Source organism: Coregonus clupeaformis, unplaced genomic scaffold (genome assembly GCF_020615455.1).
Source record: "Coregonus clupeaformis isolate EN_2021a unplaced genomic scaffold, ASM2061545v1 scaf0836, whole genome shotgun sequence".
NCBI classification, from domain to species: Eukaryota; Metazoa; Chordata; class Actinopteri; order Salmoniformes; family Salmonidae; genus Coregonus; species Coregonus clupeaformis.
In genome coordinates this window covers 77,635-221,813 of record NW_025534291.1, presented here as the reverse complement: position 1 = coordinate 221,813, position 144,179 = coordinate 77,635, and the positions used below count along the sequence as shown (strand labels likewise).

At 43.1% G+C, this 144,179-nt stretch overlaps 4 protein-coding genes and 2 pseudogenes across 10 annotated transcripts; 4 read left to right on the top strand and 2 right to left on the bottom strand.

Annotated features, from left to right (window-relative positions):
* Nucleotides 1-7,847: 7,847 nt before the first annotated feature.
* LOC121555967 lies at nt 7,848-15,399 on the bottom strand (annotated as a pseudogene).
* Nucleotides 15,400-23,197: 7,798 nt separating this feature from the next.
* LOC123485747 lies at nt 23,198-27,266 on the bottom strand (annotated as a pseudogene).
* Nucleotides 27,267-29,193: 1,927 nt separating this feature from the next.
* Nucleotides 29,194-70,054, top strand: LOC121555942 (ubiquitin carboxyl-terminal hydrolase 45-like). 2 transcript variants are annotated; one of them, XM_045216876.1, is made up of 19 exons: nt 29,194-29,202; nt 30,655-30,763; nt 31,021-31,190; nt 31,397-31,497; nt 31,793-31,893; nt 50,420-50,571; nt 52,518-52,613; nt 52,949-53,079; nt 60,652-60,739; nt 64,357-64,428; nt 64,747-64,828; nt 65,063-65,154; nt 65,586-65,642; nt 65,974-66,099; nt 66,189-66,834; nt 67,522-67,619; nt 67,803-67,889; nt 68,111-68,258; nt 69,474-70,054. In XM_045216876.1, exons 2-19 carry the CDS (start codon nt 30,661-30,663, stop codon nt 69,602-69,604), a joined length of 2,481 nt encoding a protein of 826 aa, XP_045072811.1. In that variant the 5' UTR covers nt 29,194-29,202; nt 30,655-30,660; the 3' UTR covers nt 69,605-70,054. The 2 variants fall into 2 exon arrangements, with proteins under 2 accessions (XP_045072811.1, XP_045072812.1); XM_045216877.1 differs by lacking the exon at nt 64,357-64,428.
* A 7,193-nt stretch (nt 70,055-77,247) lies between these two features.
* Nucleotides 77,248-87,115, top strand: LOC121555966 (arginine/serine-rich protein PNISR). 5 transcript variants are annotated; one of them, XM_041869823.1, is made up of 12 exons: nt 77,248-77,336; nt 78,139-78,260; nt 78,432-78,614; nt 80,464-80,708; nt 80,821-80,986; nt 81,216-81,409; nt 81,590-81,742; nt 83,366-83,465; nt 84,098-84,151; nt 84,731-84,916; nt 85,009-86,122; nt 86,770-87,115. In XM_041869823.1, exons 2-12 carry the CDS (start codon nt 78,173-78,175, stop codon nt 86,798-86,800), a joined length of 2,514 nt encoding a protein of 837 aa, XP_041725757.1. In that variant the 5' UTR covers nt 77,248-77,336; nt 78,139-78,172; the 3' UTR covers nt 86,801-87,115. The 5 variants fall into 5 exon arrangements, with proteins under 5 accessions (XP_041725757.1, XP_041725755.1, XP_041725754.1 ...); XM_041869821.1 differs by having other exon boundaries at nt 81,150-81,409; XM_041869820.1 differs by having other exon boundaries at nt 80,821-81,010; nt 81,150-81,409; nt 85,012-86,122.
* A 5,375-nt stretch (nt 87,116-92,490) lies between these two features.
* Nucleotides 92,491-106,749, top strand: LOC121555950 (ubiquinone biosynthesis O-methyltransferase, mitochondrial-like). Its single transcript, XM_041869792.2, has 6 exons — nt 92,491-92,866; nt 95,569-95,706; nt 100,977-101,076; nt 103,698-103,949; nt 104,725-104,884; nt 105,195-106,749. The coding sequence occupies exons 1-6, from the start codon at nt 92,694-92,696 to the stop codon at nt 105,380-105,382; spliced, it is 1,011 nt and encodes a 336-aa protein (XP_041725726.2). The 5' UTR covers nt 92,491-92,693; the 3' UTR covers nt 105,383-106,749.
* Nucleotides 106,750-107,297: 548 nt separating this feature from the next.
* LOC121555962 (failed axon connections homolog) lies at nt 107,298-139,756 on the top strand. Of its 2 annotated transcripts, XM_045216875.1 has the most exons (7): nt 107,298-107,503; nt 108,336-108,457; nt 112,097-112,232; nt 112,885-113,081; nt 136,575-136,792; nt 137,827-137,943; nt 138,433-139,756. In XM_045216875.1, exons 1-7 carry the CDS (start codon nt 107,468-107,470, stop codon nt 138,789-138,791), a joined length of 1,185 nt encoding a protein of 394 aa, XP_045072810.1. In that variant the 5' UTR covers nt 107,298-107,467; the 3' UTR covers nt 138,792-139,756. The 2 variants fall into 2 exon arrangements, with proteins under 2 accessions (XP_045072810.1, XP_045072809.1); XM_045216874.1 differs by lacking the exon at nt 107,298-107,503 and having other exon boundaries at nt 107,993-108,457.
* The last annotated feature ends 4,423 nt before the right edge of the window (nt 139,757-144,179 follow it).

Genomic DNA, 144,179 nt, shown 5'->3' with positions numbered 1-144,179 from the left:
TTTATATTTTACATTATTATATCATAATTTCTATGCTTGTTATAAACTTCCATTTCGTTTTCTTTTTATTGATACACTCAAATACGAATCAATATATTAGTCAATAAACCATTTATTTATGATGTGTTTTTCTTAGGCTACTATTTGTATTAGATTACTGGCTATTGGATGCTCAAATCCTCTGAATGAACTTTCAGTGTTTTACGTGGGAAAACTTCACTAGTTCTACTTATAAGCTACAATAGGCCTGCCTATATTATGAAATACTAGTATACTAGGCTGAGTATAGGCCTACTCAGTATTCTGTACAGCCTAAATTCCATAGACGATGGAAATTTAGCATAGGCCTATCATTATTAGGCCTACTTTTTTCTGTTGACAAGAAACCTCCAGTCGCTTTTTCACCACAGTTTTAAAACTGCGATTGATCCATTGATCATCTGGCGTGGAAGTCTCAACAGAGGGCGAGATAGTGGGAACAAGAACCTGTGGGCGATAAATTCAGGCCAAGAACATGTCCTGCTAACCTCTGCCCTGGCGACTCTGGGATGACACTGCCCATAATTGAGGGGGGAGAGATGGGGCTCTCTCGCACGTAAAGGTATCCCACTGCTCCATTCTGGCTTCTCTTCTCCCAGCTTCACGAGTCAAAGCGCGTGAACGACACGCGAACAATTTCATCAATAGGCGTATGCAAAGGCCGGCTGTGCAGAGGGTTATTTATTAATGTTGCCATTTGTGACTGGTTCCCATCCACCCGGGAATAACGGGTCCGGCCTCCAAATCTCTCACACCAGTCGGCCCGATTCTCATTCCGATCCTGTGGCTCAAAGTCGAAGTTCTCAAAGTGAAATTAATTATTCTCAGAGGGGGAACGGGAGACATTTCCTTTCTGTTTGCTAACCCCTCGAAAAGTAAGGGTGAAACCCATTCCAATGCGCGCACTGAAGCACGCGTGAACAGTCAAAGGCTCGGTGTCAGAAGTGAAAGCAGTGTTCGAAACAAATGGGATGGAAAATTAAATGAAATTAAATAGCTTGACCGGCGGTATTGTCCTCCTCTTTTTTAAAAGACACATTAATTACATGGTCGCAGCTTTATTCGAGAACAATATTGCGGAGTCAATCACAATATTCCACAAAGCCTGACTTACTCTCTTAACGAACTTCGCATCTCTTTAATGATTTTAAATAACGACCATTGAAGAGTTGGACCTTGAGCGGAGGGAGACGTTTTTATAGGAGTTGGCCTATTTCGCTTTGCCCGGGTCCTCCAGATTAGAGTGCCAGCACTTCAATTTTACAATCCCATCGTAATGTGGGGTTTTGATTTAACAGGTTGGCCCTTAATGAGCCATGAATGTAGAGGAACAACCAGTGTGTAAAGCAGCGCGGTTATGGGGACCAAGGCCCCACCAGGGAACTCAATTCATGCTCCTTAACTACCCGAGAGTGCGAAGGGTTCAACACTCTTCTTCTGGACCGGTTACAATACCATTTCAGTCCCACCGGGCTCCTCAGGAAAAATAAGTACACCATAAACTTTGCTCAGGCCTTTTCAAATGACCAAATCATTGTTCCATTTAAACTTAGCCTGGTAGGTAATTTTTCCCATGTATAATCATGTGTTGGGTAGAGGGGTAGCATTGCATTTACACACAATTATTATTATATTTTGTTATTTAACCTTTATTCAGATTGTCTATTTTATGCTTATTGCTTTTACTGTATCATTTTCAATGTGATAAAGTGGGAAAGTGGGCAAAAAGTGCAAAGACGAGACAAAGTTTTATATTCAACCATCATCAGTGTTTGCTCCATGTTTGCCAAACTGACATAGTGACATTTCGTGAAATATGGTGGCATTCTGATACTTTTCCCCCTTCATTTTTTGTGTAGCATGGACCGGGGGTGTCATGCACCACACAAATCTGAGGGGGCACAATTCAAGTATGTGAGGATGGCTGGGGGTCGAAGGGGGCTAGGCACCGTCCATAAAGTGGAGAATTTTGCATTTTTCAAACACCTGAAACACATTTTTCCTACAGTCTAGAGCCATAATCATTATGCTTAATTTTTCTTCATATCTAAGCATACATCTTGAGCTGTCTTTATCCTTATGCACATTTTATTTAACCCAGAAACTAAATTGTGGTATATATCATTGTTGCTCTGTTTCTCTCTTCATTCTCTCTCTCTCTCTCTCTCTCTCTCTCTCTCTCTCTCTCTCTCTCTCTCTCTCTCTCTCTCTCTCTCTCTCTCAATTCAATTCAATTCAATTTAAGGGCTTTATTGGCATGGGGAAACGTATGTTATCATTGCCAAAGCAAGTGAAGTAGATAAGGTAAACAAAAGTGAAATAAACAATACAAATTAAAAGTAAACATTACACTCAGAAATTCCAAAAGAATAAAGACATTTTCAAATGTCATATTATGTCTATATACAGTGTTGTAACAATGTGCAAATAGTTAAAGTACAAATGGGAAAATAAATAAACATAAATATAGGTTGTATTTAAAATGGATTTTGTTCTTCACTGGTTGCCCTTTTCTTGTGGCAACAGGTCACAAATCTTGCTGCTGTGATGGCATACTTTGGTATAGTCTTCACCCAGTAGATAAGGGAGTTATATTCTAGTTTGCTCTGTTTTTTTGAATCTCTCCTCTCTCTCTCTCTGCTCTCTCTCTCGCTTCTCTGCCTCTTCTTCTCGTTTCTCTGTTCTCTCAGCCTCTCTTATCTGGGGCAGACACTCTAGCATGGACAATAGCCAGGTCAAGGGGAACAAGCGCATTTTCATAAAGAGCATGCTTTAAAGAATGAGACCCAAAGAGCAACGTATTTTACTTTTGTAATTTCACACCTCAGACATGGTGTCTATCCCTTTTCATGATAATATTACCATGATTATGTGTTTCACTTTTAGGAAATTCCACAGGCTTTATTTAATGCGCTTTTCCATCTAAAACTGGGAAAATGCATGCTGCACAAGGGGTGGACCAGCTGCTTTGCAGACAGGGGATGCGGGTGGGACATACTGACTCTTTTGAATAGTAGGCCTAATTATGCTTGTATGGGAGTCCCACCAGATGACATGATTGGGATTTTAACCCAGACTAATATTCAAAATCGCATTAAAGAGTGGCGATATAAGTGCCAACTGATTCGACGCTGTTCATGCGTGCTCTCATTTTTAAACGCTCCTTTTTAGAGGAGGGCCGCTCCATTTCAGTATTCAAAGTCCTCAACAAAGTTTGCGCCGGCTTTTGAACCAAATTTCCCTGACTTTAACTCACTTGTCTCGGTTGAGGAGACCGGGATAATGGGGTGTAAAGTTGTTTGAATTGAAAATTTGTTTCGGTGTACCTTATAAATTCATACCTTTTCTCACTCGACCGCCTCAGAATGAAACTGTCACTCTATTCGATTTTCTCTGCTGTCGAGTACATTTAGCGCGAACTCTATTTGTGAAGTTCATTCCTAGGCAAATGTATTCAGGGAGGGCTCGAGATGAATAGCGCGGCGTGTCAGCCGCCCCTAATTGGGATTAAGGCACTTAAAACATATGCATAAAGTGACAGAAATTCACAGGTTTCAAAGAAGTCAAACTTTTGTCCTTCGAGCACACTCAGAGCTTTATGTTTAGGCTATAATTATGAAATATTATGGAATTTTGGAATGTTGTGTGTGGAATAGCCTATAGCCTATGTTGCGCATGCACGTTTTTTCGCTGTATGCATGATGTGTCACGTGTGTCTTAGCCCTCTTGCTTCTGGTATGCACTATATGTAAATAATTAGAATTAGACATTGGCTGCTTATCAAAGGTAGGACTAAAGCACATTAATAAAAAAAGTTACACTCACTTGCTGCTGTCTGCTAATTGAAAAAATAACATCACAAATTATATTAGGAAAAAGTATGTTTCCATGTAAAGGCTCTCAATGAAGGTACAGAGGAGGTCAAAATAATATCATATGTTCTTGGAATTGTAAATCAACAAGGAACGTGCGTTTCAGTAGCCTACAGATATTAGATTTTATCATTGTATTCTCATAGGCCTAATTGTTAGTTTAGTTTACATAGGCCTACATTTGACTGATTTGACTGATATTCATTTCTTAATTTATCATACAGGACTATTAACAACTGTTTTTATGTTGTGTTTTGTCAAGCTTATAGCCTAAATTAATTAATCAGTAGAAAATCCATCAAGTCTATTGTTAAGGCATAATTTGGGGAGGAATATTAGTATTTACAAAAATATAAGGGAGATCTTTATTTCTCCATTCACAATGAGGACTATCTTCCTTGCTCAAGCAACAACTAGGCTACATTTTGATAAACGACAATATAGCCTACCTTTCTCTATTAAATGCATTTCACAAAATCACAGTAATCATTTACTTAGCCTAGGCCTACACAGAATATAATTTTTAGTTGAACATGCATGGTATGTAGCAATATCAAGGTGATCCGGAACCATCGTAACAAGGCACCCCCTGTAATTTGATAAAGCGTCTACTTTTTAGCGACAAAGTGCTTGTGCTTTTATTTTTCTATTTTTCAGACATTTCTCAAAGTCGGTCAAATTCAGTGGTCTTTATTCGAAGAGCGTGATTTATAGGCCTATGACAAAGTTAGTGCAGGAACTTTGTATATGCATGGGCTACTTCAATTGACTAGCTACTTTTCATTGCCATTCTACACAATAACTGGTTGTTAGTGGACTAATATTTATTTTAAGCTATTTATACCGAACAAAACTATAAAGGCAACATGCAACAATTTCAAAGATTTTACTGAGTTACAGTTCATATAAGGAAATCAGTCAATTGAAATAAATTCATTAGGCCCTAATCTATCGATTTCACATGAATGGGAATACAGATATGCATCTGTTGGTCACAGAAATCATAAAAAAAGGTAGGGGCGTGGATCAGAAAACCAGTCAGTATTTGGTGTGACCACCATTTACCTCATGCAGTGCAACACATCTCCTTCGCATAGAGTTGATTAGGTTGTTGATTGTGGCCTGTGGAATGTGGTCCCATTCCTCTTCAAAAGCTGTGCGAAATTGCTGGATATTGGCGGGAACTGGAACACGTCAATCCAGACCATCCAAAACATGCTCAATGGGTGTCATGCCTGGTGAGTATGCAGGCCATGGAAGAACTGGGACATTTTCAGCTTCGAGGAATTGTGTTCAGATCCTTGCAACATGGGGCCGTGCGTTATCATGGTGAAACATGAGGTGATGGAGATGGATGAATGGCACGACAATGGGCCTCGGTATCTCTGTGCATTCAAATTGCGATCGATAAAATGCAATTGTGTTTGTCCATAGCATGCCTGCCCATACCATATCCCCACCGCCATTGACATCATCAAACCGCTCTCCCACATGACACGGTACACGTGGTCTGCAGTTGTGAGGCGGGTTGGATGTACTGCCAAATTATCTAAAACGAAGTTGGCTTATGGGTAGAGAAATGAACATGAAATTATCTGTAGTCTCCAGCACCCACACCCCCAGCACCCACGCCTGCAGTCAGCATGCCAAGCACACTCCTTCAAAATTAGAGGCATCTGTGGCATTGTGTTTGTGTGACAAAACTGCACATTTTAGTGGCCTTTTATTGTCCCCAGCACAAGGTGCACCTGTGATCATGCTGTTTAATCTGCTTCTTGATATGCCACACCTATCAAGTGGATGGATTATCTTGGCAAAGGAGAAATGCTCACTAAGAGGGATGTAAACGTATTTGTGCACAACACTTTTGAGAAATAATATTTTTGTGCATATGGAAAATGTCTGGGATCTTTCATTTCAGCTCATGAAACATGGGACCAACACGTTACACGTTGCCTTTATATTTTTGTTCAGTATATGTTCGATTTTCAGCAGACGATGGAATGTGCTTGACAGAATAATGGATAGCTCCGGATTGTGCCTGCGCCACATCAACGCATCTCGACGCAGAGGTCACTCGCAGGACTATGGCTCTTTCTTATGTTTTAATTATATTGATAATACACTGCATCCCATCATATTGATGAAGGCTATTTTTCGCTGGTTTTCTATTTCGCAAGTAGTCCTACGACCCGAGTCTCATTTAGGTTGGATGCACATTAAGTAGCGAACAAATGTAATCTAATGATATGAATCAAGGCCAATCAGAGTCGAGAGAACGTCTGTCTGGCTCTTCCTCATTAGAGCGCGGGATTGACAGTTCTAGGTTCAACTATAATCTCCTGTGCGCTTCTACCGAGAAACAACAAGAGAGTTAGAGTCCTGTATACTGGCTATTAATTGCGCCTGTGTTTCGGGTGGGATGAGCTTGTGGAAATGATGACCCAGGGACATAGACGGCTATTGATTAATTCGATAAATGCCTACATCTATCTCGTGCATGCTCCTGAATCATCCGGATAATTGCTGCATTAAAATGATTTGAGCTGGATTGGGATCTATAGCCTACAAATAGGCTACATTAGTATTTTACAAATGCATGTGCATCTTACTGTAGACCCAGCATGTTTTTATTTGTGCTTGACTACATATTAAGTAACATAACCACCTGACTCTGAAATGGTATTTACAAAAATATAAATAAAATGTCCCCCTCCCCGGATTGATCAAAAAATGCAACATCTTTTCGTTCATGATTACAAGTCACTACATTCACACATGATGTCATAAAATACATGTGTGTTTTGTAAAATACATCACAAAGCTGAGTAGCAATTGACCTCAGCTACCACAGGCCTTGTTCTTCAGATAATTGGTATATTTTTTATATAATGTATATTTTTCCTTTAGAGAAACAGAAACAGAGAGGTGCAGTGTGAGGTAAATACCATATATTTAAATAGATATCTCCTCATACCCATTCAGCCTTCTCAAAATCTGCCTCAATTTTACTATCTTTTCTGTTTCCTATCTCAAAAATCTTCCTGTTTCTTAACACTCAAATATCAATGTCAAAACACTCCCTGTCAATGTAGGCCTATATCAAAACCAGCAATGGGTCTATCAGTTTACCTTGAACACAACTAATAGTAGGTGAGTGAGGTCTTCCAGATCCACTGATGCTACAGTTCAATAACACATAGGACCGCAGGTGCATTCACATATATGACTAGAATCATGACACTATTCTGATGTAGTACTACTGGTATTCTAATCTCAGTTGTGTTGTATTTGAGTGGATTCGTGTTGCATGACCTTTAGCTGCTCCGATCTGCCTCATGTCCTCTGTGCTGTTGGTCCTCTCCATCACGGGACGCTAACTGTGTTTGGCATGTGCTGACGAGACCCAATCGCTCCCGATCAGTGGTAGATGGAAAAGGTGTGGATATGGATGGAATGGGGACATGGAACGCCTGTGTGCCATCGCTTCGCTGCAAGACCGAAGCTGTATGATGGCCCCTCGGGAGAGGATGTCAGGGTGAAGGACCCCTCAGGTGACTCTCTTTCTTCACTCATCCCTCGCATTACCTCTCCTTCACCCACTTTTTCCTCTATCGCACCCTGCCTCTCCACACGCTCATACAACCTGTAGGCCTAGTGTCCAGAACAAGGACCACCTCATATATTCAATGTGAGTGGGTGAGCGAGTGAGAATTTGTGTAGCATGGAATGTGTGTAATTTAACCTCTCCTCTCCATGGTACCATATTGATTGTGGTTTTTCATTGTGCCTTAGGGAGATGTCTGAAAGCTTATATGGAAATGCGTTTCAGGATAACATTTTCTATGTTTCATCATGCACAAAAACATTATGTAGCCTAATAACTAAACCAAACTAGACATAACGTAATGAATGAAACAGCAGACACACCAGGAATTGATTGCTGAGAGCTTTATTTGCTGCTTGTTGAGTAGCTGTTTAAGGCACACAGAGGTTCTGAATATGTGGTTCAAAGGCACATTACAAGAGCCGAAGGATACTGCTTGACTAGGCTGCAGGGTCATTCATGGTCTCATGTCTTGGTCAAAGGTCAGAGACCAGACATGGGCCGTCAGTGCAAAGCTCCAGGGGCGTGAGGGGTTAAGCGGTGAGAGGAGGTCACATGGTCATTCACGCCTATTCCTCGTCCGAGTCATCGGCAGCGCCAGAGATGATGTAGGTTTGCTCCGTTGTGTCGCTTTCCAGTGTCTCGTCATCTGATTTAACTGTTCTAAGGGAAAGCAAAAAATGACCTGGTTGAATAAGTGTCTTTACAAAAGACATGATGTGAAGATTTTATTTTCTCCTCCAGTCATTGTGTTAAACATTCTGACCTAACAATGTTCTGTCCCTGAGCAAGACAGTTAACCCCTATGTTTCCCGGGCGCTGATGACGTGGATGTCGATTAAGGCAGCCCCTTGCACCTCTCTGATTCAGAGGGGTTGGATTAAATGTGGAAGACACATTTCAGTTGAATGCATTCAGTTGTACAACCGACTAGATATACCCGTTTCCCTTTCCTAACGACGGTCAATGATAAGCCTACATTACTCTCATTATTTTTTAAGTGCAGGTTACTTTTACCTGATGAGCACCGTCCTCCTCTCTGTCATCTCCACCGCCTGCTCCTCGTGGGAGTACTCCATGGAGGCGCCGTCTCCATATTCACCTGCACCTTTTCCAATGCCTCCGCCCATGCCTCCGCCCATGCCTCCGCCCATGCCTCCGCCCATTCCTCCACCATTGCCTCCAGCACCCATTGCTCCACCGTCCGTGCCTCCACCCATTCCGCCAGCACCTGTGCTTCCAGCTCCTAGGCCTCCAGCACCCACGCCTCCAGGACCCATGCCTTTGGCTCCAGTTCCTCCAGCTCCCATTCCTCCACCCATGCCTCCAGCTCCACCCCTGCCTCCAGCACCATTTACCCCTGTACCCATGCCTCCAGCTCCCATCCCTCCAGCACCCATTCCTCCACCTAAGCTTCCAGCACCCATTCCTCCACCTATTCCTCCACCACTGCCTCCAGGTCCAATGCCTCCAGCCATGCCCACACTCATCCCAGCGCTCATTGAGCTTGAGCTGCTACTCATTATGGACATGGTCCCAACCATGGTTGTGAGTCGCAAGTCCTCGCCCTCAATCAGCTTCCTATGGAAACAGAGAAAAACTGCATCAATGGATCAGAATCGAGAAAATATTACATGACCACAAATTCGCTTTTATATGACACTCATCTCTATTTGCTCATCTAATTGATATTTACACGCTCTGTGTGATCCTATCTAAATCCATTGCACTAAACCTGGCATCACCTGAGTGCTACCTCACCTGTAAGTTGTGATCTCAATCTCCAGAGCCATCTTCATGTTCAGAAGGTCCTGGTATTCACGCAGGTGCAGAGCGATTTTCGACTTGGTGGATTTCAGCTCCTCCTTCAGGGCCTCAATCCATGCCTGTGACGTCAAAAGATCCACCTTGAGTTCGCACCTTAGTAGGCTACAGATGAAAGGTTGAACACCAACCTTTCATCTGTAGCCTACTTGGATTTGAACTGTGTACAATCAATTCAGATATATTTAACGGTTGAGTTCTGTAGTAAACCGGACTGAGGTAAGGTTCATGAATAACTGGACCACTCCACCTCCTGATCTAACGTGCTCACCTGAAGGTCCTCCAGCTCTTTCTTGTATTTTTCCTGTGCTTCACGAATTTGTGCCTCCAGAGCCTCATTCTTGGTCTTCAGAGCTTCCAGGCCACGCTCTTTATTTAGGATCTTCAAAGGTTAGGAAAAATACAATAAAAATGTATTTTTCCTTCATATTTTGATTGAGGAAAAATATCCATTGACATAGGCTTATAGGCTACAACTCTTATTTACATATAGCCTTGATAATAATAGTTGATGTGTCACATTTTACAACCATGTAGGAATATCTTTTTCAAATAGCCTAACTTACATCCTTCTTGGCGCCCAGCAACTTCTTCCCCTGACACTTCGAACCATATCCACATGTTTTGTCGTCTTGTTGTTCAGGTCTTCAAACTTACTTTTATACCAGGAATCCATTTCCTACAACATATAGGGGCCATGAAACACATATCCTGGGGTCATGAAACACATTCACACCTTGAAATTAATGACTGCTGTATGTATACACTCCAGTTAATTATAAAATAGGCCTACCTGTAAATTTTTTGCCGCTATTTCGTCATACTGAGCTTGGATTTGTTTGAGAGCGCCTGAGAGGTCGGGGAGGTCATAAGCGCTCTGGGCTGAGGAATGGGCAGCATATATCATTTTCAGCAGCTCTTCAATTTCCTGAGAAAGAAAAAAGGTTCAGTTAAATGTTTAGATGGTGTAGGCATACACAGTAACTCCTATGCATTCAAATGTAACACTATTTTGGAGTTTATATGGTCCCACCACCATTTTGTGTTAAAACTACTCTGGTCATGGTGTTGATATTTTTGTAGTTAAAACGACACTAAATGGAGTAAATATCCAACTCTCAGAGTTGCTTAAATTTAACTTCAATTGCCATTTTACTATTTTCAGTGTTGTTTTTAATCAACTCCCTTGCCATTTTACACCTTTGTGTTGTTTTGAATTAACAATCAACTACAGCAAATTACATTTATCTTTCAGTTTACTTCCTTTGTGTAAAGGGTGTAAAGCCTTATTTGAATATTTCTGAATGTGTCACATTATGGTGGTTTGCAATGTGATAAAAAACAATGCAAAAACAGATTTAAAAAAAAAAAATCTACCTGCAACAGAGCATGCTGGGAAATATGACAATGAGGCCACCTGTGGAGAACTCCATAGATTTAACTAATATGGAGTTAAAAGTACTCCATGCCAATGAACTCCAGTTATCAACACAGGAAGCATATCACTCTCTTGAGGGTTAAGATAACTCCCAATAGAGTAAATTTAACCCTTATTTTTTTAACACTGATTCCAACTATCCTTGATTTACTGTTTATCATTTCGTCCATTCGCTAGAGTTGGTACAGGTCGCTGCAAATCAATAAGTGCACGCTATAACGCGACCTACCGCTTTGTGCACCCTCTGAAGGAATTCAATCTCCACCTCCAACTGGTCGAGCTGTTTCTCCAGGGCGATGCGCTGAGAGGTGGCTCTGTCCACATCCTGAAAACCAAATAGCCGCACACAATGGCGTCAATGGCACCTGAATGTTTATCAGGCAATTTTGGCTAAGACTATACAGTGATTAAACAGCCTCTCACCGGACGGAATGCTTCTATCTCCATCTCGGCCCGCCTCCTCAGCTCAACTGCCTCCTCATATTTGACTTTGATTATCACCAGTTGACCTGCCATGGCCTCTTTATTGGCTATGGCTTGGTCCTGTAAACCAAAACACAGATGAACCTTTATTGGGGTATAAAGGTAACAAGCCGATAATAAATTATAGGCTGTGTCAGCCATATTGAAAGAAAGAAATCACCATATTGGCCACATTCTAATTCTCGCTCTCTTTTTAATTATTTCTCCATCTCCTCCTCTGTGTGTGTGTGTGTGTTATTTCTGTTTTTTCGCTCTAATGATCATCTGCGAGGTAAACGAGAAAAAAGGGGAGAGTGATGACGTGTGGATTAAGCCATTCCGTATCACCCGCTGGATTCTCATCTGATCTGCAATCCTCTTCAGATCTCTCAGCTGCTCCTCGTACAGCTTGCGCAGGCCCGACGGCTTCACGAACCGGTTCTGGATGCCGTCAATCTCCATCTCCAACAACTTGTTCTGCTGCTCCAGGGACCGAACCTTTTAAGAGAATGACATTGGCGGGGTATGAATTATCATCAAGTTTGCCAGCAACCCTCACTTGAATATGCTCACTGCCCAAATAAGTGGGAATAATGCGCGCCTCCGTCTCCACAGCCAGAAGGTGCATTTCTCCACTGCAGCCCTGTATGGCACACTCAAGCAAGCGTAGTCTAATCAGACAAATTCCATCAAAGAAACATCAGTTCTTCTACTTTAAGGGCGGCAGAATATCGCACAGATGTTAAAGAATATTGGCAGCGGCACTGATGCAATGTCAGAATCCACACACAATCGCGCCTGCATGTGTGAAGAGCAGCTATGTCTAGGCTATAGCTTACTAGAAAGTTGGCTATCTGTAATATGAAAGCCACAAAACAACAAGTTCATCCCCATATGTTGCGTCAATTAGTCTGTGCGCGCACACCTATCCAATAATCTGTTTGTGTGTGCTAGCCTTGGCGCATTGTGTGTGAGCAAGCGGATAGTGGTGGGTGCTTACCTTCTCAATGTAAACAGCAAGTCTGTCGTTCAATACGACCATTTCCTGCCGCTCACCACTGCGCGTGCTGAGGAATTCTTTGTTTTCGGCAGCAGATGCGTCCAGGTCCACGGGGGCCCCATTGCCATAGCCCACACACGCCAAGGTTCCCGCATTTCCGCTAAAATGACAGTCAGTTCAACACTCACCGCTTGACCTGGATATAACTGACATCACTTTGTTATTCAAGACATAACGTTAATATTAAAGGTTTGAAAGGTTATTGTCACTTGCATGTCACATCACAGCGACATGGTTAACCGATGGCCTGTCACGTAACCTTCTATTAATTTCCAGGTGCCACATTTGTGCCTACTCTGATGTCAGATGCAAAAAAATGTTTTTGCCTGCGCTGAAGACGTCTATATCGGTCATATACTATTTTTGAGAAAAAATCTAAACAAAATGTATTTGTATTTGAGTGTTTAACAGCATTTGTAACTTGAGTCTGATAATTACCCGTACAAAACAATTAATCTGATGATACTCGTGGAATATAAAAATACTTGCTTGATATATGGTTCCAGTTCCTTTAAATACTTATTTGTATGTGAAAACTGAAATGGTCTATTCATACATTTTACTAGAAGCTCTTATCCAGTGCAACTTACGGTAGTGAGTGGATACATTTTCATACCTTTTTGTACAGGTCCCCCGTGGGAATCAAACCCCACAACCCTAGCGTTGCAAGCACCATGCTCTACCAACTGAGCCACATAATCACAAACCACTTGATGTCTCAATGTACTAAATTACTGTATTGTGCATTGTTTTTCTTCATGGAGATGGAAAGTTTACAGGTACCAAACCTAGATGACCACCCTATGTACAATACAGTAATGTACATTTACATTAAGTGGTTTGTAAGGATGGTAAATTAATACTGCACAAAATGTGGTTGTTTTCCATGTTATTTGATCAAGAAAAATATTTTATTTGATGTGGATGCTTTGTGTCTTTGCCCATAACATTGCACCTTTTGATGTAAATGTTTGAGGACAGGGTTTTGTTCTTTAATGGATTCCATTAGAATGACCATCACAGAGAAAGGGACAGGGCAACAACTCTTACAATTCCAACTATTGAATCCTGCAAAATACTGTTCTTAATTATACAACAACCTTTTTTTTTTTTTACAAAGCAGAGATGCTGAAAAAATATTTTTGTCTGCTCTACAGATGTCTATATCAGTCCACTAGTAAAGGCCCAGTGTACTACTTGCGGGTACTACTTGTGTCAGAATTTTCAGGGGGTGCTGCAGCATCCTCAGCACCCCTACAGCTGTTACAAACTAAAACAATTAATTTTAATATAATGGTGTACAGCCTATTTGTTCTCATGGATATGAGCTATTTTGCCGTTTTCGAAATGTCTTGAATTTAGTCCCTTACAATGTTTAGGCCTACCTACTTATTTATTTATTGATACCTAAAACCTAAAATTCACAATAATATAAAAAGTTGTACATTATTTAGATGCCATTTAGTTCAGGCCTATAGGTTAATCCTTATGTGGAAAATTGACATAGGCCTTACTTTTTGACAAGTAAAAGTTTCTCTATTGTTTTTAGTCAATTGATGCCATCGAATTGCATCAAAAATACATTTAGAAATAGGCTAGTGCTGCACAATAAGAAACAATGAAAACGGTGGTTTGTGTAAGAGAGTGGGAGGTGGCGGATTATAAATTGTCTGAAGTTCCACTATCTAAAAGTTAATTTGCTTGACGTTGTTATTATTGCTTGACTACAACAAAGGTAGCCTATCAACTCTGAAAGCCATGCTTGTCTCTGTCCTCACTCACACATAGTGCTATTAGATGGGAAAATCTATTTCACAGAGTGAAAGAGAATTCGATTTGTTATGTCTGTCAGGAAGAATTGTGGCAAGTCTTTTGAGTCATCTGCCAGTAAGGAGACAAATTGGCCTATAGCCTCAGAAGAGCAGTAAGGGGAGGGAGGTACATACTGTACACTGTTGACAGCAACATACATCTATCTTGTACTGTACTAATTGCCTGTATTTTGGTGGTAATGTAGCACAAATAGTTTTCCTGTAAATTCACAAATATAATACTTGTGGTGTATCAGCAGTGTGTAGTCTCACATTATCGCTTTCAGATGTCACTTATATTGTATCAACTGTATCTACATAACCTCTACTACCCTTTTCACACTTACTGGGCTTACTGGGCTTGAACATTTGAGTATAGCCACATATAGAACAATGAGCCAGATATTTCACTGGATGTATAAATGTGAAGCATCCAGTTGGCCTTTCCACTCACTACCAAATATGGTTATGAGAGGAAGCCCAGTGGCCGGCGGTGGGAGAAGATGAAGTGGGATGGATTTTGGCCGACATTCTGCACATTTTCTCCTTGATGAAACATTTGATCTCAATACAGTTTTCTGTTTCCAAAACTAGAATCTGTACCAAACAGTGGACTACGTTTTGTAGACTTTATCCTTTGACAAAGTTTCTAAAAATTGCTTTGTTTAGAAGGAGTGCAAGGGGGAATTGCACACAGGCACTTCATAGGGTAGGCGTTCCCTAACGGAAAAATGCAATTAAATGCTAGAATGCACAATCGGATCTCGCTAGCTCGTGCTTGGCTCTGCTCACCTCCTTGCTTGTTCTGCCCACTATGATTCATTTGCTCCCATTGGAAATGACAGGCTCTGGTCTATCTTGGGTTAGTTATAAATATCTTTGGTATAGCCCTAGCAACTATGGTGGATGCGGAACCAGGCCAGCGCAGTACAGCTCAGCTTGGCTTAGTTGTGTGAAAACTGTACTAGGTGTAGAGTGTGGAGTGAGCATCTTACCCAGCCATGCGAGCGTTGCGTGAGGTGGAGACGGTCCTTCTGCCCATGGTCTGGGCCTGCATACTGCTGGCTCCGGCACTGCGCAAGTAGCTGGCTGACTGGTGGCGGTTAACTCTCCGGGTCGGGGATGGGCTGGACACCCCTAACCTGGTAGGAGGATGAGCTGCTGCTGTCCTCAAAGTGGCGTCGGTAGGGACGAAATCCTCTCTGGGCTGCGACTCATGTTGGCGGCTGCTTGGGTTTGTCTATCTCTGGGTTCTCTGGAGGTGGTCAATCTTCACCTATGGGACCTCTGCTGCTTTTGCTGTGCACTAGCTCCATCGCCTGAGGCTCTTTATACTCCACACGGCCCGGCTTAGCCCAGCCCAAAGGCATGGCCTGGCCCAACCCAACTCATGAGCCAAGACCTCTGGAATCTCCTAACCTCAGCACCACACTGGGCCAGACCTGCCATGGCATTCAGACATCTGGCAGCACCCTGCGAGGAGCTGAATAGGGGCTATGGAACAGAAAGGCAGATAGAACAGAGGCAGCACTAGCAGGGCCCATTAGGCAGTAGGTGCATGCAGCAGCAGTCACTGATGTAATCTGCTCCAGATGGGGCAGGGGGGCTTTAATTGCACGCAGAGCATAGGGCCAGGGGGTGACCCGATGAGGTCAGGCTGGCTTCAGAGGGACAAGGGGCTGCCTGAGATTTGACATAAATTAGAACTTATTAGTCTGGTCTGTTTTTTACACCCTAAACACTAACTGGCCACTCCAATTACTAACAAACATAACCCCCCAAACATACTCACAGGCATAGACAGTAAGCACATACACTACCGTTCAAAAGTTTGGGGTTACTTAGAAATGTCCTTGTTTTCGAAAGAAAAGCAATTTCTTTGTCCTTTAAAATAACATCAAATTGATCAGAAATACAGTGTTGACATTGTTAATGTTGTAAATGGCTATTGTAGCTGAAAACGGCTGAGTTTTTATGGAATATCTACATAGGCATACAGAGGCCCATTATCAGCAACCATCAGTCTTGTGTTCAAATGGCATGTTGTGTTTGCTAATCCAACTCTGCCTAGAAGGTCAGCATCCCGGAGTCGCCTCTTCACTGATGACGTTGAGACTGGTGTTTTGCGGGTACTATTTAATGAAGCTGCCAATTGAGGACCTGTGAGGCGTCTGTTTCTCAAACTAGACACTCTAATGCATTTGTCCTCTTGCTCAGTTGTGCACCGGCGCCTCCCACTCCTCTTTCTATTCTGGTTAGAGCCAGTATGCGCTGTTCTGTGAAGGGAGTAGTACACAGCGTTGTACGAGATCTTCAGTTTCTTGGCAATTTCTCGCATGGAATAGCCTTCATTTCTCAGAACAAGAATAGACTGACGAGTTTCAGAAGAAAGTTATTTGTTTCTGGCCATTTTGAGCCTGTAATTGAACCCACAATTGCTGATGCTCCAGATACTCAACTAGTCTCAAGAAGGCCAGTTTTATTGCTTCTTTTAAAATGATAAACTTGGATTAGCAAACACAACGTGCCATTGGAACACAGGACTGATGGTTGCTGATAATGGGCCTCTGTACGCCTGTGTAGATATTCCATAACAAATCAGCTGTTTCCAGCTACAATAGCCATTTACAACATTAACAATGTCTACACTGTATTTCTGATCAATTTGATGTTGTTTTAATGGACAAAAAAATTGCTTTTCTTTCAAAAACAAGGATATTTCTAAGTGCCCCCAAACTTTTGAACGGTAGTGTAAAAACTGTCAAAGATGGTGACACTTTATTTTACAGTGTTATTACTATAATAATTATTGTACATACAGTGTAGGTAATGAATACTCATTGTTATACTGTACTTATAGCAGTAAAACGTTTCACAATAAAGGGCCATCTCTCAGCTGTTTACCAAAACAGTGGCGGGTGTAGGCTGTTGTTGTTGTTTGAAATGCAGATTGCACTTTAAGTTCAGTGAAACAATGGGTATTGATTGACAAGATTAATCACATATTAAAGTGTTACCTCAAATACAGTACATTGTTCTCTTGTCCGATAGGCCTTATGCCTGATCTGAAAAACTGCAACATTGTGTGAGGTGTCAACACTTTTACGAGAGATTGACAGAATTTCCATTGGTAAGATGCTTTCCATTTACCTCAGAGCTTGCAGGCATGTGGGATGTGGAGTCTCCTCTGCATATCTCAGTGATGAGAACAGAAGCTAAGTATGCCCACCAGTGCTGTTCAACATCTAATCAAACTATGACATCACTCATCCATAACATACTCACTCCATTGCACAAGGGTGCGCGGTGCCGGAGCCAAATATAGAGAGATATACAGTGCCTTCAGAAAGTATTCACACCTTGACTTTTTCCACATTTTGTTGTGTTACAGTCTGTTACAGTCTCGAAAGAAGGGCACCTATTGGTAAAAAAAAAAACAAGAGCAGACATTGAATATCCATTTGAGCATGGTGAAGTTATTAATTACACTTTGGATGGTGTATCAATACACCCAGTCACTACCAAGATACAGGCGTCCTTCCTAACTCAGTTGCCGGATAGGAAGGGAAACCACTCAGGGATTTCACCATGAGGCCAATGGTGACTTTAAAACAGTTACAGAGTTTAATGGCTGTGATAGAAAACTGAGGATGGATGAACAACATTGTAGTTACTCCACCAATACTAACCTAAATTACAGAGTGAAAAGAAGGAAGCCTGTACAGAATACAAATATTCAAAAAAATGCAATAAAACTTTTAAAAAATTGGCAAAGAAAATACATTATGTCCTGGATACAAAGTGTTATGTTTGGGGCAATTCCAACACAACACATCACTGAGTACCACACTTCATATTTTAAAGCATGGTGGTGGCTGCATCATGTTATGGGTATGCATGTCATCGGCAAGAGCTAGGGAGTTTTTTTTTAGGATAAAGAGAAAAGAATAGAGCTAAGCACAGGCAAAATCCTTGAGGAAAATCTGGTTCAGTCTGCTTTCCAACAGACACTGGGAGACAAATTCACCTTTCAGCAGGACAATAAACTAGGCCAAATATACACTGGAGTTGCTTACCAAGATAACATTGAATGTTCCTGAGTGGCCTAGTTACAGGTTTGACTTAAATCATCTTGAAAATCTATGGCAAGACTTGAAAATGGCTGTCTAGCAATGATCAACAACCAACTTGACAGAGGTTGAAGAATTCCAAAAGAATAATGTGCAAATATTGTACAATCCAGGTGTGCAAAAGCTCTTAGAGACTTACCGAGAAAGACTCACAGCTGTAATCGCTGCCAAAGGTGATTCTAACATGTATTGACTCAGGGGTGTGAATACTTATGTAAATTAGATATTTCTGTATTTCATTTTCAATAAATTTGCTAAAATTCTAAAAACATGTTTTCACTTTGTCATTATTGGGTATTGTGTGTAGATGGGGGGGAAAAAATCTATTTAATCCATTTTTAATTAAGGCTGTAACACAACAAAACGTTGAATAAGTAAAGGGTATGAATACTTTATGAAGGCACTGTAAATTACTATGGCTCTGCATTGTCCTAGAGAAGACGTCAACTTATCCAAAAAATATTTATTACTTTCTCTTTTTGGCTATGTACCCTTTCATGAACAGGGTTCGGTCAATTCCATTTACATTCAGGAAGTAAACTGAAATTCCAATTTGCCTCAATGGATCTCGTTACGAAAAAATGTGTAATTGGAATGACAATTTACTTCCTGAAATGGTATTGGCCCCAACCCTGGTCATATGTTATTTCAAGATGGCAATGTAATTAAACAGAGAATGTTGAGCCAGGGAAATTGTTGCTTCTGAAGCCATTCTAAACGATCTGCCTCTCATTAATGGACCTGAATTGTGTTTATGGTGGTTTTTTAGTTGGATGAAGTGTAGAACCACTAGGTGAATAGATGCCCGTGGCTATGTACTTGTGTACAAGGACTGCTGAATTTGTCAACAAACTTGACACATCTATCATTGATGACAAAGGAACTTGTGAATGCCTTCTGGAGGTTATGTGGCAAATTCATATAGACGTATTGGTTATTTGAAGTGGTTACTAGATACAGTATATCACCCCAGTGCAACAGCTTTCTACAGGGCAGGATTAAGTTTCCAATACCTTTTTCATAGCAGACAAATATCCTAATTTAATTCAGTTATATCGCATTTTATATGGCCATGTCTGTTATTTCATGAGAACCTGTATTTCCCTAGTAAATTATGTTCTTTGTTCCTTGTTATAGATTTAGCCTAGTTTCCATTGCTCAATCCTCGGAAAACCTTTGACAATAAAAAGAGACATCGTAAATCAATGTGTGTTTATTTCATTACATAAAAAAGCTAAATAAAATAGTTTATTTGATCAGTATATGCGCACCAACCCTACCTACCTATATTATATCCAATAAATGCATGTTGTATTCACCAATGCTCATATTCACATCACAGGAGAGACCTGGGCCACGTTGAGTAGGCAAACATTGTGAAACGTTGCAGATAGAAATGTCACGAAGAGATGTAATTCTTTATTCTGCATTTCAATAAATCAAGTTTATTTTATAAAGCCCTTTTTACAACAGCAGTTGTCACAAAATGCTTTACCAGTTACCTGCCTAAATCCCAAAGAGAAAGCAAAGCAGATGCGAAAGCATAGTGGCCAGGACAAACTCCCTAGACAGAAAAAACCTAGGAAGACACCAAGAGAAAAATCTGGCTCAGTGGGTTGGCCCATCCTCTTCTGGCTGTACCGGGTAGAGATTTCATAGTACATGAGGCATTTAAGGCCTGATTGTTTTTCAGTTCATAGTGTATGTTTCTCCGACTGATGGATAAGCAGATAGAGAATCATGTTTGTCCTACACAATATATTTATATCTGAACGTGTCAAAATGTTGTGCACTGCTGAATGCAGCCCAGATACAATCTGAAGCCAAAACATTTGGTTTCCAACAGCAGAGATTTGTATTAACCTTGCTGTCTGTCTCTCCAACATTTGCAAACATTGTTTCAATATTGAAATTCGATCTCCAGCTGTCCCATAGTAATGAACGTGTCGGGGGTCGGGACGAGACATACAGGCTGGCCGCTTTCCAGCCAGTCGAAATCATGAATCAGCATAATTTTTATGGATATATACAAGAAATGTCAGTAGAAAAGTGCTGTGTAAGCCAACCAACGTTACACAGCTATCTCTTCTGAACAGTGGCCTGGTGAAAGAGCAAATACACCACATGACCAAAAGTATGTGGACACCTGCTCATCTCATTCCAAAATCTTGGGCATCAATATGGAGTTGGTCCCCCCTGTGCTGCTATAACAGCCTCCACTCTTCTGGGAAGGCTTTCCACTAGATGTTGTAACATTACTGCGGGGACTTGCTTCCATTCAGCCACAAGAGCATTAGTGAGGTCGGGCACTGATGTTGGGCGAATAGGCCTGGCTCGCAGTCGGCTTTCCAATTCATCCCAAAGGTGTTTGATGGAGTTGAGGTCAGGGCTCTGTGCAGGCCAGTCAAGTTCTTCCACACCGATCTCGACAAACCATTTCTGTATGGATCTCACTTTGTGCATGGGGCTCTGTAGCTCAGCTGGTAGAGCACGGCGCTTGTAACGCCAAGGTAGTGGGTTCGATCCCCGGGACCACTCATACACAAAAAAAAAATAATGTATGCACGCATGACTGTAAGTCGCTTTGGATAAAGCGTATGGCATATTATTATTATTATTGTCATGCTGAAACAGGAAAGGCCCTTTCCCAAACTGTTGCCACAAAGTTGGAAGCACAGAATCGTCTAGAATATCATTGTATGCTGCAGCATTAAGATTTCCCTTCACTTGAACTAAGGGAACCATGAAAAACACCCCCAGACCATTATTCCTCCTCCACCAAACTTTACAGTTGTCACTATGCATTCAAGCAGGTAGCGTTCTCCTGGCATTCGCAAAACCCAGATTCGTCTGTTCGGACTGCCAGATGGTGAAGCGTGATTCATCACGCAAGAGAACGTGTTTACACCACTCCATCCATCGCTAGGCATTGTGGATGGTGATCTTAGGCTTGTGTGTGCAGCTGCTCGGACTATGGAAACCCATTTCATGAAGCTCCCAACGAACAGATATTGTGCTGACGTTGCTTCCAGAGGCAGTTTGGAACTCAGTAGTGAGTGTTGCAACCGAGGACAGGCGATTTCTACGCGCTACGTGCTTCAGCACACAGCGGTCCCGCGTTCTGTAAGCTTGTGTGCCTACCACTTCGTGGCTGAACCGTTGTGCGCTCCTAGACGTTTCCACTTCACAATAACAGAACAGATGACCGGGGCAGCTCTAGCAGGAATAACTTTTATGAACTGACTTGTTGGATAGGTGGCATCCTCATGATGGTGCCGCGTTGAAAGTTACTGAGCTCTTCAGCCATCATGGCATTGGCACATTTAGAACGAACGACTGGGTGGCGTCCCATAGATTTAGAACAAAAGGACTTAACGACTGGGTTGAGTTTCTGGCATCCGAACCGATAGAACGAATGACCAGCCGGCGGGTAGCAACCCTTAGATTTGTGTCGGGACTATATCTTGTGGAATAATTAAATAGTATGAATAAATTCAATCAAAATAATGTTTTTAATGAAAATATGTCAATCATTATTTGAATATGTTGGTAACCTGTTGTATACAAATGATAATGCCCTCGAAGTCGGTGTTTGGAGGATATATTGCACACGGGTTTGCTAATTAAAATATAATACACCTTAGCATAGATTCTCAAATAAAACTGATAGGAATATATACTGTATGTAAAGCTGCATGTTCACAGCAAATTCTCCAATGTTAAATTTAACAATGTGCCAGTGTCTATACAGGTCCACACTTTGTGTTAAATTAACACTGTGCTTAGTGCTGACGCTTTTACAACTGTCAGTGTTAGGGAATTAACACTTTCAGTGTTATACAATAACACCTCATATGTAATTTTAACATATAGTTTACGCCAATGGGGTTTTTGCAATAACACCTCCTATAATATTTTTAACCATTACACCAAGACATTACAATAGTCTTTATTACCACATGCTCTTATGTAAGCGTTTATAAAATTACTTTAGAGTTGGCAGCAGACATGCGCAAACTTTAATTAACATAACCATAGACCACTTAAAATAGTATAACCACTTCCACTCACGGGTCGCCAAAAATAACTTTTTGAAAGCCACGCCCCCACTATAATTTTCCAGTGTGCCTTGTCTTTTCAAATGAATTGTAGATTTACCACCCATGACTGTATTTGTTAGTGGTTGTTGAATTCCGGTTCATTTTTTCAGTCCTGTGGACTTCACCAAGTGAATTCCTACTGTAGGCGAATGTCATCATTAAAATATAATTGTTTATGAAAATACATTACATATTTCATAAGGCCTTACTTTGATGGCCAAGTTTTACCTGAACACAGCGGGGTTAGGAACCTCCTGGTTTACATCAGGCCTGCAAGTCTCATTATGCTGGCTTACAAAGTTATGTGCAATTCCTATTCGAATCTAACCAGAGTTAGGACATCAAACAGTTGGAATTTTTATTCACCCGTTTTTATTCACCCGCAACCTGCATTCAGACTGACTATCAGGGTTAGGAGCATTAACAAAAGAAGACTACCTAAACCATTTAAACTGTAACAACCATTTCAGTAACAGCTGCAATAAATCGAACTGATTAGATTATTTTAGTTTATTTATCTTTGTGTAGCTTAAGATTTTGAAATTAATCAATGTACATGCAAAAACACTGATATGAAAAACAATCCTTTTTTTTGCTGCATGCTGGGAAATATGATAATGATGGGCGTGAATTTTAAGGGAATGTTTACTCTCCACAGAGTAAAACTGACACAATCACACTTGAAACTGGTTATTAACACCCACTGGGTTTATTTTACACCACTGAGATTTAATTTCACTCTTGAATCAACACTAGAAATGTTACACTGTAAAATCAACACTAGGTAACAGTGGTCAATTTGCTGTGTACATTCCTCTTTACTGATATAAAGCAAATTGGCTATTTATGATTACCTTCCATAATAATCTGAAATGTCAGATAATAGCTCAATCTTGATTGATTAAATAAAATGACCTCCAAGAATGGCACAATTCTTGAGCCTCTCAGACAATCAGCTTTCTTGTTCACATTTTGCCCAATCTTGCCATCCACCTGCATAGTGTTGTACGCTAGAAAGAGAGAGAAAAGGGAGAGAAGTAAGTGAGCGAAATTATAAAAAACTATTCATGTTTAAAGAACTGATATAATGCAACAGTCCCTGTTTTTGGCATCTACAGCATAAAAAGTAAATATTTCCTTGTACTTGATCAGATGTTTTGGTACTGTATGTGGCATTTGCCCATGGTGCTGAGCATGCTGGGTAAAGCATTGTTGTGTAAGGAACTGAGATAAAACAGGGAGTTCCCTAAATGGGCCTTAAACAAAATTGAGTCAAGAGCTGAATTGTATTTTCTACAGCATGAAAAAGCATGACATGAGGAAATCTCCAAAGTGAGAAGATTATTTAGAGCCTATGCATTTTATGTCAATATGATATAGACCTGCAATGTATAGTATGGTACTTCTAGCGGTTGTGGATAATGCAGTCTTTCTCACTCTTTATATCCTAGAGAGACTGCTTGGTCTAGGGCTTTTGGCTCCTGATCCCAGCCAGGCAGGAAAAGACAATGTGGTCTGTCGGCTGGGGCATGTCTCCACCATACTTCTCCTTGAATTCTTCAGGGTTCAGCTGTAGGGCAATGTTCACCTGTCCAACTGCAATGGAAAAAACAGTATATAACAGAATTGAGGCTTAAAGAGCAGACTCTTTTACACAATTGTGTCCTTCTATGTTTATCATTTCTACTCTTGCCAATCTTCTATCAGTAGCCTATGTCCCTAACAGTGTCCTAGAATGTCAAACAGGTTGGTGGAAGCCCACGAGTGCTACTAGAAGTTGTCATAACATAAAGTGTTTGTTTACATTGCCATGTATTTGTGCCAGAATATCACATTGAAAAAAAGGAGAGCAGATGCAATAAATTAATAACTAACGTTTTGACAGCCAAGCTGTCTTCATCAGGATATACACTGCTCGGGTCACTAGTTTATATACAGCGCCTTCGGGAAAGTACTCAGACCCCTTGACTTTTTCCACATTTTGTTACGTTACATCCTTATTCTAAGATTGATTAAATAAATAAAATTCCTCAGCAATCTACACACAATACCCCATAATGACAAAGCAAAACAGGTTTTAGAAAAAAACAGATATACCTTATTTACATAACTATTCAGACCCTTTTGCTATGAGACTCAAATTGAGCTCAGGTGCATCCGGTTTCCATTGATCACCCATGAGATGTTTCTACCACCACTTGATTGGAGTCCATCTGTGGTAAATTCAATTGATTGGACATGATTTGGAAAGACACACCTGTTTATATAAGGTCTCACAGTTGACAGTGCATGTGAGAGCAAAAACCAAGCCATGAGGTCTAAGGAATTGTCCATAGAGCTCCGAGACAGGATCGTGTCAACGCACAGATCTGGAGAGGGGTACAAAAAAATGTATGCAGCATTGAACGTCCCCAAGAACACAGTGGCCTCCATCATTCTTAAATGGAAGAAGTTTGGAACCACCAAGACTCTTCCTAGAGCTGGCCGCCCGGCCAAAGCTGAGCCATCGGGGGAGAAGGGCCTTGGTCAGGAGGTGACCAACAACCCAATTGTCACTGACAGAGCTCTAGAGTTCCTTCCAGAAGGACAACCATCTCTGCAGCACTCTACCGAATCATAATTTTATGTAGAGTGGCCAAATCCTCAGTATAAGGCACGACAGCCCACTTGGAGTTTGCCAAAAGGCACTAAAGACTCTCAGACCATGAGAAACAAGATTCTCTGGTCTGATGAAACAAGATTGAACTCTTTTGGCCTGAATGCCAAGTGTCACGTCTGAAGGAAATCTGGCACCATCCCTACTGAGCATGGTGGTGGCAGCATCATGCTGTGGGGATGTTTTTCAGCGGCAGGGACTGTGAGACTAGTTAGGATCGAGGAAAATATGAACGGAGCAAAGTACAGAGAGATCCTTGATGAAAACCTGCTCCAGAGCGCTGAGGACCTCAGACTGCGAAGGTTCAACACCCCTTCCAAGGACAACGACCCAAAGCACACAGCCAAGACAACACAGGAGTGGCTTTGGGACAAGTCTCTGAATGTCCTTGAGTGGCCCAGGCAGACCCCGGACTTGAACCCGACCGAACATCTCTGGAGACCTGAAAATAGCTGTACAGCAACGCTCCCCATCCAACCTGACAGAGCTTGAGAGGATCTGCAGAGAAGAATGGAAGAAACTCCCCAAAATACAGGTGTGCCAAGCTTGCAGCGTCATACCCAAGAAGACTTGAGGCTGTAATCGCTGCCAAAGGTGCTTCAACAAAGTACTGAGTAAAGGGTCTGAATACTTATGTAAATGTGGATTTATTTTATAAATTAGCACAATTTCTAAACCTGTTTTTGCATTGTCATTATGGGTATTGTGTGTAGATTGAGGGGGGTAAAAACGATTTAATCAAGTTTAGAATAAGGGATGTAACGTAACAAAATGTAGAAAAAAAGTCAAGGGGTCTGAATACTTTCCAAAGGCACTGAACAAAATAAACACAACATGCAACAATTTCAATGATTTTACTGCGTTACAGTTCATATAAGGAAATCAGTCAAGTCTTGACACATATTCATTAGGCCCTAATCTGGATTTCACATGACTGGGCAGGGGCGCAGCCATGGGTGGGCCTGGGAGGACCTGAGCCCACCCATTTGGGAGCCAGGCCCAGCCAATCAGAATGAGTTTTTCCCCACAAAAGGGCTTTTGACCTAGACAGAAATACTCCTCAGTTTCATTAGCTGGCCGGGTGGCTGGTCTCAGATGATCCAGCAGGTGAAGAAGCCAAATGTGGAGGTCCTGGGCTGGCGTGGTTGCTGTGTGGTCTGCGGTTGTCAGGCTGGTTGGACGATACTTTGCCAAATTCTCTAAAACAACGTTGGGCGTCTTATGGTAGAGAAATGAACTTTCAATTCTCTGGCAACAGCTCTAGTGGGACCTACCTGCAGTCAGCATGCCAATTGCACACTCCCTCAAAATGTAGACATCTGTGGCAAAACTGCACATTTAAGAGTGGCCTTTTACTTGCCCCCAGTACAAGGTGCACATGTATAGTTTGAAAGGACACACAGGTGTCTGTAATCAAGCCTTCTGTGGCTTTCGACTTCATTGGTCGATTTACAGATAAAAATAAGAAACATATAAAAACCATGAATGATTACATATGATTATAGATGCAATTAGGCTACATAGGCCTACAAACGATTTAAAATTGACAGCAAAAACACAATAATCACAAGAATGGCTTCAGATCAAACTCTAGGTCATATTGTACCATGTTGCAGCACATTTTACAATATGCAGATTTGTCATTAGAGGTTGAAGTCATGAGACAGGTCATAATGAAAAGGATAACTCACGAGGTATGTTGATTGACCCCGGGATGTTTCCATACTCTCGGAGTTCCCACGACTCTCGGACATCTATTACTACACTGTACGGGTAGCGAGTAGTTTCTTTAATTGTTCGTAAGAGACATCAGTTTCTGGCAATTGGAATGAGCTGAAACTACGTAACACGTCCTCTTTGTGAGCGACATGGATATCTGAAAGATACAAAAACAACGGTTGTTGACTAGTGAGCAAAATAAAAAGGGGTTTACCAGCATTTTGAATGAGTTTTAGTGTAAAAGAGTCACTACAATAAGTTTCAACTTCGCTAATTACACAGCCTTAAGACTTGTTATTTATTTCAACCCATGCCAAGCAGACTTACATGATGCACATCGGGAGTGAGAACCGGGAATGTGTTTGACAGTGCTCTTCTTGAGGCTGGAATGACATTTCGGTTTGCTAAAAGCCTGGAATCGCTGCAGCAAGCCTCGAACAAGCTTTCTGAGCCATGTCAATATTTACACATGTAACTAAATCAAAGGTTTCAGAACAAAACTCAAAACTACACTATTGTATTGTTAATGTGTATTCACTGCTCCAGCGCCGTTGTCTTCTTCCTCTTCTTCTTCTTCTTCTTTGGATTTTCCTATGACGAACTACACTCAAAAGGTGTATTGTCGCCACCAACTGGACGGGGTAAAACATTTACAAAAGAAAATTCAACTCCATATGGAGCGAAAATTAACATAAAATGCACACGGACTTCAAAAAAAAAAAAAAAAAAGTATCACAAATATATACATTCCCACCCGCTTCAGTCCTTCTAAAACTCAAATACCCCTACGCAGGCAGAGAAAGTGGGTAACTGGCACTTGGAGTGTGTCTAGAAAGTGGGCGTTGCAACAAAAAGTGGGTGGGATCAACAGCCATGGGTGTAACATCAGCCCTCCATTATTGGTTAGACCAGTCATAGCCAGGTGCACCGCGGCTTAATGTCACCTGGAGCGAGCGGACCACAGGGGAAGTGCCATCACTGACCCCTGGGTCTAGGGGCTCCCTTGTTGCCTGCTTGCTTCTCAGGCTGTCCTTCCTCCCCTCTGCAGATCCAGCACCAAATCCTAGCACCAATCCAGATCCTATTGCCGGTCCTAGCAGCAGACCACCAGAGAGGTGGGAGGGAGCTGGAACAAACACCAGACCTCACCCGGAGCGAGCAGACCACAGGAGAGTGCCACATTGACCTCCAGACTAGGGTTCCCTTGTGCTGCTTGCTCCTCAGGTTGTCTTTCCTCCTCTCTACAGATCCCCGACCCAGCCCCAGTTCGCGGTTCCGGGTTCCTATTTTCTCTGGAGGCCCACAGTCCCATCACCAGACCCAGCACCAGACCCCTGGTTTTCCAGCCCTGTTGCCAGCACAATTTCTAACCTGGCCCCAACACCAACCCAGGTTTTCCTTGTCCGGTGCCCCAACACCAACCCTGGACAGCACAGACCAATTCGAACTGCCACCTTCATCCAGCAACTGCTAGCCTCAACCCTTCCCTTCCCTCCCCAAAGACCCACAGACACATTGTGGACTGACTGACTGATGGACTGAATTGACTGACTGACTGAATTGACTGACAGATTTTTCTGAATCCTTTTTTGATTAATTGATTGCTTTTGTTTCTCTTATTTATTTTATTTTTTATTTTATTATTGGATAACCATTTGGTTTGCTTTATTTGAATTGATTACTTATAGTTTGAATTGTTGATTATTTAGAATTTTGAATTAATGATGGATGAATTTTAACTTGTTGAACATTTTAAACTGTCATGTTTACAGGTTAAGATAACAAATGCTGCAGGTTATGAGAATGAACGTAGTCGGTTAGGATAATTAACGTGGCAGGTTGGATAATGAGGATTAGGTTAGGAAAAGGGTTAGGTTTAGCTAAATGTGGCTCTTCAGATGTAAAATCGTTTTAATCCCAGAGTGTTTAACTGCAAAAAAATCAAGTACCGTCCTTCTGACTGACATATGCAACATTGCGTGTGCACCGAAGTGTACGTATCACACCAAAGACAGTAAAGCGCACTTCTCAAATCGAATCTCTAGTATGTTTACACAAGCATACGCCGATCATACATATTTTCTTAAGAAAATAGCTCCATAATTTACTTTCTCCTACCATCATAATTTCGCCTTTCCTGCTAGCAATTTCTGTCACATGGTAGTGCACGGGATGTATTTTCCGGTTGTGTTTAACCTGAACGAGCCACCGTATTGCTTCAATATTGACTTGGCAATTTGATCATGTGACTTTTTCTGGGTTCAGACGCTAGCTATCGACATTTCCCGACAGTTTGGTAGAAAGTCAAGATTATAACTTAAACTATATTATGAGTTTTGGACATTAGCTACAAGTATTCTTGTACTTCATTCGAGTTTCTTGTCGTGTATGACATACAATAAAGTCAATCGTGTGAAATAAGCTACTACGCTTACGGTGTGTTGTTTTCTTACTTGCTACTCATCATTTGGCAAAATCAAAGAGGTGAGTTGTTTCATCGTGGCAACAACGTATTCATAAAATCTTCAGAGGCAATGTGGTATACCAGCTAAGTAGCTATAGTAACCTTTTAAAACCACAATCCCAATAACCAGCTAGCTAGCTAACTTCACAGTCAATACGGCGTTGGTAGCTAACGTTACCTGTAACGTTAGTTACTTGTCTACACTGCGTTAACTAATCCTCACGGTGGCTTTGACTTGGTTGTATATTGTTAATTAAGTGCTATCATAAAATAGATTTGGAAAACACAAACGTATTATTTTCTGTGTTTGTAGTTATGTCCTTCTACAAACTAGAGCGGTGTCATATGCTTTTGCATCATGTTGAAGTTGATGACTTTATAAATTAGTTGAATGAACCATTGTCGATATCTTTACAGAACAAATCAGATTTCAGCTATTGTTGTTTAGATTACTGTGTCTGTGCCCTCCTAACGTTAGTTCACTCTGGAGGCCAGGCATCATCAGTCTGTCCATTCTACAGCTCTTACCCACACTAGATTAGACTCATTCTAATGGCAATTCAAGACCATGACTATGTGATTCTACAGCTGCACTTATATAAATATATTCTGTGAATTCATAAAAGCAGACCTTTTCCTGTGATATATACATATTTATTTTATGGTGGTTTTATGTCCGGGCTCTCAGCACCCATATTCCCAGAGCCCTACTGTCCTGTGAGTTTCACTCCCTTTTTATTCTAACAATTAGCTGGTTGATAAACTAACCCAGGTTAGCCAACAGCTGGGGTTGGGCGAAACCCCCCGAGGCGTACCTCTCCAGGGACAGGAGTTTGGAACCCCTGTTTTACATGGTGAAATGCTGAGCCACACTGGCTGCGTTTTACAGACTGCCCCCAATTCTGATATTCTTCCCACTAGTTGAGTCTTAATTCGCTGATCTTTTTTCAAAGGCAGTTCTGATTGGTCAAAAGACCAATTAGTAAATTTGAATCGGGCTCCTGTGTTGGGGCTGGGCTGGAACAAAAGCCTGCACATACAGCTGCCCGTCAATGCCAGATTTTCCCAGTAAGTAAGTAGCCTTGCACGAGTTGGAACGGCTCATAGGAGCAGATCTCCTGTTTCTGTAGCGTGAGGCAGCTTGATGAACAAGTACATCCCCTGCACAGGACGCTAGTCTATCGCAGGTCCTTACCCCCAATCTATCTCCTTAATGCTGGGTGCCAAGCAGAGACACACCGGTCCCATTTTTACAGTCTTTGGTATGACTCGGTCAGGGATCGAACTCCCAATCTCAGGCAGATACTCAAACCACAAGGCCACTGAGTTGGTTAGAGTTGCCCAGCCCTATACTAAATCATGCAGCAAAGCTCTTAGATTTGCCTTCAATGTTTTCTCTTGGCCCGGTAGATTTTGGGCACTGCTTAAAACCCAGAGTAGTACTGATATTCCTATATCTCTCCAATCTACAGCTACAGATGCGGCTAAAGGATCCCTTCTCCTTGAAAGCCGCCGACATGACTAAGCGGACTAACAAGCCGAGGAAGCCTCGTGATGAGGAGTCGTCGGACGAAGTTAGCGGTAAGATCATGGGAAGCTCATGCTCCCTGTTGTGATGAAAAAAAACATGCCTAAAAAAAGTTTAATTGACCCAATAAGCCTTCCACATGTTTTGCGCTAGTAATGGCTAGTCCAATCATGTCTGATTAATTCTATGGCAGGGGACTTGTGGAGTTCAGATTATGCCTTTATTTGATATCTATTGTAAATCATGGTCATTAAGGGATTTGTAGATGCTAGATTAGCGAGCAACATCAATGTGACTTCTTGCTCCTCAGGGCTGACCTGCCAGCATGTCAGCAAGGCGGTGGACCTCAGCTCAGTCAAGAAGGCGGTGACCTCGAGCATGTGGTCGATGTGTTCAGATTGCCTGAGGGAAAGGACTATGATAGATGGAGAGCCAGCCAGTGGCCACGACATCCTCGTATGCCTCAAGTGTGGCTTCCAGGTGAGCTTGGACTTTGAAAGCTTTTATCTAAGGTGGGGGGGATGAAGGTTCCATCAGTATTTTGATGTATGAATTGCTGCACTTGACATGTGATTCAGAGATGTAACACTGTTTGTTTCATTTGTAACAATCTGACCTGCAAATAGTATGGATGGTGGTAGCCTATCTAAGTAATGGTGATCCAGTGATCTGTACCCCTTTCACAGGGATGTAGCCAGCCAGAGAGCCAGCACTCCACCAAGCACCACCAAACCCTCCACCCTGAGTCCCATTGTATCACCATCAGCCTCGGCACCTGGAAGGCATGGTGAGGACCCTACAGCAACACATGGAACATACAGATTATAACAGGACAACAACAAAATATGTTACAGCCATTCTGCCGTTCTAAAAAGGCTGATGTAGCACTATCCCTGTCCCTTTGTGTTCACTGTAGGCGGAGGATCTTGAACTGAAAAGCTATTCAAATATTTACATTTTGCCTCAGAATATCTCCAGTAAATGTTATGAGCAGTAGTTATTCACACCACCTCAAAGAATGACAACTTCATATCAGTAAGCTGATGGCTGTGTTTGCTATTCTGTCTCCAATTCGTTCACAGGTGTTTTGAATGTAATGAAGAGCTCTCCACTCATTGCAATAAGAAGGCTTTGGCCCAGACCCTGGATTTCCTACAAAAGCACTCTGTCAAGGCAGCCTCAGGTAACACATTCAACACACCTGACAAGGCCACGGGTTGCCAGCCACCCAATGAAAGGTGATCAATTGTAGGTATATTTATGTGTAGACTAAGAGAACAGCAGGCTACCACCTGAAATGAAAAAGGGTGGGTAAACAGTGCTACACCGCACAAGGTGCTGTTACAACATTTTACATTTTAGTCATTTAGCAGACGCTCTTATCCAGAGCGACTTACAGTTAGTGAGTGCATAATTATTATTTTTTTCATACTGGCCCCCCGTGGGAAACGAACCCACAACCCTGGCGTTGCAAGCGCCATGCTCTACCAACTGAGCTACAACTGCCACTTCTTTTCAAATTGGCACTTCAAATAATTTACTTATGAAATATTGACATTTCTTGGCCTTGACAAAGGCACTGGACTGAATGAAAAGCTGAAGAATTTAATAAATGAGAACCAATATTTAAAAAACTCTTCTAGGCTAGAGCCAAGAAGCCATTTCATCCTCCTTTCACTTCTATGTATTTTGAGTGCAAGTGCTATTGGTTTTTACAATATGTGCTAATATATAGAGATAAAGGTTATTACTGAATGCAGAAACCCTCTGTGGAGACTCCTCTCCTCTACAAACTTAAATTGATGTTCACCTGAAGGAGTGGAGTTGAGTGCAGCACGCCAACTCCCCCTGGTGGCCAAGGCTTTTTGGATTCCAGAATCCAGACAACTTTTTCTTTGCAACTGTGGCCCATAAAATTGTTAACTAAGGATGTGCATCTCTTCTTTAATGAAACGATTCAATACGCATCTAGATGCATGGGTTCTGATATGATACAGGAACGATACGTTTTAGATTAAAACGATTCAGTGTAATTCGGCTTGATTAGTGGAACGAATTGATGTGATATGATTTGATGCACTAAAATGTATTGCATGAACACATTCATTTTCCATTTAAAATTAATATCTGCTGCTGAAGGGAGCTCAGGAACTGGGCCTCTCTGAGCTGGACCTGTCTGAGATTACTTCTCTAAACTGAGTGGCCGTGTGTGTGTGTGTGTGTGTCAATGGTGTGTGTGTAGGCAGCTGAGGCCAGACTGAGCATCTACCAACTCGCTATCAGATTAGGGGTGGTGGAAATGTTTGCTTTTTGTCCCCCCACTGTTTATCTGAAATCATCATCACCCACTGATTAACTTGTCATTTTTACAGATTCAAAATGTTTTGAGCTAGTACTATGTCAATATTTATATTTAGAAATTAGCATAGCATTTAGTCAATTAATATTATGCAGCTTTGGATTTTACCCCGTCTCGAAAGTGAATGGTTTAGACCGTTTGGAATTTAATCTCAGACCAATGAATGCGAAATGATTGCTGTCCTTTATGAAATTCCCCTGTTCATGTAAAAATGACCAAATACACTGACTGTTTAAAGCAAAACGATTTCTTATGATCAACCTGAACAATCTAAATAAAATCTGAATGATTGTTGGATCTGAGTTGCTGCTTCCACTCCTGTAGGCTACACAACTCCGGTAAAACACAATTGTCTACAGCGCATTTGGTAACAATGACCCAACAATTTACATTGGTTGTCACTCAACTAATAAAGCCTATGATTTGACATTGCAAAAAAACAACATTTTACAAGCATCTGAATGCTGAAGGTGCCAGATGCACGAATAGCCTATAAGAAAGAACAGGGATAGGCCTACCTTTCGTTTGGCGCGAGCAGCTGTGTTTCCCACACTGTGCACAGTTGTTATCTGACAGTCATACGCACTTGCATGCATAAAAGTTTGATAGGCTACTGAACTGAAGGAGAGGGACGCATCAGTTCAGTCACAACAGATAACTTATTTTCGGAATAAAACAATATGAGGAAAAAACATGAGTGAATGCAACTTTTAACATTTGAATCGATTTTCTGACCGACGCTTGCTTAATTTGGATCGGTTTGTGCTCCGACAGATGCACTCATTTCTTACGCATCAGTCCCCGGTTCAAATGTTTATTGGTGAATCGTTGCATCTCTATAGTTAACTGTAATTTTCCCTATCAGTCAATAATCCTCTAATGAGAATGTTGCATGTAATAACAGAGGTATTACTGTGCAAATATGTAAATGAATCATTTGCCATGGTTGCATCAGGTTAAAAAAATGTTCACTGCTTTGTTACAGCACATTTCTGCATTAAAAGACGCACTGAGGTGTGTTTTACGTTGACAAAAGCTGTGATGACCTCCCCATTCATGTTTGGTCAGGGCCACAGTATGGCTTAACTGCTGACATCACTGAAATGAAAAGCTGCATTATGGATGCCACACAGGTGACAACTGAAAACTTGTAAAGATGAGATGATTCATATTTTTTTCCTATTGAAATTATATTTAATAAGCGATTTGGTGAATGCTTTTGTGAAGGGGCTTGTACAGGATTCATTTTGTTGGAATTATCAAGTCAATGTTTCTGTATACAGTAATTTCCATCTTTCCTGCACTTGCCATTACTTTTTCATGATTCTGCCCATTCACAAGAGTGGTTTTGTAGTCTAGCCATGTGTATCCCAATCTGTACAGACCAAGACAATTCCACCTTAACCCAGCCAGCTGAGCCAGCCCACCACATTCTCCTAGACCCCCACCCCCCCATCTCCCATGTGGTAGATTCCCATTCCTTGTGATGCCCTGTTTAATAAAGTCCCCTGGCCTAAAGACTACTGTGGACGTCCCCTACCTTTCCTGAGCCTCCTACCTCCAGCTCTGCTGCTCTTCCTTCCGCCTGCCCCATGTTCATGCCCAAGCTCAGGCTGGTCCCTCACAGTCATTCAGGCAGGCAGGACCCGTGTAGCTCAGTTGGTAGAGCATGGCGCTTGCAACGCCAGGGTTGTGGGTTCGATTCCCACGGGGGGGCCAGTGTGAAAAAATATATAATAGAAATGTATGCACTCACTAACTGTAAGTCGCTCTGGATAAGAGCGTCTGCTAAATGACTAAAATGTAACTTGTAGTGTTGCGGGAGTGACGCTCCAGTTCCCTCCTCTGCCGCATGGCCGCACTCATTAGTGGCATTAGGCGCTTGAGCGACGCTCCCCGGCTGGGTTCCCTGAAGAACGAGAGCAGCTGTGTGGGGTCCGGCCACTGCGCTGAGCTCCCCTAACCCCCCCTCCCCCTCTCCCACAGTCCCCCCCACCTCACTGTCCCCCTGTCCCACGCTGCATATCTCAGCACCTCTGGGAAGGGCCTGTGGGGCATGCTTGTGGGAGCCAGGGTCCAACAACGAGTCCAAAGGGATGGAGATCAACAGCTGCAGCGCATTCCCAGGGATGAACACTCTCAATGACTGGACACACACACACATTCCTTCAATTGTATACAATGTGAATAGGTACATTGTTTTTTTTTAGGTATATGAGTTTGTTAGTGTTGGGCTTTACAAGTCTCTTCCTGTGTCTTAGAAATCACAGAATGGCGCTGTAGCCTCCAGTATTATTTCCCCAGCTTCAAGGGCACTGCGGTTTGAGCATACCAGTATCCAATTAGATTCTCCAGTCCTCTCACTCCAGCCTTCACATAGCGTACAGGACTACACAGAACTGAAATTGCATCTTGTTCCCTCAGAAATGACTTTCACTGTGGTTGTGGTGGCGGGGGTGGGCATTCCTTTTCATGAAACATGGTGTTCTCTCTAGATAACTTCCTGTCACCCATCCACTCACTCAGTGGTATAGACAAAACCTGCACGAGTCACTTGTCGATGTCCCTGATCCTTTGTTTTTTGAGCAGTCCCTTTGAGTCCGTGGCAGGGGTCCAGTGTTGAGGTGGCACAGAGGGTGAACACTGCTGGGCACCAACAGCCGACATCCCTTCCTCTTTACCTCCACGTTACCTGTCATCTTTCTTCCCACCTGATTGTTCCACACCGGCTGGCTAAATAGGGAGAGAAAACAGGCAGCCATTGTTGCGGCGAAAATGGACTGCTGCTTTCGGATGGGGAGCTGGTGAAATTGCTTTTCTGCTTGAAGGCCAGGTTTTTAGGCAGAGGCTGTTGTTGTATTCTCTTTTTACCATAGATCCCAGGCACAAAAGAGCCCCAGCAAGAATTTTTCAGAATCCATAATAGTTTTGTACAACAACAGTTCTGGGAAGAAATAAAATCTATTAACGGTGCTCTCTCACCAACAAGGCCTTCAGGTGAAGTACCAGAGTCCCACTAAAAGGAGACTTGACCTCAGGGAGCTAGTCTTCAGCTTGTAACACAGCTGGGGTGTCTTTGTGGAGGAAATTTAAAATGTTTCCTTTGAATAGGCATCAGAGCTTAGCACTCGCTGCGTTTTGCCCATTATTTTTTTGGTATTGATTTTCATCCAGTGAGTAATTTCTTCCCCCCTTTGTTATTAGTGTTCTTGCAATAGCAAGGACACGCACAGAATTCTACGGAATCTTTACTTATTACTATTATACTATTATCTTTCTTCCACATGCCTCTCCTACTCATATACCAAAACCAATGGCTGTACGTTTTTAATAGGTAGCTTGTGCTTTTTGAGCTGATTCTTTTTAATTACATTTTTTAAGACCAGCATACAATCTCATAACGTCTCTATGACCATAATATTTCAGTATTTAATGGTCAATAGAATTTTCAGAAGTGTAAAAACCACAGCTCCATTTCTACATTTGATGACACAGAAAGGGGGATTCTTCAATACCAAATGAGAGAACCCATGTCGACTTTGTTAAAGGGGCAGTGCAGTCAACAACACGATTTTCATGTTTTCTTAATGATATTTCCACACTATGAGGTTGAAATAAATCTGAAATTGTGATAATGTCATTTCACTAGTGTAAGAGCTTTTTGAAAAACAAAGCCAGGAATTTCAGCATGTTTAGGTGGGATGGAGTTTATGGCCAACAGCATGACATCACAATCTGATCGTATTATTCTGTCCAGTCATAACTATTTGCATAATGTATCCTCCTACTTTGAAGGGGTAAGCGGGGTAGGCTCTAGACTAGAGTCTAGTTGATCCTATCTGCCAATCAAGGCTGTGTATGTAGAAATATTGAAATTTGTATCAACACACCCACACGATCAGACTGAGCATTTCAATGGCAAAAGGAGGCTCAGGGAAATAAATGATTAAAATATATATTTTGAGTTATTTTAATGAAATTAACACACAGTGATGATTTAAAAATACTGCATGGAGGCTTTAATATGGCTTCTCCCACCTCAATCTTGCCATTCATACAAAATGCATAGGTTCTTCTACTATTGTTTCAGCGAAAACTTTACCTTTCTAGTTACTGGTGTTATGTATTTTTTGTATTTAGAAAGATGCTTGCCACAGTGGAAAGGAATGCTGTACCTGGTGAAAGCTAAAGTTTTTTTCTCTCTCTCTTGACAAATAAACACATACGGTGGGGGAAAAAAGTATTTAGTCAGCCACCAATTGTGCAAGTTCTCCCACTTAAAAAGATGAGAGAGGCCTGTAATTTTCACCATAGGTACACGTCAACTATGACAGACAAATTGAGAGAAAGAAATCCAGAAAATCACATTGTAGGATTTGTAATGAATTTATTTGCAAATTATGGTGGAAAATAAGTATTTGGTCACCTACAAACAAGCAAGATTTCTGGCTCTCAAAGACCTGTAACTTCTTCTTTAAGAGGCTCCTCTGTCCTCCACTGTTACCTGTATTAATGGCACCTGTTTGAACTTGTTATCAGTATAAAAGACACCTGTCCACAACCTCAAACAGTCACACTCCAAACTCCACTATGGCCAAGACCAAAGAGCTGTCAAAGGACACCAGAAACAAAATTGTAGACCTGCACCAGGCTGGGAAGACTGAATCTGCAATAGGTAAGCAGCTTGGTTTGAAGAAATCAACTGTGGGAGCAATTATTAGGAAATGGAAGACATACAAGACCACTGATAATCTCCCTCGATCTGGGGCTCCACGCAAGATCTCACCCTGTGGGGTCAAAATGATCACAAGAACGGTGAGCAAAAATCCCAGAACCACACGGGGGTACCTAGTGAATGACCTGCAGAGAGCTGGGACCAAAGTAACAAAGCCTACGATCAGTAACACACTACGCCGCCAGGGACTCAAATCCTGCAGTGCAAGACATGTCCCCCTGCTTAAGCCAGTACATGTCCAGGCCCGTCTGAAGTTTGCTAGAGTGCATTTGGATGATCCAGAAGAGGATTGGGAGAATGTCATATGGTCAGATGAAACCAAAATATAACTTTTTGGTAAAAACTCAACTCGTCATGTTTGGAGGACAAAGAATGCTGAGTTGCTTCCAAAGAACACCATACCTACTGTGAAGCATGGGGGTTGAAACATCATGCTTTGGGGCTGTTTTTCTGCAAAGGGACCAGGACGACTGATCCGTGTAAAGGAAAGAATGAATGGGGCCATGTATCGTGAGATTTTGAGTGAAAACCTCCTTCCATCAGCAAGGGCATTGAAGATGAAACGTGGCTGGGTCTTTCAGCATGACAATGATCCCAAACACACTGCCCGGGAAACGAAGGAGTGGCTTCGTAAGAAGCATTTCAAGGTCCTGGAGGGGCCTAGCCAGTCTCCAGATCTCAACCCCATAGAAAATATTTGGAGGGAGCTGAAAGTCCGTGTTGCCCAGCGACAGCCCCAAAACATCACTGCTCTAGAGGAGATCTGCATGGAGGAATGGGCCAAAATACCAGCAACAGTGTGTGAAAACCTTGTGAAGACTTACAGAAAATGTTTGACCTGTGTCATTGCCAACAAAGGGTATATAACAAAGTATTGAGAAACTTTTGTTATTGACCAAATACTTATTTTCCACCATAATTTGCAAATAAATTCATTAAAAATCCTACAATGTGATTTTCTGGAATTTATTTTCTCATTTTGTCTGTCATAGTTGATGTGTACCTATGATGAAAATTACAGGCCTCTCTCATCTTTTTAAGTGGGAGAACTTGCACAATTGGTGGCTGACTAAATACTTTTTTCCCCCACTGTAATTTGTGCTATAGAAATATTTCCCTCCCAAAAGAGACAATAAATTCCAACTTGTGCAATGCATTCCATTTATACAATGGAGCTAGACAATCCCTTTCTCTTTTTGACATTTTGGTTTTATGTGTTCAGCCTTTTTCATCTAGGACCTTCAACCATAAGAAAATAATGTATTTATTATATGTGTCCATTTACATGGTATCTCTCAAAGGATACAACTCTTCAACTCTTACCATGTGACTTGCATTCACGGTTTTGTGTAACCTTTTAAAAAATGACTTGTAGTAGGCTAACTCCCACAGTAGTGTAACAGTTGGCTAGATTTTCTATTTTTGGGGACCTTGGTCAGCCCATAAGACCCTTGTTTAAATCCAGGGTTCCAGTTCTACATGTGATGTAGTGTTAGTCTACAGTCAGTCAGTGGGTAACGTCCATAAGAAAAAAGCTTTTACCCTGGTGGTCCCTTTATGAAGCGAATCAAGGGTGCTTCTGTAGTTTTTCCCACCACTGCACACTAATGTAGGCAAGCAATGTTGCCAGCAACGGCTTGGAAAGTGTGTGTGTCTGTTTGCGAGTGTGTTTGCGTACATGCGTGCGTGTGTTTAACATGGTAGTGGGCTCTTTTGGCCTCAGATGGCAAGAAAGCAGGCTTTTCATGCCCTGCAGTCACAACAAATTAACAAATTAATACGACATTTGGTGTTGCCCAGCCTTCCCCTTGACTGCCTGTTCTCTGCTGCATGACGAGAGCTGTCCTTGGCTCTCCACTCCGGTCCCATTCTCAATGGTGAAATTAATCAAACAAGCCTCCTGATAAATGCTCTCTTACAAGTATCTGCTTTAATGTTTTACTGTGATGACACTGCTTCATAGGCTTTTGAGGAAGTATGTCAAACGAGAGGTCATGTAACATTTAGCGTGTCTGTTGATAAGTTAGGTTTTGGATGTCCATTTTGTTTTAGCCTAGCCCTATGCTGTGGCTGGTATATTCACGTTTTCAACCATAGTTACAGTACTCTGCTCTAGACCAATAGCTACTGTAGTGATTTTTCTATTTTTAATATGTCAACATCCTAAATATGTTTCATACACCCCATCAATCCAGTGAGTCTTGTAAATTCAATTTATAGTTCAAAATTGTTTGTGGTGGAATGGCGGTATATTTGATCATATGAATAACCTCTATCGTTTTGACAGATTTGCGTTATTTTTTGTGAACAATTGTTTTTATTAAATCACAAAGGCAATACAATCAATAAAACAATTAAAATAAATCCTCCTTTTGAACCCCGCCCCCCAATCCCTAACAACGCATACTATTAAAAATGTAACTCCAACATAACCACGTCCTGAAAATAAGCCAACCATTTCCTAATATGAAGGTCATGTGGTGGCAACCAGTGCTGAACATGTTTTTTGGCAGCAGTCAACCAAGCCAGACAAACCTTGTGTTGTTTCTCATTCAGCTGCATACCTGATCCGTCATTAAGTAACAGAGGAATTGGTTCAAGGGGTACAGTTTTAGACAACACTTTCCTCCAAAACTCATCAGGACAATCCCATATCATATGTTTATACAGTGGGGAGAACAAGTATTTGATACACTGCCGATTTTGCAGGTTTTCCTACTTACAAAGCATGTAGAGATCTGTAATTTTTATCATAGGTACACTTCAACTGTGAGAGACGGAATCTAAAACAAAAATCCAGAAAATCACATTGTATGATTTTTAAGTAATTAATTTGCATTTTATTGCATGACATAAGTATTTGATACATCAGAAAAGCAGAACTTAATATTTGGTACAGAAACCTTTGTTTGCAATTACAGAGATCATACGTTTCCTGTAGGTCTTGACCAGGTTTGCACACACTGCAGCAGGGATTTTGGCCCACTCCTCCATACAGACCTTCTCCAGATCCTTCAGGTTTTGGGGCTTTCACTGGGCAATACGGACCTTCAGCTCCCTCCAAAGATTTTCTATTGGGTTCAGGTCTGGAGACTGGCTAGGCCACTCCAGGACCTTGAGATGCTTCTTACGGAGCCACTCCTTAGTTGCCCTGGCTGTGTGTTTCGGGTCGTTGTCATGCTGGAAGACCCAGCCACGACCCATCTTCAATGCTCTTACTGAGGGAAGGAGGTTGTTGGCCAAGATCTCGCGATACATGGCCCCATCCATCCTCCCCTCAATACGGTGCAGTCGTCCTGTCCCCTTTGCAGAAAAGCACCCCCAAAGAATGATGTTTCCACCTCTATGCTTCACGGTTGGGATGGTGTTCTTGGGGTTGTACTCATCCTTCTTCTTCCTCCAAACACGGCGAGTGGAGTTTAGACCAAAAAGCTCTATTTCTATCTCATCAGACCACATGACCTTCTCCCATTCCTCCTCTGGATCATCCAGATGGTCATTGGCAAACTTCAGACGGGCCTGGACATGCGCTGGCTTGAGCAGGGGGACCTTGCGTGCGCTGCAGGATTTTAATCCATGACGGCGTAGTGTGTTACTAATGGTTTTCTTTGAGACTGTGGTCCCAGCTCTCTTCAGGTCATTGACCAGGTCCTGCCGTGTAGTTCTGGGCTGATCCCTCACCTTCCTCATGATCATTGATGCCCCACGAGGTGAGATCTTGCATGGAGCCCCAGACCGAGGGTGATTGACCGTCATCTTGAACTTCTTCCATTTTCTAATAATTGCACCCAACAGTTGTTGCCTTCTCACCAAGCTGCTTGCCTATTGTCCTGTAGCCCATCCCAGCCTTGTGCAGGTCTACAATTTTATCCCTGATGTCCTTACACAGCTCTCTGGTCTTGGCCATTGTGGAGAGGTTGGAGTCTGTTTGATTGAGTGTGTGGACAGGTGTCTTTTATACAGGTAACGAGTTAAAACAGGTGCAGTTAATACAGGTAATGAGTTGAGAACAGGAGGGCTTCTTAAAGAAAAACGTACAGGTCTGTGAGAGCCGGAATTCTTACTGGTTGGTAGGTGATCAAATACTTATGTCATGCAATAAAATGCAAATTAATTACTTAAAAATCATACAATGTTATTTTCTGGATTTTTGTTTTAGATTCCGTCTCTCACAGTTGAAGTGTACCTATGATACAAATTACAGACCTCTACATGCTTTGTAAGTAGGAAAACCTGCAAAATCGGCAGTGTATCAAATACTTGTTCTCCCCACTGTATGTGCCAAGTGTATTGAGGGAACATAGGTCACAGTTTGGGCTTGGAGACTGTTTGGATGAAATCTTACAAGTGGTGTCAAGTATGACATATGAGCTTAAAATGAATTAACTGATGGTTTGGGTTATTTGAGTGAAATGCACTGCTCAAAAAAATAAAGGGAACACTTAAACAACACAATGTAACTCCAAGTCAATCACACTTCTGTGAAATCAAACTGTCCACTTAGGAAGCAACACTGATTGACAATAAATTTCACATGCTGTTGTGCAAATGGAATAGACAACAGGTGGAAATTATAGGCAATTAGCAAGACACCCCCAATAAAGAAGTGGTTCTGCAAGTGGTGACCACAGACCACTTCTCAGTTCCTATGCTTCCTGGCTGATGTTTTGGTCACTTTTGAATGCTGACGGTGCTTTCACTCTAGTGGTAGCATGAGACGGAGTCTACAACCCACACAAGTGGCTCAGGTAGTGCAGCTCATCCAGGATGGCACATCAATGCGAGCTGTGGCAAGAAGGTTTGCTGTGTCTGTCAGCGTAGTGTCCAGAGCATGGAGGCGCTACCAGGAGACAGGCCAGTACATCAGGAGATGTGGAGGAGGCCGTAGGAGGGCAACAACCCAGCAGCAGGACTGCTACCTCCGCCTTTGTGCAAGGAGGAGCAGGAGGAGCACTGCCAGAGCCCTGCAAAATGACCTCCAGCAGGCCACAAATGTGCATTTGTCTGCTCAAACGGTCAGAAACAGACTCCATGAGGGTGGTATGAGTGCCCGATGTCCACAGGTGGGGGTTGTGCTTACAGCCCAACACCGTGCAAGACGTTTGGCATTTGCCAGAGAACACCAAGATTGGCAAATTCGCCACTGGCGCCCTGTGCTCTTCACAGATGAAAGCAGGTTCACACTGAGCACATGTGACAGACGTGACAGAGTCTGGAGACGCCGTGGAGAACGTTCTGCTGCCTGCAACATCCTCCAGCATGACCGGTTTGGCGGTGGGTCAGTCATGGTGTGGGGTGGCATTTCTTTGGGGGGCCGCACAGCCCTCCATGTGCTCGCCAGAGGTAGCCTGACTGCCATTAGGTACCGAGATGAGATCCTCAGACCCCTTGTGAGACCATATGCTGGGTGCGGTTGGCCCTGGGTTCCTCCTAATGCAAGACAATGCTAGACCTCATGTGGCTGGAGTGTGTCAGCAGTTCCTACAAGAGGAAGGCATTGATGCTATGGACTGGCCCGCCCGTTCCCCAGACCTGAATCCAATTGAGCACATCTGGGACATCATGTCTCGCTCCATCCACCAACGCCACGTTGCACCACAGACTGTCCAGGAGTTGGCGGATGCTTTAGTCCAGGTCTGGGAGGAGATCCCTCAGTAGACCATCCGCCACCTCATCAGGAGCATGCCCAGGCATTGTAGGGAGGTCATACAGGCACGTGGAGGCCACACACACTACTGAGCCTCATTTTGACTTGTTTTAAGGACATTACATCAAAGTTGGATCAGCCTGTAGTGTGGTTTTCCACTTTAATTTTGAGGTTGACTCCAAATCCAGACCTCCATAGGTTGATACATTTGATTTCCATTTGATAATATTTGTGTGATTTTGTTGTCAGCACATTCAACTATGTAAAGAAAAAAGTAATTCATGAGATTATTTCATTCATTCAGATCTAGGATGTGTTATTTTAGTGTTCCCTTTATTTTGTTGAGCAGTGTATATTCTCCCAGACATTCTCCCAATCAATAGCCTCATCATCAATAGTCATATTTTACCCACGCTTTAACAATTGAAATATCTTTCCGCTTTAGTAATTGAAGATGAGAGTAAATAACTGACACAGAACCTCTGGACGGGAATGTAAAAATTCACAGCTGACTAAGATGAAGAAAGAATGACGACCCTGGCAAACTGAAAACTAAGGAGACCCTCTGAGTTAAATACATGTATTTCCCCTCGATTATTGACCCCTTTTGCAGACCAGACTTTTGACTCTAATGCTTTATTACCTGAAGTAACAGCCTGGTTATGCCACAGAGGGGTATGGAGATGCCTCTTCCAGTTACTCCCTACACACTTCTCAACCCTCCTAAAATTAGATTTTGTATCCTTACCCAATAACCTAGTGGTGGAGAGAGTGGGATCATCATTGCTTAGGAAATTAATACGTGGCAACACACTCATCTTTATGGAAGCAACCCTCGTTTGTAAGAAAGCCAGTATAAACAACAACAAAAAAAAATGTATTCACTAACTGTAAGTCGCTCTGGATAAGAGCGTCTGCTAAATGACTAAAAATGTTTTTTAAAATGTATAGGAGAAGCAATTGCATTCTGCCTCAAATGCGGCTCTAGAGATAGAATGAATGTCGGGGATAAGTCTACATCCACGAAAAATAGGAATGGACTTGATTCTATGTCATTTGTAGACACCATGGCAAAAGGTTTAGCATACGATCCATGAACCATATCGATAAAATGCTTTCCCAAACCAAATATCCTTAAGGCTGCCCACAATATTGCTATTTGAGCCTGTCAAAATTCATTTCAGCATCTAGTGACAGCACAGCGCACGGTGTGTCCAACTGTTGTGTTTCATGTTTTCCGTGCATTAAATGACGGACGTAGATTTGCGCTATTGAGTTATTGAGATGGTAGCTAGTGTCCACAAATTCAGATATAAATGAAACCTCAGCCTCAATATGAATGCAACATTCAGGCTTGCCTGCTTTCTGGTCCAATTCCGTCCAGGTTTTTGGAGATAAAATAGTTTTTTTTTTTTCATAAAGAAAGCAAACAATGATCATTTTTCTTTCTCGCTTGTGTGAAAAAGAGCTGGGAGTCGAGGAGGAAGTCGGCAGGCGGGGGGTAGGCAGGCAGGCATCGTGATCGTTTAGTCTGCCCTGGGGACAAGCTCCACAGTGTCACTGCTGCCCATATTCGGTGGCTGAGCAAGGAGGGCCAGGTGGTGGTGCCGAGCGCGGCACAGTCAAGCGTGGACGCAGCTCATGCTGACATTTGCCTTCCCCGACTGCTGCAGGGGGAGGAAAAATCTGCTTTTCCATATGCTTGTGCTCGTTGCACCCCCTTCCCGGGTCCCTGGCAGATGGCTCCCTGAACATTGTTTACCTTGAGTGGCGGTCCCAGATAAAGAGTGTGTCCATAGGCATTCCCATTCCGCCCAGTTTTCCCCTCTCTCCTTAGCCAAGGAGTCGGTCGGAATGCTCACACACACACACTTGTGTAAACAGGCACATTCTCACAAAGCTACATACCCATCTCGTCACATATTCCCCATCGCATACAGATTCCAGAAAAACCGTATAGTATTTCTCTAACTCGTTCTCTCATTCTACCAGGAACTACCCTGTCCACACTTGTTTGCTATGAGTTGTGTGTAGTGTGGACATATGGCCACCTCCCTGATGGCTGTTTTGTTCCAGACAGACAAGCCTCCAGATGTTTCCGGTGTGGAGGCTGGAGGGACAGATGCTTTTGGCTCGACTGGGGTGAACCGACACTCCATTCAATGGTCCCAAAGCGGAACCCCGCCCCGCTTGGTCACAGAGACCATCACAGTGCCAGGCAAAGAACATCCATCTGCCATAAAACAGAGTAATTATCATCAATGTTTGATGATGTTTGACATTCTCAGTCGATGTTTTAGCAGGATCACTAACCGATTCTGTGGTGGTAGAGTAGATCTAGGGGGGAGGGTTGGGGGGAGACCGTAGCGTTTCCACATCCTCAGCCTTCCATAGTTACACACTTGTCCTGATCTCTGTTACAGGGTTACAACTGGGTCATACTCAATGGTAGTGATGGGGGGGGGAAATAATCGATACAGTTACATATCAAGATATTATATTGATATTTGACTCGAAGTATCCATTTGTAAAATACATTTATACTTGGTAGCGGTAGCTAGCACTAGTCGGCTGTTCTAAAATGTTTCATCCTATAGCTTGTTCTCCATCTTTTTAAAGTGAGCCAACACCTTTTCAGCACTTATTTCCATGACTGATCAAAACACATTTTCTCATGCCCTCTCTTGTCGCTCTGCAGCAGACATACTGTATAGTGAGCAATATGTTTGGAACATCAAATAAAATCACAATATCGAATCGCAATACATATAGAATCGTGAGAATCGCAATAGATATCGTATCAGCACCTAAGTATCGTGATAATATCTTATGGTGAGTTTCCTAGCAATTCCCAGCCCTACTCAATGGGTCTTCTTTAATATTAAATGTTTTGCATAAACCTCATATAACTTCCGGCGAGTAATGTTGCGCTGTGAAAAATAATTTCATTTTTGTCTATTTGGTCTACGCTTCATCGGGGAGCAGGGCAGCAGCAAGGGGTCCACTGCTAACTGAGGATTCTGTCTGTCTGGTCGGGGTGAAGTGCTGCTGACAGATAGCAGAATACATGGTCCTGAGTCCTCAAGGTAGCTTAACCTCCTTCTCTATCCAAGCACATGCTGGTATGGTTTACTTATGGTACATGCAGCTATGACAATCTCCATTTGATACCATTTATATGATTAAATAGGTAGGTACAGCAGGTCACCCATAACCTGTCACCCAAATAATAACAATGTCACATAATTATAGTCAGAAAGATAATGTCACATACTGACATTGAGCACCTAAGATGATCACATTTCTCATGTCTTCCCGTTAGAAAATCACAAATCAACAGAGAGAGACGGACAAAGGCAGTAAAGCAAAATTCCAATCAGGTAGATGGCACGGCACCCACCTTTTCCCATCTCTGGTAGTCTTGTAACACTGATTAAGGTACACATGAGAAGTGTGCATTAATTCACGGTTAAGCAGCTTGCTGTCTTCCGGAGCATGAAAAAAAAGGGCAAAATAGTGTAAATTATGGGTTGGGGGAGGGGGAGGAAGGCAAACAGGCACAGAGGGTGCTTTCTCTCATCTCAACAGCCTTGGGTCCTCTCACTTGTTTTGTTCATTAATGCCTAATGTGACGGAACACCACTTGTCTCTCCCTTCACAAATGACACCGATGACAACAGAATAGGAAATGATGGGCTGCTGGGAGAATTATTAATTGTTTATTGCTTGTAACATTTGTACTAGGTCCTAGCATGTATAAGGCAGCCCATTGACTATACAGTACACAATATATACAAAAGTATGTGGACACCACTTCAAATTAGTGGATTCTGCTATTTCAGCCACACCCGTTGCTGACAGGTGTATACAATCGAGCACATAGCCATGCAATCGCCATAGACAAATATTGGCAGTAGAATGGCCTTACTGAAGAGCTCCGTGACTTTCAACGTGACATCGTCATAGGATGTGGTAATGTCTAGGAGCAACAACGGCTCAGCTGCGACGTGGTAGGCCACACAAGCTGACAGAACGGGTCCGCCGAGTGCTGAAGAGCGTAGCGTGTGAAAATTGTCTGTCCTCTGTAGCAACACTCACTACCGAGTTTCAAACTACCTCTGAAAGCAACGTCAGCACAATAACTGTTCGTTGGGAGCTTCATGAAATGGGTTTCTATGGCCCTAGCAGCCAAGCGTCGCCTGGAGTGGTGTAAAGCTTGCCGCCATTGGATGCCAGGAGAACGCTACCTGTCCGAATGCATAGTGCCAACTGTAAAGTTTGGTGGAGGAGGAATAATGGTCTGGGGCTGTTTTTCATGATTCAGGCCAGGCCCCTTAGTTCCATTGAAGGGAAATCATAACGCTATAGAATACAATGACATTCTAGACGATTCTGTGCTTCCAACTTTGTGGCAACAGTTTATCTTATCACTCTTTCGCCTCTTAGGGGCCGATTTGCCCTATGTTTCAGTGTGAAAGGTTTCTGACGTTCCTAAAGTATTTCTTAGCATTACATCCCCCTCATTTTGTAGATAAGAGGTCAGTAGAGAGATGTTCTTAGTTTGTCTCAGCCAGCCACACCCCATGGTTTGAGTGTTAGACTAGTGCACAGAGCTGTCAGTCTCCTGAGTCCTCCCCAACTATAATCCCTCAGTGCTTGTCCCTGCTGGCCTGCTCTGCACTGACGACTGCCTCCCTCTTGCTGAGTTGGGATGGTCATGGAGGAGTAACAGCTGGGCCAGAGAGCAGTCTCTCCCTAAACAGCGGAAACTTCTCCAGCTGTCATCTGCTCTCTCCCATATGACCCGGCTCTCCTTCCAGCTGCCGCCCTGGCCTCCCACACGTTAACCCACTTCCACCGCAGGAGACCACGCTCGCCGTTTGCTCTGGTGTGTGTGTCTGTGTGCTGCTGGGACCGGGACTGACCCCCCCACTAAGAAGCCACCCTAGCACATAATGGGTTCAATGCAACCCCTGGCTCCCTGAACAAACTATTAGGCTCTGGTCTCACAGGAGATTGAGAGACACTTTAGGTGTTGTTTTTTTCTCTGGCGACCTCAGAGAACTTGGCACGTACGTGACTCGTATGTAGCTCATGCAGTTTTAAAGTTTCAAAATGCCTTTGCTGCACCAAGCAACATCGATACGGACAAACTCTCTTGCAAGGTGACGCCATGCGAAAAACAAAACATAACACATGTTCACTGCGCTTTCCATACTAAACGAACAGTAAGCGCATTTTGTTTTTTTCCACATTTTGTTACGTTACAGCCTTATTCTAGTATTCAGACCCTTTGCCATGAGACTCAAAATTGAGCTCCGGTGCATCCTGTTTCCATTGATCATCCTTGAGATGTTTCTACGACTTGATTGGAGTCCACCTGTGGTAAATTCAATTGATTGGACATTATTTGGAAAGGCACAAACCTGTTTATATAAGTTCCCACAGTTGACAGTGCATGTCTGAGCAAAAACCAAGCCATGAGGTCGAAGGAATTGTCCGTAGAGCTCGAGACAGGATTGTGTCGAGGCACAGATCTGGAGAAGGGTACCAAAACATTTCTGCAGCATTGAAGGTTCCCAAAAACACAGTGGCCTCCATCATTCTTAAATGGAAGAAGTTTGGAACCACCAAGACTCTTCCTAGGGCTGGCCGCCCTGCCAAACTGAGCAATCGGGGGAGAAGGGCCTTGGTCAGGGAGGTGACCAAGAATCCCGATGGTCACTCTGACAGAGCTCCAGAGTTCCTCTGTGGAGATGGGAGAACCTTCCAGAAGGACAACTGTCTCTGCAGCACTCCAGTCAGGCCTTTATGGTAGAGTGGCAAGATGGAAGCCACTCCTCTTTAAAAGGCACATGACAGCCCGCTTGGAGTTTGCCAAAAGGCACCTAAAAGACCCTGACCATGAGAAACAAGATTTTCTGGTCTGATGAAACCAAGATTGAACTATTTGGCCTGAATGCCAAGCGTCACGTCTGTAGGAAACCTGGCACCATCCCTACGGTGAAGCATGGTGGTGGCAGCATCATGCTGTGGGGATGTTTTTCAGAGGCAGGGACTTGGAGACTAGTCAGGATCGAGGAAAAGATTAACGGAGCAAAGTACAGAGAGATCCTTGATGAAAACCTGCTCCAGAGCGCTCAGGACCTCAGACTGGGGCGAAGGTTCACCTTCCAAAAGGACAATGACCCTAAGCACAAAGCCAAGACAACGCTTCGGGACAAGTCTCTGAATGTTCTTGAGTGGCCCAGCCAAAGCCCGGACTTTAACCAGATCGAACATCTCTGGAGAGACTTGAAAATAGCTGTGCAGCGACGCTCCCCATCCAACCTGACAGAGCTAGAGAGGATCTGCAGAGGAGAATGGGAGAAACTCCCCAAATACAGGTGTGCCACGCTTGTAGAGTCATACCCAAGAAGACTCTAGGCTGTAATCGCTGCCAAAGGTGCTTCAACAAAGTACTGAGTAAAGGGTCTGAATACTTATGTAAATGTGATATTTGCTAACAATTCTAAAAAACAGTTTTTGCTTTGTCATTATGTGTAGATTGATGAGGGGAAAAAACTATTGAATCCATTTTTGAATAAGGCTGTAACGTAACAGTCCCGTGTAGCTCAGTTGGTAGAGCATGGCGCTTGCAACGCCAGGGTTGTGGGTTCGATTCCCATGGGGGACCAGTATGAAAATGTATGCACTCACTAACTGTAAGTCGCACTGGATAAGAGCATCTGCTAAATGACTAAAATGTAAATGTAATAAAATGTGGAAAAAGTCAAGGGGTCTGAATAATTTCTGAATCCACTGTACATTTCACATGCTAATAATTGCATTTGAAAATGTCAAGTACTCATTAGTAATCGAATACAAACCTTGAATCGAGTACTCGCGCCCAAATCTCGTCTAGAGTTGAAGAAACCTTGTATCCAGAATATAGGAGTTAAACAACTTTTCCTTTTTGTGTCTTGCAGGAACAACATCGAAAATGATGAAGCTTAGAGAGGAGCCCAGCGACTATGCAGACCAGCCCAGAGGGAAGAGTCTGGTCAACAACAGCACACTGGTCCCGGTCAAAGGCATCAGCAACCTAGGAAACACCTGCTTCTTTAATGCAGTTATGCAGGTACAGTCATTATGAGATTGGTTTGTGTACCGTAAACATCATGTCACTGGTGAGGCTGCTTATGAAATGCAACCATAGGGATAAGGTCATGTCGAAGAGAGTCTTTTACCACTGATGTAATAAAGGTGTGCTCATGGGGTATCGTCTCCAAAACACATTTTTGTTAATGTCATAGCATTGTGTGTCTTTATTAATGCCAGCATTACAGAAGCCCTGATGAAGGCAGCGTAGCATCGGAGCTACAGTGTGCTGCTTTTCTTTTCAAAGTGTTTTGCTCCATCAGCCAGCAACTAGCTAACCCTGTGGTGTGTTTTCCCGTCTCCTGGCTATATGAAAGCCACAATGGTCAGTCTTGATCAGGTGTGCTTCTTAAAGCAGCCCGTTTGTAGAGGGCAACAGAAGTGTCCTTATCTAAAATGGTAGAGTAGGCTTTAAACCCAATTGCAAGATTTCCATGTGACAACTGTCTAGGGCAGTGGTACCCAAACTGTGGGGGGGCGGGAGGGGTCGGCAGGTCCGGCTTTCAACTTACTCTTGAAAGTTGTAATAGTAGAATGCACAAGGTGCACTTTCGAAATTAAGTAGTGCATTATCAGTTTTCCTCGTCATGTCAGTCATTGCATACCTTAGAGAACTATTTATAACTTGTCAGAAATGTCCAGATCAACTAGCCCGTGTCAGCTAACATGTTTTAGCTAGGTTTGTTAGCCCATAGATGTTGTTGTAATGTTTGAGTCACTCAAATATCACATGAATAAACATTAGACATGACAAAATGTGTAGAATTGCAAGAAAATGAGCTTTAAAACTGCAAAATGTTCTCTCCCCCAACAAGAGTGGTGTGAACAGTTTGTGTCATGAATAGTGCTTGTGACCATAGAAATAGACGTTGCGCACACGCAGGGGGGGCGTGGGATGTACCCCAATGCTGGAAGGGGGGCCTGAGTAAAAAGGTTTGGGAACCCCTGGTCTAGGGAACAGTGTACTGTAAACATGGTGGCTGGTCAAAGTGGCATGTCAAGTGCTACTCCTCCCTACAGTAAAATACCATACCAGCCATCAGCAACACATGAAAGGCTTGTATAAACAGGTTCTGTCATAATGCCATCGTCCATGATAAGTTTTTTTTAAAAATGTCTTTACAATACAGCTGTATAGGCAAGGACAAGTTATGCATATATAGTACAAGGGTATTTTATATGCATATGTGTGACTCATCTCTCCACACGAGAATAGGACTGGTATGGAGCACATTCTCTAAGGTGCATTGTGTGTTGGCTGTCTGCTCTTGGGGATTTGAAATGTACATTACCTTCCCGTTTTCCGCCATTTTGTTAATCACCTTCTGGAGCGCTCTCGTGATTGAAACCAGACCGAACATTCTTTCTTGACATGTTTTTTTCTCTCTCTCTCTTTCTATTCTCATTGTCTCCTTCAAAATTGCAATTTTGCTGGTGAAACAACATAATTGTCTGAGAAACAGCTCACACTGCTGAAGCCATTGTGTCTTTTCCATAGCAACTGTCTTCATTGCCAGGATGTGACAAAACAACTGTCGTTTGAAAGGGAAGAACGAGATGCTGCAGTAATATGATGGGACAATGGTGGCTCCTTTCTGTGTTTCAGTCACAGCTCATCGTTTCTTTGGAAAGGGCTTTTTTAGCATAATGATATTTAGGCTAACACCTGCCAGTTTCTCAGAATGAATAGAGATTTTTCAATTGTAGACCAGTTTTACCAATCTTTTTTTTTTGCATTTGTAATATTTTTCTGTTTTTATTATTTTTTGTGAAGGGATGATGAATAAAAAGGAAGAAGTGCAGGAAGATGTTCATTCATGATTCTTCTAACTGATAAGAAAAGATTCTGTCCTGTCCATGCAGATGAAAACGATGATGACTAGATTCATGTGAATGCGTTAATAATGGCTGATTTCTGTCCATCAGAATCTGTCCCAGACTCACATGCTGAACGACCTGATACAGGATGTGAAGGAGAAGGGACACAAGCTGAAGATCTGCCCCCCTGCCGAGTCAAACGTGGTACGTTCCACCATCAAAAACCTCTCCCTCATCCACTTGGTAGAGTCCAGTCCCCTTTAATCCTGTCCAGTCCACCACTATAGTCTTATACTGTACATGACACAGGAAGCCACTTAGTACTGTCTATATGGGTGGTTCTTTTTATTATTAGCATAACAGGCTATCGTAAATAACCCTTGAGTCATGTTGTAGCCCTCCCCCAATGTCTCCAGTCATCTGTAAAATGCAGTCAAGCCCATTCAGCTTCTCCATGGTAGTGCAACACTCTGTATGAAATACATGCCTTATCTAACACTCATATGTTCGCTCTCTCCTTTCCTGTGGTTGTCCTTCAGGGGGCGTTGACGGTGACCCTGCCCAGCCCTGAGCCCCTGACCTCGTCCATGTTCCTCTTCCTACACAGCATGAAGGAGTCTGGGAAGGGCCCTGTCAACCCCAAGATCCTTTTTAACCAGCTCTGCCAGAAGTAAGAATCTACATTGTTCTGCATTTGTCTTTATTTGATGTATTGGCCATCTCACAGCATTGGTGTTGATTGTGCCGGAACCCGGTATAGGCTATTGTATAGCCATGGGTGTGGACTTGACCTACTTCCTGAGCTGGTCCATACTAAAAGATGGTAATGAAAATAACATATGTGGGCTGCCCTGTAGGGTGCCAGAGGAGGCACTACAGACCTGGAAAAGGTTGGCTAAGCTTTCATAACTATATTCTCTTTCATCATGTACTAATAACAAACTTGATCATCAAGCGATATCAATCGTTTTTGTTCCCATCAATTCTTCCTTACTCGAGTGATGAAATCACCACAGCGCAACATTGTAGAAACATTGGATGGATGCGGCGTCGACGGTGCATCAATGTTAGCCACACAGCCTCATGTGCAGACAAGCTGCCCCACTCCCAAGGTTAGAGGTCACCGTGCCCCAACTGGTCTGGCGCTTCTCCATCGCCGTAGCAACAGTCAACCACGCAGTACAGGCAGGGTCCACAGCTTTTACCTGCCCTGTTGTCAAGCTGCCATGGCGACCACTTCAGAGAAGAGGTTTTCTCAACCTGCTGGACTCTACCAGCACCTGGTCCATCCAGTTTTCAGTCCACCCTGCTCCCCAACGCTGGTCAACACTAAACCCATTAACACCAGTACCCACTCCACACAGAACACACAGTAGACCTCACTGCACAAAATGGCTCTGATGCACTCTGCTTCCAGCTGCAATCAAAACAGCATGTTCTCTTTAACACCACCTGTGTTAGTGTTTGAACCTGAGCGTGGTAAACCAGCTGCTTGGCTGGCCCGGCCAGCCCTCCCAGTTTCATGGTGAACGCTTATGAACACGGGGCTCTTTGAACATGCTGAACGGTTGGTTAGGTCTCTCTTTGAACGTGTGGTGAATGGTTGGTTGGCTCTTGTTGTTGGAACATGGTGAACGGCTGGTTTAGCCCAGGCTGGCTGTAGTGTGTGGGGCCTGTTGGGTTAGGTAGGACCGGGCTCTGTACAGTTGGCTGTGTCTGGGTGGGATGGGGAACGTTCGGATGGCTGGAGCGCGGAGCCTGTCAGCCGGCTGGGTGCCTCTGCTGTGTCCAGGTACCAAGCCTTCCATCTGCCCAGGTGTGTGTGTGTGTGTGTGTGTGTGTGTGTGTGTGTGTGAGAGCAATGCCACCCCTCACCTGGTACCACCTCACCCCGTAGCGCACATGCACTCAGCCGGGCGTACACATAGACACAGCATGCATGCACACACACACACGTACACCAACACACATTCACCCGGTAGACCTCATTTCATGCCCTTCCTCACGCTCACATGCACGTCATGCACACGCATTCCTTAATTCAAACCCTTCTTCCATGCACACATTCACTCGAAAACATACAAATGCAAATGCAACGCACCTCATCCCATGTTTCTACCATTACATTTACATTTTAGTCATTTAGCAGACGCTCTTATCCAGAGCGACTTACAGTTAGTGAATACATATTTTTTTATTTTATTTTTATACTGGCCCCCCGTGGGAATCGAACCCACAACCCTGGCGTTGCAAACGCCATGCTCTATCAACTGAGCTACATCCCTGCCGGCCATTCCCTCCCCTACCCTGGACGACGCTGGGCCAATTGTGCGCCGCCCATGAGTCTCCCGGTCGCGGCCGGCTGCGACAGAGCCTGGATTCGAACCAGGATCTCTAGTGGCACAGTTAGCACTGCGATGCAGTGCCTTAGACCACTGCGCCACTCAGGAGACTACCCACACGTATGATTTGCCATCGCACTCCCATCCTTCACAAACAAACTCTACATCTCTCTCCTCATTCTGTCTGTAACTGCCAGGTCAAGAGTCACTCCTCTATACAGGGACATTCTCCTGATGCTGTTTATGATATTTCTCCTGCAGCGTGTTGACCTTCGGAATGGCTAAAGCCATATATATACACACTAGGCTGTGTGCATGTCTTTATTTCCTGAGCTCTCCTAGCTCAGTGGTGTGTTGCCGGCCCTGACCTGGGAACGTGCACCCTAGTGCTTAACAACACACAGGCTGGTTAAAGGGGCTACTTGGGCAGGACTCCACGGTGTGTGTGTGTTTCTTTGGTATTAGAGGCAGATTGAGCCTAGTGTGTTGTGTTCACCCTTGACCAGCTGAGTCAGTCCCAGCCTGGCCTGCCCATCTGGCTGCCCCTCTATACCCAACGCCAGGCCCCCTGTGCCAGCTGGACGGGTCAGGCTCGGACCAGCGCCAGGCCCAGTGGTTTGGAGGGTCAACACCACACACTGTTTCTGGTGCCAGTGAGAGACTCAGCTTGTACCCAGACCCGCCACTAGGCCTATGCTGCTGTGGTGGGGGATGTGTCTATGGTGCACGAGAGGAAAAAGCTCTACCAAAAGAAATGTTTATTCTCAAATCATACAAATTGTCATATGACTTTGGGCATTCATTAAAGCTTCATCTAGAGAATCTTCTGTATGCTTACACAGGAACAATCTTCTACCCCCCCCATTTTCCTTACGCTAGCATTCAGTTATAAAATAACACACACAAAATACGAAAACACACACACTTGCACAAATGCACTCTGCAAACACACACACACACATACACAATGACTGACCTTCTTTCATGACTTCTAGGCTATTTCTACCAACCTGTGTGTACATCCAACGCAGTAGGAAAATAGCAGGGTACAACAATGAGCCAAATCTATAGCAGGCAGCCACACAAAGGCACATGGCCACACAGGTCTGTACATGCATGGAAGATCTCCTGCCGCTGAAGAATTGAAGAACAGTCATTCTCGCAAGGAAGGTCACATTCAGCTGGTCTCACAATGCCTGATAAATAATGTCCACAGAGCTGCAGCTGCCTATACAAGGCATTCATTCGATTTCTGATGTTACATATCACGCTTTTGTCTGTCCTTGTGAGGAATAATCTATATGTGAATGAGACGTAGAGCGGTGGACAAAAAGCTGTATTCAACAATGTGAGAATGGCAGAAGAGCGACACCTTGATAAGAAATGGGCCTACACTTATTTTAAAGGAATGACTTTCATAAATGATTGCTTGTGGCACTGTGAATGTGATTACATACGAGGCCGGGTGTTCTGTAAGTCAAATAAGTGTTGATTCTTATGTTATAAGAGTGTTTTTACATGCTTATGCTGGATAGATAAGTGGCTTTTATCATGTAAATATGTCTGTCAATGTGAAAGTGACTCAATGTATATGATTTCTATTTTGTATTGAAAGTGTTTGTGAGTGTGTGTGTGCGCCCCTCTGCCTGTCGAGGTGGTGCAGCATGCCGGGGTTGCCTTGCGTCTGGTACTAACTCATCCGCTGTTAATTGTGTGAGCACCGCAGCTGTCTGCATTGGTCAGGGCCAGATTGGGAGCAGCGCCACAGGGCCCTTCTGCCTCTCTTCCACTGGGATGAGCTTCCAGACAGCCCCGTTCCCACTGATCCCATTGGAGCTGCTCGTCTGCCTCTCACCCGTCGCTGCTCCGTGCTCCACTCCCGGAAAAAATACCCCAAGACTGCTGCGTGCCTCTCTGTCTGTCTTTTAATCCCAATTATCACTATGTGCCAACCAGATACTGTACCAGTCCGACCCGCTTTGTGTTCGAGCTGTTAGATGAGCAGTGTTGGGGATGAGTGTGTTTGGCGTGCATGCTTGATAAAAAGCCGAATTCCTACTATAATCCCCATTGTAATTCCCACTTCAGTTCAATTTCTTTTTTACACTTCCTTTACACAGGATACAAAAGAGGTGGCAAGCTAACAGCTCAAGTATTAAGACAAGTTGGTCATATGATTTAAAAAAAACATGCTTTAAAACCCAACACTCATTTTGTACACATTTGAAGGAAGATATTCCATTATATGATTTGGCATCTTTAAAGGGGATGAAATGAGGGACATATGTGATCCCCCCCTCCGCCCCCGAGGGCAAAGGGACAGAGGTAGAGGAGGGGGGCTGAGTTGGTCCTCTAGACCTCCTGCTCATGACCTGTGATGGGGGCAGGTGGCCATTCGTCTCTCCCCCAGCTCCAGTCACTCATTCTGGGGCTAGACGTCAACATCCATCAGCACATGGAGATGATCCAGACTGTAGGCCCATCCACTCTGCTACCAGTTAGAGGATGAATACCTCTGTTCTGATTGGGTCTGGGAACTTGCCAAGAAGAATGGTTCACCAGTTCAAAGGGTAAATCGTTTGGTTTCATTTGCATTGCAGGCCAATCTGGACGGGTCATTGACCTGGATGTAGAGAGGATATGACATCGGATCAGGATGCTATACCTGGGACAATGAAGCCCCTACAATGCCTTTTAGGAGGACACATTTCTCTGTGGAGAGCTGCTCAGGTGTGTTTATAAAATACATGTAGTACCAGTATTCCAGTTATCAAGACTGGTGAACACTAGATGGTGAGATGCTAGACTGGTATCAAAGAGGCAACGAATGTACTTGCCCTCCTCTCTGACCCTGTGCACTCAGATAGCATTGGCTTAGCAGTGGTCTGTGGTCCTCTCAGGTCCGCTGCATGTTGTCCTGCCAGCCTGTCAGGCCAACCTGTTCTATGGCTGTGTGGCTGGCGCTGCCCAACAGGTTGTGGTGGTGGCTCTGGCCCTGGCTGCCCATCTGGCCCTAACATCTGGCCCTAACATCTGTCCTGCTGTGACCAGGGACAGGCTCAAGGAGAGCCCCCTCTACGAGCGCTGGTGCGTGAACACGCAGGATGTCCATTGGCACCATCGCCATACATTTTCTCCCTTAGCTACATGTACTACTCTAGACAGTAAAGTGCTTTCTATTAAAGAAATTCTGAATTGGCTTACACAGTAGTCTGTTGGTAAAGGGCGGCGCACAGTTGGCCCAGCGTCGTCCAGGGTAGGGGAGGGAATGGCAGGCAGGGAGGTAGCTCAGTTGATAGAGCATGGCGTTTGCAACGCCAGGGTTGTGGGTTCGTTTCCCACGGGGGGCCAGTATGAAAAAAATAATAATGTATGCACTAACTGTAAGTCGCTCTGGATAAGAGCGTCTGCTAAATGACGTAAATGTAAATGTAAGCCCAGAAATACCATAGAGCTCCATCGCTAACAGCCATTTTCACCTGCAATGTCCCAAAACATTTTTTTACAATTAGCCACGTAAAGAAAGAAATTCTCACGTAAACCATCAAATTTTATGAATTAATGAATGTATGTCTTTGTTATAGGAGACACCTTTAACAAAGTCAGTAATCTTCTTTACTTGGAATCTTGCTTAACACATGAAGGCAGAAAGAGGTCATTGTCTGGGTATGCATGTACAGTGAGGGAAAAAAGTATTTGATCCCCTGCTGATTTTGTAAGTTTGCCCACTGACAAAGACATGATCAGTCTATAATTTTAATGGTAGGTTTATTTGAACAGTGAGAGACAGAATAACAACAAAAATATCCAGAAAAACGAATGTCGAAAATGTTATAAATTGATTTGCATTTTAATGAGGGTAATAAGTATTTGACCCCTCTGCAAAACATGACTTAGTACTTGGTGGCAAAACCCTTGTTGGCAATCACAGAGGTCAGACGTTTCTTGTAGTTGGCCACCAGGTTTGCACACATCTCAGGAGGGATTTTATCCCACTCCTCTTTGCAGATCTTCTCCAAGTCATTAAGGTTTTGAGCCTGATGTTTGGCAACTCGAACCTTCAGCTCCCTCCACAGACTTTCTATGAGATTAAGGTCTGGAGACTGGCTAGGCCACTCCAGGACCTTAATGTGCTTCTTCTTGAGCCACTCATTTGTTGCCTTGGCCGTGTGTTTTGGGTCATTGTCATGCTGGAATACCCATCCACGACCAATTTTCAATGCCCTGGCTGAGGGAAGGAGGTTCTCACCCAAGATTTGACGGTACATGGCCCCGTCCATCGTCCCTTTGATGCGTTGAAGTTGTCCTGTCCCCTTAGCAGAAAAACACCCCCAAAGCATAATGTTTCCACCTCCATGTTTGACGGAGGGGATGGTGTTCTTGGGGTCATAGGCAGCATTCCTCCTCCTCCAAACACGGCGAGTTGAGTTGATGCCAAAGAGCTCAATTTTGGTCTCATCTGACCACAACACTTTCACTGAATCATTCAGATGTTCATTGGCAAACTTCAGACGGGCCTGTATATGTGCTTTCTTGAGCAGGGGGACCTTGCGGGCGCTGCAGGATTTCAGTCCTTCACGGCGTAGTGTGTTACCAATTGTTTTCTTGGTGACTATGGTCTCAGCTGCCTTGAGATCATTGACAAGATCCTCCCGTGTAGTTCTGGGCTGATTCCTCACCGTTCTCATGATCATTGCAACTCCACGAGGTGAGATCTTGCATGGAGCCCCAGGCCAAGGGAGATTGACAGTTCTTTTGTGTTTCTTCCATTTGCGAATAATCGCAAACTGTCGTCACCTTCTCACCAAGCTGCTTGGTGATGGTCTTGTAGCCCATTCCAGCCTTGTGTAGGTCTACAATCTTGTCCCTGACATCCTTGGAGAGCTCTTTGGTCTTTGCCATGGTGGAGAGTTTGGAATCTGATTGATTGATTGCTTCTGTGGACAGGTGTCTTTTATACAGGTAACAAGCTGAGATTAGGAGCACACTCTAAAAGGGAGTGCTCCTAATCTCAGCTTGTTACCTGTATAAAAGACACCTGGGAGCCAGAAATCTTTCTGATTGAGAGGGGGTCAAATACTTATTTCCCTCATTAAAATGCAAATCAATTTATAACATTTTTGACATGCGTTTTTCTGGATTTTGTTGTTGTTATTCTGTCTCTCACTGTTCAAATAAACCTAGCCTTAAAATTATAGACTGATCATTTCTTTGTCAGTGGGCTAACATACAAAATCAGCAGGGGATCAAATACTTTTTTCCCTCACTGTATATTTGTGTGTGTGACCCTAACTGGTTTAATGAAAGCTGTGGGAATGAAACAATGGCTGCCTTTAAGCGCCAGAAAGCTGCAGAGAGGAGAGGAAATTGAACGGATGAACCAACGAAAAGTCCTTGAGAAAAGATAATGGTCATTCTCCACTCTCATTGATGTCTCTGTATGCACTATTGATACAGCTGATTGCTTTATGCATGTGGTTGATTGCTTTGTGCATGCTTGTCTGAGTGTGTGGGAGGGTGGGTGTTTGTGTACCAATGATTTGTGTTTGCCTGTCATAGATTTACTGATTTTGTAAAATATTATCCGTTATCAGCAACATACATGTGACAGGTCTAGCTTAGCGGTAGAGTTGCCAGCTTCAGACCACATGTACTGACCCTGGAGACGGTTCGATCCCCTGTCCACCTCTAACTTACATCCCTCTCAACTGTCTCCCTCTCTCAAGATCTGTCAATATCTGTAAAAAAAAAAAAAACAATAAAATACGTAAGGAATGCGGAATTACGCTGTCCTTTAGGGAAATGTTTTTTACACAAGTGTGCGTATGTGTACACATTTGACAAGGGTTCTGTGTGATTATATGTGTTCTGACTAAGCTGTGTTCTCTCTGTCTCACCAGGGCTCCACGCTTTAAGGGCTACCAGCAGCAGGACAGCCAGGAACTGCTCCATTACCTACTGGACTCCATGAGAGTAGAGGAGACCAAGGTGAGACTATAGACCCACATTACAAACGCCACATCCTTCTTCCACTCAGCCTAGTACCATGGCTCCCTCTCTGTGCCAGTGGCCGTGTTTGAGATCCACACTGACTGAGCAGACCGACCGATCTACAAATTGTAATGAGTAGTTATTTAGGATGCCTTTTTATTTTATTTTTATTTTAATTTTTTTGGTGATCAGTTAGGTGACTGAGCAGAATGTACAGTGCCTTGCAAAAGTATTAATCCCCCTTGGCGTTTTTCCTATTTTATTGCATTACAACCTGTAATTTAAATTGATTTTTATTTGGAATTCATGTAATGGATATACACAAAATAGTCAAAATTGGTGAAGTTAAATGAAAAAAATAACTTATTCTAAAAAATAAATTACGGAAAAGTGGTGTGTGCACATGTATTCACCCCCTTTGCTATGAAGCCCCTAAATAAGATCTGGTGCAACCAATTACCTTCAGAAGTCACATAATTAGTTAAATAAAGTCCACCTGTGTGCAATCTAAGTGTCGCATGATCTGTCACATGATCTCCGTATATATACACCTGTTCTGAAAGGCCCCAGAGTCTGCAACACCACTAAGCAAGGGGCACCACCAAGCAAACGGCACCATGAAGACCAAGGAGCTCTCCAAACAGGTCAGGGACAAAGTTGTAGAGAAGTACAGATCAGGGTAGGGTTATAAAAAAATATCTGAAACTTTGAACGTCCCACGGAGCACCATTAAATCCATTATTTAAAAAATGGAAACAATATGGCACCACGACAAACCTGCCAAGAGAGGGTCGCTCACCAAAACTGATGGACCAGGCAAGAAGGGCATTAATCAGAGAGGCAACAAAGATAACCCTGAAGGAGCTGCAAAGCTCCACAGTGGAGATTGGAGTATCTGTCCATAGGACCACTTTAAGCAGTAGACTCCACAGAGCTGGGCTTTACGGAAGAGTGGCCAGAAAAAAGCCATTGCTTAAAGAAAAAAATAAGCAAACACGTTTGGTGTTCGCCAAAAGGCATGTGGGAGACTCCCCAAACATATGGAAGAAGGTACTCTGGTCAGATGAGACTAAAATTGAGCTTTTTGGCCATCAAGGAAAACGCTATGTCTGGCGCAAACCCAACACCTTTCATCACCCCGAGAACACCATCCCCACAGTGAAGCATGATGGTGGCAGCATCATGCTGTGGGGATGTTTTTCATCGGCAGGGACTGGGACACTGGTCAGAATTGAAGGAATGAATACAGGGAAATTCTTGAGGGAAACCTGCTTCAGTCTTCCAGAGATTTGAGACTGGGACGGAGGTTCACCTTCCAGCAGGACAATGACCCTAAGCATACTGCTAAAGCAACACTTGAGTGGTTTAAGGGGAAACATTTAAATGTCTTGGAATGGCCTAGTCAAAGCCCAGACCTCAATCCAATTGAGAATCTGTGGTATGACCTAAAGATTGCTGTACACCAGCGGAACCCATCCAACTTGAAGGAGCTGGAGCAGTTTTGCCTTGAAGAATGGGCAAAAATCCCAGTGGCTGGATGTGGCAAGCTATAGAGACATACCCCAAGAGACTTGCAGCTGTAATTGCTGCAAAAGGTGGCTCTACAAAGTATTGACATTGGGTGGGGGTGAATAGTTATGCACGCTCAACTTTTCAGTTTTTCTGTCTTATTTCTTGTTTGTTTCACCCCAAAAAATATTTTGCATCTTCAAAGTGGTAGGCATGTTGTGTAAATCAAATGATACAAACCCCCCAAAAATCCATTATAATTCCAGGTTGTAAGGCAATAAAATAGGGAAAATGCCAAGGGGGGTGAATACTTTCGCAGGCCACTGTATGCTCTCAAACGCACCCTGTGTCTTGTGTAGTATGAGGACATAAAGCTGTTACTCTCTATGTCAACGGTGTATATGATACCAGACAGACTCCCAGCAGCCAAGCTACATGTAGGGGGGTGTCCAAGCTAGTAAGAGTACGCAAAAGAACAGGCATTGTTGCGATTGCAATTGAGAAGCACACTTCAATCGCCAATGGAGAGCAGGCTAAAAGCCATGGGAGACATTCACCTGTGCTTGTGGATGACAGTGTGCAGGGTTTGGTCTTTGCGCCTCAGCCAGCCATTGTCTTTTAACCTTATGGTGCCATGTTTTCTGGCAAGTGCAGACTGTCGTCACCCCCCCGTTCAGGAATTAGGGGGAGCCCACCACCACCACTATGGGCCCGGCCCAGGGCTGAGTCAGTTGGCCCCTCGGCCCCACCAGTGGCTCAGCCAGCCCCAAAAAGAGAGGAGAGTAGCGGGTGTGGAGTGGTCAGCCCGGGGCCTGGGACAGGGGGACAAGGGTACAGGCTGGGACTTCCCCCCTGGTTCTTTTTACACTTGTGAACACTGACAGTTGTGCCACTTAGGTGACTTGCAAGTGGCACGGCGGGCGTCATTGTGTGATCTGGGAAACACGCAGCTGTGGGTCGCCCCATTGTGCTGGAGGGTCACCCCCTCCCCCGCTCCGATCAGGGAGTCCGAGAGGGAGGGGTGAAGGGGGGGAGCTGGCCCTATTCATACATACACTCAAATGTAAACACACGCACACACACACACACGCTTATATGCATTTTACATCTACTGTCTGATGAATTTACAATAAAGTCACATAAATTGACCTGAAAAAAAGGTGTAATGGGTTTGCACTCGAAAAGATGTCGCATAAAGCTTACTATTATTCAATTTTGTACATTATTTTCACTGCGTCAGGGATAGCGTATACAGACATTTTGGCTTTACAGCCGCCTTCAGTGTGTAGGTAGAAAGAACAGCCGATGAGCTGCAGGTGCTTCTAATCAGGGCTGCCACTCATCTGCCATAAATTGATCTGCACAGCATACACGACCTAACAAATATTGTGTACACATAGTAAAAAAAATTATGACACTTACACATTTTATTTACTCTAAACAGAATTGTAGATACACTCATCGTGTTTAGCTTGCACCAACTCAAATGTCCTCAACTGCACGGAATCAGCCCAAACAAACGTGCAATACAACACACACACACACACACACACTCTGAGTGACTGGCCATTTCTCCCATAGCCTGTCACCACCAACCTAGGAGGCCCAAGTGGTTGTGTTGATTGGCCATTTAGTATCAGAAGTCTAAATATGCTAATCGCACACAGTCAATTATCACCAATTAGCTGAGACGTTAGGTAATGCTCCCTCTCAGGGCATGGCCTGTTCTTCTTGGCCCATCTTCATTTAGATTTAGTTTCCACCCCTCCACCCTTTACTTCCTCACCCCCCTTCCTTTACCCTGAGCCCCTCTCAGTCTTGCGTGGGACAGTACACGCTGTTACTTTGGGTAGGGGGGTTCAGGGGGGGGGCGGACGGGGGGGTCCTGCTGGTGATTAATTAGTGTGGGGCTCAGCAGGGTCTGACTGACTAGGGAGAGGGGTACAGGAGGGGTGCAGGGGGGCTGCAGAGCTGGGATTAACCAGGCTTTTGACCTAAATAGCCAGTCCAGTGCGTGGGTCCGGGGACAATGGGGGCGACTAGTCGGGTCCACAGACACAGACCACGGCCAATTATCTATTGATTGGTGTTTTTACTCTTCACAGCTCTACTCACTGACCATGTCACCTTCAATCACTGCCCACGGCCCCGCCACCGAGACTGTCAGAGACGGCTGGGTGACACACACAAACACACACGGCCGCTGTACACACACGCAGTACCAGCACACCAGCGCACAGTACACACACACACACACACAGAGAGCGAGATGCAAGTGTACATTCAGATGTTCTGGAAGAAGTGTGTGTTTGTTTACTAATGTGTATTTACATACACACTATCATTTTTGTAGTGGTTTCAATTCCTTGGCTTCCCATGGTAGCTGTTATATGAATCAGCCTTTGTTGTATAAAACCTACATTTTGTAGTCGCACATTTTTATATCTACTTAAGTGACATTTATATGAGATCAATTTAGTGTTTGATATTCCCAGCGGATCAAAGCGGGCATTCTGAAATCCTTCAACTACCCCACAGAGAAGACTGCAGATGATGAGACCAAACGCCAAGTCAAAGGTTCATGTTCTATTCTGACACAGTAGAATTGACCTAGATCAATAGCCCCATCTTGTGGCAGCTTTATTTACTGTTCAATGGCTTACTATGGAAAAAAAATACCTCAACCACAGGAGAAACAGAGCATGTTTCATGAATGAACATAGGCATTGGTTAAAGTACATTTATTCTGAATGATTGTAGCTGAACTTTGTTGTTTTTTATTTGATTAACCTTGATTTCCTTTTATCCCAGCATACGGGAAGGAGGGTGTGAAGTTGAACTTTGTGGATCGCATCTTTGTGGGGGAGTTGACCAACACCATCATGTGTGAGGAGTGTGAACATGTAAGTGATTCATTGCCCGTCCATTCTGTTTATGGTTACTGGAATCTAGGTGCATTTAGGTAAGTGTGTGTCGTCAACCATTGAAGAGTTTGGCTGTATTCCTTAATAATTAATGATGATTAATCATACAGCTACAGTTATAATAATATATGCCATTTAGCAGATGCTTTTATCCAAAGCGACTTAGTCATTCTAAATTCATTTTACGTACGGTGACCCTGGGAATCGAACCCACAATCCTGGTGTTGCAAGCGCCATGCTCTACCAACTGAGCCATATGTTTTGTATGTGTCATGCACAGTTAAACCATTAAAAAATACTTCTCAATGAGAAGTGTTCATCTTTCTGTAAGGCTATAGTTGTTCCCAGCTGAAAGCCATGCCGTACTTTGATTGTTAGTGATATGGATGCCTGTCCTCTGTCTCCCTCAGATCTCCACAATAAAGGAAGCCTTCATTGACATCTCCCTGCCCATCATTGAGGAGCGGGTGAGCATATCTTTGCATTAGTTTTGCAATAGTTCCCAGTCCAGAATACTGCTTCTGACATTCTTTTTTATTTATTTTTATTTTTTGTCATTTAGCAGACGCTCTTATCCAGAGCGACTTACATGAGCAATTAGGGTTAAGTGCCTTGCTCAAGGGCACATCAACATATTTTTCTCCTAGTCGGCTCAGGGATTAGAACTAGCGACCTTTCGGTTACTGGCACAACGCTGTTAACCACTAAGCTACCTGCCGCCCTAGTTGGTCATACGTGATAAGTGTACAGTATGTTGGTTTCATCTCTGTCTTTGTGTCATGTCCTGGTGCTGTTCAGATGTCCAAGCCGTCCAACCCGGGCAGGACTGGGAAGAGCAGTCGGGAGCAAGAAGCTCACGTCTCCCACGGTGACGAGATGCTTTCGGCAGCGCTCAATAAGAACAGCAGGAAACTTAGCGGACAGGTGTTTGTTTTCTTTGTGTCTGTGTGTAAGTGTAGTTTGAGTCAGTGGGTGGGTGTGTTTTGCTGACTGTGTGTGTCTACCTCCCTCAGAAGCAGCAGCAGGGCCGGAAGTCCCCTGGCTCTGTGGAAGAGAAGGGGGCAGACAGCCCCTCGGACCACCCCGAGGAGGAGTCCCCCTCCATAATGGCCCGTGCCGCTGGAGGTTCCAAAATGGCCGCCACCAGCAGCCTATCGGACGGCAGCGAGAAAGACTCTGGCCCTCAGGACAGCAGCAACGATGCCGACAGCGAAGCCTCGGAGAGCGAGTGGACCCCCCGGCACTCCTCGGGCCACAGCCATGGTGGCAGAGGGTCCACCCCTACCCAGTCTCCCACATCCGCTAACCCGTCCGCCCTCTCCCCCAGGACCCAGCAGGTTGGTGCTGTGGAGCAGCTGGTCAGTGCAGTGCATAAGATGAACCTGGGCCCTGGTTCAGGGGACTCACCCTCCACACACTGTCCTGAGGACCAGGGGGAGCCCCAGCCTCAACATCCTCAACAGTCTCCTCCTCACCCCCACCACCAGGGGGCATTCCAGGCCCTGTCCCACAGCTACACGCCCTGCTCCAAGGAATGCTCCGTTCAGTCCTGCCTTCACCAGTTCACCTCGGTGGAGCTGCTGATGGGCAACAACAAGCTGTTGTGCGAGAGCTGCACGGACCGCCGGCAGAAACAACTGCGGAAGAGCACCCCAGCAGGTTATTTAGAACACATAGAGCGTTTGAGAGAGAACTTGTGCTGGTTTGAAAGAGAACCACTGTTGTTAAAGACAAGTTGTTGAGATCCTGACCTGATAGTGACAGCAGTACGTGATATGGAAATGCATAGCTACTCGGCACCTATCCATGTCACGCATTTACACAGATATTCAAATGCAGGCATTTAGGCTACGCTTGTATCAGGCAGAGCAATCATGGATTTGAAAAATTACCATTCACAAAGTGACATTGTGGTGTCTGTATGTGCTTACAGACAGTGGTGTAAAGTACTTCAGTTGTGTTTTAGGGTATCTGAACATTACTTTACTATTTAGATTTTTGACTACTTTTACTCCACTACATTCCTAAGGAAAATAATGTGCTTTTTATTCCATACATTTTCCCTGACACCCAAAAGTACTCATTACATTTCGAATGCTTAGCAGGACTGGAAAATGGTTAATATAAGGAATGTGGAATGATTTATACTTTTACACTTAAGTATATTTTAGCAATTACATTTACTTTTGATACTTAAGAATATTTAAAACCATATACTTTTAGACTTTTACTCAAGTAGTATTTTACTGTGTGACTTTCACTTCTACTTGAGTCATTTTTCATTAAGGTATCTTTTACTTTTACTCAAGTATATTAATTGGGTACTTTTTCCACCACTGCTTACAGAGAAGAAGTCTGACAGGGTGTACACCAGCGCTCGCAAACAGATACTGATCTCTTCGCTGCCCCCGGTGGTCACTCTGCACCTCAAACGCTTCCATCAGGTTAGCGTATTATTTCATGCGTTATTGTACACATCTTTACGTTATAGTATATGATATATCATGTTCATGTGAATTACGTTGTGTTCTCCTGTTTATCTAAATTGTGGTCATGGTGTAGGCTGTTACTGTGTCAGTGTATATTTGAGGTTGATTGTGGTTTTGATTGTGTGTGTGTGTGTGAAGGCAGGGATGAACCTACGAAAAGTCAACCGTCACGTCAACTTCCCTCTCATCCTGGACCTGGCTCCGTTCTGCTCGGCATCCTGCAGGGTACTCACTCTTCTTCACGTGAAAACAGGGACAATATCTTTACTAAAAACCCTTACACTGAAATTAATATGGGTCCATGGACACTGTAGCTCATGTATTTGTGCTTGTTGTGAATGGTTGAAAAGATACAAATAGCTTAGACACTCCTGTTTCTGTCTGAGCTCTTGGCAGTGCTCAATGCCTCATCCTGAGTTAATTTGTGTGTGTTTCTATTTGGGCAGAACCTGGTGGGGGGGGAGCGTGTGCTCTACAACCTGTATGGCATCGTCGAACACAGCGGGTCGATGCGCGGGGGCCACTACACCGCGTACGTAAAGGTCCGCTCACCCCAGAGGAGAACCGAGCAGCCACAGCGCAGAAACCTGGCAGGTAAGAACTGTCTCTTTCTGTCTGTCCGTATAATACTCTATTCCTTTAGCGATTTTGTCTTAAGAGGCTATGTCAATACGTTTACATAAAAAATATATATATATATCGACCAAAGCATGGAATTGTATGATTGTAAAAAGTATGTGTGTGAAGGCCTGTATTTGTGTGAAGGCCTCACTCCATGTAACCTTGAAGGCGGTATTTATGAGAGAAAAAGCGTTGTAGTGTATATAGATGTCCGCCGTTATATAGACGTATTTTCTCCTTTCCCCACTCAAGGAGAGCGCCTGCCATTCAGCGCCGCTCAACTGTAATGAAAAGGTCTTTATGACAGAGGTCTTTGTGAGCAGTTGTCCTCGCTGGTAAAGAACTAGTATAGGACTTGAGGTGACATTGTCTTGGCAGCATTGGTGATCCACCATAGAGAGGTCAAAGGGGCCTCGGGAACCACTGAGAGTTTGTCTCCATCAAATGGCAACGCCGCTGTCGCCTGCTCTCCTTTCCTCATGTCAACACATCCCTTCTTACAACGCTCATCTTTGTTTCCTCTCATTTCCTTCTCACTGCTTTTCCTTTTCTCTTTCGTTTCAATACATGTTTTCCTCACCCTGCTGTAACCTTCCGTCAGGTAAAGGCTGAAATACACTACACGATCTTTGCCCGGTCTACGGGCTCTAACCATCGGAGAACCTCTCACATTTAACGATTCAGTCAAGCCAAATCGTAGTGTACACCTGGCGGTCTCCACGGCAGTACGATTGGAAAACTCGCACTTGCCGATAATTGCCTGATTTACGTCCAAATATATTCAACATATTTGAAAATGATCGGGACACCGTAAGTGCCTGTGAGAGCCATCAACCGTAAATGGGGTATGCGCTTACACTTTACGGGCTGAGGCGTTACGTTTTACTACGGTTTGCTCCAATTCCCTATGATCTGGAAAAATGCGCCGGGAGCCCGTAGATCAGGCAAAAAATCTGTAGTGTCCGCCTGGTTTAAGTGTAAAATAGAGCCTGAAGTAAGGCTTAAGGCCTAAGTGTAGTGTTGTTATCATTATGTAATATGCTCTGTCTAAGCCAATTGTCCATGCTGCTCCTCATTCTGTCACTGTTTCTGTGGTAAGCTAGCCACAGTCATTGGTTTCTCACAGTAATGGCTCCTAGAAACTCTCCATCTCTTCCCATTTCACCAAAGACCCTTACTGTGTTTCAGGTCCAAGGGAAGCAAGCAGTGCCACACAGGGTCAGTGGGTGTATGTGAGCGACACCAATGTCCAGACGGTACCAGAATCCAGGGTCCTCAACTCTCAAGCCTACCTGCTGTTCTACGAGGAGCTGCTGTGACAGCCAGAGCACAGAGCTGCCCAACAATCATTGGTCTCTCAGGAGAGAGAGGAAGAGGAAAAAAGAGAGAGAGACCTGCTTTGGGCATACCTCTCTCTAAACTTTGACTCCCAAGAGCCTGAAACATGGCATGCACTGCATGATGGGATTTGTAGGCCATCAGGGACATGCATTACCTTGATGTATGCTGGACTGCTCAGCATGGAAGGGTTACCATACTGTTCGTGTCTCGGTCCACTTACTGAAAGTCCCCATACAGTTGCTTATACGTCTGTGAAAGGGAGCGAGAAAGGGAGAGAGTGGCAGAATAGTATATTTAATTAGCACAAATTATACAGAAGAAAAATGCTATGTTATTTATATTTTACAGCCTGCTGTGGTGAATACAAATTGTATTTTTTTGTAGAACATGTGAATGTGTGACTATCATTAAATCGTGATTGCCAAAGAGTTTTTGGTAAGAGAAATAATATGAAATTATGGAAAACATACACGAAAGAATTAAGTGCCAAAAGAATGTGATCTCAAACTATTCCTGAAAGGAGAGGTCCATAATGTGGCTGGCCATCCAAGTGTGTTTCAGACCAATACATTACTGTGTTGGTCGGCACAGTTTTTTTCAATTATATTACATATGCACACTGGTGGACAAACAATCTCTAACCACACAGATACAAACACATTGTTAAACATCACAAAGAGACATAAATGATTGCCAGCTCGCCGGACAATAAACAATCCTTTTCATTTCATTTCTCTTTTTATCCCATATTTTCTGCTGTAGTTAAACTAAAGGCAGTGAATGTGTTGATCAATCTTGGGATTCAAATGTGTCTTACCATTTATGTTAATCGTTCTGCAAATATTTTTGGGGGGAATGAAATTGAGATATTTTATCTGTCGGTTGTTGGGAAATTGCCAAATTATTCTGGTGAGGTGAAGGATTACTATAAGTAAGGATACGGTTTGATGAATTTATTTCAAAACAAAGAAATACTCAGTGCCTACACTCTAGGATTGTTATGCTTCTGCATGTTAAGAACAAATAATTACAGTGAACATATATTTGCATACAGACAGCTTATGTGAAATGTATATGCAAAACCATGAGAATTTGGTGTAATACCACAATACTAAACTATGGTGACTCAGGCTACAGGGTTTTTCTTCAGGCTTTCTTTTCCTTCTGAAAATGTCATTCGATTTCAATAAGGAACTCGGAACACCATTGGGTTATGTGAAATCATATATATCGAAGAGAATAAATCTAATTTATGAAATGGGAAACCAACAAGGCTCAGCTGGCATGTTCTTATTTTGAGTGGATGTTTGAATCTTCTCTTTCTTTCCCCCAAAGGAAAGTACTTGATAGTGGATGAGTATGGCTGTTGTTTTTGCACTGGAATTTGTGTCATCCCTCTTTACTGTGTGAAGACGGTGCCGGCCATTAGTCAGGGGCTGTCACAGTGAATCCCATGGTGCCATATTCACTCTGTCGGTGGTGGCGATGTGCCATGACGGGTGCAAAGCAACGCTGTTTGAGAAACATGTCGCGAGCTGGTGAAGAGGAGGTGGGTGTGGAATCAGGAAAAGGGCAACGTCTAAAAGCATCCCATCGTCCGCCCTCCTGGTCCCACACACTGTGACATCCCAATCACGCTGTTAAAACATTAAAGCAGAGTGTCAAGCCACCCACCAACAACACAGCCATTTAAAAAAAAAAAACATGTATTTGGTCTATTTTGAAAAGCAGAAGCCCTCGCTTGGGGACATTCTCTTGAAGGATTAGATATGATTTTAATCTCAGTTAATGAAAGGGCCTGGTCCTCTTTCCTCTGTCACGATGGTAATGGAAACCAGTGACAAGGGACCGCTGCAGTGTTCATCTCTTACAACAGTACAATACAAAGGGACAGTGCTCAAGCTCAGTTTAACATTTAGTCACTGTCATGGAAGGCCTGGGTGGCAGAAATAGAAGTGTGTCCCCTTCAAGCTTGGAAGCGTATTGCCTTCAGGGCACTGGGCACATGGTACCAAGAGTTGTTTCTGAGAACCATGTTCTCTGTCAGCATCTGGGTTAGGCGGCCTACATGGGTGTTTATTTTAGTCTATAGCGTTATAGTCTTCTTCACTTGTCATCTTGTGTTTCAAATGTTTATTTCAGAGGTTTTAAGACAGGATCACAATACTGGATGGAATTCAATCAATTGAAGATAGGTTTTCGGATAGAGCCAATGTTCTCTGTCCCAGACAGTCCACCAGATGGCTGCATGCACTGGATACTGGCAGCTGTTTGCCATTGGAACTGAACAGGGCCACGTGCATTAGGAAAACATCCATCTTTTTAATAGCCAACCACAAAAATTACTGAAATGACAGGCTACTGATCTTGACTGAGATCAATAAAAATGACCTTGTCTTGAATGCAACCAATAGCCTAGGCCTATGAAAAGAGGGGAGACACACAGATTGTACAATATGACTTCCATCTAACCTGGAGGGAAAAAATTAAAAATACTTTCCAGTGGCATTGACTCTCCCATTGATAAAGATCATTCCAATAGCATCAATTGACATCATGCGTCCGCCAGTGCTCACTGGGCTCTTTCCCACTCTCTCTTTCTCATCTGGTCATGCTCTTTATTTGGGTGCACTACCGAAACAGGGAACTGAATGGGGAAGTATAGGTTCAATTCTAAATGTATGTCCATCTATAATTACGATAAGGATTTATTTGTATTCGTATTTATATTTATAGACCCCCTTGTCCCCAGCTGCTTGCTAAATATTGCTAAATAAGTTCAGGTCCAAAAAATGATTCATGCAATAATTATTGATAAATGAAGTTATTGTTTTATTCCTTTAATGTTCTAGCCAAGCAATGCATAACGTCTCATCTTACAAACAACTGATGCAGTATTTTATCAAAACCCTTCCCCCTGAAAATAGATTAGATATAATTGTTTAACAATATATAAAATGCTCTTATGCAATTTCAAATAAAATCAGTTGTTTTAGCCTTGAGCCAGACCACCAAATTTAGACCGTCAGGTTCCCTTCGGGTGACGATGTCTTATAGTGATTTTCTTGAAGGTCTATGTCCCTAGAGCTGGAAAAATGTGTGATAGTAGTGCAGTAATGGGAGCTTTCTCTGTTATCACTCTCTTTCATCTCTCCATCTTTTCTTTCATCAATCCATCTCTCCACTTTCTTTAAGACATTCACTATGTACAAATCTAATTTTTAAAAACATGAAAGATAATATTTTCATGCCATTCTTTAAAACGATGAGACAATGTCAGGAAAACATTTTTGGATGTTACGCTATGACAAAAAATGGCAGTGTACAAGTTATTGCTCATGTATACCCTTTCATCAGATATCATTGGAAAGCTTAGATTCCCAGCTATCCAGCAGACACATTTTCACAATATTCAGGTCAACATAACTTTGACCTCGTCCTCGAGTCTAGGGTACATATCAGAATTACCTCTATAAATTGCTTTAAAAAGGAAACCCTGGTTCATTTCAAAATTAGTTTCAAGTGTGTCACGAGTGTCAGTTTAATGCGGTGGATTGAAGTCAGGCGCAGGACACAGAACTCAATGAAACGTACTTTACTGAATAAGTAAAGGATCCAAATACAAAAACATCTCCACACAGGGAGGAACAAACCCGCTCACCAACGACACACGAAACGAAAAACAAACACGCACAAAACACGTTGGGAGCCACCGGGTTAAATAGGGAAGGAGTAATCACGTAATGGGCAACAGGTGCAACATAGAACATAGATCGGCAGCAGCTAGTATTCCGGTGACGACGAACGCCGCAGCCTGCCCGAACCAGAAGGAAGGGCAGTCTCGGCAGAATGCGTGACAAAGTGGTTCTGAAAGGTCATGAAATTATCTTTCAAATGATGTATAATTTAACCAACTTTGAAAGCACCAGCTACAACTATTGTTTAAAAATGGCCCATATTGTGACATTGACATTACAATGTTGGAAGCTTCGCTATAGAATTCCATGTAGTGGGGCAGCTGTTTTTGGATTGTAACTTTGGTGATAGATGCACCACATTTCACACACGGCTAGATCACAGGATTCATGCATTAGCCTTGTCAGAGCCTATCTTCTGTACATTTACATTTTAGTCATTTAGCAGACGCTCTTATCCAGAGCCATTATTTTTTTTATATATATTTATTTCATACTGGCCCCCCGTGGGAATCGAACCCACAACCCTGGCGTTGCAAACGCCATGCTCTACCAACTGAGCTACATCCCTGCCGGCCATTCCCTCCCCTACCCTGGACCAATTGTGTGCGGTCGCATGGGTCTCCCGGTCGCGGCCGGCTACGACAGAGCCTGGATTCGAACCAGGATCTCTAGTGGCACAGCTAGCACTGCGATGCAGTGCCTTAGACCACTGCGCCACTCGGGAGACAAATCCCTGTACAGGACACTATCGCTGGGCCTTGAACATATATTTCACAGAGAAATTCAGTCTCAAATCGTCACCTGTTTGGGGTCAGATACTGCTGAACATCTGAGCAGAAATATCCATGTCCATGTTCTCCTGGCTGGAGTGGACTCAGATGAGAATCACACTTTTCAGTGTGGCAGTGCATCTGTGTGTGTGTGAGTGAGTGAGTATTGTCTGTAGCTTGTGAGGTGTGTAAACATTATTATTTTTCTGTATTTCTGTTTGGTTGCTTTTTGTGTTATTGCTCTGTATGTCTGCATGCTAAGTGTTGCTTGCCATACGTTGCTCTGCATGTGTTCATTGTCTGTCTGCATTGTCATTTAATTGTTTTTAATAAACTGCACAGGGACTGTGGTTGAAAATTAGCCGGCTGGCTAAAACTGGCACTTTTACAGAAATGTTGATTAATGTGCACTGTCCCTATAAAAAGAAACATAATAAAGTACATTTGAGTGAGTGAGTGAGTGAGTGAGTGAGTGAGTGAGTGAGAGAGATTGAGAGAGTTGTCATCATCATAACACATTTAGGGTTAGAGACACGGATGCCCAACAACACTGTGGATACCCTGAATTAGAGTACATGCGTGATGCTTTAAGAGTTACTTATGGTGGACATTTTGCACATCATACAGAGATACTGAGGTACTATTGTACGTCAACCTTTAACTGAGAGAACATGGTTGTCTAAAACCTGAGAGAAATCTGAATTTACCTCAGCTGATGTAAAGTCCAATTGTTCATTGATGTCCTTAACACAGTTGATGAGAGACTGACTGCCTCACTTCTTCTTTTTATAAAAAACAGTGTTGAAAATTCCAAATTGTTTGCATAGTCAACTTATACACAGCTCTGACACACACACACATACCCCACCAGACATGCCACCAGGGGTCTTTTCACAGTCCACAAATCCAGAACAAATTCAAGAAAGCATATAGTAGTATATAAAGCCATTATTGCATGGAACTCCCTTCCATCTCATATTACTTAAATGAACAGAAAACCTGGTTTCAAGAAACAGATAAAGCAAGGCGTCACGGCACAACTCCTCTCCCCTATTTGACCTAGATATTTTGTGTGTGTGTATGTATTGATATGTGCCGTTTTTAAATTGATGTAGTTCTGTCCTTGAGCTATTCTTGTCTATTAATGTTCTGTAAATTATGTAATGTTTCATGTTTTGTGTGGACACCAGGAAGAGTAGCTGCTGCTTTCGCAACAGCTAATGGGGATCCTAATAAAATACCAAAATACCAAACACAGTAGAACCCCATTCTGTACCAAGTAGAATGGCCAGTGCATGGGTGAAAGGAGGCCTTGACCTTCCCAGAGACCCTGTAGGTTCTAAAAGCAAAAAGGGAGAACAAGGAAGAGATGAGGAGGACGGATATGAGCGAGCGAGAGAGGGGCTGTGCCCCAAATAGCACCCTATTCTCTAAAAGTAGTGCACTATTTAGGGAGCACGCTTTTTAGTCCAGGACTAGAGAATATACAACAGTCACTGTGGTCTTGAGATGACGAGGGTAGGCTATACTGTACCAGTGAAGTTTAGGTCGTTGAGCACCCTGGCAGATGCTCTGAGGAGCATCATCATGGAATGCTCACTCCTCTTCAGCTGTTGGGAAGAGAACACCCATTAAACCACTCAGAGATAAAGAGGAATACAGAGAATACAGAGTCAAATAAGAATGCAAACAAAGAGAGGTTGAAGAGGTGGAAGAGGTGGAAAAGAGGTGCAATGATTCATTACATAATCAAATACTTTGGTTTTACCTTGGTGTGTGGAAAAGCTTTTTCTTCTCTCCTCTTCTAAGATGCTCACTCTTTCACACAGCTCTATCTCCGTACCTCTTTTATTTACATCCTGACTTATTTTCTTCAGTGTTCATTTCAAGGGAATATGTCTTCCAGTGTTGGGGAAGCTACTCTGAAAATATAGTTTACCAAGCTACAAATTACTTCACATTGGAAGAAGTTAAGCTACGCTAACGCTACCCTTAAAAAACATATATAACGTAGTTAGATTTAGCATACTTATATCTGAAATATCATAGAATACAAATTGCAAGAACAGACTGCTCCATTGTGACAAAGCTCTTAAAAGAAAAGGAGACAAAATGAGAATGGACTCCTTTTTACCAAACAAATGTCAATTATGGAGTCAGATGTTAACAGAATGCGATATTTAGCCTATTAAACACAAAAACAATGTTTCAATTGAGAATTAGGCAGGTCTGATGCCAAAAAAGAAAGGAAATTCTTGCCTACTTTACCCATATTTTATTTTTGCAAAAAAAGTAATGTGTAGTTCCAGTAGTTAGCTACACCACTACATGGCAAAAAAGTTAACTACTGAAAACACTATCAAGATTTGAATTTAGTTCAACTACCACCAAGCTACAGAAAATGTTGATTAAATTACTAGTTGAACTACATGTAGTTCCCTACTCCATATAAGGATATGAATATATCAATAGTGTGTAAATAGTATTTTTGTTTTCTCTTGGTTTCTTTCCTATATATAACTCTTGTTTTATTTTTAATTTCATGTATATTATGCTGTTCTTGTCTATTACTGTTCTGTACTTTGTCATATATTTGTACGTTTTATGTGGACCCCAGGAAATGCTGCTGCATGTGCAGTAGCTAATGGGGATCCTAATAAACTAAACTAAACAAACCCATTAGTTTTGTCTATATGCATCACTTACTGATAATAACCTCCATGGCTATGGCCCTAATGACACCCTATTCCCTGTAGAGACTATGGCTGCGTTTACACAGGCAACCCAAATCTGATATTTGTTTCACGAATTGCTCTTTGAAATATCTAATGTGATTGAACAAAATACTAATTAGTGGGAAATAGATCAGAATTGGGCTGGCTGTGTAAACACAGCGTAGGACCAGCACAGCTATTGTCAAACAAATTCAATTTCATGAAAATATTAACTCTACTAAATCAAATTTGGGACAAATTGTTATTAGGAAATAGGCCTGTAATATGTACCAGAAGAATGACATTACATCATTTCTGCAGAATTGTTTAAAGTTGATTGTTTTGTCACTTTTTCATGATCTTTGGCCCTAATTTACAATCAGTAGGTTTATTTTTGGCCCCATAGAGCCCAATGGTTTGTGACGAGCGTTTTCTCGTAGACTTTTGCCTCGGTGGCTGCCAGCCAGACTACTTCCAGGTCGTAGCCATTTTGAGTGCTCGACGGTGAAGAAGAACCAAGTTGGAGAGGTGGGAAACGCTCAAGCGTGTTATGATGTTTAGTTTGTGTCCATTCTCCTGATGCAGCTGTTACAGTAGATTATGTTAGCTACTGTTCTTTTAAGCATTATTCCAAACTATAGCTAGCTATTTTCTAACTTTCCAACCAAAATCTTGAAAACAAGCAAGCTGACGCTAGCTAACTGTTAGCCAGCTAACATTAGCCAGTTGCATTTCGCACCGAGCCCGGGGAATTTGGAAAACACTGACTGAAGAAACAAACAAGTAATGCACAATCGTTTAGATACAATTATATAACGCGAGAATGTTTACCTACCAAGATATCAACAATTAAGTGCATGCAATGTAAATGAAATAAACTGGTAGCGTGAAGTGCAAACGTTCGCTAGCTAGCGCCACCCAGCAAACATCCATAGCCAGCTGAGCTAACTTAGCTAGCATTCATGCCCCTAACTGCCGCTAGCTAGCCACAATTACGCAGATCTCAATTAGCTATCAAGGTTACCCATTTAGCTTTGTTGATTTTTTTATTATTAGCTGGCTTCTGCACTGTCGATAAAAAACTATCTGCATCGATATCAAACTAACGTTACTAGTTTGATCCGAAGCCATTTGGGTGAAACGCCTAATGTAGCTAACTTTACTTAGCTGAGACCGATTTCTAGCCGTTCTGATTTGTAAACAGCCGCTGGCTACCTAACTAGCTTGCTAACACATTCATCATGATACGTACAGTTCGCATGGACGGTTCACATTGAGAATATCACTATTCACTTTCAGTAATGTCATATCATGCTTCTGTCCCACATAGTCAGGCTCCAGGCGTAGGAACTACAGGGTGAGAGATGTGGGACCAGGGTGGACAGCCCTGGCCGCAATGGCCTATGAACCAGCAGCAGTGGATGCAGTCCTTCCAGCACCAGCAAGATCCAGGTGGGTGACATCACCTGTATGCATAGAGCTCTGTCCAATTGGAAATGATCCAAGATTGGATTGGTGTAACATTGCTTTGACCATGCAGAATGACAGCTCAGTCATTATTTACAATTTTACAAAATTACACCCCAAGCAATGCTTCTCTTGTTGTCTCTCTGTGTTGTGCAGGCCAAGTGGACTGGGCAGCACTGGCCCAGGCCTGGATTGCTCAGAAAGAGTCTACAGGCCCTACAGTAGACCAGCAGAACCTTCATCCTAATGGACAGGACATACCTGGCATGGATCCTGTGGTGCCCAATAACCATGGCTCCTTCCAGGGCGACTCCAATTTTGGCAGAATGTGGCAACCTGGTAAACTCTTAACATAATTTTCTGGGGATGGTGAATATATGAGGCTTATGTCCGTGATCTGTTTTCTCACGTTGCAAGAAGACCCACCATACTTGCTATACTCAGTCTGTACATCATTTTTCTTTAGATCTCAGGGAAGGTGTGATGTCACCGATGTACTCAATTTCACATCCACCACATTACCATACAGTACCAGTCAAAAGTATGGACACACCTATTCATTCAAGGGTTTTTCTTTATTTTTACTATTTTCTACCTTGTAGAATAATAGTGAAGACATCAAAACTATGAAATAACAAATGTGGAATCATGTAGTAACCAAAAAAGTAGCCTCCCTTTGCCTTGATGACAGCTTTGCACACTTTTGGCATTCTCTCAACCAGCTTCACCTGGAATGCTTTTCCAACAGTCTTGGAGTTCCCACATATGCTGAGCACTTGTTGGCTGCTTTTCTTTCACTCTCGGTCCAACTCATCCCAAACCATCTCAATTGGTTAAAAGGTCAGGTGATTGTGAAGGCCAGGTCATCTGATGCAGCACTCCATCACTCTCATTCTTGGTAAAATAGCCCTTACACAGCCTGGAGGTGTGTTGGGTCATTGTCCTGTTGAAAAACAAATGATAGTCCCACGAAGCCCAAACCAGATTGGATGGCGTATCGCTGCAGATTGCTGTGGTAGCCATGCTGGTTAAGTGTGCCTTGAATTCTAAATAAATCACACACAGCGTCACCAGCAAAGCACCATCACACCTCCTCCTCCATGCTTCACGGTGGGAACTACACATGCAGAGATCATCCGTTCACCTACACTACGTCTCACAAAGACACAGCGTTTGGAACCAAAAATCTCTAATTTGGACTCATTAGACCAAAGGATAGATTTCCACCGGTCTAATGTCCATTGCTCGTGTTTCTTGGCCCAAGCAAGTCTCTTCTTCTAATTGCAGTCCTTTAGTAGTGGTTTATTTGCAGCAATTCGACCATGAAGGCCTGATACACGCAGTCTCCTCTGAACAGTTGATGTTGTGATGTGTCTGTTACTTGAACTCTGAAGCATTTATTTGGGCTGCAATTTCTGAGGCTGGTAACTCTAATGAACTTATCCTCTGCAGCAGAGGTAACTCTGGGTCTTCCTTTCCTGTGGCGGTCCTCATGAGAGCCAGTTTCATCATAGCGCTTGATGGGTTTTTGCAACTGCACCTGAAGAAACTTTCAAAGTTCTTGAAATGTTCCGCATTGACCTTCATGTCTTAAAGTAATGATGGACTGTCGTTTCTCTTTGCTTATTTGAGCTGTTCTTGCCATAACATGGACTTGGTCTTTTACCAAATAGGGCTGTCTTCTGTATACCACCCCTACCTTGTCACAACACAACTGATTGGCTCAAAAGCATTAAGAAGGAAAGAAATTCCACAAATTTTTGAAATGCATTCCAGGTGACTACCTCATGAAGCTGGTTGAGAGAATGCCAAGAGTGTGCAAAGGGTGGCTACTTTGAAGAATCTAAAATATAAAACATATTTTGATTTGTTTAACACTTTTTTGGTTACTACATGATTCCATGTGTGTTATTTCATAGTTCTGATGTCTTCACTATTATTCTACAATATAGAAAATAGTAAAAGTAAAGAAAAACCCTTGAATGAGTAGGTGTGTCCAAACTTTTGACTGGTACTGTAGCTGTGCCCCAATCAACTTAGTTCCCCTGCATTCCAGTAGTTAAATGTTAGAATAGCATGACTGCAAGTGTACGTTTTGGATTTTTGAATTGTCTCTTGTAAGACAAGCCTTTTGGTGGGCTTAAAGAGATCCTAATAAACAATAACAATGCACATGTGTTGTTTACAGAATGGGGGATGCACGGTCAGCCCCCTCCTCCTCCCATAGACCAGGCGTGGATCCCCCCAGGAACAGGACCTATGGGGACTGGACCTATGGACGTGGTGGCTCCCTCTGAGGACAGCAACAGCCAGGACAGTCTGGAGTTCTCTGAAGGCCACCATAGGGTCTACCCCCAGAACAGCCACGGCTTCGGGGGTCAGCCCGACAACTACGCCATGAACCCAATGGCCATGAACCAGTTTGATTATCAGGTACACACACACCACACACTTAAAGTAGAGTTCCATGGCTGCTGTTGTGTAGGGCCTCTCTGTCATTCAACTAGTTTGGATGGTCCTCATTTCTCATTTCCTCCCTCTGTAGCACGGGGCGGCTGCCACCTACGGCCCCACTCCCACAGGGTTCCACCCTCCATACTGGCAGCAGGGTCCCCCACAGAACAGACGGGACAGGCCCCCAGGCTTTAGGGACCGTCAGAGATCCCCCATCCAGATCCCCAAACAAGACGCTCCTGCTGCTGCCGCCCTCGGTGAGCATCTTCACCAACACCTCGGTAAAAAAACTTCCTCGTACTGCTGTCAGAGAGGCAGTGACTTGCTTCAGCTCTCTCGCCGTTCATACCCACACCATCCAAAATGTTGTTTCTCACCATGTTTTGTATCTCAGAGTTGCTCTCTACTTTTCTCAATTAGCTTTCCCAGGCACGCAGGAAAACAGACACACACACACAGCATCCAATGACCTGGCTCTCCTCTCAGATGCGGTGAAGAGGCGCACCCTGCCGGCCTGGATCCGAGAGGGCCTGGAGAAGATGGACCGGGAGAAACAGAAGAAGCTGGAGAAGGAGCGCATGGAGAAACAGCGTGCCGAAATGGCTAAAGATGAAGACAAAGAGAGCGACGTGGCGGACGAGGGAGGCGACGGGCCTCGTTTACCCCGCAAGAGTAAATTTGTAAGCATCGATCTCTTTTTGTTTCCATGGCGTCATGAATCCCATTAACCTTATGAACAATGAGTTGAAAAATCCCCAAAACAATTGCATTATATTCTGTGACACTGGTGAGCTTTCAGGAAGTCCTGTTGTCGTGTCTTTTGTATCTGACCTACCACCCCTTTCCCTCCCCTGTAACAGGACAGTGATGATGAAGAGGTTGATGAAGAGGAGAGGGAAGATGAGGACCGGGTCCTGACCAGGAAGCAGGAGCTGGCCAGCAGGAGCCCGTCCCCTCCCCCGGAGGACCAGAGCGAACCAGAGATGACCGAGGAGGAGAGAGAGTTCCAGCGGGTCAGTTTTGGCTTACAGCTACCATTCTGACACATTGGGGTGGGTGTAGGGGTGGGCGATATATCGAATTCTTGCGCGATATTCTAAATGCCAATATTGCAAGAATCTAGTTTTGTATTTCTATGAGCGTTTGTCGGCTTGTAGGCTACTCATGTCTTTTTGGTCTCTTCTCTTTTGCTCCTTCTGTGCTGTGTGCACCTTCCCATTTACACCAGAGATCTGTATATAATGATGACATGCTCATGCCTCCTCCCTAACAATGGGAATCGTCCCGAAGACAGGCGACAAGCTTATGTCCAAAATAAGCCCATAGAAACGCATTGGGTTAAGATTGGACAGATTTTGGCGAGAGCGAAACCTCCCGCTTCGCATCTTCCTCTCTGTTTACACACACACACCAAGCCCCTTCCCCTGCCACTCACAACAACAAAGATGAGAGATCACTTTTTCCTCTCTGACAAGCGGTTTCAACACTAAATTTGCATGTGAGGTTTGGTCCAACAGAATCGGTCATATGAACACCGAAACACATTGATACATTATTTTACTGTAATAAAGTTAACCTTTCTAGCAATACCCTTTTTTATGTCAACTCCTCAAATTGCACGCAGAGCAGACACTACTAAAACGAGAGTATCAATGAACATTGATTCTGGAAAATTAATGCTCAGTTTGTCGGGGTGGCATTGCGGTGCCACTAGCAGCATTTTAGCCAAAGACCGTTATACTAGCTGTCTAGTCTGTTTTATACATTTGCAATAAGCATAAAACACAATTATATATAAGGAATTGGTAATTTGTTCTCATTCTGAGAAAAAAGGTAGGCCACTTGAATTCAACATCTGAACAAAATGGACAGGCTAGCATGCTGTTCAAACAGTTGGAGACGGACAGAAGTGTGTGTTCATAGCAATTCAACTGTTCAGCCTTGTTAGCTAGCAAAAAAATCTAAGTTAACTACAAATATTAAGATTAGCTAGCTACTCACTAGCACGTGGGCTTGTGCTTGAGAGATTGTGTACATTTTCTATAATGACTGTTATAAGAAGTTAGTCATTATTAGTGAATGTGCATTATGCATGGTTCTGGTGAAATTTGTAACAAAAAGGACATTTTAATAGACAGACTTGAACGCCAGATCAGTTATTATTGCAAAAAAGCAGGTTAAACTCTTTTGATAAAGTATTTAAATTATTAGTGGGTTGTGGAAGGCTTACATTTAGCCTAGGTATAATTTCACAAGCCCTGAATTCATTAGATCAATGTATTGGACCTTTTAATTGTACAACAAAGCTTATTTGGAGAAAACATTTTTTTTATTTTTATAAACTAGATGTGTATATATCGTGAATCGCCTATAAGTTTGAAAAAATCTAGATATAATTTTTAGGCCATATCGCCCAGCCCTATGAGGTTGTCTTTTGTGTTATGTTCTAGAGCCCTGAAGCTCAAATAGCAGCTCTGAAACAAATCCAGCCTGCAAAAACAGTTAATGTGGCCCCTGTTCACTCATTTCAATATATAAGAAAACATCCTATCCAAGACTGCAAAAATTGCCCTCTTGACAAACAAGTGATTATCATTAACTCATGTCAGAGCCTTTTCTCACATTTCTCTCCAAAGATGATTGTGACTAAAACTCTGCTGACGGAAATCCTACTGGAGGTCACCAACGAAGAGATCCAAACAGTGGCCAAAGAGACGCACCGCAAAGCCACCAAAGGTCTGCTTACCCCCGTCTCCTCGAGCCCACGCATCATCTGTGCCTGTCACAAAGACATTTTTAAGCCTGTTTTATATAGTCTGAAAACGTCACTCAATTCATCTCTGTAAGTCAGGGTAATTGAGTGGCAAACTTGGAGTATTTTCAAAATGTGATCATATGCATCTTCAACCATTCTCTGCTAATGCAACGGAAGGAAAAAGAAAATGTCTCTGGTAAAAAAGAAAGAGCAGCTGGTGTATTTAAAAGAAAACAACAGTAACCTAAACTGTTTTCCCTGGTTCCTGCTCCTGAAGGTCCTCCTGAATGACTGTATTTCTGAACCCATTGACTCTAACAAACGCTGACCTATAGATCAGATTCAAGTGACTTGTCCCCGTTTATCTGACACTAGTGCATTAGTACAGAGTGGTTCTTCTCCCCCATTCCAACTGTCTTGACTTTGAATGTGTGTGACAGACGTTGTTTGTTAACCCCTTCTCTTTTCTCCGTTTTTGTCTCTTTTTTTCTTTTTTTTTGCCAAAGACCGCTCTTGTGAATAGTGCATTATCTGTGCCCCCTTCTCTAGAGACTTCTCTATGGTGGCTCTATGTGTTTTAACATGTTGTTCCTGTTGTTGATGTGAATCAAAGCTCCTGCCAAACAGCTGGCACAGTCAAGTGCACTGACTTCTCTGATCGGCATCGGTGAGTTCCTCCTCTTTTCTTCCAGGCGGGGGTGGGGGGGGGACGACACATGGGTGTGGGGAGGGAAGGGGGGGGTTGTTGGGGGATAAGAATCAGAGCTCAAACCCCTGTCCCCTCACTGCTTTAGTAGCTTGAGAGTGACTGAGGCAGCCGAGGGGAAGGTCCACCTCACAGCTAGGGTTGAAAAATTCCCCAAACATTCCCCAAAATCTTATATATATATATTTTTTTCTGGTTGGAAGGGAATAAGCTGTGAGGGAATCCTCCAACCTGGAATCTTTCAACCGGGATTTCTGAAAAAACTGGGAATTTGGGGAACGTTTCTGAAATTTTGCAACCCTTCACAGCACAGTTTGAGTGTCTTGGCCTTAGATTTACTAAGTATTTTCTTATCAGAACACTAAAGAGCATGCCATCTTACAGTAAGTGGAGTGTCAGTGGGTTTCTAGTGTGTAGTTCAGTTGGAAACATTCAGTTGGAAACATAGACAGTAGGCTGCGTCTTTGACGGGAAGCTTGGTTGGTTGTATGGGTAGTTACTGCGATCTTGCTGAAAAAGCTGGGGGCTCTGTTGTGGCAGGTGGACTTGGCGACTATGGCTCGGACTTGAGTGAGGACGAGGAGGAGAACAGCGCCCGGGCATCCGAGTCCTCTGACACGGACGAGGAGGAGCTGCACCACCGCATCCGGGAGAAGATGGACGCCTTCCGACGCAAGGAGAAGGAGCTGCAGGAGAGACAAGCGCAGGAGGCGCAGCACGCACGTGGTGAGGGAACTAAATGCAATATCAATATCAATAAGCAGTGGTGATGTTGTCTTTGAGAGTAACATAAATGTTTTGTTTTCTGTGTCTCCCAGAAGAGATGGTGCTGGACAGAGTGAGCAGAGAGAAGGGGGATTATGACGAGGGCCAGTTAGAGAGCCTCCATAAGCAGGAAGTGAGAGAGAGGGAGGCAGAACCCACAGCAGAGAGACGCAGGTCCCGCAGTGAGCCTGAGGTTAGCAGCGAGGTCAGGCAGGCGGGCCGGGGTAAGGAGCGCGGCGGCGGGCGGGGCACCAGCGGTTCCCCCAGCAACGGACGCAGCAGCAGCTCCAGCTCCAGCAGCGCCAGCAGCCGATCGTCTTCCTTCTCCTCGTCATCCTCTGCCTCCTCACGCTCCTCTTCGCGCTCCTCCTCGCCCCGGAGGAAGAGGAGGCGCAGCCGCTCCTCCTCGCACAGGGCCCGTGGTGGCGGCCGGCGCAGCCACAGTCGCAGCTCCCACAGACGCCACAGGGAGCGCAGCGACGACAAGGCCCGGGAGAGGAGGAAGGGCAGCCGGAACCACAGCACAGAGCGCTCGGCCCGCCACCGGAACCGCAGCCACTCTCGAGAGCGAAGGGTCAGCAGGGGAGGCAAGAGCAGGTCCAAGGAGCGGAACAGAGACAGGAAGATGAGCAGGGAGCGCAGGGAGAGTCACAGCCGCAGCAGCAAGCACAAGCAGAAAGCCTCCAGCAAGGATAGGGACAGGAAGAAAGAGCAGAGTGGCGGCCACGACAAGAAGGAGAAAGAGAAGAAGGAGAAGGAGAAAGAGTTAGATAGGAAGAAGGAGAAGCAGAAAGCCAAAGAGAGAGAGCGGGAAAAGGAGAAAGGGAAGGAAAAGGAGAGGGGGAAGGAGAGAGCGAGGGATAGGGAGGTGAGCGCTGTGGTGGCGGAGGAGAGCAACGGCAAATCCAAGAAAAGGAAAGAGAGCAGCGATCACACAGACCCTCAGGGTGACAAGCACTCCCGTCAGGATAGCAGGGCAAGCAAGAAGGGCTCCGCCAAATCTAGCAAGAGGTACTCTGACTCAGAGTCGAGCAGGTCCCCCACCCCCGAGGTTAGCAAGGAAAAGAAGTCTAAGAAATCCAAACGTAGTCGCTCAAGATCAACGGAAAAATCTCACAAGTCTGGTAAGAAGGCAAGCCGCAAAAACAAGTCTAAGTCACGATCAAGGTAGTATTCCATTTTTTACCATCTCTTTTTCTGTTGTATCATGTTTCTGTTGTGTGTGTGGGTGCGTGTCGTATTGGAGGCCTACTAACCAGTAATATTTTTTTAGCTCAACTTTCCCTGTTCACTGTTAGGGCTCAAGGCTACCTTACAAAGATAAATAGTACATATTTTCATGGTGTTAAAAAAAAGGAACCATTTGTAGCCAAGTTTATGTTCCTCAAAGACTGTCTCCATAGTTCCCCCTGTTGGGCATGTGGAGCATATCAATCAATTTTAATAATAATAATATGCCATTTAGCAGACGCTTTTATCCAAAGCGACTTACAGTCATGTGTGCATACATTTTTACGTATGGGTGGTCCCGGGGATCGAACCCACTACCCTGGCGTTACAAGTGCCATGCTCTACCAATTGAGCTACAGAGGACCACAATTTTAGTGCCTTGTGTGAATGTAGTAACTGTTCTTCCCAAAGGAGAGTGACCAAGTTCATTCAGAAATCAATGCAATATTGTCCTCATGATGAGCTGATGTTAACAGGGCCCCAGTGGGGCTGTGACTGTTTCTTTTGCCTGTGTCTGTCATTTTGCATGAGTGTGTGTGAGTGGTGCAGCACCATTAATGTTCCCCTTCGCGTCTCTGTTTCAGGTCCACGTCTCCCGCCAGGCGCTGGCGTTGAGGAGCGCAGGGCTCCCTGATCTGTGCACTTACTTTTAAATTCCATGAGTTTTTAACAGGCTTGTCTCATTATAGAGGCAACGGTGTAGGTGAACTCTCCAATCCCCCCTTCCCCCAACCCTCTATCTTTGTAAATATGTTATTTTTAAGTGCAAGTCGGCAAACAGGACATTTTGAATGCTAGGTTTTTGCCTTGTATCATGCAAAGCTCGGAGGCTTTGTAGTCAGTAGAATCTGGGAAAGATGTCATTTTAAAAAAGCTAAACAGGATAAACTTATTAATGTAAATTGTCCAATAAAACTGAAATGATCCCTTGTTCTGGGTATTTTCTTTGTCTACTGTATAACTGTTCCCAAATGATGAAGATGAACTCATCATGGGAAACACCATTTACAGTGAGGGGAAAAAAAGTATTTTATCCCCTGCTGATTTTGTACGTTTGCCCACTGACAAAGAAATGATCAGTCTATAATTTTAATGGTAGGTTTATTTGAACAGTGAGAGACAGAATAACAACAAAATCCAGAAAAACGCATGTCAAAAATGTTATAAATTGATTTGCATTTTAATGAGGGAAATAAGTATTTGACCCCCTCTCAATGAGAAAGATTTCTGGCTCCCAGGTGTCTTTTATACAGGTAACGAGCTGAGATTAGGAGCACACTCTTAAAGGGAGTGCTCCTAATCTCAGCTTGTTACCTGAATAAAAGACACCTGTCCACAGAAGCAATCAATCAGATTCCAAACTATCCACCATGGCCAAGACCAAAGAGCTCTCCAAAGATGTCAGGGACAAGATTGTAGACCTACACAAGGCTGGAATGGGCTACAAGACCATCGCCAAGCAGCTTGGTGAGAAGGTGACAACAGTTGGGGCGATTATTCGCAAATGGAAGAAACACAAAATAACTGTCAATCTCCCTTGGCCTGGGGCACCATGCAAGATCTCACCTCGTGGAGTTGCAATGATCATGAGAACGGTGAGGAATCAGCCCAGAACTACACGGGAGGATCATGTCAATGATCTCAAGGCAGCTGGGACCATAGTCACCAAGAAAACAATTGGTAACACACTACGCCGTGAAGGACTGAAATCCTGCAGTGCCCGCAAGGTCCCCCTGCTCAAGAAAGCACATATACAGGGCCGTCTGAAGTTTGCCAATGAACATCTTAATGATTCAGAGGAGAAACTGGGTAAAAGTGTTGTGGTCAGATGAGACCAAAATGGAGCTCTTTGGCATCAACTCAACTCGCTGTGTTTGGAGGAGGAGGAATGCTACCTATGACCCCAAGAACACCATCCCCACCGTCAAACATGGAAGTGGAAACATTATGCTTTGGGGGTGTTTTTCTGCTAAGGGGACAGGACAACTTTACCGCATCAAAGGGACGATGGACGGGGCCATGTACCGTCAAATCTTGGGTGAGAACCTCCTTCCCTCAGCCAGGGCATTGAACATGGGTCGTGGATGGGTATTCCAGCATGACAATGACCCAAAACACACGGCCAAGGCAACAAAGGAGTGGCTTAAGAAGAAGCACATTAAGGTCCTGGAGTGGCCTAGCCAGTCTCCAGACCTTAATCCCATAGATAATCTGTGGAGGGAGCTGAAGGTTTGAGTTGCCAAACGTCAGCCTCGAAACCTTAATGGCTTGGAGAAGATCTGCAAAGAGGAATGGAACAAAATCCCTCCTGAGATGTGTGCAAACCTACAAGAAACGTCTGACCTCTGTGATTGCCAACAAGGGTTTTGCCACCAAGTACTAAGTCATGTTTTGCAGAGGGGTCAAATACTTATTTCCCTCATTAAAATGCTAATCAATTTATAACATTTTTGACATTCGTTTTTCTGGATTTTCTTGTTGTTATTCTGTCTCTCACTGTTCAAATAAACCTACCATTAAAATTAGAGACTGATAATTTCTTTGTCAGTGGGCAAACGTACAAAAGCAGCAGGGGATCAAATACTTTTTTCCCTCACTGTACAGTGCATTCGGAAAGTATTCAGACCCCTTGACTTTTTCCACATTTTGTACATTACAGCCTTATTCTAAAATAGATTAAATAAAAACTCCAGTAGTTTACTACAGAGTCCACCTGTAGTAAATGCAATTGATTGGACATGATTTGGAAAGGCACACACCTTTCTATATAAGGTCCCACAGTTGACAGTGAACGTCAGAGCAAAAACCAAGCCATGAGGTTGAAGGAATTGTTGTAGAGCTACGAGACAGGATTGTGTCGAGGCACAGATTTGGGGAAGGGTACCAAAAAATGTCTGCAGCATTAAAGGTTCCCACAGTGGCTTCCAATATTCTTAAATGGAATAAGTTTGGGACCACCAAGACTTCCTAGAGCTGGCCACCTGGCCAAACAGAGCAGTCGGGGGAGAAGGGCCTTAGTCAGGGAGGTGACCAAGAACCCGATGGTCACTCTGACAGAGCTCCAGAGTTCCTCTGTGGAGAAGGGAGAACCTTCCAGAAGGACAACCATCTCTGCAGCACTCCACCTATCAGGCCTTTATGGTAGAGTGGCCAGACGGAAGCCACTCAGTAAAAAGCACATGAACACCTGCTTGGAGTTTGCCAAAAGGCACTTAAAGACTCTGACCATGAGAAACAAGATTCTCTAGTCTGATGAAACCAAGATTGAACTCTCTGGCCTGAATGCCAAGTGTCACGTCTGGAAGAAACCTGGCACCATACCTACTGTAAAGCATGGTGGTGGCAGCATCATGCTGTGGGGATTGAAAACCTGCTCCAGAGCGGGGTGAAGGTTCACCTTCCAACAGGACAATGACCCTAAGCACACAGCCAAGACAACGCAGGAGTGGCTTCGGGACAAGTCTCTGAATGTCCTTAAGTGGGCCAGCCAGAGCCCGGACTTGAACCCGTTGAACATCTCTGGAGAGACCTGAAAATAGCTGTACAGCGACGCTCCCCATCCAACCTGACAGAGCTTGAGAGGATCTGCAGAGAAGAATGGGAGAAACTCCCCAAATACAGGTGTGCAAAGCTTGTAGCGTCATACCCAAGAAGACTCGATGTTGTAATCGCTGCCAAAGGCGCTTCAACAAAGTACTGAGTAAAGGGTCTGAATACTTATGTAAATGTGATATCAGTTTTTTATTTTAAATAAATGTGTAAAAATGTATAAAAACCTGTTTTTGCTTTGTTATTATAGGGTATTTTGTGTAGATTGATGAGGGGAGGGGGGGGGGAAACAATTTAATCAATTTTAGAATAAGGCTGTAACGTAACAATGTGGAAAAAGTCAAGGGGTCTGAATACTTTCCGACTGCATTGTATGTACCACACTAAAGGCATGACTGAAGTGTTGTATGTCACTCATTTGTTAGTGGTGTAGATGTATTTATTGAAAAATGTGTGTGCAACTGACTTCCAAATAATATTTATTCTTTTTTGGGGGGGTGGGGGGGGGGGGGGTCATTAGACCTGCAGTAATTTGGATTGAGTGCAATTAAAAACATGCCATTATTAATAAAATGTAATTCATATTGATAATTTTGAACACTCAGGAAATCTACAAAGAGGAACATTTTGTAAGTTTAGCTATATGAACACTACAAAATCCCCATATTTTATATATACTGAACAAAAAATATAAATGTAACATGTAAAATGTTGGTCCCATATTTCATGAGTTGAAATAAAAGCTTATTGCTCTCATTTTGTGAACAAATTTGTTTACATCCCTGTTAGTGAGCATTTCTCTGCCAAGATAATCCATCCACCTGACAGGTGTGGCATATCAAGAAGCTGATTAAACAGCATGATCATTACACATGTGCACCTTGTGCTGGGTACAATAAAAGGCCACTCTTAAATGTGCAGTTTTGTCACACAACACAATGCCACAGATGTCTAAATTTTGAGGGAGCACGCAATTGGCATGCTGACTGCAGAAATGTCCACCATAGCTGTTGCCAGTGAATTTAATGTTAATTTCTCTACCATAAGCCACCTCCAACGTCATTTTAGAGAATTTGGCAGTACTTCCAATTGGCCTCACAACCGCAGACTACGAAGTCCGGCTTCTTCACCTGCGGGATCGTCTGAGACCAGCCATCCAGACAGCTGATGAAACTGAGGAGTATTTCTGTCTGTAATAAAGCCCTTTTGCCTATGCCCTCCCAGGTCCACACATGGCTGCGCCCCTGCCCAGTCATGTGAAATCTATAAATTAGGGCCTAATGCATTTATTTCAATTCACTGATTTCCTTATATTAACTATAACAAAGTAAAATCGTTGAAATTGTTGCATGTTGCGTTTATATTTTTGTTCAGTATATATTACTGGCACAGTCCAATTTCATCTTTATGTTATGTTTGAAAGATACAATAACGCAGTACACAATATTGTGTTTTATTAGCCCAAAGGCCGGCAGATGACGATATTGTTGTTTCAACTTAGCATTCAAAGGGAATGTATGCAGCCGGCTGTACTCGTACCCCCCGTGGACCGACCAGTTCGTGCATAAACATTTCTCCATTCAGCTGAAACAAGATGAAATGACTACCGCCATAACGGGGCTTGGTTTAGTGTTATACACTAAATGGCCAAAAGTATGTGGACACCTTATTCCAAGATCATGGGCATTCATCTGGAGTTGGTCCCCCCTTTGCTGCGATAACAGCATCCACTCTTCTGGGAAGGCTTTCCCCTAACTGTTGGAACATTGCTGCGGGACTTCAGCCACAAGAGCATTAGTGAGGTCGGGCACTGATTTTGGGTGATTAGGCCTGGCTCGCAGTCGGCGTTCCTATTCATCCCGAAGGTGTTCGATGGGGTTGTGCAGGCCAGTCAAGTTCTTCCACACCGATCTCGACAAACCATTTCTGTATGGACCTCGCTTTGTGCACAGGGGCATTGTCATGGTGAAACAGGAAAGGGCCTTCCCCAAACTGTTGCCACAAAATTGGAAGCACAGAATCGTCTAGACTGTCATTGTATGCTGTGGCTTTCAGATTTCCCTTGACTGGAACTAAGGGGCCTGGCCCGAACAATGAAAAACAGCCCCAGACCATTATACCTCCTCCACCAAACTTTACATTTAGCACTATGCATTTGGGCAGGTAGCGGTCTCCTGGCATCAGCCAAAGCCAGATTTGTCTGTCAGACTGCCAGATGATGAAGCGTGATTCATCACTCCAGAGAATGCATTTCCACAGCTCCAGAATCCAATGGCGGCGAGCTTTACACCACTCCAGCTGAAGCTTGGCATTGTGCATGGTGATCTTAGGCTTCAGCACTCAGCGGTCCCGCTGAGCGGTTGTTGCTCCTAGAAGTTTCCACTTCACAATAACAGCACTTACAGTTGACCGGGGAAGCTCTAGCAGGGCAGAAATTTGACTTACTGACTTGTTGGAAAGGTGGCATCTTATGACTGTGCCACCTTGAAAGTCACTGAGCTCTTCAGTAAGGCCGTTCTACTGCCAATGTTTGTCTATGGAGATTGCATGGCGGTGTGCTCGATTGTATACACCTGTCAGCAACGGGTGTGGCTGAAACAGCTGAATTCACTAATTTCAAGGGGTGTCCACATACCTTTGTATATGTTCCACACAATAACACCAATCTTCAAAATGTATCACCCCCCACCTTATTTTACAACAGGCTACGTTACAGCTTTGTGTTTAATCGTTGATATATTACTGAACACATAGTATTGGCTTAATTGAGCTTTTATACACTATTATAATAATTTGGGACTGGAGTAGATTGTGCCCGGAACCAGTAGCTAGTAGGAACTGTCTGTGCTCAGCAGTGTTTCCACTCGAACAGTAAGATAATGAGTACACCACGGTCACATTGACCTGTTGATACAGAACATAAATATAAATGTAAAAAACAGACAGTTTATCCAATAACATGTATTCAAAGAAGTTTGGACGGCTCATCTTAGGGTTTTGTACCCGCTGTTCAACAAATGTGGTGAATGGCACTTCTACTTCAGCTAGGACTGCAGTCAGCTGGACTTCAGGATGTAAACATGGCACGCAGTTTCTGGAGCGTCGCTCTCAAATGGGTTTCGAGCATGTGAGGTATGGTACTATTCCGTTTTAGTTTGCAGATGTGGTCTGAGTGTCTTGGCGATTGCCTAACTAACTCAATGCTTTCGTTCCATGTCGTCTTTTTGCAGCCATGCTGCGAATCTCAGAAGGGCGTAATCTCAGTATGGGTATTCATCACTAGACTAGAAAGCAAACGGGGAGGGGCCTACGTGTGTCCAATATAAACTCGTTTTCCACTGCGAAACGTTTTTCTACTGTTTGATACATTTACATTTTAGTCATTTAGCAGACGCTCTTATCCAGAGCGACTTACAGTTAGTGAATGCATACATTCTTTTTTTATACTGGCCCCCCGTGGGAATCGAACCCACAACCCTGGCGTTGCAAATGCCATGCTCTACCAACTGAGCTACATCCCTGCCGGCCATTCCCTTCCCTACCCTGGACGACGCTGGGCCAATTGTGCGCCGCCCCATGGGTCTCCCGGTCGCGGCCGGCTTCGACAGAGCCTGGATACGAACCAGGATCTCTAGTGGCACACCTAGCACTGCGATGCAGTGCCTTAGACCACTGCGCCACTCGGGAGACCTCATTATGATACCGTGTGCATTCATTATTACACCCCAGGGTTGTATTCATAAGTGCACGCCTTAGCAAAACTGTTTACTCCAAATGCTCTCTAGTGTTATGTAGACGGTTTAGTTTTGCTTCTGTGTGTGCCATCCCTACTCCACAAGGGGGCAAAAGGGGCCTCAGTTGAAACTTGTGCCCCCTCAGTTTTAGTTTCATGTCCCTATATAAAAATAGCAAAAAAGTTCAAATGATTGAGTGACAAGTTGGCGCAAAATCTGTATCTTCACCCTGAAGAAGACACAGTGATGCCGAAATGTTGGTGGTTTTTTACCCAATAAATTACTGAGAGTTTATACATGGCGTGTGACTCTTTATTAGTTTTTATAGATTATTCAAAGTAGCCACCCTTTGCCTTGATGACAGCTTTGCAAGCTCTTGGCATTCTCTCAACCAGCTTCATGAGGAATGCTTTTCCAACAGTCTTGAAGGAGTTCCCACATGCTGAGCACTTGTTGGCTGCTTTTCCTTCAAACCATCTCAATTGGGTTGAGGTCAGGTGATTGTGGAGGCCAGGTCATCTGATGCAGCACTCCATCACTCTCCTTGGTCAAATAGCCCTTACACAGCCTGGATGTGTGTTGGGTCATTGTCCTGTTGAAAAACAAATGATAGTCCCACTATGCTCAAACCAAAGTTCTTGAAATTTTCCGGATTGACTGACCTTCATGTCTTAAAGTAATGATGGACTGGCGTTTCTCTTTGCTTATTTGAACAGTTCTAGCCATAATATGGACTTGGTCTTTTACCAAATAGAGCTATCTTCTGTATACCACCCCATACCCTGTCACAACACAACTGATTGGCTCAAACACATTAAGAAGGAAAGAAATTCCACAAATTAACTTTTAACAAGGCACACCTGTTAATTGAAATTTATTCCAGGTGACTACCTCATGAAGCTGGTTGAGAGAATGCCAAGAGTGTGCAAAGCTGTCATCATGGCAAAGGTTGACTACTTTGAAGATTCTCAAATATAAAATATATTTTGATTTGTTTAACTATTTTTTGGTTACTACATGATTCCATATGTGTCATTTCATCGTTTTGATGTCTTCACTATTAACCCTGGAATGAGTAGGTGTGTCCAAACTTTTGACTGGTACTGTACATATCGTTAATGTTCATCATATAAATAGATACATTCTATTATGGTTTTCTTGATAGCCTATTGGTTTTCGTGATTGTGAATGGAACTGTAGGCCTACGTATTGGAAACGTGTTTATGGTAGGCATTACTTAATTGATTTTGTGGTTCGAATTTGATCCACAGAAGTGTATTGTGCCATATCACAACGTATTGCTGTACTCATGAGCGGCATGGTTTTCCATTTGTTTGGCAAGACTGCTGTAGTAGGCTGTAGGCTATGTTGTGGTTATTTGGATCTCCATTTGCCTTTTGTTTACTCTGTTTGTTTACTATTAATGTAACGAGCCTAAATATAGATTGTGTCATGCCTTTATCGATCTGATATTTTGTTTACTAGGCCTACTTGGTACCGCTGTTTTGTTCCGTTCGCATTTGCAGTTGTCAGTATTCAAACCCAAACTGCTATTCAGTATTTCTGCTTGCATGCATGAATAACTAGGCTACTACCTTCAGCATTTAGTTAGCATTATTTTGGTAAGACATTCACATGGGCTGTTTGTAATGGGTAAATTACCCTATCTGTCTTGTAGCCTATATGCATGACCAAAATGGCCTTGTTTTAAGTGTGTAGGGCACTGTCCACTGAGCTGATACAGTGCAGCGGAGATGGGCTACAGATTTCGCACCAACCTGTCACTTCAAAAGCAATCAATCAATGGTCTCGGAGTCTCAGCATTTTAACTTTATGTTTAATGTAGTATAGTGTGATATAAGCAGAATTCTATATAATTCCAATGTATGAACCCCCCCAAAATTGTACGCCCTCACTGATTTCAACTGCCCCCTTAGTCACTTTATCCTGGCGTTGGGTCTGGTGCGTGCTCTAACGAATACGACCCAGGCGTTGTGAGATCTACGCTGTGTGACTGCAATAGAGACGACCTGGGACGTCCCCAATGTCTGATACATGTCAGTATTTGAGTGCCTAATGACAACTGTTTTGCATCTGTAGGACTCGCTCTGCCTCCAAGACCACTGTGGACCCAAATGAGGTGAAGAGGTTCCAGCTTTTCGCCAACAAGTGGTGGAACGAGCAGGGAGACTTCGCAGCCCTCCACTCAATGAACGACCTCAGGGTGCCTTTCATACGGTGTGTGGGTGTGTGTGTGTGTGGGTGTATGCCTATAGTTTATTCACCCCATTGCATATTAGATGCCACAATCATCCACTGATTAGGGCTACTTTAGACCTAGAATCTATGTCAGAGCCAGTTACAGTGAGGGAACAAAGTATTTGATCCCCTGCTGATTTTGTACGTTTGCCCACTGACAAAGAAATGATCAGTCTATAATTTTAATGGTAGGTTTATTTGAACAGTGAGAGACAGAATAACAACAAAAAAATCAAGAAAAACGCATGTCAAAAATGTTATAAATTGATTTGCATTTTAATGAGGGAAATACATTTTTGACCCCTCTGCAAAACATGACTTAGTACTTGGTGGCAAAACCCTTGTTGGCAAACACAGAGGTCAGACGTTAATTGTAGTTGGCCACCAGGTTTGCACACATCTCAGGAGGGATTTTGTTCCACTCCTCTTTGCAGATCTTCTCCAAGTCATTAAGGTTTCGAGGCTGACGTTTGGCAACTCGAACCATCAGCTCCCTCCACAGATTTTCTGTGGGATTAAGGTCTGGAGACTGGCTAAGCCACTCCAGGACCTTAATGTGCTTCTTCTTGAGCCACTCCTTTGTTGCCTTGGCTGTGTGTTTTGGGTCATTGCCATGCTGGAATACCCATCCACGACCCATTTTCAATGCCCTGGCTGAGGGAAGGAGGTTCTCACCCAAGATTTGACGGTACATGGCCCTGTCCATTGTCCCTTTGATGTGGTGAAGTTGTCTTGTCCCCTTAGCAGAAAAACACCCCCAAAGCATAATGTTTCCACCTCCATGTTTGACGGTGGGGATGGTGTTCTTGGGGTCATAGGCAGCATTCCTCCTCCTCCAAACACAGCGAGTTGAGTTGATGCCAAAGAGTTCTGACTACAACACTTTCACCCAGTTCTCCTCTGAATCATTCAGATGTTCATTGGCAAACTTCAGACGGGCATGTATATGTGCTTTCTTGAGCAGGGGGACCTTGCGGGCGCTGCAGGATTTCAGTCCTTCACGGCGTAGTGTTACCAATTGTTTTCTTGGTGACTATGGTCCCAGCTGCCTTGAGATCATTGACAAGATCCTCCCGTGTAGTTCTGGGCTGATTCCTCACCGTTCTCATGATCATTGCAACTCCACGAGGTGAGATATTGCATGGAGCCCCAGGCCGAGGGAGATTGACAGTTATTTTGTGTTTCTTCCATTTGCGAATAATCGCCACAACTGTTGTCACCTTCTCACCAAGCTGCTTGGCGATGGTCTTGTAGCCCATTCCAGCCTTGTGTAGGTCTACAATCTTGTCCCTGACATCCTTGGAGAGCTCTTTGGTCTTGGCCATGGTGGAGAGTTTGGAATCTGATTGATTGCATCTGTGGACAGGTGTCTTTTACACAGGTAACAAGCTGAGATTAGGAGCACTCCCTTTAAGAGGGTGCTCCTAATCTCAGCTCGTTACCTGTATAAAAGACAACTGGGAGCCATAACTCTTTCTGATTGAGAGGGGGTCAAATACTTATTTCCCTCATTAAAATGCAAATCAATTTATAACATTTTTGACATGCGTTTTTCTGGATTTTTTTGTTGTTTTTCTGTCTCTCACTGTTCAAATAAACCTACCATTAAAATTATAGACTGATCATTTCTTTGTCAGTGGGCAAATGTACAAAATCAGCAGGGGATCAAATACTTTTTTCCCTCACTGTACAAGACCCTTAGACCCGAGGGTCTGGATCCAGAATTCAAAATAATGTCATGGGTCTGGGTCGGATCTGATATGATTGTCACGGCTCTTAGGTATGTGTCATTTGAACGGACTTGTCCGGAAGAGCCCGTACAGATCCGAACACGACTGCTGCAGTAGAGAGAGGGAGAGCAATTTGTTAAATTATGCAGCTGCTCTTGCTTTTCACGAGAGTGGAGCGTGTAGCTTGTTTGTTGGCCAATCATAAATCATCAAAGCGGCAAAAGGTTACAGTCATAGAGCCTCGCTCCGTGTGTGGCAAAAGCTAGGAGATATCTAAGTTAATCAATGGAAGATGGAATTAAAATGACGGAATTAAAAGTTAAAGGAGAAGGATAGGCTACAATGACCAAGAGCCAACCAGTAGGGTGTAACTTAATATTTTGAATGCAATTGTTGTTATTTGTAACTGTAGGATGAGAGAGCGCATGCACTGTAGCCACAATTAGCCTAGCTAGCTAACGTTAGCTAGCTTAACTAGCTTCTCCCGGTTTGATGCAGTTAAAACAGGTACTACTTAATCATAGCTATGGCAGCTATTAGTCTACTATAGCACGAGTCGGCTTGGTTGGTTGCGGTCTCTAGTCTCTCCCTCACTGCTCCCCGTATCACTCGCTCACAGTACGGCCCCTCCCCTGCCTGTTAGAGGAGCACCTCTCTTTCACTGATGACATTCGTTATGTGAGCTAAAATGATGTCAGAGCCAGGCAGTACAAGTTAGTGACAGACCCCAGTTGATCCATGTTACATTGAGACAAAAAGTTTAGAAGTGAGAAATGCCTGAAGTAGGTGTGAGGTCAAAAATAGAGGTTTGGGGGCTTTTATATGGATAGGGTTGATACAAGGGCAGATGATATGGAAAGAGTTGATTCCTCCACATCAAAGCTATGCAAGCTATATGTCTGAGGGTATTTCGATTGATAAGATATGCAATATTCTCCACGCCTAATCAGTGCGTTCCCATTCATCCAGCCTACAGTAGCAAATCCCTTTCCTTCCTGTCTGTGAACTGGCGGTGATGAGTCTCAGTGGTGACAGTGTGACTGAGGGATGTCTGACTCAACACTGATGTGTCTCTGCCCTCAGGTTATGTTTAAACGAGGGGACAACAGCACTGATTTGGTTGGTTTAGCATCAGAATCCTCAGTTTTTTAGGAATGTTATGTTTATTTACTTATGCTAGCGTAGTTTGCGAGCAGAAACCAGAAGGAAGCGCAGCGGTAGTCTACATGGTCCCTCATCAAAAGCATTAGAGTTGTGTGTGGAGATGGGCTGGATGGGTAGTGTTAGCATTGAGTAGTGTTAGAGTTGCTGAAGGGCGTCCAGGCTAAAGCTCTCTCCCTGCAGCCCTCTCAGGCTTTCTCTCCCGCTCTCTGTGCCAAGGCTGTGGGAGATCCAGTGGCAGGGCAGTAATGAGGGGGACACACATGACTCCTCGCCCGCTCCATATACATCTTGCCTGGGGGGACAGCAGCCAGAGGGAATGGGCCGGAGATGAGGGTCAAGAGAGGGAAATATAATTTAGCTGGGGGATTATTAGAGAGCAGCGTTTGTCCTGGCAACTGTGTAGCCAAGGCGATTGAGATTCTGACAGTAGGAGGTGTGGGGAAACATGGAGACCACACACACACAAACAGACTAGGGATAGGCAATTTACATGTTTTCCCTGCTCGAGTGCTCGAATGGGAGAGAAAAAATCAAGATGTGCAAAGCTGATAGAGACATACCCATGACCACTCAAAGCTGTAATCGCTGCCAAAGGTGCTTCTACAAAGTATTGACTTAGTGGCGTGAATACTTATGTCAATTGGATATTTTTAAAATGGGGTATTGTGTGGAGATGGGTGAGCTTTCTTTTTAACATAATCCATTTTGAATTCCGTCTGTAACACAACAGAATGTGGAATATGTCAAGGGGTGTGAACACTTTCTGAAGGCACTGTATGTACAGTGCATTCGGAAAGTATTCAGACCCCTTGAATTTTTCCACATTTTGTTACGTTACAGCCTTATTCTAAAATGGATTAAATTGTTTTTTCCCTCATCAATCTACACACAATACTCCATAATGACAAAGCAAAATTTTTGCAAATTTATTAAAAATAAACAATGGAAATATCACATTTACATACACTACCGTTCAAAAATGTGGGGTCACTTAGAAATGTCCTTGTTTTCGAAAGTCCATTGTCCATTAAAATAACATCAAATTGATCAGAAATACAATGTAAACATTGTTAATGTTGTAAATGGCTATTGTAGCTGGAAACTGCTGATTTTTAATGGAATATCTACATAGGCGTACAGAGGTCCATTATCAGCAACCATCAGTCCTGTGTTCCAATGGCACGTTGTGTTTGCTAATCCAAGTTTATCATTTTAAACTGAAGATCTCGTATAACGCTGTGTACTACTCCCTTCACAGAACAGCGCAAACTGGCTCTAACCAGAATAGAAAGAAGAGTGGGAGGCACCGGCCCCGGTGCACAACTGAGCAAGAGGACAAATACATTAGTGTCTAGTTTGAGAAACAGGCGCCTCACAGGTCCTCAACTTGCAGCTTCATTAAATAGTACTCGCAAAACACCAGTCTCAACGTCAACAGTGAAGAGGGAGAAGAAAAAGCCATATCTCAGACTGGCCAATAAAAGATTAAGATGGGCAGTCTGAGATATGTATTTTTCTTTGCAACTCAGCCTAGAAGGTCAGCATCCCGGAGTCGCCTCTTCACTGTTGACTTTGAGACTGGTTTCTCAAACTAGACACTAATGTATTTGTCCTCTTGCTCAGTTGTGCACCGGGGCCTCCCACTCCTCTTTCTATTCTGGTTAGAGCCAGTTTGCGCTGTTCTTTGAAGGGAGTAGTACACAGGGTTGTACGAGATCTTCAGTTTCTTGGCAATTTCTCGCATGGAATAGCCTACATTTCTCAGAACAAGAATAGACTGAGGAGTTTCAGAAGAAAGTTATTTGTTTCTGGCCATTTTGAGCCTGTAATCAAACCCACAATTGCTGATGCTCCAGATACTCAACTAGTCTCAAGGAGGTCAGTTTTCAGCTGTGCTAACATAATTGCAAAAGGGTTTTCTAATGATCAATTAGCCTTTTAAAATAATAAACTTGGATTAGCAAACACAACGTGCCATTGGAACACAGGACTGATGGTTGCTGATAATGGACCTCTGTACGCCTATGTAGATATTCCATTAAAAATCAGCCGTTTCCAGCTACAATAGCCATTTACAACATTAACAATGCCTACACTGTATTTCTGATCAATTTTATGTTATTTTAATGGACAAGAAAATTGCTTTTCTTTCGAAAACAAGGACATTTCTAAGTGACCTCAAACATTTGAACGGTAGTGTAAGTATTCAGACCCTTTACTCAGTACTTTCGTGAAGCACCTTTGGCAGCGATTACAGCCTTGTGTCTTCTTGGGTAGGACGCTACAAGCTTGGCACACCTGTATTTTGGGAGTGGGATAGTGTGTGTTCACAGCGTGACCTCTGACCTCTTTCAGGGATAATCTGTTGAATGCACATGGCGGGCGGCAGCCGGGGAAACCCCTGGCAGGGCTCAGAATACTGGACGTAGGCTGTGGAGGGGGGCTGCTCACTGAGGTAAAACGTGTGTCTGTCTTTTTTTTGTGTGTATAAATGAGATAGATATGCAGTCTGATGCTGCTGTGGACAACAGACTCCTATCCCTATACGCCTGCTTGGAAATTCCAATTGTTTGAATTGCAAGCTATCAAATCAGATTGAGCTTCACTTTGAATGTAGCCCGTACAGTACAATTCTGCTTGTGATGCAAGCCTTTTCCTTGCTCTACTTGCTCTACCAGTTGCTAATAACATGTTTAAATGTCAACTACATTCATATTCTTTCTCAGTTTGACTGGTCAGGGTTTGGTGGAAAGGACAGTTTGTTGTTTATGTGTTTGTTAGTTTTTGATAACTTCACATCTGCAAACGATTGCATTTGTTTCCTTGCTCTTATTTGAAGTGAACACATACCAGCAGTTCTGTTTTATTTGAGGAGACAACTTCAGGTCTGATATAGCTCTCTATCACACACACACTAACACACAAGCTATTACACACACACACACACACACACACAGACAGAGAGAGAAACAGACACACACACAGTCTATGTTAGACTTTGGAATGTATGAGTCCGTCTCAGAGAATCGCGTCGTTAGGGAAGTTCCCTTCAGAAGAGATCAGCTGTGGAAGGATGGAGATTGGCTGCGGGCGAGCAGGCAGCATGACGCTGTAAACACACGTGCCACGCCGTACACACATTTAGCCAGAAGGGGGCACTGCCTCTCTCTCCCTCTCTACCTTCCTTCCAGCACTTCACTCACCAAATAGACTGTTAGTGTTCTTTCAAGGGTCAGGTATTCGTCATTCTATTCTAGAATCCATATGTATAAACTCTCTCACTTTCGCTCTCTCAGTTGTGGCTTCCATCACGTCAGTCTATAGACTGACAGTGTTCTTTCAAGGGCCAAGTATTCATCATTTTATTCTGGAATCCATGATAATCCAATTACAGTGCCTTCAGAAAGTATTCACACCCCTTGAGTTTTTCAACATTTTGTTGGGTACAGCATTAATTTAAAATGGATTAAATTGAGATTGTGTGTCACTGATCTACACACAATACCCATTAATGATTTTTTTTTGTGCTTTTTTAAAAAACAAATGTATAAAAAATTAAAAATTGAAACATCTTGAGTCAATAAGTATTCAACCCCTTTGTTATGGCAAATCTAAATAAGTACAGGAGTAAAAATGTGCATAACAAGTCACATAATAAGTTGCATGGACTCACTCTGTGTGCAATAATAGTGGTTAACATGATTTTTGAATGACTACCCCATCTCTGTACCCCACACATACAATTATCTGTAAGGTCCCTCAGTCGAGAAGTGAATTTCAAGCACAGATTCAACCACAAAGACCAGGGAGGAATTTCCAATACCTCGCAAAGAAGGGCACCTATTGGTAGATGGGTGTAATTTAAAAAAGCAGACACTGAATATCCCTTTGAGCATGGTGAAGTTATTAATTACATTTTGGATGGTGTATCAATACACCCAGTCACTACAAAGATACAGGTGTCCTTTCTAACTCAGTTGCCTGAGAGGAAGGAAACCGCTCAGGGATTTCACCATGAGGCCAATGGGGATTTTAAAACAGTTACAGAGTTTAATGGCTGTGATGGGTGAAAACTGAGGATGGATCAACAACATTGTAGTTACTCCACAATACTAACCTCAATGACAGAGTGAAAAGATGGAAGCCTGTACAGAATACAAATATTCCAAAACATGCATCCTGTTTGAAATAAGGCAATAAAGTACTGCTAAAAATACTGTAAAAAATGTGGCAAAGAAATTAACTTTTTGTCCTGAATACAAGGCGTTATGTTTGGGGCAAACACAACACATCACGGAGTACCACTCTTCATATTTTCAAGCATGGTAGTCGCTGCATCATGTTATGGGTATGCTTGTCATCGGCAAGGACTAGGGAGTTATTTAGGATAAAAATAAATGGAATAGAGCTAAGCACAGGCAAAATCCTAGAGGAAAATCCTGGTTCAGTCTGCTTTACACCAGACACTGGGAGACAAATGTACCTTTCAGCAGGACCATAACCTAAAACACAAGGCAAAATATTCACTGGAGTTGCTTACCAAGACAACATTGAATTTTCCTGTGTGGCCTAGTTACAGTTTTGACTTAAATTGGCTTGAAAATCTATTGCAAGACATGAAAATCGCTGTCTAGCAATGATCAACAACCAACTTGACAGAGCTTGAATCATTTTAAAAAGAATGGGCAAATATTGTACAATCCAGGTATGCAAATCTCCTAAAGACTTACCCAAAAACACTCACAGCTGTAATCTCTGCCAAAGGTGATTCTAATTGATCTAATCAAGATATATTAGTGTTTTACTTTTAATAAAAAAAAAAAAATGTATTGTAGAATTCTTCTTCCACTTTGACATTACAGAGTATTGTGTGTAGGGATCATTGACAAAATGTGCCCATTAAATCCATTTTAATCCCACTTTGTAACATAACATAAAATGTGTAAAAAGTCAAGGGGTGTGAATACTTTCTGAAGGCACTGTATGTATAAACTCACTTCCTCCTCCCTCCCTCTTCCTTAACCCTCCCTCCTTCTTCCTCTACCCTCCATCCCGCCCTCTCTCCCAACCTCCCAGCCCTTGGGTAGACTGGGGGCAGATGTGCTGGGTATTGACCCGGTGGCAGACAGTATTGGGACAGCGGAGGTACATGCGTGGCATGATCCAGACCTGCGTGGCAACGTGCGCTACCGTGCTATCACCCTGGAGGAGCTCTCTGAAAAGGGGGGGCAGGGAGCGGGGCAGTTTGATGCCGTGGTGGCCTCGGAGGTGGTGGAACATCTGGCCGACCTGGAAACCTTCACGCTCTGCTGCAACCAGGTGCTCAAGGTGGGTCATGTGACTCGTCTCACATTCCACACACTCGCGTGTGATGTGGTCATGTGACTGTTCTCTGATTGTTGAGTGGATCAGTCGCTTCATTGAGTTAACCATGTACCAGGTGGTGTGTGTCAGCACATAAGTGTGTGACCGTGTGTATGAACGTCCGTGTGTGTGTGTGTGTGTGTGTGTGTTATTTGTACTATCGACTGTATCTTTTGGCTTGACCTCTGTATCAGTCTGAGGGCCAGATGCCTCCAATCTCATGGATCAGTGTGTCGGAGGACAAATGAGTTGAGAGAGAGCCCAAATCTTCCTAATCTCCTCTAATACTATTGCATCCAGATTCTCACTCTCTCTGGCCCAAATCTCTCACCTGCTCTTTTAACACTGACCATCAGAAATATAATTTGTTCTGTACAATGTCATGTTTAAAATAGCTTTATTGGTTGAGAAGTAAACCAGCTCTCATCTCTCCTTGTTGCAGTTGTGTGTACAGTCTCTGATGTGTTAGATGAAGCATTCAAAGCCTGTCTCCTTTACCTGATCTTTTCAGTTGTTTTTGTTCTATTGAAGTCTTATCTATCAGTTGTGTCGCTGCCTCTCAATTGACAACAATAGTGCCATTCATTAGGGTACACAACGAAAAACATTTTGCAACAGAAAATGAGCATTTCTTATTGGACCAGGTACCAGTCCAGGTAGTCTCTCCTGGTTTGTTTTCTTCTGTTTGGTGCTTAATGAACACAACCCTGGGTTGTAACGGTCTCCCTCCTGTGTGCAGCCAGGAGGATCTCTCTTCATCACCACCATCAACAAGACCCAGCTGTCGTACGCCCTGGCCATCGTGGCAGCAGAGGAGGTGCTGCGCATCGTGCCCAGCGGGACCCATGACTGGGACAAGTTTGTCAGCCCCGTGGAGCTGGAGTGCCTGCTAGAGTCCAGTGAGTCTGCCTGCTAGAGTCCAAATGCTGCTGCTCCTCTTCCTCACTCTCCTCCTAGCTCTTTCTACTGTCCCTTTGGTCTCTTACTATTGTGCTGGTGCCTCTTTTTGAAGGCACACTGGTGTCTTTGTTTGGCTCAGTCTCATTCTTTCGTTATCACTTTCCAATAGGAGGTTGTGTGTGACCGTCTGTCTCTAGCGCTCTCTGTCTTTTCAATTGTCCCATTCTCTTATTTCTCATCCTCTCTTTCTCACCCATTCTCTCTCTATTTCTCTCTGACCCATTCCTCTCTGTCTCTACTCCATCCCAGATGGTTTCCATGTGGAGTCTATCCGAGGGATGCTGTATAACCCTCTGTCAGGGGCCTGGAGCTGGATAGAGAGCACCAGCATCAACTACGCCTTGCACGCGGTCAAACTCGAGGAGGAACCGAACCCCGACGAGGACGACCCCACCGTGATAGTGGCCCAAGCTAAGGCCAGACGCTGGTACAACTGACTTGACCATGGGAGATGGAGAGAGAGAGTGGTCGTAAGTGGTCAGCTGCAGCACAGATGTTCTGGATCTCTAAAGGGACTGAAGGGAAAGGCAATGGACCTGGAAAAACACAAAGTCTATGAGAAAGTTACATAGTTCAGAGCTTGATACAAGTACATGATGGTGTTTTCTTTCAGCCAGGCCATGATTATTCTGTGAGTTCACAGCATAATGAGTCCCCCTGAATTGCGTGAACTGTTTAACCTTTCGAGGCTTGTCATTACAATGTCATCTGTTGTGGTAGAAGTGTTCATCACTGTGATTGACATGTCAGGTCTCTGATTTACTATTGAGCGAGATGTTTTCTTCAAATACAGTCACAATGTGTCTGTTCATCAAAATCCATCGTGTGGATATTGTTTATCTTATCATATCCTCCATTAGGAAATGAAATTGTTTTCTTTACGGTTCTCCGATCTGATGATTATTGCTCTCTAGTGTCATTTCAACAGAGTGAAGATATAGTCCAAATCAGTGATGTGATGTTTCAGTTGTGAATAAGTCCTGTGTTGAAATTCAGGATCTGAGTAGAGGGCTTTTTATATTAAAACATTCTTTAGATTTTCTGTCCACATATTTCCTGCTAATCCATGAAATATGGGAGGGGGAGATCAGGCTCCTTCAGCCTTCTCTCTCTTGTTTGCTCTCTGTAACCATGGTGACTTTTAGATAATAATTGGCTTCTTGCTGAACTATTACATAAGACCCAAACAAGCCTCCAACTAAACTAAATCATGCTTGCAAGTTATTCTTCAAAACAGACACAATCATTGGCTGGATGTTTCAAGAAGTACAGTCACAGTAGTGTATTTGATCCTCCACAGATGGACTTAGTGTTTCTGTTATATATTTTTTGCTTATATGTAGACAACACCCAGGACAATGTGCTGGAATGCAAAAGAGGTACATGTTTTTTTCCCTCATGACACAAATGTTATTCAAGTCACATGCCCCACTGGATTCTAACAAGTTGCATTTAAAAGCTGTTCATTGTATGTCCAAACTATTATGGGTCGATGTAGGCTATAGAACAGTCCAGGGATGGTTTTCCGTCTCATACCTAAGCAGAATAAGATTGCTCTGCCATAAATTTAGCAGACCAGGTTTGAACAGGATGAACATGTACAACTGGTCGAATACAGTGTAGTCTACCTCCAGTGATATGAGCGCTCGCCCACGAAGCCGATGGAGTGCGCACGCTTCTTGCAGTATGGTTGCGCAGTAAGGATTTTGGATGTATAGGCCTTCTTATGGAATATATATATTTCAATATTTTAAAGAAAAGGTGAATCTGCACAAAGCTATAATAAACGGATTATTGAATACGATTTCACAACGTCTATGAATCTGTTTGAAAAGCATTTATGAGGTGCGATGCTGATTTTCAAACAGAACCGGTTTGGGAAAAGCACAGCGCACGGATGCAGGCGGCACTGGGTTGGCACCAATGATTTATATATACACTAGATGACTGATAGGGGCGCTGTGTTGAAGCCACCATGCCTCCATCTAGCCACAAATATTTTGGAAGCTATAGAAATGTATTTATTAATGTCTACATTAGTGTTTGCCACGGTTATTATATTACAGACACCTTAATGCATACTTTTCAATTATATTATGTGAGCTAAACATAAAAATAAAACAAATATAAACATATTTTCTTTCAAGTATAATTTTTAGAGATTACTAATGTTACTGTCCCCACTACAACAACAAAAATACTTAAATACATTGAATTGTGTTCTTAACATTCAATTGAAAGACTGTAGAATTCCATTCATTCATATGGAGGACTGCTCCTACTGGGGAGTGCCAATATGCCCGACCGGTGGCTTCAAAGCCTATCAATGGCCAATACATATCATCAGCAATCCAGGGTTTATATACATCATTGGTTGGCACTAGCTCAGACTCTGAGGGGTACCAGTGATGTAACTGACCTTACATTATAGAATTCTTACGAAAGCGCGATCCGTTTTTCAAGCAAAGTTGTTTCGCAAACAATCACAACGGAAAGCGCATTGATCGGATGTATTCTGGAAGATGAATGCCTTTTTACACTTCCGAAGTTACTGCAGAGTGAGTATAACCGGCTATAGCTAAAGTAGCCAAAAGCATGCACCTGCTATGCAAGCAAATTGTTGTTGAACATGCACCAGTCGTTATACCAATCGAAGAGTATGTTCTGCATTCAATAATGGCTAAATACTAAGCCTACTGTATATAGGTTGGTCCATGCAAATACAGTTGGACAAGTAAATGTTGCTATGGAGATATTGCAGGACTTTGTAAAAGAGATAATAGTGAAATTGCCAATATAACATTGCTCCAAGAAAACAACATAGTTGCTTAATCCATTTAATTGGCATTTAGAAATCAATATAATCATTAAATAAGGCCTGGCCTATTGTCCTATATTAAAGCCTTTGCTGTTTTAATTAAAATAAACTATTTCAAATCATAAACCCATACTACCCCAATCAACTTGTGTGGTGGTTTTGTTGTCACTGAGGCTCAGATGCTAGGGGAGTGCTCATCGTCTGCCACCAGTTTTGCCGCGGTGACATCACTCGTTTCCATTGGAACAGACAAAGGCTCCGATGGCTGGCGGAGGATGCCGAGCTGGGGTGGGGGCACCATCAGGCCGGAAAATGTATATTTCTCCTGTTTGGCAGATGAAATAGCATATCGCTATGCCGCATAGGACTGTTGTGACATATTGATGAAGCCGAGAGTGGTTTGCGGGACGCAGGCGCCACGCGGTGATTGAGAGAGCATGTGGGGTGCTGGTTTCGCCTCGTCCCGACCGTGTGTGGTTGAACTCGGGCGGAATCACAGCCTGCCCTTGGGGCTATGTGGCTCGGACGAGCCTCACTCTCTTTATGGCTATATCGTCGCAATCCCTTTACAGGATTACGGTGGGATCATGTCGGGATTGGGGTCGGATTCCTGGTGGAAGAAGACCCTCTATATCACCGGTGGTGCCCTCCTCGCCGCTGCTGCCTACCTATTACACGAGCTGCTCGCCATCAGGTAGGCTACAATGGCAAAAAGATGACACAATCTGCAAGGGTATTGCTTCACATGATGAAATGTGTGTATCTGTGTGATGTTTAGGCTGTGTTTGCGTAGGCCTAATCTACAATATTCACAATAATGATTGGGGGATGTGCTGGGGGTGTGTGGCTGGTGGTGCGCACTTACTGTCACCTCTGAACAGCTGCTCTTGACAGATCTTTGAAAAACAGAATATTGCTATCGTTTGTTTACATTTCTTCACATTTTCGCGGAATCATCTCTCCCTGCACTGTAGACTAGACTGTGCAGCTGTTTTATGATACAGTTCCCCGCAAGGAGGCAAGGACAGGAGATGGAAAAATATTGGAATGTGGAAAATCACGCGTCAGGTCTTATGCAATGTCTCGTGCCAGCCGCAAGCCACTTGAGAGTAAATATGAAGTTCTCTAGCGCTGCAGCAGTTGTGTCAGAATTACCTTTACTAACCTCTTACGTGAGCTATTTTAAGATTTATGTTTAGTGAAAGCGGACGTGTGTAGCCTACTGTTGAATGAAATGCGTCTGGTTTAATCTTTGAGAGGGAAGATTAATCCAGGCCTATTGTTAATGTAATGAATGGCGCTCCTGTCCCCACACAATCGTCAATCAAGGATTTAGGCCTATGGTACATTCTGTAACAGTGGCTCCATATAATCTGTCACACACTCTGAGAGGACTGGCTTTGCATTTCCCAATTTGGAAACATTGCTGTATCACGTTGCATACGCTTACCATCGTCATGCTTCTACCATAGAAAACTACATTTTGACAGTAAATCTGCAGTGTGTTGTTCTATGCCACCCCTTTGAGTGCTTCTTCTCAAAGGAACTCCCTGTATCTAGGCCTAAATACAATAGTGTTTCTATTACATGGTCCAGAATTTCAGCACCATTGAAAAATGGACTTCGGCGTAGCCTACGTTGTTTCGACGGTTTCAGCACCACGGTTCTATGGACAGCGACATTTTGTGGGAATGTGAGTTGTTTATTGTCGTGGACTGTCCTGCGCAAGACCATTGTACCGAAAACCTAGCCTATACATTTTATTAGCCAAAGTAGGCTATCATTTATATACATGCCATATTTATTTCCATACATTTTAAGTAGAATTTCAAGGTGTTACAAAATGCCTGATGTAACTGACTTTGGATGGATTCCATTCCTGCTCTATGGACATGATATGTAGGCTATAATTCATCAAATTAACTTCGGTAAGAACTAGAGTAATTGCAAGGCAGCACGCCCCTGTACTGTAGGCTATGTTTAATTATTAAAGCCAAAAGATATGTCAGTGTCAGTCACCCACACCCACCATTTAAAAACTGTGGGGTGGAAATGTGAGGACTCTATCAGCTTTTCACAAGCGTGATTAGCCTCATAGGCCTTGATTTCAAGGGTAGTAGAGGTTTGAAATGGAAGTTCAGACAAATCCTAGAGTTTCTTCTGCTGTAGGCCCATTGAATACCATGGAGCCAGTAATATGATGATGATTTTACCCTCTCAATATCTATCCCATTATCTTAAATGTGTGTATTGCATCTGTGTATATAGTGTTGAGACTGGTGACTTAAATATAGAGAGGGAACAGGTTGTTCTAGGGCAATTCAACGATAACAGAATTACGCTTTGACTCAGATATTTCACTTTAAAATGTATGCCAACAAAAAACATTGATTTCAAAGTTTGACAAACCATACAACCCTATGCACAAGGACTACTTTGAACAATTTACACAGAACATTTCACAAAAAAACACATTTACTGGAAGAACTGTGCAGATGCAAAGTTTGGTAACAGAAACATTTCCCTCTGTTTTTTATGCGACCACGTTTTCCAAAAACGGTTAAATATCTGCTCAGAATTAAGATTAAAAAAATGTCTGCAGAAAGAATGGGGTGTCAGCTATGACATGACACCTTGAGTTAGAATTGTTTTGTTTGTTATTGAACTACAGTAGGTGAAGTGGATTTACATATGGTAATAGAATAACGGTAACGGAATTACATCATGGGTCCATGATCTGTACCATACAAAAATCGATAATTATGGATATGAATATCATTATCTTCATGGTGATGTATCCTGAATAGGCAAACGAATGTAGAAATATGCAATATCTTTTTGCATATTTGGGTATTATTCTACACACTGGTTATTATTGTAATGAGCTCCGTCCTCAAACAAGACCACATTTGGTTGGTCCAGACCAGACCAAATCTGAAACAATCATAGACGTCTATGTTTCACAAGTTTGGACATCACAGTGGAGCACAGCACAGCAGAGTTCAGCACAGTACTCTAGTGTGCTCTACTGTACCGTACTGTGCTGTCCAAACTTGTGAAACATAGACATCTTTGATTGGTTCAGATTTGGTCAGGGCCAACTACTTTTCAACGTCCGGTGTCAGTCGGTGCTCAGTGGGTGAGGATGCTTGTTACAGTAAATGGAAAGAGGTGGTAGGTGGTAGGTGGTAGGTGGTAGGTGGTAGGTGTCATTAAGAGCCGGGAGACGTAACATTAACTGGCGAGAGAGAAAATAGAGAGAGCAGCAGAGAGAGAGGGAGGGGACTGTTTTCACAGTCTTGCTTCGACCTGAGAGACTGTATATAATGACAAGATGGTCTTGTCTCTGCCCTAACAGTGGGAGTCGTTGTCCCAAAGGCGGGAAGGCAGGCACTCTGCTTATCGTTCTGCTTATCGGTCTGCTTATCGTGGACAGATTTTGATTGAGTAAACCCTCTCGCTTTGCCTCTTCCTCTCTGATTTGACCACCAGATGACAGAAAGGGAAAAACACAGTTATGAGCTGAACATAACAGTATGCCAGTGGAAGGGAGGACAGTAGCAGGTGACCCAAGTGTGGTTTGTGACTAGTATGATTTCCCATTGTAGCCAATTCAATTGCAGTAATTCCATCACTGATTTTGCAGTAATTCCATTACCGATTTGGTAACAGAATTACGAGTTTTAATTACTTAATAATTAATAAACAAACTTGATATCAGTAAAAACACTATAACTACCTTTACTTGTTACTTCTGTGAAATGTCATTATCCTCCCTCATGATGGAGAGAAATTAGGAAACATCTTAAAGATATGTGGGTTTTTGGTAACAGAATGTATATATGCCTTAATTTCTCAAAAATATAGACTCTTTGCTTTCATTTGACACAATTTGACATGCTTCTATGAACTCCACATGTTGGTGCTCATCGGTCCTTTTAAATGGAAATGCCCTCTGTAACACAGAGCAAAGGGAAGAATAGTTCCTCTCGCTGCTGTGACACCATGCTATAATAGGCACCAGGTGAGACCGTCCCCTCCCAGTGAGATTACTAAGAGCCGGAAACAGAGCTGCAACTAATCCTACTCTCTCCTATCTGATCTCCTCCAATCAGGGCGAGTTATGATATTGTTCTCACAACACAAACTGACCTGGAAATTGCTGTACTGTTGTCACAGAAACGTTGATGACTTTTAAAGTGGCTGTCACATAGAGATAAAACAATTGTTTTCAAGTGTTATATCTCATGGGTCTCCCACCTGTGTATTTTGAAGTTGCCTCAGTATAGCATACCTTTTCAGATGGCCTTTTTTCTCCCCGGGTGTTTTCCAGGAAGGAGCAGGAATTGGACTCTAAAGATGCCATCATCCTCCACCAGTTCTCCAGGCCAAACACTGGGGTCCCCAGCCTCTCACCATTCTGCCTCAAGATGGAGACCTACCTACGCATGGTGGACCTGCCCTACCAGGTACAATAGTCTGTGTAAGATAAAGTATAACTTTTAAAAAGTAGAACTGGTTTCCTGTACACAGATTAAGCCTACATTCCTGGACTAAAAAGCACTTTAAATGGAAATTCTCCTGCATGTTTTTTATGTCCAGGGATTAATCTGAGTCTGGGAAACCAGTCCTACATATTCAGATACAACTAGAGTGCGTTTTATGATGATTTCCTCGGGTATCAAGTAATTCATGATGCAAGAAGATATTTAACACTTAGATGGAGAGTTCATTCAAATATGTAATAGGTACCGTGGTTTGCAGAACAAAAAGACATGTGCTTCGCCTCTTGCCATTCGAACTAACTGAACAAAGAAAACCTCTCAGTTTATATACCTCATGTGACACGTTTCTTGAACAACATCTGTTAACCATCATTTGGCACTCCCTTCTTTGATGGTATTACCCTGTACCCAAGTCAGTATATTACTATCTATCAATCATTCTAAGATAAACCACCAGTAAGCTCCCTTGACATAATGGAATCCTTGTTATTCAGACTGTGCGGCGCCAAGTCACTTATCTACTAAATCTACCTTGTTCCTATGACACTGTGAAATGACATCATAACAGTGTGTCAATCTCCCAGTGCTGAATCCCATTATGTTCTCCCTCTTGCAGAACTACTTTGATGGGAAGCTCTCTCCGCAGGGCAAGATGCCATGGATTGAGTATAACCGGCAGCAGGTGTCGGGGTCAGAGTTCATCATTGACTTCCTGGAAGAGAAGCTGGGCGTCAACCTCAACAAGAACCTCAGTCCCCAGGAGAGAGCCGTGTCCCGGGCTGTCACCAAGATGGTGGAGGAGCACCTCTACTGGTGACTCAGTCAATTAATATACCCACAGCTACATTGGTGACTCCGTATATGTCACAGCCGGTCCCAAATTGCACCCTACCCTCCCCCTTGGTCCTTAACCCTTGATGTTAGCATGTCTGAAGAGTCTAAATAGGTACACTATATATTCAAATTAGTGAATTCAGCTATTTCAGCCACCCCCGTTGCTGACAGGTGTATAAAATCGAGCACACAACCATGCAATCTCCACAGACAAACATTGTCAGTAGAATGGCCTTACTGAAGAGCTCAGTGAATTTCAACGTGGCACCGTCATAGGATGCCACCTTTCCAACAAGTCAGTTCGTCAAATTTCTGCCTGGCTAGAGCTTCCCCGGTCAACTGTAAGTACTGTTATTGTGTAGTGGAAACGTCTAGGAGCAACAACGGCTCAGCCGCGAAGCGGTAGGCCACACAAGCTCACAGAACGGGATCGCCGAGAGCTGAATCGTCTGTCCTCGGTTGTAACACTCACTACCGAGTTCCAAACTGCCTCTGAAAACACCGTCAGCACATGAACTGTTCATCAGGAGCTTCATAAAAAGGGTTTACATGGCCGAGCAGCCGCACACAAGATCACCATGCGCAATGCAAAGCGTCGGCTGGAGTGGTGTAAAGCTCGCCGCCATTGGACTCTGGAGCAGTGGAAATCCGTTCTCTGGAGAGATGAATCACACTTCACCATCTGGCAGTCCGACGGACGAATCTGGGTTTGGCGGATGCCAGGAGAACGCTACCTGCCCCAATGCATAGTGCCAACTGTAAAGTATGGTGGAGGAGGAATAATGGTCTGGGGCTGTTTTTCATAGTTCGGGCTAGGCCCCTTATTTCCAGTGAAGAGAAATATTAATGCTATACAGCATACAATGACATTCTAGACGATTCTGTGCTTCCAACTTTCAGCATGATAATGCCCTGTGCACAAAGCGAGGACCATACAGAAATGGTTTGCCGAGATTAGTGTGGAAGAACTTGACTGGCCTGCACAGAGCCCTGACCTCAACCCCATCAAACACCTTTGGGATGAATTGGAACGCCAACTGCGAGCCAGGCCTAATCGCCCAACATCAGTGCCTGACCTCACTAATGCTCTTGTGGCTGAATGGAAGCAAGTCCCCGCAGCAATGTACTAACATTTAGTGGAAAGCCTTCCCAGAAGAGTGAAGGCTGTTATAGCAGCAAAGGGGGACCAACTCCACATTTAATGGCCATTATCTTGGAATGAGATGTTCGACGAGCAGGTGTCCACATACCTTTGGTCATGTAGTGTATAAGCAGTGTAGTGGTAAAGTTTCCACCATATTGCTTCCACCTTACATATCTGCAAAGATTGAAGGGTTAGGGCCAAGGGGAGGGGTAGGGAATTAATTTTAACCGGCTAAGGTCACTCACTATTCCCAAGTGGTCATCCACAGTTACATTACTGATTAACTTACAGTATATCCACCTCATGTGACGTTACATTATTGGTGAGTTACTGCTGGGCATCTGTTCTGGTGAGGCTTCTGCTGGGAAGTCACTGATGCTGCATTCCAAATGGCACCCCATTCCTGATATAGTGCTCTACTTTGGACCAGGGCCCATAGGGCTCTGGACAAAGTAGTGCACTATGTAAGGAATAGGGTGCCATTTTGGACGCAGGCTGAGCCTTTCCTGGTTGGGCCCCAGGTAGAGGTAGTCTGATGAATGACACATCTAAAAGCATTTGTTTCTGAGCATGAATGTCAAAGAAAAGAGGAGGGAGTGCATATTTGCTCATCAAGCTCTTTTCTGCAATATTTACAAGGTGAGAAATCAGTCAGCATCACGTTTCTGTGCATCAGATCTTGTGAATCTCATTCAGAACCAGAGCCATGAATTGGAGGGGGGGGTTCCATAATATTGGTCTGCAGCTGTAGAGTAAGGGTAATTCATATAACTCTCATTTCCACTCCCTTTCTCTCGCTCTCTCTCTTTTTCCCCCATCACCACCTCCTTTACTCTCTCTCCTCTTTCCCCCTCCCTCTCGCAGGCTATGTTTAGACTGTTGATTACATGATTTATGGCTGTGCAGGACTATGGGGCTGCTTGTTGCTCTGTTTGGCCAGCTGGGGATAGCAGCATGGGTTACAGCGTGATTGATGTTGCTATGACAACATGGAGCTGAAGGCTGCTCTGTGACAGAGATATGCCTCTGGTCTGTGAGAGTGTGCTGTTTATCATAAAGTGCATGTACTGTATATTAGGTTCAATGTCTGGTTTAGTGAAGATTGGCATTTGTCTTCCATCCTTGTTGTGTAGAGCTTGAGTTGTTATAACTAAGGGAATTGTTTAATGGTATTGAAATCCTTTAAATAGTTATGATTTGATCTCAGGTTTATCTCAGGTTGATCTCAGGTTTGTCTGGTTTAGCCCCTGAAGCAAATTTTCCCTCAGATCCTTTTCTAGACAGCTCAATCTTTTTTTATCTAGAGAGCTGACTGTTAATCATCACAATACATTCATTACTCTTGTCCTGTTAACTGAAGGTGAAAGATTAATTCAAAATGTCTCTGTGATCTCATGCCACGATTTTTTATAACGAACCCAAGATAGACCACAGCCTGTCGTTTCCAATGGGAACAAATTAGTAATAGTGGGCAGAACAAGCAAGTAGGGGGCAGAGCCAAGCACGAGATAGCAAGATCCTGTTGGCGTGTTCTAGCATGTATTTGCATATTTCCGTTAGGGAACTCCTACTCTGTGAAGTGTGCGTGTGCAATAACTTAATTTGCCCTTGAACTCCTTCTAAACAATGCCATTTTTTTGCATTTTACAGTCCACTCTGTTTGTAATAGATTCTAGTTTTGGGAACAGAAAACTCTATTGAGATCAAATGTTTCATCGATGAGAAAATGAACCAAAATCCATCTCGCTCAATCTTCTCCCACTGCTGGCTACTGGGCTTACTCTCGTCACCATATTTGGTAGTAAGTGGAAACGCCAACGGGATGCTTCACACTTCTAGTGAATTATCTGGCTCATTGTTCGATCTGTGGTGGCAGGCTAAGTATCGAATAGACATAAGTTATAGCTCCACCTTGTGACAGGGAGGGGAAGGAACATGGCTCTGGTATCAGTCCCTCCTGTTATCCCAATTACAGATGTACATATAGTACACACATGCACACCCTACTTAGTGTGCACCAGATGGCAAACTCTATGCAAAGACTTATATAAGGTCTTGTAACCTTCTTCTTCATTTCACTATGTTGTACATCACATTTCCACTTGATCAGATATTACATATAATGTAGATTGCATCAAGCAATGCATAGGTGAACCAGTAGGGACAAAGGAGCCCTAAAAGCCAGTGGTGGAAAAAGAACCAAATTAATATACTTGAGTAAAATTAAAGATAGCTTAATAGAAAATGACTCAAGTAAAAGTGAAAGTGACCCAGTAAAATACTACTTGAGGAAAAGTCTAAAAGTATTGGGTTTTAAATATACTTCAATATCAAAAGTAAATGTTAAAGTATAAATCATTTCAAATTCCTTATATTAAGCAAACCAGATGGCACGATTTTCTTGTTTTTTAAATTTACGGATAGCCAGGGGCACACCTTAGACATCATTTACAAATCAAGCATTTGTGTTTAGTGAGTCCACGAGATCAGAGGCAGTTGGGATGACCAGGGATGTTCTCTTGATAAGTGCGTGAATTGGACCATTTTCCTGTCCTGCTAAGCATTCAAAATGTAACGAGTACTTTTGGGTGTCAGGGTAAATGTATGGAGTACCATTCAAGATAGGGAATGTTGTAAAATAATTAGTATTTTACTTTCTATTTATAGTATTTCATAAATAGATAAGACAGCATTAGAAGAAAGGATAATTAGCTAAATAATACATCTTCAAATATAAGGAACTGGAACACAAACGCACTCAGAATCAACATGGTTGGGATAAAAACACAGCAAACAGAGGACATAGTAGGCACATTATGTGGGTATGTGCAGGTGTATTGTGATGGAAGGTGGGGTGTGTGTTTTTGTGTTTGGAAAAGTGTGGAGTTAAGTGAGTGACAAAGGAAAATGATTGTAAATCCCAGAGCCCATGTGTGTCTGCGAGCAGGGGTTGTGAGCGAGAGCTTTCACACTTTATGATATGGGATATACATGTTTAAATGATAAATATAGTTTATTTATTGTCCTATCATGATGGAACTGTCCCCAACCCTATACCCTAGACACCCACCTGAGCGACCCACACACTAAGGAGAAGTCCTCATCTGTTTTATAGGCCTACTTTAAGTAGCCTATACGCAGCCAAAACAGAAAGATAAATGCGGTCTGAGACCCACTAAAGCAGCACCGCTGTATGCCTGGCAGGGTTGGTCCTACAAAGCCAAAGCCCCCTGATGGGTGAGCATAAGATACAAGGTATTTCTCAAAGCTGCTAATGAGAACCTTGACGACCTTGTACCTAGCCGGTGGGGATTCCGGTGGGGTGCTGATAGAATCATTATTAATGACTAATTATTACACCCTGAAACTGTGTGAAATGTGTTAGAATGTGTGAGTGTAGGACCAGTAAAGACTATGACATTGAGCTACTATTTAGCAATGTGAGTAAGAGTTAGACCAGACAACAAAGGACAAGGAGAACTGTCTACAGACAACTGTAAGTCACTCTGGATAAGAGCGTCTGCTAAATGACCAAAAATAAAATAAAATAACTGAGAAACCAAGATAAAGAGGCCTCCCAATTTAGGGAGGAGAGAAACTGTTAGGCTTGAAAGGAGAGTATGAAAAGGTTTCAGGATATAGTGAGGACGGCGATAAATAAGGAATGCAGCCTATGATAAGAACATGTGTGTGTGACCTGATGGTTAGGAGAGCAGAGGAAAACAGCCCGCCTAAAAGGGGTGGGATTTTTGTATGTCGTGTGAGTATAAAAGATGGACTCTGAAATTGTGATAACAGAATTCTCAATGAATAAAGGCCTGACTATGCAGACCGGGACTCTGTCCGTTTCTTGATCCAAAAGCCTTACAACCTTTTGGGAGACGCACAGAGACACTAAAATAGTTAGTTAATAAATTATCTTAACAGGTGCCCCCACCCAGGTAGTGGCAGTGCTGGCAACACTAGCTGCAGTAACCCATGGGGAGGGGGTCACACTCAGACAATCAGAGATGGGGCAAATTATTGTGGCCCTGGTAGCACAAAATAATAAAAGGTCTGACTGCACAGAGATGCTTGGGAAAATGTTCACAACAGGGGACCAGCGTGTGTATGTTTCAGGGGAAGGGGGTGTATCTCCCAATTTTTGCAAAATTTTGCATGCCTTCTCAAACAGCTGCAACCGTATATACATTCGCACATCAAGTCCTTTCTTAAATTGGGCTCGGGGATGGAACAACTGCTGAACATCTGAGCTTGTGGTTTTTTTGTGGGGGAAAGGGTTGAGTGTGTATGAGTATGTGTGTATGTATCCCACATCTGTTGCTATGGGGTAATGATATTAGGGACAATATAGGATGAATCACAATATTTGTTTGCTAAAATATTAATTGCTTGCCAAAAATGTACTTTTTGTAATGGCAATCCTGGTTATAGGTAACAATCCTTAGCATTAACTGCCTACATTATTACACATATTACTCGTTAGTTGTGGAAATTAACATACACAATATTTTTTTTATAGACACTACCAGTCAAAAGTTTGGACACACCTACTCATTCAATGGTTTTTCTTTATTTCTTTACTATTTTTTACATTGTAGAATAATAGTGAAGACATCAAAACTATTAAATAACACATATGGAATCATGTAGTAACCAAAGAAGTGTTAAACAAATCAAAATATATCACTCTCCTTGGTCAAATAGCCCTTACACAGCCTGGAGGTGTGTTTTGGGTCATTGTCCTGTTGAAAAACAAATGATAGTCCCAGATGGCATGGCATATCGCTGCAGCCATGCTGTGGTAGCCATGTTGGTTAAGTGTGCCTTGAATTCTAAATAAATCACAGACAGTGTCACCAGCAAAGCACCCCCACACCATCACAGCTCCTCCTCCATGCTTCACGGTGGGAACCACACATGTGGAGATCATCCGTTCACCTACTCTGCGTCTCACAAAGACACAGCGGTTGGAACCAAAAATCTCAAATTTGGACTCATCAGATCAAAGGACAGATTTCCACCGGCCTAATGTCCATTGCTCGTGTTTCTTGGCCCAAGCAAGTCTCTTCTTCTTATTGGTGTCCTTTAGTAGTGGTTTCTTTGCAGCAAATGCGTGCCATGTTTACATACTGAAGTCCAGCTGACTGCAGGCCGAGCTGAAGTCGAAGTGCCATTCACCCCACTTGTTGAACAGCGGGTACAAAACCCTAAGATGAGCCGTCCAAACTTCTTTGAATACATGTTATTGGATGAACTATCTGTTTTTTACATTTATATTTCTGTTCTGTATCGACAGGTCAGTGTGACCGTGGTGTACTCATTATCTTACTGTTCGAGTGGAAACACTGCTGAGCACAGACAGTTCCTACTAGCTACTGGTTCCGGGCACAATCTACTCCAGTCCCAAATTATTATAATAGTGTATAAAAGCTCAATTAAGCCAATACTATGAGTTCAGTAATATATCAACGATTGAACACAAAGCTGTAACGTAGCCTGTTGTAAAATAAGGTGGGGGGTGATACATTTTGATGATTGGTGTTATTGTGTGGAACATATACAAAAGTATGTGGACACCCCTTGAAATTAGTGGATTTGGCTATTTCAGCCACACCCGTTGCTGACAGGTGTATACAATCGAGCACACAGCCATACAATCTCCATAGACAAACATTGGCAGTAGAACGGCCTTACTGAAGAGCTGAGTGACTTTCAACATGGCACAGTCATAAGATGCCATCTTTCCAACAAGTCAGTTTGTCAAATTTCTGCCCTGCTAGAGCTTCCCCGGTCAACTGTAAGTGCTGTTATTGTGAAGTGGAAACTTCTAGGAGCAACAACCGCTCAGCTGCGAAGCGGGAAGCCTAAGATCACCATGCGTAATGCCAAGCTTCAGCTGGAGTGGTGTAAAGCTCGCCGCCATTGGACTCTGGAGCAGTGGAAACGCATTCCTGGAGTGATGAATCACGCTTCACCACAAATCTGTCTTTGGCTGATGCCAGGAGACCGCTACCTGCCCGAATGCATAGCGCTAACTGTAAAGTTTGAGGAGGAATAATGGTCTGGGGCTGTTTTTCATGGTTCGGGCTAGGCCCCTTCCAGTGAAAGGAAATCTGAACGCTACAGCATATAATGTCTAGACGATTCTGTGCTTCCAATTTTGTGGCAACAGTTTGGGGAAGGACCTTTTCTATTTCAGCATGACAATGCCCCCGTGCACAAAGCGAGGTCCATACAGAAATGGTTTGTCGAGATCTGTGTGGAAGAACTTGACTGGCCTGCACAACCCCATCGAACACCTTTGGGATGAATTGGAACGCTGACTGCGAGCCAGGCCTAATCGCCCAAAATCAGTGCCCGACCTCACAAATGCTCTTGTGGCTGAATGGAAGCAAGTCCCCGCAGCAATGTTCCAACAGCTAGTGGAAAGCCTTCCCAGAAGAGTGGAGGCTTTTATAGCATGAAAGGGGGGACCAACTCCATATTAATGTCCATGATTTTGGAAAGAGATGTTCTACGAGCAGGTGTCCACATACTATTGGCCATATAGTGTAAAACACTAAACCAAACACCGGCAGATGGCAATAGTCGTTTAATCTTGTTTCAGCTGAATGGAGAAAGTTTTATATATAAACTGGTCGGTCCACAGGGGATACATGTATAGCCGGCTGCATACTTTACCCTTGGGTGGTAAAATGAAACGACTCAATATTTGGGCTAATATAACACAATCTTGTGTCCTGTGTTATTGTATCTTTCATACATAACATAAAGATGAAATTGGACTGTGCCAGTAATATATACTGAACAAAAATATAAACGCAACATGCAACAATTTCAACGATTTTACTTTGTTATAGTTAATATAAGGAAATCAGTCAATTGAAATAAATTCATTAGGCCCTAATCTATAGATTTCACATGACTGGGCAGGGGCGCAGCCATGTGTGGACCTGGGAGGGCATAGGCAAAAGGGCTTTATTACAGACAGAAATACTCCTCAGTTTCATCAGCTGTCCGGGTGTAGGAAATTGTAAAAATAAAGAAAAACCCTGGAATGAGTAGGTGTGTCCAAACTTTTGACTGGTACTGTAAGTATTCAGACCCTTTACTCAGTAGTTTGTTGAAGCACTTTTGGCAGCGATTACAACATCGAGTCTTCTCTGGTGAAATAAGTATAGCCAGTTATAATTGTAATGACGATCAATATTTACCTGGCTAAAAGGGGGGGGAGGATGGGTGAAATATACTTCTCCCATGGGCTAAGAAACTCAAAAGGGGTGATGATATTAATGAACAATAATTTTGATCCGAATGTGCAAATTGTCCAAACAGATCCGCAAGGTATATGGATGATTTTAAATATGTTATTGGACCATATACAGATATGGCTCATTAATCTATACTGTCCAAATAATGATGATCCACACTTCTTTGAAAATATATATAATCAATTATCAAACCTACAAGACTCTATTATTATGGTGGAAGATTATAATACGGTTTTAAATACCTCAATGGACCGTAAAGGAAAGCACAATACAAACTATCACCCTCATGCACTTAAGGAAATCATGAATGTCATGGATATATATTGGAACTAGTAGATATATGGAGGCTTTAATATCCTGACCTAGTGAGATATACATGGCGGAGGCTCAATCAAGCTAGTCGTCTTGACTACTTTCTTATGTAATTCTCGCTGGCACCAAAGTATAAAAAGAGTTGATATGGGACAGAATGCGGTCGGACCATCAAATAATTGGCATATACACTACCGTTCAAAAGTTTGGGGTCACTTAGAAATGTCCTTGTTTTCAAAAGAAAAGCAATTTTTTTGTCCATTAAAATAACATAAAATTGATCAGAAATACAGTGTAGACATTGTTAATGTTGTAAATGGCTATTGTAGCTGGAAACAGCTGATTTGTAATGGAATATCTACATAGGCGTACAGAGGTCCATTATCAGCAACCATCAGTCCTGTGTTCCAATGGCACGTTGTGTTTGCTAATCCAAGTGTATCATTTTAAAAGGCTAATTGATCATTAGAAAACCCTTTTGCAATTATGTTAGCACAGCTGGAAACTGTTGTGCTGATTAAAGAAGCAATAAAACTGGCCTTCTTGAGACTAGTTGAGTATCTGGAGCATCAGCAATTGTGAGTTCGATTACAGGCTCAAAATGGCCAGAAACAAATAACTTTCTTCTGAAACTCGTCAGTCTATTCTTGTTTTGAGAAATGAAGGCTATTCCATGCGAGAAATTGCCAAGAAACTGAAGATCTCGTACAACGCTGTGTACTACTCCCTTCACAGTACAGCGCAAACTGGCTCTAACCAGAATAGAAAGAGGAGTGGGATGCCCCAGTACACAACTGAGCAAGAGGACAAATACATTAGAGTGCCTAGTTTGAGAAACAGACGCCTCACAGGTCCTCAATTGGCAGCTTCATTAAATAGTACCCGCAAAACACCAGTCTCAACGTCAACAGTGAAGAGGCGACTCCGGGATGCTGACCTTCTAGGCAGAGTTGCAAAAAAAAGCCATATCTCAGACTGGCCAGTAAAAATAAAAGATTAAGTGACCCCAAACTTTTGAATGGTACATTAATCTTACAGAATTTCCATGTGGGCGAGGATTTTGGAAATGTAATCAAAGCCTATTGGATGATAACTTGTTTTTAACTAGGACAGAATAATTTATAACCCATTATTTGAAAGAGGAAGCAAAGTACTTTAAGCATATGTTTTTGTTTCAGTCTCCTCCATCTCCACTAACCGAAGCTAATTGTATGGATTTTTTTTCTATTAATAATGTAAAATTAACAGCTGTACAGAAAGACTCATGTGAAGGCTAAATTACAGAGGAGGAACTTCTTGATGCAATTAAAGCCTTTACGTCCGGGAAAACTCCAGGGCTGGATGGCATACCAGTGGAGGTATACCAAACCTTTTTTGATATACTCAGAGGACCGTTATTAGCATGTTTTAACCCCTCCTATAAAAATGGTAGAATATCAGATACTCAACAAGAAGGTCGGATTTCATTATTACTGAAACAGGATCCAAGTGGTAAATATAAAGATCCAGTCCATTAACAAAATGGTAGGCCCCTTACACTTCAGTGTTGTGATGCAAAAATTCTAGCAAAATGCATAGCAGATAGAATAAAAAAGGTATTATCTAATATTATTAATCCTAATCAGAATTTTTTTTTTTTTACATGGACGATACATTGGAGATAATATAAGACAAGTACTGGAAATAATAGAACTCTGGGAAACCAAGCCTGGTATTCATAGCTGACTTTGAAAAGGCTTTTGATTAAGTAGAACTAGAATTTATATATAAATGCCTGGAATATTTCAATTTTGGAGAATCTCTTGTAAAATGGGTTAAAGTTATGTATAGTAAACCTAGGTGTAAAATAGTAAATAATGGCTACTTCTCAGAAATTATTAAACTGTCAAGAGGAGTAAAACAAGGTTGTCCAGTATGGGCATATCTATTTATTATGGCCATCGAAATGTTAGCTATTAAAATCAGATCCAACAATAATATCAAGGGGTTAGAAATCCAGGGCTTAAAAACAATGGTGTCATTGTAAGCTGATGATTCATGTTTTCTTTTAAATCCACAATTTGCATCCCTCCACAGCCTCATAGAGGTTCTAGATACTTTTTCTAAGCTCTCTGGATTACAACCAAATTATGATATTACGTATTGGATCACTAAAACATACAACTTTTACATTACAGTGTAGTTTACCAATAAAATGGTCTGACAGTGATGTGGATGTACTCGGAATACATATCCCCGAAATACAGAAATTATCTCACTACAATACATTTTTATAGAAAGTTAGCAAAAATAGATAAGATATTGCTACCATGGAAAGGAAGATCAAAAAAAAAAATCACCCTGATTAACTCTTCAGTCATACTGCAGTTTACCTATTTGCTTTTAGTCTTGCCTACACCTAGTGACCTGTTATTTTTTTTTAATATATGAGCAAAAAATGAGCAAAAAATATTACTTTTTATTTGGAACGGCAAGCCAGACAAAATCAAACGGGCCTATTTATATAATGAATATGAGGGCAGAAATTATTTAATAATAAAGCATAAGACCTCTCACTAAAGGACTCAGTCATACACAAGTTATACTTAAATCCGAACTGGTTCTCTAGCAGATTAGTAAGAATGTCTCACCCCATGTTCAAGAATGGCCTTTTTTCCCTTTTTATTCAGATTACAACCTCTCACTTTCGGTTATTTGAAAATGAAATCATCTCCAAAATATGGCTTTTTTTTATACAAGCCATAGAAAGTTGGTTGCAATTTCAGTTTAATCCACCAGAAAAGACAGAACAAATAATACAACAAATATTGTGGTTAAACTCAAATATACTAATTGATAGAAAAACATAATTTTTCGTTTATAAAAAAAATAGTATAATCTTTGTACAGTGGGGAAAAAAAGTATTTAGTCAGCCACCAATTGTGCAAGTTCTCCCACTTAAAAAGATGAGAGAGACCTGTAATTTTCATCATAGGTACACGTCAACTATGACAGACAAATTTAGGAAAAAAAATCCAGAAAATCACATTGTAGGATTTTTAATGAATTTATTTGCAAATTATGGTGGAAAATAAGTATTTGGTCACCTACAAACAAGCAAGATTTCTGGCTCTCACAGACCTGTAACTTCTTCTTTAAGAGGCTCCTCTGTCCTCCACTCGTTACCTGTATTAATGGCACCTGTTTGAACTTGTTATCAGTATAAAAGACACCTGTCCACAACCTCAAACAGTCACACTCCAAACTCCACTATGGCCAAGATCAAAGAGCTGTCAAAGGACACCAGAAACAAAATTGTAGACCTGCACCAGGCTGGGAAGACTGAATCTGCAATAGGTATGCAGCTTGGTTTGTAGAAATCAACTGTGGGAGCAATTATTAGGAAATGGAAGACATACAAGACCACTGATAATCTCCCTCGATCTGGGGCTCCACGCAAGATCTCACCCCGTGGGGTCAAAATGATCACAAGAACGGTGAGCAAAAATCCCAGAACCACACGGGGGGACCTAGTGAATGACCTGCAGAGAGCTGGGACCAAAGTAACAAAGCCTACCATCAGTAACACACTACGCCGCCAGGGACTCAAGTCCTGCAGTGCCAGACGTGTCCCCCTGCTTAAGCCAGTACATGTCCAGGCCCGTCTGAAGTTTGCTAGAGTGCATTTGGATGATCCAGAAGAGGATTGGGAGAATGTCATATGGTCAGATGAAACCAAAATATAACTTTTTGGTAAAAACTCAACTCGTCGTGTTTGGAGGACAAATAATGCTGAGTTGCATCCAAAGAACACCATACCTACTGTGAAGCATGGGGGTGGAAACATCATGCTTTGGGGCTGTTTTTTCTGCAAAGGGACCAGGACGACTGATCCGTGTAAAGGAAAGAATGAATGGGGCCATGTATCGTGAGATTTTGAGTGAAAACCTCCTTCCATCAGCAAGGGCATTGAAGATGAAACGTGGCTGGCTCTTTCAGCATGACAATGATCCCAAACACACCGCCCGGGCAACGAAGGAGTGGCTTCGTAAGAAGCATTTCAAGGTCCTGGAGTGGCCTACCCAGTCTCCAGATCTCAACCCCATAGAAAATCTTTGGAGGGAGTTGAAAGTCCGTGTTGCCCAGCGACAGCCCCAAAACATCACTGCTCTAGAGGAGATCTGCATGGAGGAATGGGCCAAAATACCAGCAACAGTGTGTGAAAACCTTGTGAAGACTTACAGAAAACGTTTGACCTGTGTCATTGCCAACAAAGGGTATAAAACAAAGTATTGAGAAACTTTTGTTATTGACCAAATACTTATTTTCCACCATAATTTGGAAATAAATTCATTAAAAATCCTACAATGTGATTTTCTGGATTTTTTTTCCTCATTTTGTCTGTCATAGTTGACGTGTACCTATGATGAAAATTACAGGCCTCTCTCATCTTTTTAAGTGGGAGAACTTGCACAATTGGTGGCTGACTAAATACTTTTTTTCCCCACTGTAAATGATATGACAAATAGGACTGGTGGAGTTATGTCACACATGCAGCTAACAAAAATATATGGAAATGTCTGCTCTACCCAAAATTACAACCAACTAATTGCAGCATTACCGAAATAATTGAAGAGTCAAGTGGAAGGGGGAAAAAGTAAGGAACCTGTCTGTCGGCCCTGCATTAAAGACCAAAATTGTTTAAAGAAAATTGTGATAGATAAAAAAGTATACCTGTTTCATTTAAGGACCAAAAAATGGACAGCTGTGCCATATACTGTAGATCGCAAAATAGTTGGGAAGAGATTTTCGATGTACCGATTCCATGGCATATTGTTTATGAACTGATACGCAAAACGACGCCGGATTCAAAACGTAGAATTTTTCAATTTTAAATTATTATACAAAATCCTTGCAACCAATAGAATGTTATATACAGCTCTGGAAAAAAAGTAAGAGACCACTGCAAAATTATCAGTTTCTCTGGTTTTACTATTTATAGGTATGTGTTTGGGTAAACATTACATTTGTTTTTTATTCTATAAACTACTGACAACATTTCTCCCAAATTCCAAATAAAAATATTGTCATTTAGAGCATTTATTTGCAGAAAATGACAACTGGTCAAAATAACAAAAAAGATGCAGTGTTGTCAGACCTCGAATAATGCAAATAAAATATGTTAATGTTCATTTTTAAACAACAAAATACTAATGTTTTAACTTAGGAAGAGTTCAGAAATCAATATTTGGTGGAATAACCCTGATTTTCCTCGGCATGCTCTCCACCAGTCTTTCACATTGATGTTGGGTGACTTTATGCCACTCCTGGCGCAAAAATTCAAGCAGCTTGGCTTTGTTTGATGGCTTGTGACCATCCATCTTCCTCTTGATCACATTTCAGAAGTTTTCAATGGTGTTCAGGTCTGGAGATTGGGCTGGCCATGACAGGGTCTTGATCTGGTGGTCCTCCATCCACACCTTGATTGACCTGGCTGTGTGGCATGTGTTGTCCTGCTGGAAAAAACAATCCTCAGAGTTGGGGAACTACGTCAGAGCAAAAGGAAGCAAGTTTTCTTCCAGGACAACCTTGTGGTCTGGCTAATCATCCTGAGCTAGGCCCATCTCCCAGCTATCTACCTCTACGTCAACCGGACGGGACCACCTAGTGTTGACACGGAGCCCCGCCGATCCTACACGACTGGTCTGCCGACGAAATCGTCTGATGTGATTACAACAGGCTTCCCGTTACCACGTCGACCACGAAGATTCCATCTGCTAGCCCCGGCCCGCTAGCACACGCTAGCCGTGGCCTCTTGCCCGCTAGTGCTTTAGCAGCCCCCGAACTATCCTATTGCTGTTCACCGGACCTTATGATAACTCAGCTATACAGCTGATGCCTGCTGGACTGTTCCTTTTTACGGTACTGCATCCTGTTTATGTTTAGCCTCAGCCCAAACTGTGTCGTCATTACCAGCTGTTGTCTTAGCTCTCTCAAATTACACCGTGATTGCTTTATGCCTCTCTCCCATCTCAATATGGTTAGCTTATTGTTGTTTCGGTTATTTCTAATTGTACTATTTCACTGTAGATCCCCCAGCCCAGCTAAACCTGCCTTAGATAGCTCCTTTGTCCCACCCCCCATACACGCGGAGACCGACTCAATTGGTGCCTCCAGTGATGCTATCTCTTTCATTGTTACCCAACGCTTAGGTTTACCTCCACTTTACTCATATCCTTCCATATCGTTGTCTGTACATAATGCCCTGAATCTTTTCTACAACGCCCGGAAATCTGCCCCCTTTATTCTATGTACCCAACGCACTAGAAGACCAGTTCTTAAAGCCTTTAGCCGTATCCTTATTCTAGTCCTCCTCTGTTCCTCCGGTGATGTAGAGGCTAACCCAGGCCCTGCAGCCCTCAGTATCACTCCTACTCCCCAGGCGCTATCATTTGCTGACTTCTGTAATAGCATAAGCCTTGGTTTCCTGCATGTAAATATCAGAAGTCTACTTCCTAAGTTTGAGTTATTCACTGCGTTAGCACACTCCGCCAACCCTGATGTTCTAGCAGTGTCTGAATCCTGGCTTAGGAAGGCCACCAAAAATTCTGAAATTTCCATCCCCAACTATAACATCTTCCGTCTAGATAGAACTGCCAAAGGGGGTGGAGTTGCAATCTACTGTAGAGATAGCCTGCAGAGCTCTATCATACTATCCAGGTCTGTGCCCAAACAGTTTGAGCTTCTACTTCTAAAAATCCACCTTTCCAGAAATAAGTCTCTCACTGTTGCTGCTTGCTACAGACCCCCCTCAGCCCCCAGCTGTGCCCTGGACACCATATGTGAATTGATTTCCCCCCATTTATCCTCAGAGTTCGTACTGCTTGGTGACCTAAATTGGGATATGCTTAATACCCCGGCCATCCTACAATCCAAACTAGATGCCCTCAATCTCACGCAAATTATCAACGAACCTACCAGGTACAACCCTAAATCCGTAACCATGGGTACCCTCATAGATATCATCCTGACTAACTTACCCTCTAAATACACCTCCGCTGTCTTCAACCAGGATCTCAGCGTTCACTGCCTTATTGCCTGCGTCCGTAACGGGTCCGCGGTCAAACGACCACCCCCTCATCACTGTCAAACGCTCCCCTAAAACACTTTAGCGAGCAGGCCTTCCCTAATTGACCTGGCCCAGGTATCCTGGATGGATATAGATCTCATTCCGTCAGTAGAGGATGCCTGGTTGTTCTTTAAAAGTAATTTCCTCTCAATCTTAAATAAACATGCCCCATTCAAAAAATACAGAACTAAGAACAGATATAGCCCCTGGTTCTCCTCAGACTTGACTGCCCTTGACCAGCACAAAAACATCCTGTGGCGTACTGCATTAGCATCAAATAGCCCCCGTGATATGCAACTTTTCAGGGAAGTTAGGAACCAATATACACAAGCAGTCAGGAAAGCAAAGGCTAACTTTTTCAAACAGAAATTTGCATCCTGTAGCACTAACTCCAAAAAGTTTTGGGACACTGTAAAGTCCATGGAGAATAAGAGCACTTCCTCCCAGCTGCCCACTGCACTGAGGCTAGGAAACACTATCACCACCGATAAATCTACAATAATCAAAAATTTCAACAAGCATTTTGCTACGGCTGGCCATGCTTTCCACCTGGCTACCACTACCCCGGCCACCAACTCTGCACCTTCCGCTGCAACTTGCCCATGCCCCCCCCCCGCTTCTCCTTCACACAAATTCAGACAGCTGATGTTCTGAAAGAGCTGCAAAATCTGGACCCCTACAAATCAGCTGGGCTAGACAATCTGGACCCTTTCTTTCTAAAACTAGCCGCCGAAATTGTCGCAACCCCTATTACTAGTCTGGTCAACCTCTCTTTCGTAACGTCTGAGATCCCCAGAGATTGGAAAGCTGCCGCGGTCATCCCCCTCTTCAAAGGGGGTGACACTAGATCCAAACTGTTACAGACCTATGTCCATCCTGCCCTGCCTTTCGAAAGTATTTGAAAGCCAAGTTAACAAACAGATCACCGACCATTTCGAATCCCACCGTACCTTCTCCGCTATGCAATCCGGTTTCCGAGCTGGTCGTGGGTGCACTTCAGCCACGCTCAAGGTCCTAAACGATATTATAACCGCGATCGATAATAGACAGTACTGTGCAGCCGTCTTCATCGACCTGGCCAAGGCTTTCGACTCTGTCAACCACCGCATTCTTATTGGCAGACTAAATAGCCTTGGTTTCTCAAATGACTGCCTCGCCTGGTTCACCAACTACTTCTCAGATAGAGTTCAGTGTGTCAAATCGGAGGGCCTGTTGTCTGGACCTATGGCAGTCTCTATGGGGGTGCCACAGGGTTCAATTCTTGGGCCGACTCTTTTCTCCGTGTATATCAATGATGTCGCTCTTGCTGCTGGTGACTCTCAGATCCACCTCTACGCAGACGACACCATTTTGTATACATCTGGCCCTTCATTGGACACGGTGTTAACAAACCTCCAAACGAGCTTCAATGCCATACAACACTCCTTCAGTAGCCTCCAACTGCTCTTAAACACTAGTAAAACTAAATGCATGCTCTTCAATCGAACGCTGCTGGCACCCGCCCACCCGACTAGAATCACCACTCTCGACGGGTCTGACCTAGAGTATGTGGACAACTACAAATACCTAGGTGTCTGGTTAGACTGTAAACTCTCCTTCCAGACTCACATTAAGAATCTCCAATCCAAAGTTAAATCTAGAATTGGCTTCCTATTTCGCAACAAAGCCTCCTTAACTCGTGCTGCCAAACATGCCCTCGTAAAACTGACTATCCTACCGATCCTTGACTTCGGCGATGTCATTTACAAAATAGCCTCCAACACTCTACTCAGCAAATTGGATGTAGTCTATCACAGTGCCATCCGTTTTGTCTCCAAAGCCCCATACACTACCCACCACTGTGACCTGTACGCTCTTGTTGGCTGGTCCTCACTACATGTTCGTCGTCAAACCCACTGGCTCCAGGCCATCTATAAATCACTGCTAGGCAAATCCCCGCCTTATCTTAGCTCATTGGTCACCATAGCAGCACCCACCCGTAGTCTGCGCTCCAGCAGGTATATCTCATTGGTCATTCCCAAAGCCAACACCTCCTTTGGCCGCCATTCCTTCCAGTTCTCTGCTGCCAATGACTGGAACGAATTGCAAAAATCTCTGAAGCTGGAGACTCTTATCCCCCTCACTAACTTTAAGCATCAGTTGTCAGAGCACCTTACCGATCACTGCACCTGTACACAGCCCATCTGAAATTAGCCCACCCAACTACCTCATCCCTATATTGTTATTTATTTTGCTCTTTTGCACCCCAGTATCTCTATTTGCACATAATCTCTTGCACATCTAGCATTCCAGTGTTAATACTAATTGTAATTATTTTGCACTATAGCCTATTTATTGCCTTACCTCCATAACTTGCTACATTTGCACAGACTGTATATATATTTTCTGTTGTATTTTTTTACTTTATGTTTTTTTACCCCATATGTAACTCTGTGTTGTTGTTTTTATCGCACTACTATGCTTTATCTTGGCCAGGTCGCAGTTGTAAATGAGAACTTGTTCTCAACTGGCTTACCTGGTTAAATAAAGGTGAAATATATATATATTTTTTAAGTACGTGGCTTGATTAATGCGTCCTTCACAAAGACAAATCTGCCCGATTCCAGCCTTGCTGAAGCACCCCCAGATCATCACCGATCCTCCACCAAATTTCACAGTGGGTGCGAGACACTGTGGCTTGTAGGCCTCTCCAGGTCTCCGTCTAACCATTAGACGACCAGGTGTTGGGCAAAGCTGAAAATTGGACTCATCAGAGAAGATGACCTTACTCCAGTCCTCTACGGTCCAATCCTCACTGTATCCCTCTGCCAGTAAAGCCAGAATTGAACCCTTCTTTTCTTCACTCAAAACTTTCCTTTTCAACTCTTTTGGCATGGTCAATAGTTATTTTTTGGTTAATATTACTTTTGAGGTACTATTAGCACTGTTTTTGCCATCCAGCCGGTCCAATTGCAAGAGGAAAGTGATGACCACAGCAGTGGTTTTTATACTTTTCTTCATTAAATAAGATTTGGTTCAGGTGATCACCTAATCAGTACCTAATTCAGTAGAATGAGGTGTGCCTGTGTTGGAATTCAACAGACACTGGAATGGAATGGCTGTCATACATGTAGAGATGCTGTTTAAGAAAAATGTGCAGTGGTCTCTTAATTTTTTCCACAGCTGTATATGGGGGATACAACCATCCCAGCTCTGCAGATTTTGCTGCGAAGAGACAGAATCATTAGATCATTTGTTTTGGTACTGTCCATATGTAGCTTGTTTTTGGTCGCAGGTCCAGGAATGGCTGAAGAATTGCAACATTTACCTGGAGCTAACTCTGCAGATAGTGCTACTGGGTGATTTGAAAAGTCATAGTCATTCGATCAATAATATAATAATACTTTTAGCAAAAATGTTTATTTTAAATTTACAATCTGTAGAAACTATGAGAATAGAAATGTTCAGAACTTTTGTGAAACATCACAGCACAGTTGGAAAATATATGGCAAATAGAAATCCAATATGGATGGTGTTAAGAGATAGATGGGAGGGGTTGAGTGGAGCTGAAGGGTGGGACTAATAACAACAACATAACTAATGTAAAATACAGTGGGGAAAAAAAGTATTTAGTCAGCCACCAATTGTGCAAGTTCTCCCACTTAAAAAGATGAGAGAGGCCTGTAATTTTCATCATAGGTACACGTCAACCATGACAGACAAATTGAGAAAAAAAAATCCAGAAAATCACATTGTAGGATTTTTTATGAATTTATTTGCAAATTATGGTGGAAAATAAGTATTTGGTCAATAACAAAAGTTTCTCAATACTTTGTTATATACCCTTTGTTGGCAATGACACAGGTCAAACGTTTTCTGTAAGTCTTCACAAGGTTTTCACACACTGTTGCTGGTATTTTGGCCCATTCCTCCATGCAGATCTCCTCTAGAGCAGTGATGTTTTGGGGCTGTCGCTGGGCAACACGGACTTTCAACTCCCCTCCAAAGATTTTCTATGGGGTTGAGATCTGGAGACTGGCTAGGCCACTCCAGGACCTTGAAATGCTTCTTACGAAGCCACTCCTTCGTTGCCCGGGCGGTGTGTTTGGGATCATTGTCATGCTGGAAGACCCAGCCTCGTTTCATCTTCAATGCCCTTGCTGATGGAAGGAGGTTTTCACTCAAAATCTCACGATACATGGCCCCATTCATTCTTTCCTTTACATGGATCAGTCGTCCTGGTCCCTTTGCAGAAAAACAGCCCCAAAGCATGATATTTCCACCCCCATGCTTCACAGTAGGTATGGTGTTCTTTGGATGCAACTCAGCATTCGTTGTCCTCCAAACACGACGAGTTGAGTTTTTACCAAAAAGTTCTATTTTGGTTTCATCTGACCATATGACATTCTCCCAATCCTCTTCTGGATCATCCAAACGCACTCTAGCAAACTTCAGACGGGCCTGGACATGTACTGGCTTAAGCAGGGGGACACGTCTTGCACTGCAGGATTTGAGTCCCTGGCGGCGTAGTGGGTTACTGATGGTAGGCTTTGTTACTTTGGTCCCAGCTCTCTGCAGGTCATTCACTAGGTCCCCCCGTGTGGTTCTGGGATTTTTGCTCACCGTTCTTTTGACCTCACGGGGTGAGATCTTGCGTGGAGCCCCAGATTGAGGGAGATTATCAGTGGTCTTGTATGTCTTCCATTTCCTAATAATTGCTCCCACAGTTGATTTCTTCAAACCAAGCTGCTTACCTATTGCAGATTCAGTCTTCCCAGCCTGGTGCAGGTCTACAATTTTGTTTCTGGTGTCCTTTGACAGCTCTTTGGTCTTGGCCATAGTGGAGTTTGGAGTGTGACTGTTTGAGGTTGTGGACAGGTGTCTTTTATACTGATAACAAGTTCAAACAGGTGCCATTAATACAGGTAACGAGTGGAGGACAGAGGAGCCTCTTAAAGAAGAAGTTACAGGTCTGTGAGAGCCAGAAATCTTGCTTGTTTGTAGGTGACCAAATACTTATTTTCCACCATAATTTGCAAATAAATTCATTAAAATCCTACAATGTGATTTTCAGGATTTTTTTTTCTCAATTTGTCTGTCATAGTTGACGTGTACCTATGATGACAGGCCTCTCTCATCTTTTTAAGTGGGAGAACTTGCACAATTGGTGGCTGACTAAATACTTTTTTTCCCCACTGTATATATATACAAAAATATACATATTTACAAAAATATACGATTGGAAATGATGGAGACAATTACGTTGATGGAAGCTACAATCTATCTGCAATATTAAAGCTGATCTACCCCTAAGATTTTTTTTATTTTTATAATGTATGTAGTAAAAATTACATTATTGTCTTTAGGAATATATTGGAGTAAAAGTGAAAGTTGTCAAAATATAAATAGTAAAAAAAGTACAGATACCCCCAAAAACTCCTTAAGCAGTACTTTAAAGTATTTTTTCTTAAGTACTTCACACTACTGCTAAAAGCAGATCATACAGTCAGATAGACATACTGTATTAAGAGGAGAGTTGTCATTTACCGCAGGGTTTCCCAAACTCGGTCCTGGGCCCCCCCAGTTTCAGAAACTCTGATTTAACGTACTGTAATGTACCTCTCTGTGTTTGTCTCTTGTCGAGAGAGCGAGAGAGAGAGAGGACAGTAGGCCTGGCTGGGCAGCTCCCTCCCAGTGCTATTGTCCTTCCTCAGGGACAGACAGTGACAGTTATTGAGACCGATGGAGGGTTTTCTCACTGCCACCCTGTTTTACTGCCTACTGGGCTGCTAGAGGCCTACAACACAGTGTATATCAGCCAGCCTGGATTCACCTGGTCAGTCTATGTCATGGAAAGAGCAGGTGATTCTAATGTTTTGTACACACAGTGTATGTGTTTCCATATGATTATACTATGCTACCGCTGGGTTAATAACCTGTATTATGCTTGTGTAACTATACAAGACGATAGCTTACTGCCAGTAGACAACCTATCTGTGTGTTTCTATGTAAGACTGTACTATAACCTGTATATACAGTGGGGAAAAAAAGTATTTAGTCAGCCACCAACTGTGCAAGTTCTCCCACTTAAAAAGATGAGAGAGGGCTGTCATTTTCATCATAGGTACACGTCAACTATGACAGACAAATTGAGAGAAAAAAATCCAGAAAATCACATTGTAGGATTTTTTATGAATTTATTTGCAAATTATGGTGGAAAATAAGTATTTGGTCACCTACAAACAAGCAAGATTTCTGGCTCTCACAGACCTGTAACTTCTTCTTTAAGAGGCTCCTCTGTCCTCCACTCGTTACCTGTATTAATGGCACCTGTTTGAACTTGTTATCAGTATAAAAGACAACTGTCCACAACCTCAAACAGTCACACTCCAAACTCCACTATGGCCAAGACCAAAGAGCTGTCAAAGGACACCAGAAACAAAATTGTAGACCTGCACCAGGCTGGGAAGACTGAATCTGCAATAGGTAAGCAGCTTGGTTTGAAGAAATCAACTGTGGCAGCAATTATTAGGAAATGGAAGACATACAAGACCACTGATAATCTCCCCTCGAGCTGGGGCTCCACGCAAGATCTCACCCCGTGGGGTCAAAATTATCACAAGAACGGTGAGCAAAAATCCCAGAACCACACGGGGGGACCTAGTGAATGACCTGCAGAGAGCTGGGACCAAAGTAACAAAGCCTATCATCAGTAACACACTACGCCGCCAGGGACTCAAATCCTGCAGTGCTAGACGTGTCCCCCTGCTTAAGCCAGTACATGTCCAGGCCCGTCTGAAGTTTGCTAGAGTGCATTTGGATGATCCAGAAGAGGATTGGGAGAATGTCATATGGTCAGATGAAACCAAAATATAACTTTTTGGTAAAATCTCAACTCGTCGTGTTTGGAGGACAAAGAATGCTGAGTTGCATCCAAAGAACACCATACCTACTGTGAAGCATGGGGGTGGAAACATCATGCTTTGGGGCTGTTTTTCTGCAAAGGGACCAGGACGGCTGATCCGTGTAAAGGAAAGAATGAATGGGGCCATGTATCGTGAGATTTTGAGTGAAAACCTCCTTCCATCAGCAAGGGCATTGAAGATGAAACGTGGCTGGTTCTTTCAGCATTACAATGATCCCAAACACACCGCCCGGCAACGAAGGAGTGGCTTCGTAAGAAGCATTTCAAGGTCCTGGAGTGGCCTAGCCAGTCTCCAGATCTCAACCCCATAGAAAATCTTTGGAGGGAGTTGAAAGTCCGTGTTGCCCAGCGACAGCCCCAAAACATCACTGCTCTAGAGGAGATCTGCATGGAGGAATGGGCCAAAATACCAGCAACAGTGTGTGAAAACCTTGTGAAGACTTACAGTAAACGTTTGACCTGTGTCATTGCCAACAAAGGGTATATAACAAAGTATTGAGAAACTTTTGTTATTGACCAAATACTTATTTTCCACCATAATTTGCAAATAAATTCATTAAAAATCCTACAATGTGATTTTCTGGATTTTTTTTTCAAATTTTGTCTGTCATAGTTGACGTGTACCTATGATGAAAATTACAGGCCTCTCTCATCTTTTTAAGTGGGAGAACTTGCACAATTGGTGGCTGACTAAATACTTTTTTTCCCCACTGTATGTGTTTCTATACAGGACAATAGCCTATTGCCAGTGGGTAGACAACCTGGAGGAGACCCAGAAGATGCTGTCAGTCACTGGACCTCTCAGTGACATGCTAAAGTGGATCCTCAGCCACCTGAACAGCAGCATGGTGCAAAGGCAGATGTACGGCCACGGCATCGGACGCTTCTCCAAGGAGGATGTCTACAAGCTGATGGAGAAGGACATGCGCACACTGGCCGAACTGCTGGGTATGTATGGAGAGGTACAGGGGGATGGGAGGGTAGGGGTAGACAGAGGGTGAATCCCAAATCAACCCTTAGGCACTACCCTTAGGCCTAGGCACTTGTGTAGATATGAGAGGATCGGACTAGTGTAAGCAATATAGCGACAATTCTACCTGGCCTATCAGAGGGCAAAATGGAGCAACAACCATATTGCTTACAGCGATCCAATCCTTTCAGATCTACAGAAGTGCCTAGGTGGTTGGGACTAGGGGTTGATTTGGGATTCAGGGAGAGACTAGGGGCAACTGAAGGACAACTGATGTTGTAGCCAAGTTCTCAACGCTCTCACAGTATTGAGAAATTGGCTACTGATGATGGAGATATGAGGAACAATGGGAAAGGAAGGCTACCTAATCATCCGGTATCACTTATAACATGGGGTCAGTTGAAGTTCACTGTAAGAATGACTTTGTAGTGGGGTATGTCCTTTATGAACAGCTCCATTTTACTCTCTTCCACTCTCTAGTGGTGAGATACTGTATATGCACTGTGCTTCCAACTACAATATGTGTTTCAAATGTCTTTTAGTAGGGAAAAGAGCAGAGAATGTCTATTGATTTTAGCGTAAAATCTTTGCAAGGTCGTAAACTATAGTGTAATCTTTGCAAGTTCGTAAACTATAGTGTAATATGTGCAATCTGAATTTACTTTATAACGCTTTGAATATAACTACTATAACGTCAAACTGTTCTCCTGGTTGGCTGGGTGTTTCCCTGTGGGTATGTTGATGGTTGGTTGATGGTTGGTTGATGGTTGGTTGATGGTTGGTCGATGCATGGTCGATGCATGGTCGATGTATGGTCGATGCATGGTCGATGCATGGTTGATGCTTGGTTGATGCTTGGTTGATGCTTGGTTGATGCTTGGTTGATAGTTGACTGATATTTGACTGATAGTTGACTGATGGTTGACTGACAGTTTGACTGATAGTTTGCTGATAGTTTGCTGATGGTTGGTTGACATCTGTTACTGACCCCGGCTGTTAATCTGTCCTGCAGGAGATAAGAAGTACTTCATGGGGCATAAGATGTCGACAGTAGACACTGCTGTGTTTGGTCACCTGGCCCAGGCCATGTGGACACTACCTGGCACACGACCTGAACAGCTCATCAAAGGTCAGTTCAATCTCTCAGCCTCTCTGTGAAATGTTTTACTCATACCCACAATACCAAAGCATCATAATTGATTGGTTTTAAAAGTGTGCATTGTGATTGTGTTATTGTTATTATGTTGTTATCAAGATTGTATCAAAAACATTCTGTACCTAATGTATTATTCTATAGATTTAAAGGCATGTGGAGAATAGGATGCAATAAGGTCCTCCTGTTTTATACAGGTGTACTTGCCTACTTCTTACACTAGATGACAGTGAAAGACTGTAATGTGCAGTGTTGTTGCACATTTACTAGTCATGGTTTCAGTCTTTAGAGAACAGAGACAATCAGAGATGAAAGACCAGTCTCTTTTCATTTTTGAACTGTACAGAATCTGACAATCAAGGTCTAAATATGAAATCAGAGGATGCTCTGACACTGATGTACATGTTTCTTGAGTACTGATGTTGGAACCTGTACTTCCTGTATCCCCTGTCCCCTGTGTTTTAGGCGAGCTCATCAACCTGGCCATGTTCTGTGAGCGCATCCGGAGAAAGTTCTGGCCTGAGTGGTTTGTGGACATAGAAGACCTGTACTATGACGGAGCAGACACTGACAGCAGCGAGGGCTCTCCTACAGGCCTGATGGACTTTGGCCTGTTCTCCCGGACAGACACCATGGAGGAGAGTGAAGCCTCCGACAAACACACACACTCGCACACTCACTCCCCCGATACGGACCACTCGCTGTTTGACTCGGACGTGGGCACGGGCTCAGACAACGAGCCGCAGCTCAAGTGTGAACCTCCAAGTCCTGACCCTCCTAATCCTGCCCCTTCCAAACCCAGTCCCAAACCTCCCAACCTTTGACCCACCCACATCCTGGGAGGTGTGGTGGGTTTGGCTGAGGTGGTCAGACGGCCGGAACTTCGAACTAATCAGGGCGCTGCTATCTGGATGGGCATCATAGAGCTGCGGAACACAGAGGCACAGTTCTCGCTTCTGCTGCTGCCCCTCCCTCTCTTCCCGAGATCTGTGCTCACACATGGAGGCGCAGTTATATCCCATGATGACTGAAAACTGTAGTGTATAAATTGAACCCCCTGTTACATGTGTTACAGTAATATGATATCTTCACCCCTAGTGATTGTAACATTGCCAATATGGCACTATCACAGACATTGCCTTATTTGTGTCAGTTGTCCCAGGGTACAGACTAGTGTAAAACATTATTAGAGAGATTGTTGGTGGAACCAGTTAGTGGTGCATCTGTCCATGGAATTACAGACAACATGGTTGTTTCTTAGAAATGTAGCTAGTGAAAGAGAGACGATGATGATGGTAGCAGAAACATGAAAACACTGGATTTGAGAGGAAACGGAGGACAGTCATTTGCTGTAACTTGGACACATATTGTAAAGAGTGATATATAAAGAATGTTTGACTTGGGTGGCTGCTCTAGTCTGTGTCTTACTAACGGTGGGCTGTTCTACTGGTAGTCTTATTGTTTGTGGCTTGCTGCTGAGCATCAGCCATAATCACTGGCCTTTCCATCAACTCTCTGTCTAACTTCACTCTAGTAAAGGAGATACACATAAGGAACTGGAGATGTAACACTCTTGTCGGAGTACACTTACTAGGACAGGCTGGTTGTAGAGCCGACTCTTGTATCTCACCACTAGAGGGTGCTGTATCTATACATCCATCCTGCGGTCTATTTAACTCTATGGTCTCGAGTCCTGTCAGTTTCTGCCACTTGGAATGTTAAAGGCCCAGTGCTGTCAAAGACGTGATTTTCCTGTGTTTTATATATATTTCCACACTATGAGGTTGGAATGATATTGTGAAAATTATGATAGTGCCCTTTTAGTGTAAGAGCTGTTTGAAAAGACTGCCTGAAATGACAGTCTGTTTTGGTGGGATGGAGTTTTGGCCTGCCTGTTGACATCAGACCAATAAGAATAGACCATTAAGAAATAGAGTTCCAAACCTGTCTGCCAATAACAGCTCGTTTTCAGTTTTCCCCTCCCCACTCAGACCACTCCCAGACAGTCCTAGCAAAATTTTAGCTTGACAATTTGCTCTTTGCTAAGAAGCTGTTTTTGTTTCTTTTTGACCATTTTAATTGAAAACAATCACAGTAAGGTATGTAAATGTTACCCAGAAATTATTTGAATTTCAGATAAAAACAGCTGCATTGGATCTCTAATGAAATAATAACAATAATACAAAGCATTCTTTATCACTTCAGTATTAACACCAAACTAATACAGAAAGTTACTGAAAACAGAATGGAAAGGCCCATTTGTAGGAAGTAGTGTTATCCCTTTACGTGTGTGTGTGTCTGAGAGAAAGAGACTGGAAAGATGATAGTGGGCTGTAATATGACTACATTACTATGCACTGTATGATATAAGCCTTAGTGCACAGAAATTATGAAAAGAGGTTGAATGTGAATCGTGAATGCAGATTGATTTAGCTTTCTTTACTCAGTAACTCACTCTTATTTGAAAACAGTGCCAGCACTTTGTATTTATATTAAACTTAAGTTTGCAATGTTTTATCATTTGTATCTTTATTGCTCTCAAGGAGAGCAATCATTTTGTAATTTTTTTTTTTTTAATGGAATGGGATTGTTATGATAAGATGGTAGCTAATGCCAAATGAATAGAATGGGATGTGTATATCTATGGGTGTGTTTTAACTCACCTAGTACCCTGGATGGGTGGAGTTTTCACTTTATTACCAACATAATGGTTTCAAATGGGCAAACTCAAACTAACGCACCTATGATGCTGGGGATTGTTGTGATAAAATGGTAAGGCCAAATGAATGGAATGAGACATGAACATCAATGACACAGGCCACTGGATGTCTGTGTAGTAGCTAGGCTTTTAAGTTGAAATATTGATAGGTGTGTGTGTGTATCAGGATGACCCTGAGAGAATATCATATTTATTCACAAAGTTGCAATGTCAAAGTAAACAGTTGTTTGCAAAGGCACATAGACAAAAGTCCAAATAAAACAGTAAATTGTCAATCTGCTAGGATTATACACACCCTACCTCCCAATGATGAAACATAAAATTGCAAAACAATGTGGACCAAGACATGGATCTGTCTAAACCTTTTCTCAACTGTCCCTTTAAGTGTCTTTTAATTTGGCTATTTGTGTTTGTAATTGAGAAAATATTTTTGAGGGAGTTTGATTTAATTGCATTGCCATACTGTTGAAATTAAAACATTTTAGAAGCATGGGCAGACCAGACCCGCAATGAGAGAGCAGCAGAGGAGGCGCTATCACATGGGGCAGAGCAGCCTCCAGAACATGATTCATCCCAAAATATGTCAACCTGCGGTATATTATGGGATGTGTTTTTACCATGCTACATATGGACAACTCATTATATCAGTGCGACTGTTTTATCAAGCTAAATTAGAACAATGTATGTCCTGTTAGTGGAAATATTACATTACGGGGAAATGTACATAAGTGTGATAAACTCATGAATCCACTGTAACATACTGACAAACTACCTATGGATGTCCAATTATGATAACCCAAAGGTGAGGTGGCTGTATGACAATGATTACTCTCAATGATTTCATTAAACAATAGCTGTGACGATTTAAAAACGGATCTGTGTCTGAGTTTTGTTACTGTGTGTCTGAACGTTGGTATTATTTACTGTAAATATACTACATTTGCACATTTCGTATTTATAATGATTAATTTCACAATTATTTTCACCTCTAACATTATTTTCTTGTGTGCATATATTAGTATTCTACATATTACTACCCTATATTATTACTCTGCATGTATTGTGTGTGTGTGTGTGTGTTTGTGTTTGGGTCTGTGTGTGTTTAACATGTGAGCCACAGTGTTTTCAATCAGGCTAACGAGTGGCAGGCATCCAGGCGCAGAGGCGGGCTGATTAAGGCTCTGCCAGGCGCTGGAGGCAAGGAGGGGGGAGTGGAGGGGAGAGGAGGAGGAGAGAAGGCTGGGGCTCAGGGCTCAGGGAGAGGGGGCTGTGTGGTGGTGCTGGGCTGGGGGATGGGGAGAGCGGAGAGAGGGCCACGGATCAGGAACCAGGATCCCCAGGGATGGAGCAGGTGCAGGCTGCGAGCGAGGCCTTTGGGCCCGAAGGGGCACACAGAGCTTAAAACAATCTGCACAGCTCCTTTTTTAATTTTCCTTTTCTGAAACACCCCACCTCTCTCACTGCCTCTCTCTGTGCCCCCTCTCTTTATTTTTCTCACTCTCTCTCCTTAGCCCTCTCCCTCTCTCTCTCACGCTTAACAGATCAGCGCTCCACAAAGAGGGATAAACACAGAGAGGAAAATTAAAAAGGGAACTCCCCTGGCACACCAAAACAAATTAGAGCAAACAAATTACACAGAGTCAACACACAAATACTGGAGCATCTGTGGCTCTGGACTGACTGAGTGGAGCTGGTGGCATCCTCAACCTCAGACACCACCATTACAGTATTGTACACTCTCTCAAACCAACCCACACACTCTACACTCATAGAGTTACACTAACAAACTTTAACAGATTAACTCCAACTATCATGTTTACAAAAAAAATAATCTAGTTGGGTATGCCATGAATGTGCATTCACAACTACAGAATGAATCCGAGATTGTTAGCTCAGTATATTTAAGAGTAGGCCCATACACGTGACATACAAGAGGTATGAGAAGTTAGTGGTATGTTAGTATTTCAGGGTAAAAATGTGTATGTTTCAAAAAGTGTTTGTAGGAGTGACTTGTTCAATTTGTGCTTGAATCGTAATGTGCGTGAATTCAAGTCCTAATACATGATACATATGTTCTGAGTTTTTTAAATAATTTTGAAGTTAAAGTTCTGTCTGTACATTTCACTAACCATGGCTAAATTCACTGTATATCAACATATTCCAGCATATTGATCTGTTCCTCTGTGAGTGTGAATGTGTGTTTTTTGATGGTTTTGGCTGGCCCTTCCCTTGGCCCTCTGGCAGTGGCAGTGACCCGTCCATCTGCCTCCCACTGTCTGTCTGGGGCCCTGGGGGACAGGGGCCACTGTGGCCCCCGGGCCAGCTGGTCATCCCCCAGAATCAGCCCTTCTCTGCCAGGTGGGTCCCAGTGGGCTCCGATGGACCCCGGGACACGCCACAGTACCTCCACAACCAGCACAGTACCCCCACACCCAGCCGCCCGCCGCATCCCCCACAGGCTCAGGTGCTCCCCACAATGCCTGGGTTCAGGGGGACTTGAAACCAACAGGTGGCGCTGTTTTCTTTACTAATTACAGCTTTATTTATTCATTGGCATGTGGAGGCTTCCAGATGACTTTGGCCACACCACTCGTTCACGGGATAGGTGCCAGTGTCTCTCTGTGTGTGTGTGTGTGCGTGTGTGTGTGTGTGTGTGTGTGTGTGTGTGTGTGTGTGTGTGTGTGTGTGTGTGTTCGTGTGCGTGTGCGTGTGCGTGTATGCGTGCATGTATGTGTGTGTGTGTTTATATACAGTGCCCTCCGTAATTATTGGGACAGTGACACATTTTTTCTTATTTTGCCTCTATACTCCAAAAATGTGGATTTGAAATCAAACAATAACTAAAGTGCAGACTGTCAGCTTTAATTTGAGGGTAACCGTTTAGAAATGACAGCACTTTTTGTACATAGTCCCCCAATTTTAGGTGACCAAAAGTATTGGGACAACTTCCCTTATGTGTATTAGAGTAGTATAAAGTTAGTATTTGGTCCCATATTCATAGCACGCAATGACTACATCAAGCCTGTGACTACAAATGTGTTGGATGCATTTGCTGTTTGTTTTGGTTGTGTTTCAGATTACTTAGTGTCTGGTTTAGTTTTTGCCATTTGTCCTCATGACTAAAAGTGGCGCTTGTACATATTGTATGAGGTATATGGAGTACCATAGACGGTCCTCATACAACAGAGTTTTATGTAATGTTTTGAGTAAGCACTTAGGTTTGATTTACAGACTGTCATAGTAAACCTTAAGAGCATTTTGTCGCTCTATGAGCCTTTCATACGTGGCTCTATCAGCAGAAGTAGTTGTTTTTCTATGTCACCTGGTCTGTGGGGATGTTTCAAGCACTAATACACTTTGAGGTTAGTGACTCTAATGTTGACTTCTCCTCTGGGAGAAAGAAAACGAGGGCAGAGAGAAAGTGAGAGAGCGAGAGAAAGAGGAAAGGAGAGAGAGAAAGAAAGAGAGAGAGAGACTAAGAGTTCAGGCCTTT

What these genes read in the sequence shown, in the direction of transcription:
- LOC121555966 (XM_041869818.1), top strand. Translation starts at nt 78,173, where the DNA reads ATGTGGGACCAGGGTGGACAGCCCTGGCCGCAATGGCCTATGAACCAG. An exon ending in GCACCGCAAAGCCACCAAAG is followed by an intron (nt 83,466 to 84,097) that starts GTCTGCTTACCC and finishes TGTGAATCAAAG; the next exon opens with CTCCTGCCAAACAGCTGGCA. An exon ending in GGAGGCGCAGCACGCACGTG is followed by an intron (nt 84,917 to 85,008) that starts GTGAGGGAACTA and finishes TGTGTCTCCCAG; the next exon opens with AAGAGATGGTGCTGGACAGA.
- LOC121555942 (XM_045216876.1), top strand. Translation starts at nt 30,661, where the DNA reads ATGCGGCTAAAGGATCCCTTCTCCTTGAAAGCCGCCGACATGACTAAG. An exon ending in CCCCTGCCGAGTCAAACGTG is followed by an intron (nt 52,614 to 52,948) that starts GTACGTTCCACC and finishes GTTGTCCTTCAG; the next exon opens with GGGGCGTTGACGGTGACCCT. An exon ending in TGTGTGAGGAGTGTGAACAT is followed by an intron (nt 65,155 to 65,585) that starts GTAAGTGATTCA and finishes TGTCTCCCTCAG; the next exon opens with ATCTCCACAATAAAGGAAGC.
- LOC121555962 (XM_045216874.1), top strand. Translation starts at nt 108,201, where the DNA reads ATGTGGGGTGCTGGTTTCGCCTCGTCCCGACCGTGTGTGGTTGAACTC. An exon ending in CACGAGCTGCTCGCCATCAG is followed by an intron (nt 108,458 to 112,096) that starts GTAGGCTACAAT and finishes GGTGTTTTCCAG; the next exon opens with GAAGGAGCAGGAATTGGACT. An exon ending in TGGTGGACCTGCCCTACCAG is followed by an intron (nt 112,233 to 112,884) that starts GTACAATAGTCT and finishes TCCCTCTTGCAG; the next exon opens with AACTACTTTGATGGGAAGCT.
- LOC121555950 (XM_041869792.2), top strand. Translation starts at nt 92,694, where the DNA reads ATGTATTCAAAGAAGTTTGGACGGCTCATCTTAGGGTTTTGTACCCGC. An exon ending in CTCAGGGTGCCTTTCATACG is followed by an intron (nt 95,707 to 100,976) that starts GTGTGTGGGTGT and finishes GACCTCTTTCAG; the next exon opens with GGATAATCTGTTGAATGCAC. An exon ending in GCTGCAACCAGGTGCTCAAG is followed by an intron (nt 103,950 to 104,724) that starts GTGGGTCATGTG and finishes TCCTGTGTGCAG; the next exon opens with CCAGGAGGATCTCTCTTCAT.